Here is a 104,252-nt window from a genome sequence, read left to right as displayed (position 1 = left end):
AAGAAGATATACAGATTACCAACCATCACATGAAATGATGCTCAACATCACTAATCATTAGAGAAATGCAAATCAAAACTACAATGAGGTATCACCTCACACCAGTCAGAATGGCCATCATCAAAAATTCTACAAAGAATAAATGCTGGAGAGGGTGTGGAGAAAAGGGAACCCTCTTGCAGTATTGGTGAGAATGTAAATTGATACACCCACTATGGAGAACAGTATGGAGGTTCCTTAAAACACTAAAAATAGAACTGCCATATGACCCAGCAATCCCACTACTGGGCATATACCCTGAGAAAACCATAATTCAAAAATGGTCATCTACCATAATGTTCATTGAAGCTCTATTTACAATAGCCAGGACATGGAAGCAACCTAAGTGTCCATTGACAGATGAATGGATAAAGAAGATGTGGCACATATATACAATGAAATGTTACTCAGCCATAAAAAGAAATGAAATTGAGTCATTGGTACTGAGGTGGATGGACCTAGAGACTGTCATACAGAGTGAAGTAAGTCAGAAAGAGAAAAACAAATACCGTATGTTAACACATATATATGGAATCTAAAAAAAAAAAAAAAAGGATACGAAGAACCTAGAGGCAGGACAGGAATAAAGATGCAGGCGTAGAGAATGGACTTGAGGACATGGGGAGTGGGAAGGGTAAGCTGGGACGAAGTATAGAGTGGCGTGGACATACATACACTACCAAATGTAAAATAGATAGCTAGTGGGAAGCAGCCGCATAGCACAGGGAGATCAGCTCCGTGCTTTGTAACCACCTAGAGGGGTGGGATAGGGAGGATGGGAGGGAGATGCAAGAGGGAGGAGATATGGGGATATATGTATATGTATAGCTGATTCACTTTATTATAAAGCAGAAACTAACACACCACTGTAAAGCAATTATACTCCAATAAAGATATTTTTTAAAAAAAGAAAAAAGAAATAACTGGTTGTCCTACATTATTTAAGTGGAAAATGGGTCATCTTGACCACCCAAAGCAATGTTTAACTAAGAGAAGTATTTTTCTGAACTGCAAAAGTGTTCAAGTCTTTAACCTAAAGACCTTCACAGATGAAAGCTCAAGACTTGCAGCTGCTTCAACATTTTAAGTACATTTTCAATGCTAATGAATTCTTTTACAATTCGTATTTGCTAATTCTTCTGTGTGTTTTAGAGGTAGCTTCACTAATCATTACTTAGATGTAACCCAGAGCTTTCTTCAGGTGAAAAGAGGAGCTCAATCCAGATTTTGTAGTTAAAGAGCAGGAAACTGGGGAGGGGGTAAAGAGACAAAATAGCGGGAGGGTAAAATGAGGAAGGTCTTTAGCAGTCTATTTTTAAAATACCCTAAGGTATTGTGTGACCACCGCGCCATAACTTTCTAGTCCCCTTGTCAAATTTTCCAAAAAGTCTTACTCACTCTGAAACTTTGAAGTACAACCTACTAAATCACCTAGGGATTCTTGTTAAACGGCTCTGAGGTTGGGCCTGAGATTTTGCCTCTCTAGCAACGTCCCAGATGACGATGCTGTTGAGTAGCAAGGATGTAGAACCCAAGAAATTGGAATCAGACCTAGTCAGTTCGGAGACTTTGCTTCTGACAGGGAGCATAATTTACAGGAAGGCCCCTCGGGCAGCTCCTTAGGCCAGTGAGACAGCCAACTTTAGGGCGACGTTTGGAGAGTCGGGCGAACCTCAGCACAAGCAGCAGCCGTAACTTTTACTGCGGGTGTGTTACGTACGTACCGGACTCCTGCGCCTCATTCATTTTGTCTTCTTCAGCAAGCACAGGAAGTGGACACTATTATTATCGTCGTTTTATAGGTGAAGAAAGGCTCGGAGATTTAAGTAACTTGCCTAAGGTCACGAGCTTTTCAGGAGAGTTGAATCTAGGTCCACCTAACAATAAGAAACAGCGTTTTAAACACCTTGGGGCCTCAGTTCCCTGTGCTGTGAAATGGGACGGGTTGCATGGCAGAGTCCAGATCCCTGCCAGATACACCTAAGGGAGTCCTTGGATTCCTTTTCCAGAGCTTGCTCTTTGAGCCTGCAGGGGAAAGTTCTTTTTGAGAACACCCGGCCCCCTCTGCTTGCCTAGGGCGGGGGCACGCACTGCAGTTGCCGGGGAGGGTCGGGCCGTCCCAGAGCGAGCTGGCTCGGGTCACGGCGGGCTGATCCATTACATAACCGCGAGGCGGCCCTCCTCCCGCGCGCCCCTCACCCCTCACCAAGCCGCGGCACGTAGAGCGGATCTCAGGGATAAATCCCATTCACCCGCCGGCCAGGGAGTGCACGGCAGAGCTCGGGACGCTGAACTTGCTGGTGCATTTCGGAGGCCGAGCGCCGGGATTTTCCCCGCCACGCTCTCCGCCTCCCGCGCTGCCCGCGGGGCACCCGCCCCGGCACCGCCGGCGCCCCCGCCCAGTCAGCTCCCCGCGCCTCTGACGCGCGGACAGCGGCGGCTGGGGCCCCGGAAGGGGCCACCGCACGGGGACGCGGCACGGTGGGCGCGCCCCGGGGGTATGTCCGTGCACGCGGCCGTCCGGGCTGCAGAGGTCCACGCGAGGTGAGCACGCAGCGGGGCCCGGCGGGGGCAGGCGGAGAGGGGGGTCTGGGCGGGCTGCGGAGGGCTGGAGGCTGGCCCGCCGGGCTGCCGGGACGCAGTCTCCCGCCGGTCGCTCTGGCGCCGGGATCCCCCGCGCTCGGGCCCAGGAACCACCTGGCTCACCTTCTGTCCTATCTCCTGCTCGGCCGTGCTGAGGACGCGGTGGCTCAGGTGACCCGGGCATCCTTCGCGGCGCGGCGGCAGGATCTAGGTCTGGGCTGGGCAGAGGTGGCGGAGGGCTCTCCCTTGGCTCCCCGCCGCCCCAGCGCCTCGTGAGACGTGCGGGGAGCCCGCCACCGTAACCCGGTCCCTCGGAGCGCGCGTTGGTTTAGAGGAGAGACACGTGCCCACTTGCCCCGACGGTGCTGGGCCGGCGCTCGGGTAGTTTCTGGGCCGGGAGCGGCTTTGATCCCCATCTCCTGTGTTTTCCAAATACAGACTTCTCGTGCAAGAGAGACCGCCTTTCTTCTGTATTCTGTTTCCAGTGTATCTTATTTATTTCTTTATTTTGAATCTCCCCTCACCCTCAGGTAATAATACTCACAACCTTCAACTGACTTAAATTCTTAGTTGCTTCTTGTCCTCACAGAAAATCAGTGATACCTGTAGTGCAGATACAGCGGAAGGTGTTTGAAGCAAAATTTAAAAGCACGATTCCAGTAAGTCCTAGGGCTCTTTGGTTAGCCTTCGGCTTTCACAACTCAGCATTCTGAATCTCTTGTAACTTTTTTTTCTTTTTCTTTTTTTAGTGTTGAGTTGGATGGGACCTGCCAGGGCACTGGTTCGACCCTTACATTCTTTTTTTTTTTTTTTAATCATCTTTATTGGAGTATAATTGCTTTACAATGGTGTGTTAGTTTCTGCTGTATAACAAAGTGAATCACAACCAGGACCACTGCCCTGGGGTCAGGCTCACCACGGGTGTCCCTTGATCACTAGGCCACCTTCTCTGGCTCAAACCTCAGGTGCTAGGCTTGCCCACCTGATCTCACGGGTCTGGCTTGTCTCGTCACTTCCTACCTCACATATTTCCAGGCCTGACATCCATGACCCCCACTTCCAGAAAACACACACACACACACACACACACACGCACACACACACACAGTCTTCTATTTATGTCTTTTATGCTCTTGTACGAAATAAATCTTCTCTGCATTTTGGAAAAATAAAAAAGTGAATCAGCTATACATATACATACATCCCCATATCTCCTCCCTCTTGTCTCCCTACCCAACGCCTCTAGGTGGACACAAAGCACGGAGCTGATCTCCCTGTGCTATGCGGCTGCTTCCCACTAGCTATCTAGTTTACATTTGGTAGTGTATATATGTCCATGCCACTCTCTCATACTTCGTCCCAGCTTACCCTTCCCACTCCCCGTGTCCTCAAGTCCATTCTCTATGTCTTCATCTTTATTCCTGTCCTGCCCCTATGTTCTTCAGAACCTTTTTTTTTTTTTAGATTCCATATATATGTGTTAACATACGGTATTTGTTTTTCTCTTTATGACTTACTTCACTCTATATGACAGTCTCTAGGTCCATCCACCCCACTACAAATAACTCAATTTCGTTTCTTTTTATGGATGAGTAATATTCCATTGTATATATGTGCCACATCTTCTTTATCCATTCATCTGTCAATGGACACTTAGGTTGCTTCCATGTCCTGGCTATTGTAAATAGAGCTGCAATGAACATTGTGGTACATGACTCTTTTTGAATTATGCTTTTCTCAGGGTACATGCCCAGTAGTGCAACCCTTCCATTCTTGAAGGGACTCTAATTAGTTTATCTTACCTTTTCTTTGCTGAGAGCTGGGCATTCTGGTGCCCCAGTCAGCTTAACCCTGGAGGAAAGTCTTCAGATCCTCCAAATTTAGAAACACACTATGTCCAAGGGTATCGGAGATCACTAGCTTTTTTTTTGGACGTGTTGGGTCTTCGCTGCTGGCTGGCGTGAGCGGGGGCTACTCTTTGCAGTGCGTGGGCTTCTTGCAGTGGCTTCTCTTGTTGCGGAGCACGGGCTATAGGCATGCTTGGTCTTCAGTAATTGTGGCACACGGGCTCAGTAGTTGTGGCGCATGGGCTTTGTTGCTTCGCAGCATGTGGGATCTTACTGGACCAGGGCTTGAACCCATGTCCCCTGCATTGGCAGGTGGATTCTTAACCACTGTGCCACCAGGGAAATCCCCCGAGATCACTAGCTTTTCAAATCAACTGCCCCTGCATAGTTTGCTCCCCTCTCCCCCTATAAATGTCATGTCAAACTAAGCCAATGGTGTCTGACCCTCCCAGGGAGTAGTAATTAAGTGACTGGATTTGGTCACTTATAATCACAGGATCTTGGAAATTGTACAGGTTTTTAGAGGTCATCTTGTCAAACTCTTCACCTTACAGCCTGGGAAGCTCAGTTTCCTGTTAGCAAGGATTGGTTAAGCTCTTTGGTGATGGAGCCAACACCAGAATCCAGGCCCTCTCCTTCCAACTCCGTTCAATTTTCAAAGCATATTGCTTCCAGGGTTTTTGAGCAAAAATGATGACTAGAATCACCTAATCATGTCATTTTCCTGTTCTTATTTTTTATTTATTTATTTTTAAGCTGGTGGGATTCTGAAATAAATGAGAGGTTGATTTAGTCAAACCACCTTTGTAGTATAATTTAAAAAAATACAAACCTTAATTTTAAATAACACATTCTTTTTTTTTTTTTTTGCGGTACGTGGGCCTCTCACTGTTGTGGCCTCTCCCTCTGTGGCTCTGGGCGCGCAGGCTCAGCAGCCACGGCTCACGGGCCCAGCCGTTCCACGGCATGTGGGATCTTCCCGGACCAAGGCACGAACCCGTGTCCCCTGCATCAGCAGGCGGACTCTCAACCACTGCACCACCAGGGAAGCCCAACACATTCTTAAATACATGTCTTTAAATAATAATACAAAGATGAATATGCGGATACATCCCAGATGAACTTCCAGGAGAAGAAAAGTAATCAAAATCAAAACATATGGATGAAATTTACCCTCATCTCTCTTTGGAGTCTTTTCCGATTCTTACCTCCCTGTGGTGGTGATTGGTTAGAGTTAAAAGTGTGATTTGTGACTTTGGAGCCAGCTTGAGAAAAGTGGATTATATGAAGACAATTTGTGTGTTATGATTAACACCATAACCTATAACAGAGCTGAGAAAGGAATTTTAAACAGACTTATTTAGCATTTAGCATTACATTGCACATTTTTTATGTCTTTCAATTTACTTTCATTTAATAGGTATTTATTGAGTGCCTACTATGTGCCCAGTGCTGTTCTGGGCACTTGAGGTATGTCAGTGAACAGAACAGAGAACTTTGATCCTGTGGTCCTCAAGTTACAATTAATTCATTAGAATTTTTCCAGGATTTTGTTTGGCAGATAGAAGAGAATTTCAGTTTTGCTTTAAGTAGGGAAATGAATGTAAATATTCGAAATTATCTTCCTTCCAATACTGTGATTCTGCTGATTTTATAATCAGTGAAAAACAAACACAGAAATAAATTCAGTTAAAGTTACTTTAACTTTTATGAACTGACATACGTGAACTCTATGTGAATAGAAATTCCCACACTTGGTTATTTTTATGTATATTCATTCGGATTCCCTGAAATTACACTTCCTTTAATGCAAGGACATCATTGTGGTGACATTGAACTTAATGAAGCATGGGAGGATTCGTTTTCTCAATTGTGTTGGTGCCCCTGTGTCAGTGTTGCGGACTGTAATTGTATTAGTTTTAAGATGTAGCTTCTTATTTATTTATGAAGATGGTGTTCTGCTTTTATTTTGTCTCACTTTACATTTTGTCCCCTGCTCCATATTAATAGGAGACACAGTGTTGTGACTTACTGGTAAATCCGTTACCACAGAGGTTTTTCCTTTTAATCAGACATCGCAGTTTTAAGCATTTTCTACTTTTCTCAATAGCTTTTTCTTCAGAACGGCATGGTTTGCAAGCTCAGGCATGTTTATTGTTTTTAACGAAGGATTATCAAAATGAACTCGGCAGTTTTTCATTCGTATACGGCCAAAAAAAAGTATTCAGCGCCGCTTTGGGGGTTGTTTATGCATTCCTTACCTAACCCATGGCTTTGCTTTTAAAAATCGCCAATTTGGAAGCTATGTTCTTATGAGTAGTTTCTAGGATATCTAAAAACCCATTCAAGTGGTATAATAATTTAATTGAGAAAAACCAAATCCACACTTGAAGACAATGGGATGTTTTGAGTGCAAAGATTTTTCTCTCTGTTTTTAATTTGTTCTACGTCAGAGGACATCAGGAAGTGCCATTATCTAACAATGTCCTATTTGAAAGTGATTTCTGTTGAACACGTGGAGGAGAGTCATGATTTCTGATAGCAGCTAGGCACCCAGAGGAGTTGATTTTCTTCCTTTGCCTACTGCTCAGCCCCATCAGATTCTCATCTTCCTTCCTTACTGCACATTGAAGAAAGAGGTGCATTGCTCTATAGCCAGGTAGGAAGTTACACACCTTTACTTAATCATTTAATCAATGTGCTCATTCATTATTTACTTAATAAATATTTCTTGAACTTCTTATTACAGATTTGCGCAAAGATCGTGTCCCGAGCCCCTCTTTTCCTGTGCTGGTGGCTGTAGGAGATATAAAAACACAAGCAGCCTACAGCCTCATACGGAAGAAACTACATTGTTTAACTAGCTATGTAATACCAGTTATAAGCACTGTAAGAGATAGATAAGTATGTTGGAAATTGAAGGAGAGAGAGCATGTACACACTCTGGGGAGTCAAGGCTTAGGGAAGAATTTATAGAGCAGGACACGTTTGAGCTGATTCTCGAAAGATAAATAGGATGGTAAAGCTTTTATAAAGGCAGGAGGGTATACCTATCTTTATGGGAACACATCCTTGCCTCTTTTGAAGAAGGAGATGTATAGAAGACTTTCTTTTGGGGACAGTTGAGGTTGTGTTGGGTTGTCTAATAGACACTTATCACCTCTACACCCTCTGCATGCATACCGCTCCGTCCTAGGTAACGGAGTATCCACCAACACTAAAACGGCTCATGGGCTTAACTGGTGCTTAACCGTGTTTCCCTCTGAAACACGAACCCGTTGTTGCTCAGAGCTCAGAGACCACTGTGGCAAATAACTGTCATCATAATAAATGGGTGTACTTTGCTTTTATCAGCTCAGGTGCACGCTTACCGTGGTGTTTGGTCACAGTCTTGTTTATTTTATTAATACTTGCTCTTGTAATTTCGTGATTTAATTAAATATTACATAAACTGATATAATGGGAGTGCCAAAAAGGAATGCTATTTCTATGAAAACAAAGTTGATGGCCATATAGACTCATAAAAATAAGCCATATTAAAAAACAATATCAGCAGCTACAACCTGGATGAACCATGAGCACATGTTACGTGAAAGAAACCAGACACAAAAGACCACACCTTGTGATTCCATTTATATGAAATATCCACAATAGGCAAACACATAGAGACAAAATGTAGATTTGTGGTTGCCAGGGTATGGGGTAGGGGGAATTGAGAATGAAGGCAGTAGGTACAGGGTTTCTTTTTGAGGTGATGGCTGGGTTCTGGAATTAGACAGTAGTCTTGGTTTTACAACATTGTGACGGTACTAAAAACCACTGAATTATATACTTTAAAAGGCTAAATTTAAAAAAAATCAACAAACTACTGCTCCCCAGGTATGGAATACAGAGCTATAAAAGATTGGAAACTATAGTAAAAAAAAAACTAGGGAGATTTTGCCCTCAGGTTTTTTCACAAGTGCCTTTAAGAAATGGAAGGAGGAAATCTGGGTGAGGTTTAACCAACAAAGGCAACACAGAACTGCAGTCATGACCTGGCACCCAAAGATTAGTGAATGATTTTACTTTTATTTATGTGACTAAAATTGAAATAAAATGTTTGAAACATGATGTATCATCTTTTTGACTCTCTGCTTTTACTGACTTCGATTGCTTCAGTTAAGAGAGCTTTTAATGTTTCAACTTCTTAGGGTACCCTAGCATATCTTGAAAATGGCTCATTTCTCTGGCTCTGGAGAGAAATTCCATGTTTATGAGCCTGTCTTATGGATGTAATATTAGTCCCTTATGATTGTAGAGGAGGCCGGAACCTAGTTTTCAGTCTTCTAAATCACCATAAAAAATCACAACCCATTTTTCCCCAAGCTGTCTTATAGCTCCCTGGTTCATATATGTAAACAAAGTAGCAACATAAAATCTTAACTCTACCAATACGTCATCACTTGTAGACTTTATAAATTTCAAAATATTTCTGAGCACAATTCACCATTTTCTGGTTTACTTAACATATTACAGGTTAAGGCCACAATTACTTATTTTGTAATTCTACTTTTTTTTGATGAAATACTTTCCATGGAAGTAAGCTCATATTTATCTACCAAAACCAGTTGTATTTCTTGAAATAGCAATTTCAGTTCTCTAAACCTATATCAAAACAATGACATTCACAGCCCATGAAGGAACGACCAAAAAAAGAAAAAACCCCAAACCCACACTCACAACAAAGTTAGATCTGCTTTAAAGGAGAAGGGAATGCAACCTCTTCGGTCAGATATGGGTCAACAAGACAGCTAGCAGAAAGCAGCCTTACCCATCATTATTAACTAGTCATGAGCCAGGGGAGCCCAACTCACAGGCATCACTGCTATCAAAAAGGAATGGTTTGTTCATGTTGGTGTTTGACAACTGAGTTGATCAGTTGATGCAAGACTATATCAATGGCTCTCAAGCCTGGTGATACATTAGAATAACCTGGGGAAGGAAGGGAAACTACTGGTGCCAAAAGCCACCCTCAGAAATTCTGATTCAGTAGCTCTGGGACAGATCCAGGGCATCAGGAATTTTTAAAGCTCCCCTGGTGAATCTCATGTGCAGCCAGGGTTGAGAGCCACCAATCTATATAACACTTAATCATTTTATGCTTTTTCAGAATAAATGTTATTGAAACAAATCACTGTTATAGTGTCTTTTTTACGATGAAAAAATTAAACACGATATTGGATTTTTGTAATTTCTCTATACAGTGTCCACTAAGTAAATGGGAAGCTTTTCTAAGGGTTAAGTGAATTTCCACTCATTTTTCCCCCCTGTGAGATTCACTGAGCTTATGTGTGTACAGTATCAAAGTAACCAAAGCAACCAAATCTGGTATCATGACCGTCAACCAACCAATCAGTTGCCCACCTTGTTTCATGTTTTTGATGATTGTGGTGTCATATAGGTCTGTTTCTTGAGGACAGTAAGTTGGGGTTTTCCTGTACAACAATGTGTTTCCTCTATAATAACTTACAGATATGTCCTTATTTATTATGTGTTTTCTTAAGTTGACTGAGTTGTTAATCCTAATGCTCAAATTTGCCTCTTAAATAAAATAAATCTTTAAATAAAAGGATACTTTTCCTTTTATTTAATTGTACCAAATTGATTTCAAAAATATAGGACTTTATATAAGAAAGATATTATAATAAAGATAGCAGTTTAAACTTGGCCTTATGTGACTTAAACAAAATATGACTAATTTTAGGTTTTTCCTTGTCATTGGGATTTACTGTCTTTGAGAAAATGTGGTGAAGTGGTTGACATAGGACCTGAAAAAGACCAACCTAGCTCTTGCTACTCAGAACCAACTTTATTTTTAGTGACATTTGTTCTTTTATTTATTTATTTATTCATTTATTTATTATTGAAGTATAGTTAATTTACAATGTTGTATTGTTGAATCAGCAAAGTGATTCAGTTATACACACACACACACACACACACACGCATTCTTTTTCAGATTCTTTTCCGTTATAGGTTATTACAAAATAGTGAGTATAGTTCGTTCCCTGTGTTGTACTGTAGGTCCTTGTTGGTTACCTATTTTATATATAGTGTGCATCTGTTAATATGCATGGAAATTCTCATGCATGGTTACCAGTTAGCTTTCCCAAACTGTGCTTAAGCTGTTAATTTTTGTTTTGAAAATAGCACCTTCATGGATCTTGACCAGTAGTTTTTGAACTATGTTTTGCAGATTTCTGAGAGTTTCAAGGAGCCTCAGGGGCTGTTCCGGGGCATGGGGACAATGTGGGCAGGAAGAGTCCAGCGTCCAGCTTAGGGTTCCTTTCGGTGGTTTTTTCTGCAACCTGAGCAGGTGGGCTATTCTTGATTTCACATTTTGGGTTTCCAAGTAAGATTTTATTTGAACAAAGGATTTCTTGACAAAAACAAGTTTGTAAATGCCTAGGCCACATGTTTCTAAGTTTCTGCTTTTCCTTCCCTGCCAAATTTGGTTTATATGGTTCTGGTAGCTCCTAATTATTTCTAGCTGCTACTGTGCATCTGTGTTGAAAAAAGCATGGGAAGACTTGGGGTCTTATTAACTTTATATCCTTCATGCTTGTGGGGAGAGAGAGCCAAATGAGCAGTTACATATTCTGGGCAAGAAATATAGATTGGTAGTCATCAGCATAGAGACTCAGTTTAAGTTGTGTGTGTGTGTGTGTGTGTGTGTGTGTGTAAGTGTAATTACCCATGGGGAGTGTTTATAGAGAGTGTAACGGGTCAAAGATAAAATGCCGAGGAGTAGCTGTGCTAGGTCAGGTACCCTCTTCTGTACTCACGTTAACCCAGTACACATTGGTCAGTGATGTTTCCTTTTTATATTTTAATTTGCTGTTTCCCCACATATGCTCGTGCATAACTGTTGGAAGAGTTGGAACACGAGTGTATATGTGGGTGGGTGAGGTAGCCTGGTAGGGTCAGAGCACAGGGTGTGGGAACCAGCCAAGGAAGTTCTCCCACTCTTCAAAAATCCTATATCCTGAACAAAACTATAGGGCTTCTTCCATACGCATATTGAGGTGCAGAATGAGAAGATAAACTTGAGTGGTTAGCTAGTGGATTTGGCAGTGTAGACAGCCATTGTGGTATTTTTGGCATAAAATGATTTAAGAAGTATTGTGGTTTCTTGACTTTTAAAAGCCAGATATCTCCCCCATGTCTTTGTTCTCTCTTTTGTAATCAGAGCAGTGACTGTCAGGTTCTGGTTGTAATCCCAGTGAACCCAGGGGTAAGGTCCATTCCACCAGGGTCCAAGCTTCATTTCGTTTCACTGACACAGACCCTGCCCTCCATGCTGGCTAGCTATTTGGCAACTTTAGTTACAAGGCTTACCAGGCAACAGTGAGAACTTAATTAAAAAACTCATAAACATCTTAGAAAAAGTCAAAGTATGTGGGTAAAGAATAAATAAATGGATATAAATAAGATACTGTCAAAAATATTTTACATACTAGTAAGGGTGTTCCAATGATAAAGGGACTGGTCATTGTATCAAAAATTAAGCCCCACATATTTTCCTCTTCTTTTTACTTCTTTTTAAAATTTTTTTCTTGAAATATAGTTGATTTACAATGTTGTATTAGTTTCAGATGTACAGCAAAGTGATTCAGTTATACATATTCATATAAATGTATATATCCTTTTTACCTTATCTTCTACTATGGGTTATTCCTTTTTACTTCTTTAGGTTGACTTCTTTGATTATCTTCCACATTCAAATAAAATAAAATATAGCCAACCATATATTCTAATTTAAAAAAAATATTTATTTGGCTGCACCAGGTCTTAGTTGTGGCACATGGGATCTTCGTTGCAGCATGCGAGATCTTTAGTTGTGGCATGAGGGATCTTTAGTTGCGGCATGTGGGATCTAGTTCTCTGACCAGGGATCGAACCCAGGCCCCTTGCCTTGGGAGCACAGAGTCTTAACCACTAGACCACCAGGGAAGTCCCATATATTCTAATTTTATTAGAAATGAAGGTCTAACTAAAATTTCAAATGACATTGAGTCATTTGATCCCCCAAATTGGCATCTCAGAAGTGTCCTGGCACATTCTGCTTTCTTTATAAATTCTTGCATAATAGTATACCTAATTGGTTCCAAAGACAGGTTACTGTATATTAAGGTAAAATTTCAGTTTAGCCTGTTATAGTTTTAGTAATCTTAAATAGTCTTTTCTGGGGAAGAGACATTTGATGAAAGACAATTAATTACCTTTAAAGTCCCTAATTAAAAAATACTGTGGGGGCTTCCCTGGTGGCGCAGTGGTTGAGAGTCCACCTGCCAATGCATGGGACACGGGTTCATGCCCCGGTCCGGGAAGATCCCACATGCCGTGGAGTGGCTAGGTCCATGAGCCATGGCCGCTGAGCCTGCGCATCCGGAGCCTGTGCTCCACAACGGGAGAGGCCACAACAGTGAGAGGCCCGTGTATCGCAATAAATAAGTAAATAAATAAATAAAATAATCATGTGATTAAACAATGTTAAAATAACTCAGTGAGTTTACCTCTTCACCAGGCTGACTACCCAGCACGTGCTAGATGCTGCCCGCGATGCTGAAGGCCCACAGAGAATAGGCAGGGTCCTTACTCAAAGGCTTACGCTATCCTAGGGGAGACAGGTGTATCAATAAAGAATCACTGCACTGTGATAAGTCCCAGTAGTGACTGCTTTCTATGGGAGTTTAGAGCCAGAAGAACTTAACTCTGCCTAGATTGGTCAAACAATTAAATGTAGAAATTCATGAGGTGAACAACCAGAGGAAGGGCGTTCTAGGCAGCAGGAACAATAGGTACAAAGGCAATGAGGTGGGAAAGGACACTGTGGATTGAAGGAACCACATGGTTTTTCAGGGTGGTTTGGGGTGGCTGACGTGCAGGGTACGTATGTGGCTACGTAGATGCCAGAAGAGCAGGCAGGAGCTAGATCATTTAGGGTCTTGTGTATTACACTAAGGTAGAAGGAGTTTCAATTTTGCTTTGGCCACTAAGAGTAATCCTTGAAAGCTTTTACACAGGGGATTTAGGTAGGACTGGGGGTTTGGTGATAAAATTAACTTGTGTTTCAAACAAGTAACTCTTAATGGTGCTTGAAGAAAAGTCCAAGAGGGTGATAAACCAGGGGGTCTGCTGAAGTGGTACAGATGGGAAATGATTAATGCCTCATGGTAAGACTTTTGCTTTATTTATATTTTTGGTGCTTGATGCCCTCTAGGGCATGTGGTAGAGATGTTTGGTAGGCAATATGATATTCTGTGCAAATAATACAAAATTGGGGCATCATCGGCTACTAGGTTCAGTTAAAATCACATGATGGGATGTAATTACCTGGGGAGTGTGTGAGGAGTGAAGTGTGAAATGGATCAAAAAATTGTGGAGAGTAACTAGGGTGTGTTCACATTCTACCGTGGTCACTGTACCTTTCTTTTTGTCCTCTGATTGTCTAGTTACATGTTCTTTTTCACTATACCAAGTGTGAGGGCAGGGCCCGAGTCGTGTCACTGCCACACACGACTTCAGAAAGGACCACTCAGATGTCTGAGTCGTTGTGTCTCACCATGAGTAGTGCCCTCTGGAGTTGTGTTTCAGCTGCCCCTGCTTAGCTGGTTCCAGCAGCTGTCATGGTACCCGCCCTTCGGTAAGTGTTCAGTACATGTGTTGAATGAATGAATACATGGCACAATGGCTAATGAGTGGTCCGAGGAAGAAGGATCTAGCCAAAGAAGTAAGAAGCACAGGTCTCAGGGGAGGAAGGCTCAACAGGAGAGACTCCAGTCATGGAAATTCAGGGGAGAAATAGTTCAGTAATGAGAGAGAAGTCAGCAGTGCCAGATGCTACAGAGAGGTCAGTTAATGAAGGATGACCGAGCTACCCCTGGCAATTAGGAGCCATTGGTGATAATGTCAAAAATAGCTTGCATGGTGTGTATGGAGGGCAGGTGGCAAATTCCATTCCATGGTGGTGGGAATGAGGACAGGGGTGAGGAGACAGGCTCTTAAGAGGCTGGGAGTGTGAAGGGAAGAAAGCAATTGTTGGTCGTTGGAAAGAGTGGCAAGGCTGGAGGGTAGTTTTTGCCCCTTCTCTCTCCTTATGTCCCCTTCTTTCCTTTCTCCCATTCTTCCTTTCTGCTTTCAAGATGAGAGACACTTGAGTAAATTTATAGGCTAAAGAAGACCCAGTGTAAAGGTCTAGGTTCAAAATATAGAAAAGAGGAGGGGGATATTAACTAGAAAAATTAAATATAAGTGGACACATCTTTCTTTGAGAAAGGCAGAAAAGAAATAAGGATGCACATGGATGTGAATAAACTGGAAGAATAACTGAAGGAAAGGAAATAGAGGGAAATCCTATCCAGAGGCCCCAAATCTCTCTAAAATAGTAACTGGCACCAATAGTTTTGGACACTTTTTATGTTCTAAGCATTGTTAAAATTGCATATATTAACTCACTAATTTCTTGCAACAACTCTGTAAAGATGGAATTATTATCCTAATTTTACAAATGAGACAACTAAAACACAGGGTTAGCAATAGATGTTGAGGAGCTGGAGACTTGGGGAGGTTGGAAAGTTGGGCTTAGAGAGGGATGCTTAATTCTCACAACAACCCTGCATTTCAGAAGTGAGGGTAGGCACAGGTGATGATAGGTTGATGGTGTGGCTTTGGGAGGACATGACTCAAGTGGATTGGAGGTACATCTCACGAGGTCAAGGTCAAGGTTGACATCCGCAGAGATGTTGGGTAGATGTTGACTAGACCCTGCTTCTCCTGGGAGGATGGTTCCGAGAAGCCCCAAGGACTGGTCTAGACTTTAGAAAGCTACAACTCAAGTGTGTTATGGTTTTAGGGAAAGATACAGAAGGTTAGCTGACACCTGGCATGCAATAAAAATCACTCAGTGATCTCAGTAGAACATTGTCAAAGAACAGTTGAATAGCTTCTATTTTGCACTGTAATTTTTGAAAAAAGAATTTGAAGTGTTAATTGACAAGACAGTACATTTCACAAGCAATTTTGGGTGTTTTAGCCAAATTGCCATTATCACCCTGGAAAGAAAAGACTACGTGCTCTGATGAAATCTCCTCTTCCCCTTCCTTCTCCCTCCTCTTTTTTTCTCCTGGTCGTGTGCAGTACAATACTCTCTGGGCAGAGAGAGGCAGCTGAAGATCATTGGGCTTCCAGATGTCGAGCTTTGTTGTGATATATGGGGGTGGGGGTCATGGGAGAGGGGCCAGAAGCTTCAGTGAGACTCACTGTGGTGTCCTCTGCTTCTATAGTTAGCCGTGTGATGGGAACCAGCCGAATGTGTTCCCTTTGTACAGCTGTGCATACCTCTGTCTCCCTTTTTCTTCTGCCCAGTTAGGATTTCAGGAAATCAAAATTACATCTGATGGAAGCTTAGAAATCCCCACATGTGAAATTATGGAGCTACCACATAGGGAAAAAAAAATATGTGAGCTGGGTCTGATATATAAGTGGCACATGTAGATAATGTATCAGGTAGGATGTTTTGGGGTGTAAGGAACAGAAACTCTAACCTGGGATGACTTTACTAGTAAGGAAAAGAATTCCTTTGTGTAGTAGAAAGTCCAGGAGCAGAATGTCTGGCTCTGAGTTTGTTTCTTTGTGATTCTTTTGGTTTTGTTCCTGCCCTGTGTTGGTTTCGTTCTCAGCTAGACTCCCCTCATTGTCCTGAGATGGGTAATAGTATGAAGGGTCATATCAAGATAGGAGACATACAGTGGAAGGGGAGAAGCTGTGTTTTCGTGTCTCCTCGGTAATGAGGAAAACTTTCCCAGGATCTCCCTAAAGACTTTTCCTCAAGTCATTGGCAAGGGTTGGGTCACTGCCCTTTCCTTGGGCTTTGTGACTGAATAGTGGCAGCTGGCGGTGAGGCCCCTGACAATTTCTCTGTTATCTGCCACTGATTGTCTTTTGCTCACTAGTTCAGGGCTCACAGCTCTGGAGATTTGCAAAACACTTGTGTGTATGTGTACTTTTAGAACACGTGATGCTTTTCTTTTCACCGTTCCTTTCTTTCCCCAGGTATAAGCTTTGTGCATATTTATGCTTTTGAAATAGTAAAGGGATTTACAAATGTTTCTCAGGTTCTTGTATATTTTGTGTCATCTGAGCCTCATGAAGAGGTCAAGACTGAATTTGTATTGTATTGAGGCTTTGCGGTCCAGAGACCTATCAGGTAATGAAGTCAATAAGTGTGGGGCATCATTTTTTTGATGTCGCACGTTGCCCTGCTTTGAACATCATTGTGGAGTGAACTTTTTCTGTATTTTGGTTTATATCCTTATGGTAGTTTCTTTGAAGGAGAATAGCTGGGTGAGAGTTTGAAATTTTTATATGAGTTGCCTGATCAGTTCATGGAAGGCTTTTGTGTGGTGGAAATGTCACACTTGTAATGTTTTGGGGGATTATGTGTTTTTCCATTCTGCTGTTTTTTATGCCTGGGATCATAAAATATTTCCAGAAAATCTGAACTGTTCTGTCTGATACCACATAACTTACTTTTCCCCAGGCCCCCTTTGCAATTATAATAAAAATAGTGTTTGAATTGCTTAACCTATACTGGATTTTGAGGAAATCCAGCCTATGTCAATTCTTCCCCATTAGTTGTCAAGTGCAGGGGAGAAACTCAACTTGTGCATCTTGCTTCATCCTCCCCTTAGTGTGAGTTACTGCTCATGAGGCCTCTTGATCTGCTTGCAGATCGACTCCCCGAAGGCCTGTTTTTCAGACACATCTGCTTTTTATTCATGGTTCTGGCCCTCATGCTAGGACCTCTGCTATACTCTTAGACATTCTGTGAGTAAACTGATGGGAAAGATGAAGTGAGAGATACTGTTTTTTTGTTGATGCAGTATGAACATGGAGTATTTGTTATCGGTTTTGAGGAGGAAGTAGAGAGACTCCTTCGTATGACCCAGTGTAATTCTTTCAACAATTCCTAAAATACTTCTCCCCAGGTCTTGCCACCGCCCACAAGATACATTGATGAATGAAGCTATGTAGCAACAGAAAGTCAGAGGAAGGAACTGCCGCTATTCTTAAGCAGATTTTTAAAAGTCATAGTTGCTGGTGGCGCAGTGGTTGAGGGTCCGCCTGCCGATGCAGGGGACATGGGTTCGTGCCTCAGTCCAGGAAGATCCCACATGCCGGGGAGCGGCTGGGCCCATGAGCCATGGCCGCTGAGCCTGCGCGTCTGGAGCCTGTGCTCCGCAACGGGAGAGGCCGCAGCAGTGAGAGGCCCGCGTACCGCAAAAAAAAAAAAGATAATGCCCCTCCTGCAAAAGTCATAGTTGCGAGTAGACCGTATATGATATAAATAGTGTTCTCTGCCTATGTGTTTCCCCAAGTAATTTGAAAGACTAATGTGTCATGTATGATATTAGGAAAAAGCAAAGAGTGGGACCACCCCTGCCCTGGAAGAACCCATTAACAGACTGACCACATAGTGTGACCAGGACTGTGGAGGCGGGGACGGGGATAGGGTCCAGCGGCAGCAACTAAATCGTTTAGAACAACGCTGTGAAGTGGGTAGACAGTGGAGACATGGTTACACAGCAAGTCAATGGGAGAGCCTGGATTTCAACCCAAATCTTTCTATGTCCAAATTGCATATTTTAGATTTGCTTTTCTTGTTTTTTTTTTTTTTTTTTTTTCCAGATTTGCATTCTCAAAATCACCTCTGGAATAATTTAGACTTTACAGAAGGGAATAAAGGGCATGCTGCTTCCCCACGCACCCCCTCTTCTCCCATGCTCCAGGTTTACACTGCTAACAGTTTGGTGGGTGTGCCCCCTGGCCACCTTCTCTTCAGGTACAAATCACCTAAAGGAGCCAGGCGTGCCTGTCTCCAGCCAGACAGAACTGCTGAGAGGGCAGAGGTGGGGCTCAGGAACGCATTGTCCTCTCCGGGATGTACCTGGGTGAGGCTGCTGGAGGGCTGGGCTCTGGGAACCAAGGTACTCCCAGGTTTAGCAGCAACGGAGTGTCCTGGCAGCCAACTCTTCTGAGAAAGGAGAGCTATCTGTGCTGCTCTGGCTTTCTGCCTTGCTCTGTCCTGCCTTGCCCAAGCAGAGAGCAGAGCCCCTGACAGTAAGAGGTGGGGAGGACGGCCCGGGCTGCCTCTGCTCATCTCTGTTTTTCCAGCGCCTGCATGTATTGGTGCTCAGCTACTGTTGCATGAAAGAATGAAGATGCCCTAGCCCTGGCCCTGTAGGCAAATCATCGAGCAACTTTGGGCAAGTCACTTGAACATCAGAAGATTCTAGTCTCAGTTTCCCCGAGTCTAAGGTACACTATTTTTCCTTCTCATTTTAATGTTTCTGAAATAAGATGTGATCAGCAGTAGATGCATATATTTAATATCCTGGAGTTTCTTAATTTTTCCTTTTTCCTGAAAAGTAGTTGGTTGTTTTTTATTTTTATTTTTTTTGCGGTACGCGGGCCTCTCCCATTGCGGAGCACAGGCTCCAGGCACGCAGGCCCAGCGGCCATGGCTCACGGGCCCAGCCGCTCCGCGGCATGTGGGATCCTCCCAGACTGGGGCACGAACCCGTGTCCCCTGCATCGGCAGGTGGACTCTCAACCACTGCGCCACCAGGGAAGCCCGAAAAGTTGTTTTTAAGTCCATGAGGTAACTTACAATTTCTGTTATTTTAGGGTTGTGGGAATGTGGTAATCAATCCCTTGAGGAGTGATTTGGAGAATGGGTAATGCCTAATAACTCACTTTGTGAATGGTAGAGTTCTGTATAAATATGAAAGATCAGAAAACTGCCCAACTACCTCTGCAGGGTTATTTCTTAGAGACGCTTAGACAGGGACGTGAGAGTCTTCTGTTCAATAAAGCTGGTGTTCTAGGTTATGAGAATGTACATTTCTAATCTCCCCATTCTCCCAATAGAACTCAATAAGCTATTTTCATTTTGAATTAAAAAAAAAAAGAACATGGCTCTTAAACATTTGAATTTTTCTTGAATTAGGCCTCAGCAAGAACTGTTGGCCTGTCATGGATTTAGTGGATTCCTGGCCATTATTGGAAGTATCACATTGGCCACAGAACTGTTGTAACTTGAACAGAATGTTAATCCAAAAAAGTGCTGTGTTTCAAATGGGAAATTACAGTGCCACTTTGTTCCTATGATATGCCAGGTAATGAGGGGATTAAAAACAATTACTCACACTGTTGACCTAAAACAAATAGACTGCCAGATGTTTCTCTAGCAAAGATGGGTTTAATTCAGGATCAGCAGAGAATTGCAGTTTGGGGTCTGCAACCATGGTGAGCCACGTGCAAGTCCCTTCACAACCAGGGAAGGAGAACTCTTCTTTAGAGGGGAAAAGGAAGTTGGCAGGGTTCTAGTAAACAGAGTCCATGGCCTTTCACTGGCTGAGCTGTTGCCAGGAAAGGAGTCTTCCTTCTTGCTGTTGAGCTCTGTTACCATCACAGGGCATAAGTGCTCCCCTTTCTGGTCTCCTGACTCTTTAATTGAGGTTTCCGTTTATCAGTTTTTTACAAGACTCTATTCCTCTCCAGGTGGAGTTCAGTTTGGAGAGCCTTCAAATGGTGAAGGTTAGGCACTGAGCTAAAATTTCCCTTTCCAGCTCAGTTCAACCAATTTGCCTCAATAACTAGTGTGAAGGAGTTTACGATCTGGTAGGAAACAAGGTGGACATTTGTTTTGGTAAAAACAAGGTGCTAAGCAAATAACCAGTGGAAACAAGATCACAGAGGGAATATTTTTATTCATACAAGAAATTGTATTAGTTGCTTAGAATGTCCATTTACAAGCCAATGGTCTGTCATAGCACTTAAACCAGGGGTTGCAAAATCAGAGGTCTTTGGGGCTCAAGTGTGAAGTAGCTGAGTTGTGACATAGTAGGGTGGGTCTGGGCTATACAACTGAGGAGAACATGTAAAGGTTCATTCTCTCACAATCCATCAGATACTTGAGTTCTGTTCTTGGTGTCAGGGATGTATCAGTGAACAAAAGAGACAAAAGTCCCTGCCCTGAAGTTTACATTCTAATTTGTTGCTGCCTTGAAAAACAAATAATTAGGCCAGTTAGAATTATCTCTAGAGTATAAATAAATGAATAAGATGCATTGATGTGTTCCTGTGAATAAATTGCACAGATTTCAGTTTTGTTAGCTTTTAGCCCTTTGTCACATAGCTAGCTAATATTCTGGATAAGCAAGATTGTTGTAATTATAATATATAAGTCAAGGTAGCTTCTTCTTGGCATTCTGCTTGGTCTTTTGCCTTAATTTGCCAAATAACTGCAATTATAAAATATCATTGGCTCTACAAGGCAGCACCTAGTTTATTTAATTTTAATTTTAATTGAAAGTAAAGCATTGTGGAAAATCCCATCTCTCATTGTATTGATTGTGATGACTTTCTGAGGTTAACTCATGATGGCTGAGTGCAGTTTATGACCGCCCTAGTCAGTGGATCCCATGGCCGGGGCCAGAGAGCTGTGAGCTGAGCTGGGAACTCCCCCAGGAAGCCATTCTATGGGGAGCAGGGCTCTTGCAGGCCTGGTTTTCTGCAGGGCTTTCTGCAGAGTGACTGATGAGGTCACTAGAATAACAAGCCTGGGAGCTTGGACCTGGGAAACCATGTGCCTTTTCTTTGAGCTTCTTGTGGGAATATGGGGATAAGAAGCATTTGTGACTGCACTTATTTTCAGTTTCCACAAATAGAACTTCTGCTGGGCCTGTAAAGTGAAGCAAAATTGGTAATTTCAGAGAGAGAAAATGCAGGCTGCCGGCAGGGATTCGAGCCCTCTGACTCTGACTGTTCTGTTAAGTCTGTAGTGCCCAGGGGGACTGTTTTTAGCAAATTAATAGGCATTAGAGATGTGAATGTTTGTGGCCTAGACTCCTGTTTCAGGAGCTTCCTGGCATGTGCACCCAGGAGCTCCTGCCTTCTCCTCTATGTCGAGGGTGCTGCATTGAGCCGGGACACAGCAATTCTGCCAAGCCAGGGGCTCAGCATTCTCAACCTGGGGGAGCCTGAGAGTGCTGACAGGTCATGAGTATTACAGCAGTGGTCTTGGGTTGTCATAATGAATCTGTGTACCCTCAAGTAATCACATCATCCAATGAAGTTGCTGCCAGACACCTACGGGGTATCTTTACATTTACACAAAGTCCAGTGGGCACTTTTAGGGATGCAATGTTTGTGTGCCCCCCCAATTCATATGTTGAAGCCCTAACCCCCAATGTGATAGTCTTAGAAGGTAGGGCCGGGACTTCTCTGGTGGCACAGTGGTTAAGAATCCGCCTGCCAATGCAGGGGACACGGGTTCGAGCCCTGGTCTGGGAAGATCCCACACGCCGTGGAGCAACTAAGCCCGCACTCCGTAGCTGCTGAGCCTGCGCTCTAGAGCCCGCGAGCCACAACTACTGAGCCCACATGCCACAACTACTGAAGCCCACACGCCTAGAGCTCATGCTCTGCAACAAGAGAAACCACAACAATGAGAAACCCACGCACCAACGAAGAGTTGCCCCTGCTCGCCGCAACTAGAGAAAGCCCACGCGCAGCAACGAAGACCCAACGCAGCCAAAAATAAATAAATAAATTAATTAATTAAAAAAAAAAAGAAGGTAGGGCCTTTGGGAGGTATTAGGCTTAGATGAGGTCATGAGGGTGGAACCCCGTGACAGGATTAGTTTCCTTATAAGAAGAAGAAGAGGGCTTCCCTGGTGGCGCAGTGGTTGGGAGTCTGCCTGCCGATGCAGGGGACACGGGTTCGTGCCCCGGTCCGGGAAGATCCCACATGCCGTGGAGCGGCTGGTCCCGTGAGCCATGGCCGCTGAGCCTGCGCATCCGGAGCCTGTGCTCTACAACGGGAGAGGCCACAACAGTGAGAGGCCCGCGTACCGCAAAAAAAGAAAAAAGAAGAAGAGAGAGAAATACCTCTCTCTCCATATACACACCAAGGAGAGGCCACGTGAGCACATAGCAAGAAGGCAGCTCTCTGCAAGCCAGGCAGAGGGCTCTCACCAGAAACCAACCAGGCTGGCACTCTGATCTTGGACTTCCAGACTCCAGAACTCTGGGAGAATAACTGTTTGCTGTTTCAGCCACCCAGTTTGGGGTATTTTGTTGTGACAACCCGCGTGGACTAAGACAGGCTCAGTACCTCTTCAGCAGGGTTGCAGTATGGTTCCTTTCTTCTTTGACTTCAGTGACCCCAGGCTCTCTTGGACTTCTTCTTACCTTTCTCAATTTCGTTGCAGCCTCCTCTTCTTATCCTCTCCTGAAGTTCAGGGTTCTTCGAAGTCCCCCTCTCTCTCCTTTTCTACCCACCCTCAGGCCACCTGGTTTCTCATTTCGTAGTCTGGGGACCAGCATAGGCCTCACTCACCAGCTTATCAGACATGCAAATCTCAGTCTCCCTCCAGACGTGCTGAATTGACTCTGCCATTAACAGGGGACACCCACAGAGTCTGAAAGTCCTGCTTTTAAAGGTCTTTGTGATCAACTGTGTGCTCTGACCTCCAAGTGTATATTTGATCTGCACACCAGATCTCTCTCCTAGGCTCTAGACCAGTTTATCCAACAGAACCTCTGGACTGTCCACTTCCGGGTCCCATAGGGGTATTGAACTTTACCAGTCCAGAGCCTGGCTCCTCTTTTCCCAATTATGCTCTCTCTCCTTTGGGCAACCAACAAAAGATAGGGTCTGTTCAGAAACTTTTGCTTTAGAACTCCCGTATTACTCCATACTCCTGGTTACATGGTTTCTTTGGGGTTAGTCAGGGCTAACTGGTCTGGCTGACCCATTGTTCAGCTGGCCTCTCCTCTGAGTAATTGGTGCCTTTATCCACCTCTTGTTAAGTATTTTGAATCTTGCCCATGGTGTCATGTTCAGTTAGTAACATTTCTAACTTTTTTCCTCAGTAGTAAGTTTGAAAGTGTACAAGTACTGGGACTTCCCTGGCGGTCCAGTGGTTAGGACTCCACACTTCCACTGCAGGGGCCATGGGTTCAATCCCTGGTCGGGGAACTAAGATCCCGCGTGCCGTGTGATGCGGCCAAAAAAAAAAAAAGTGTACAAGTACTGAATAAATATTTAAAATTAAGTATTAATCATTATCTTTGCTATTAATTATTAATATATTACAGGGAAAGTAGTTAATAAATATTTTTTAATGGTGTGGAAATTTTGCTGACTGAAGTGCAAGATTTTCAGAATATTTGTGAATGACCTTAATGAGTCCAAAAGAAAGATCATCAGGAATGTAGTGTGACCTGATATGTCACATGATTGAATAATACAGTGTCTTTTGGGGAGAGAAAAATCAGAGGCAGCCTAATTGTCCACCAGTAGAGGATTGGTGAACTCAATTATGGTGCATTCATACAGTAAAATACTTTGCAATCATGTCTAAATGATCAGACAGAGTACCTTTATTAACAGCCATGGTATCAAATGAAGCAAAAACAGCAAATTACAGATAGGATCATCATGGTGTTTTTTTTTTAATTTTGGTAAAAAATACAAAATGTAAAATTTACCATTTTAGCCATTTTTAAGAGTATAGTTCTAAAGACTCTGCAAAAGAATATATATATGTGTATATATATATATATATGTGTATGTGTGTGTGTGTGTGTATAACTGAATCACTTTGCTGTACACCCAAAACTAGCACAACTTTGTAAATCAACTATACTTCAATAAACAAAGAAGAGTATAGTTCTGTGACATTAAAGTACATTCACACTGTTGTGCAACTATCATCACCATCTATCTCCAGGACATTTTTAAAAATTAATTAATTTATTTATTTTTGGCTGCATTGGGTCTTTGTTGCAGTGCATGGGCTTCTCACTGCCGTGACTTCTCTTATTGCAGAGCACGGGCTCTAGGCATATGGGCTTCAGTAGTTGTGGCATGCGGGCTCAGTAGTTGTGGCACATGGGCTTAGTTGCTCCGTGGCATGTGGGATCTTCCGGGACCAGGGCTCGAACCTGTGTGCCCTGCATTGACAGGTGGACTCTTAACCACTGCGCCACCAGGGCAGTCCCTCCAGAACACTTTTTATCATCTCAAACTGAAACTCCATACCCATTAAACAATAACTCCCCATTCTCCCTCCCCCAGCCCTTGGCAACCACTATTCTCATTTTGTCTATGAATTTGACCACTCTAGGTACCTCACATAAGTGGAATCACACAGTATTTCTACCTCTGTGACAGGCTTATTTCACTTAATATAATGTCTTCAAGGTTCATCTGAGATGTACCATGGGTCAGAATTTCCTCTTTAAGGCTTAATAGTATTTCACTGTGTACATATGCCACATTTTGTTTATCCATTCATCTGGACACTTGGGTTGCTTCTATCTTTTGGCTATTGTGAATAATACTGCTATGAACGTGGATGTACGAATATCTGTTCAAGTCCCTGTTTTCATTTATTTTGGGTATATACCCAGAAGTGGAATTGCTGGATCATACGGTAATTCTATATATTTTTAATTTTTTGAGGAACCATCATCCTGTTTTCCATAGTTGCTGTGCTCTTGTACATTCCCACCAGCAATACACAAGGATCCAATTTCTCCACATCCTTACTAACACTTGCTAACTTTTTTGGTTTTGTTTTCAATAATAGACATGGTAATGGGTGTGAATTCTCAGTCTTGTTTTTTTTAAATGTATTTACATACATATATAATATAAAAAAAACTCAAAGGATTTATTCCAAATAAAAACAGTGCCTATTAGTTGGCAGGATGTAGCTGATTTTTATTATTGTCTTCTTGCTCTATTCTCTCCTTTTTCCACATTAAGCATGTATAATATGTGTAATTAAAAATGCTTGAGGGCTTCCCTGGTGGCGCAGTGGTTGAGAGTCTGCCTGCCGATGCAGGGGACATGGGTTCGTGCCCCGGTCCAGGAAGATCCCACATGCCGCAGAGCGGCTGGGCCCGTGAGCCATGGCCGCTGGGCCTGTGCGTCCGGAGCCTGTGCTCTGCAACGGGAGAGGCCACAACAGTGAGAGGCCCGCGTACCACAAAAAAAAAATGCTTGAAACTCAGAATCAAGCTGTATGAATTCAGAGGTTGACAGTACCTCCCGTTTGCCCTTGACTGTGAAGCCTTCACGTGAGTCCTCCTACTTGCTGACTTTGGACCTGATGCTGCCCCTGTTGCATTGCCACTGTCCATAGGTGGAGGCCGTCCACAGATGCTCCAGTGCTGGAGGCCCGGCTGCCACACATTCCTCTGCCTGGTGAAGCAGAAACAGGGCTTCTTGGCAGTGGATTAGACTACAGACATTGTTATAACCAGGCCTCAGCATGTGGCTTTCTGCTGCCCAAGTGCATCTTCCTCCCTCATTTTGATTTTTAGCACAAAGAAATCTCCTTTTTAGGTATGTTTACTCAGAAAGGTTTTGACTGGTCATCTTGGTTGATTACAAATGAAAGGGAAGGCTGCTTTCTTCCTATTCTGTGAAATTATATATTTTCTAATTTTCCAAAGAGCTTTATGGCTCATAGCAAGTGCCTATGTCAGCTTAAAAAGCAGTAAAGCTTGCACATGTACCAATTCAGAAAGAGTTGAAAGGAATCCTTTCATGGAGCAAATTACTACTACCTATATGAAAATCAGGCTTGTCCAGTTTACAACAATATAATTTATTTCTTTTTTTTTTCCAGTTACTATATTTGATGACCTACAGGGTAAAAGGGTGGGTTACAAAGTATGTTTTTGGTTTTTTTTTTTTCTTCTGTGGTACACAGGCCTCTCACTGTTGTGGCACAGGCTCCGGACGCACAGGCTCAGTGGCCATGGCTCACGGGCCCAGCTGCTCTGCGGCATGTGGGATGTTCCCGGACTGGGGCACGAACCCGTGTCCCCTGCATCGGCAGGGGACTCTCAACCACTGTGCCACCAGGGAAGCCCTGGGGTTTTTTTTTTAGGGATAGAGAGAGTGATGAACCAGGGGACAGGTGATAAGGAAAGGCACTAGTTAAGGGCCTCTTTACAAGTGATTGACTGTTTTAATCAATTATCAGTGACCTCTTATGGGAGATTTTTTAATGTTTGGTTTGTTTTCTCTTGACAGGATGATTCTGGCTGCCTAGTCTGAGGGCCAAGAATTTGCAGGAAAGTCAGAGAGACTGTTGGAATGGTCCCAACTTGAGCTGTTAGGACTTGTGCTGGTTTTGTGTGGATATAAGAAAGAGAGGCATGGACATATATACACTACCAAACATAGGGTAGGTAGCTAGTGGGAAGCAGCTGCATAGCACAGGGAGATCAGCTCGGTGCTTTGTGACCGCCTGGAGGGGTGAGATTGGGAGGGTGGGAGGGAGGGAGATTCAAGAGGGAAGAGATATGGGAACATATGTATAACTGATTCACTTTGTTATAAAGCAGAAACTAATACACCATGTGAAGCAATTATACTCCAATAAAGTTGTAAAAAAAAAAAAAACAAAGAAACAGTGGTAAGATGTGATGACTAAATTTGGGGCCTCATAGAGCTGGAAGCATGTGACGCTGAGGACAGATTGTGTATCTGGGAGGCACAAGAGTGATTCCACTTCTTAATCACACTACATCTGGATAAGACATCCTTGTTCATTTCATCTCAACATTTCTTGTGTTCGTTTTTCTCCCAAACTTCTCAAAAGAGAAGCAGTCAATGACTTTGGGGTTTGGCTTTCTGTCGCCTTCCTCCCTCCTTTCCACCCTTTGGGCACGTGGCCTCATTTTCCTCCAAAGCCTCTTCCGAGGGCTGCCGTTTGCTTCCATCACCGAAGCCCCGTCCCAGCACAGGCCTTAGTGGTCCAAATCATATGAGGACAATTGCAAACTCCCCTGCAAGCCTCTTTCCATCTGACCCGGGGCTTGTCTTCTCCAGTGACTTTGCAGTGACGCCTCCTCCAGCCCACATGGCCCCGTGGCCTTTACGGGTCACTGCCCGTGACTCACCTGTTCGTGTCTCTACTTTCTTTACACACGTTTAGAAATCCACATGCTCCAAGCACCTCCCTTCTCTGTCTACCCTCTGGGTGTGAAATCACTTCATGTTTCATCTACTTAATCCCTCTGTGCTTCCACTTGGAGAAGGCACAGAGCCGTGAAGAGAGGTTCTTCTCAGGTTAATGGGATTTTCCAGGGACCTTTTATAATTCTAAGTAGGGATGAGATAACAACCATGGATTAGAAGGCACTACATTAATTGTTTGTGAGTTCTCTTTTTGCTGAAGCACATTTTGGCCACCTTATTTTAAAATCTTTCTCAAATAAAACAAGGTTATGTTTATGTAATGAGGCTAGTCAAGGACTTACCGCTTTAGTAAGGTATATTTAATGTCAAGGGAAAATAATGTAAAAAAAAAGGTATAAGTCAGTTATGTGAGAAACAAACCATTTGATAGGTTATCATGTTTTAAGATTTGTTCTAGAAAAAGAGTGTTGCTTCATCCTCCTTCGTGCCTGCTGTTTTGAATGACATGGGGCTGCTTTTGAGAACGTTCATCAGAGAGAAATGAACTAAGCACGTGTCTTTTTTGACAAGGTCCTTATTACCAGATAGGAACCCCCTGACCTGACCTCCACTTGTGGTTTTGATCTTGGGTAGAGCACATGTTTCCTACAAGCTTTACCCATCACTGTTGCTCCTTATCTTTTCAATCATTGATGAAGGGATAAGAGAAAGCTGACTGCCAGCTTCTTTGGACAGATGGAGGCCTAGTTGATATGAAGTCACGGACTTCTTTGTCCTCTGCCAAATTAACACTTATAAGTGTTGTGCTAGTCTCAGTCTGTGGCAGCCAGTGTGATTGGGCAGCTGGAAACTTAAATGCATACTCCTTATGGAAGTGGTATCAACTGTATCGATGCCCGGCGGATGTATGGCCAAGATGACTGATGTTTATTTGCTTCTCTAATCCCAAGGGCTCCAGGCACTTGGCACATTTTGGATAGCTGTCCAGTGTGAGGCTCTGAAATGCTGCAAACTCCTGGGCAAGCGGCTTAATTCTGCTCAGGAGTGTTGCCCACCAGCTGGTGAATGCAAGTGGCCTCTAGTTTGCAGCTGGACCAGGAATATTTCTGGGGGTGCAGGCTGTGTACTCCCTACACCGCCCTAACTGAAACAGGGCTTTCAAGCAGTTGAAGATCTGGGCCGTGTGAGTAGCCAGCCTAAATAACTGAAATGAAAAGCAACACGATAAGGATCACGTTGTCTTCAATTAATTTTTCAATTTCAATAAATGTTTGTTTACTCAAGACCTGTTATATGTTAGGTATGTTCTAGGTGCTGGGAATCCAGCAGTAAATAAGATAGGCAAGATTCCCTCCCTCCGGTGCTTTGTGACCACCTAGAGGGGTGGGATAGGGAGGGTGGGAAGGAGGGAGACGCAAGAGGGAAGAAATATGGGGACATGTGTATATGCATAGCTGAATCACTTTGTTATACAGCAGAAACTAACACACCATTGTAAAGCAATTATACTCCAATAGAGATGTTAAAATAAAGAAGATTCCCTCCCTCATAGAGCTTATGGTTTTGTAGTGAAGACAAAGAGTAAACAAATTAATGAATGAGACAGCTTCAAATAGTGATAACTGTGCTACAAGAAAATGAAACAGTCTAATTTAGAGGTCGTGGAGACAGGGGGTATCATGCATTGTTATGGTGGGGAAGGGCTCTCTTAGAAAGAGACATTTGACCTGAGGTCTGAATGACAAGAAAGAGCCATTTTTGTAAAGACCATGGGGGGTGGAGGGGTATTCCAGGGAAGCAAGAGCAAGTGCAGAGGCCCTGAGGCAGAAATGAGTTTAGCATGTTCAGAGATCAGACAGAAGACGTGGGAAGCTGCTTCAACATGACTGAGGGGAAGAGTGGTAAGAGGTGACATTTGAAGGTACGAAGATGGCCCTTCAAGGCCTTGCATGTTATAAGGAGGATAGGTGGTATTCTCAGGGCAATGGAGAAACCATTGGAGTGTTTTAAGGAGGAGAATGAGGTGGTCTGATAAATAGTGCCGCCTTCCATCCAACTGTACATTTATGGTCCAATCTAAAAAGCCCTCCAAACTGTGGTACTGTGCCTGCTGTAAGAATGCTCTTGAGGGTGTTAGTCTTACATCACACGGTTTTCCCTATGAGGGATTGGGGAGAGATACTGTAGCAGCTAAAAGTCGCTTGGTCTGAATTCCAGCCTCAAACGGAATTTGTGGGGACTCTGGAGCCAGCACTCCAGGCAGGGTTTAAACACCTGTGTGACCTTTGGTGAGTCATTCATTAATTTCTGTGTGCCTCCATTTCCCCATCTGTACAATGGCACTAGCAGTTTTAGCACTCACTTGGGTCATCGTAGAAAAGATTAAATGATTGGTGCCCAGGCATATGGTAGGCATTATGTAAGCACACTATTATTACTGTTAGGAAAAACTGTCTGGCTTTAGTCCAGCTGGTTTGTCATTACCTTAAGGACATTACAAATCATGTATCTGCCTGGGTTTTCCTTTACTGGCTATGTCTAGAAATTTTAAGGCCAACTTTTGTGGCCTCCCCATAGGAAGTGGATTGATTTTACCTGAATTAACATTCTCCTTTGTTCCATTTTATACAATGTTCCAGATGTTTTGTAGATATTTTACATATTATGTGTATTTGATAAAAATGTGATAGATCATCCATAGTTTTATAAATTATTTTGTTCACATAACTGTAACTATATATCTGGAACAACTCCCCTTGTCAGGAATTATACTTCAGCCAGTCATATGTAAATGAGAGCTCATAGCTAATGTAATTAATCTCAGTCAATTGAACTAGAAATATCACTATATTTTTACTGGGTGTAACAGTACTACTTGTTTCTTATTAAATTTTCAAATAGTACAGAAGTAGATAAAATAAAAATTGTACTTACTTTTAATTTTATCTTATGTAGTCTGTGTGCCCTTATAATTTACAATTTGAGGGGAATAAATATGTAGGTCACATGCATACATAAAATATAATTCTGACCTCAATAGGAAAATGTTAGTTTATATCTTACTAGAAAGGGTCTTCTTTTTTTTTAAAATAAATTTAATTAATTAATTAATTAATTTACTTTGGCTGCATTGGGTCTTCATTGCTGTGTGCAGGCTTTCTCTAGTTGCAGCAAGCAGGGGCTACTCCTTGTTGCAGTGTGCAGGCTTCTTATTGTGGTGGCTCCTCTTTGTTGCAAAGCATGGGGTCTAGGCACACAGGCTTCAGTAGCTGTGGCACGTGGGCTCATTAGTTGTGGCTCATGGTTTCTAGAGCGCAGGCTCAGTAGTTGTGGCACACAGGCTTCGTTGCTCCGCAGCATGTGGGATCTTCCCGGACCAGGGCTCGTACCCGTGTCCCCTGCATTGGCAGACGGATTCTTAACCACTGTGACACCAGGGAAGTCCTGAAAAGATCTTCTTTAATTAAGAGAAACATGCTCTTAATGAAATCATTTTGGGTTTTCTTTCTCTTTCTCTCTCTGTTCTTTTTTTTTTTTTTTTAATCGGGGTACAGTTGTTTTACAATGTTGTGTTAGTTTCTACTGTGCAGTGAAGTGGAGTTCCCTGTGCTATACAGCAGGTTCTCATTAGTTATCTATTTTATACATATTAGTTAGTGTATATACGTCAACCCCAATCTCCCAATTCATCCCACCCCCCTTCCCCCCTTGGTTTCCATACATTTGTTCTCTACGTCTGTGTCTCTATTTCTGCCTTGCAAACGGGTTCATCTGTACCATTTTTCTAGATTCCACATATATGCATTAATATACAATATTGGTTTTTCTCTTTCTGACTTACTTCACTCTGTTTGACAGTCTCTAGGTCCATCCACGTCTCTATAAATGACCCAGTTTCATTCTGTTTTATGGCTGAGTAATATTCCATTGTATATATGTACCACATCTTCTTTATCCATGCGTCTGTCGATGGGTCTTTCTCTTTCTGATGTCTACACACTTCTAATCCTTCAATCAGTAGCTGTACACAGGGTAGCAATAGCATGTAATAGGATGTGTGCTAGATTAGGAGTCAGGAGATCCAAATTTAACTCCATTCTGCCTCTAACCAGCTGTGTGCATGTAGGGAAACTTTGGTTCCTGAGACCCTAATTCAGTGCTCTTTTCCCTGCACCATGTGGAGTTTTCCCCCTGTGCTTTCCAGTTACCCCTATTCACCATTATACTTTTCTACCTCCACTGAAAAGACCTGGTCTTTGAGTTTTCAGAAAATTTTTTAAAAATATTTATTTATTTTCCTTATTTTTTTTGGCTGTGTTGGGTCTTAGTTGTGGCACACGGGATCTTTGTTGAGGCATGCAGGATCTTTTCGTTACAGCACGTGGTCTGCTCAGGTTTCTCACTAGTAGCAGCACGTGGGCTTCTCTCTAGTTGAGGCTTGTGGGTTTTCTTTCTCTAGTCGTGGCACATGGGCTCCAGAGCGTGTGAGTTCTGTAGTTTGTGGCACGCGGGCCCTCTCGTCGAGGCGCGCAAGCTCAGTAGCTGTGGCGCATGGGCTTAGTTGCCCTGTGGCGTGTGGGATCTTAGTTCCCCGACCAGGGATCCAACCTATGTCCCCTGCATTGGAAGGCGGATTCTTTACCACTGGACCACCAAGGAAGTCCCAGAGTTTTCAGAAATTTGATACAAAAAAATGCAATATATTGTAGTTCGATTTAAGAGTAATACACATTTCTTATTTCTATGAATACTATATGTTAACTTCTGAATTTCTTGTTTCTACCTGTATTCTTTAAGAATAAATAAATAAAACCAAAGAAGCTTGATATTTTCCTTGACCCATGGGGAAAGTGCTTATCAACAGGGCACATGACCAAACACATTAATTCTGAGCAGACACAGAGCGTGGATATTCTTTAACTAAAGTGCAGATGGGAGGTAGAGGCACGCAAGCCTCCTCTCCCTTAGTTTCACTCCCTCCCCAGCTCACAAAGTGTCAGAACTTCCTGAGGATTCAGTGCTCAACCTCCCTGGCATGCAGCTGCAACCATAAAAGGAGTTTACTTCCTGTCCAGCAGGTAGAGGGGAGTTGTAAGCTTAGGACCATGCTTTTCTCAGCTCTTTCTGAATCCCTGGGCTCCATGAAGGTGGGTCAGGCTGTAATTTATACTTTTTTTGTTTGTTTGTTTCAGAACACTTTTTTCATTGTAATGGATTGATCATATCCCCTAGTTTCCAGTACAGTATCAAAGTGGACATATGCACAGTCCCTGTTCTCTTGTATTTTATGCTATTTACTTATTTATATTATTTATTTATAATATTTTATTCCTTTTGCCCATTTATCCATGCTCAATCCCACTCTTTTTTTCTATATATACATTTTTTTCTTTCAAATATCTTAATGCCACCAATCAGGTTAAAGACAGTTCCTAAATTTCTTGCCACTTGCATAATAAATCCTGAAATCACTAAGAAAACTTTTGCTTAGAGTTGATCATATCCCTTTGCTTTTAACTGTCAGAGTCTTGTTGGTGTCATAGTCTTGTTGGTGCCCTCATCATTGCCAACTACCCTCACTTTACAAAGTTGGTTCAACCAGAGAGCTCTCTGAAGGACCCTTTATGAAGGCGGAGGGAGAATAGAACAGTTCAGAGTTCTATGAAAGTATTTGAAGGAGCTAGTCCCTTCTTGCCCTAGAACTTTGCTTACTGATGTTCTGACTTGGCTGCTGTGAGAATGACTGATCTGGAGACCAAAAGTTAAAAAACCAGAGGGGCTAGTTACATTTTCAAAGTGTTTTGCTCCTTTTTTCTTTATTTTTTCTTTTTTTTTTTTCTTCTATGTAACTCCACCTAGATTAAGAAATAGAACATGGCCAATATCTTAGAAGACACTCCGCCTCCAGCCCAACTTCCTGTGCGATGGATCTCTTTGATTACGTTTCCTTCCCCCAACCTGATAACCACTGTCCTATGTTTTGTGGACTTCGCTTTTGTATGTCTCTAAATAATACAATTTAGTTTTATAAAATTTTATAAAATTTTTGAGGATGGAATACCACTGTTCATATTACTTTGGGACTTGTTCCTTTCACTTATTATTAGGTTTCTGAGATTCATCTGTGTAGGTGCATGTAGCTGTGGTTCTTTCGTTTTAATTTCATTTAATTGTTCGAATTACTAATATTGATAGACATTTGGGCTTTTCCAGTTTGGGGGTTTTACCCGAGATGCCTGCATAAACACTCTCATACATGTGCTCTCATATATTTGTATATGCATTTCTGTTGGTATACACTTAGGAGAGGTCATGTGGAAATCCTGTCTTGAACTTTATTAGATAATGCCAAGTGGTGTTCCACAATATTTGTACCAATTTACACTTCCACCAATAGTGTACGAGAGTTCTCATTGCTCTGCATCCTTGCCAACACTTGGTATCGCCAAACTTTTAATACTTTTTGTTAATGTGATGCATGTATGGTGGTATCTCATCATGTGTGTGTGTGTGTGTGTGTGTGTTTAATTAATAGACTTTATTTCTTAGAGCAGTTTTAGGTTTACAAAAAAACTGAAGAGAAAGTATAGAGTTTCCATATACTTTCTCTGCCCCTCCATGATTTCCCCTATTATTAACATCTTGCATTGGTGTGGAATATTTGATACAATTGATGAACCAGTATTGACACATTATGATTATGATTAACTAAAGTTCATAGCTTACGTTAGGGCTCACATCTATCTTGTGTTTTTGTTTTTGTTTTTGCGGTACGCGGGCCTCTCGCTGTTGTGGCCTCTCCCGTTGCAGAGCACAGGCTCCGGACGCGCAGGCTCAACGGCCCTGGCTCACGGGCCCAGCCGCTCCGCGGCATGTGGGATCCTCCCGGACCGGGGCACAAACCCGTGTCTCCTACATTGGCAGGCGTACTCTCAGCCACTGCGCCACCAGGGAAGCCCCTATCTTGTGTTTTTAATTTGTATATCTGATTGCAAATAAAGTTGAGCATCTTTTCACGTACTCACTGGCCATTGGATTTCCATTTGTGTGGATTGCCTGTCCAGATCCTTTTTCTATTGGATTGTCCTATTAATCATATTGATTAATAGGGGTGTCTTTTATATTCTTGATAGGAACCCTTTGTAGGTTATATATATTGTAGATATATTCTTCCACTTTCTGTCTTGTCTTTTTACTCTTTTAATCATATCTTTTGATGAACACAAGTTATTAATTTTAATGCAATCAAATGTATCAGGGTTCTTCCCATCATGATTAAGGGCTTTTTGAGCTCTGTTTTAGAATTCTTTCCCTACCTCCAGCTCATGAAGGTATTATATTCTTAAAGCTTAATCATTTTGTTTTTCATATTTTGTTATATAATACACCTGAAATTGAGTTTTGTAAATCATGTGAGATTGGGAGCTGTGGGGTTTTTCATTAATTTTGTTGGACACTCAAATGTGGAACGTGTTTCTGTAGTGTTTCTTTCATCATGTATTTCTTCCTGTTTCCTCTGTTTTGGGGATACCTATTATTTGAATGTTTGATCTTCTGAACCAATGCAGTAACTTTCTTATTCTTTCACTCTAATATTCTATATTTTTGTGTTTTTGTCTACTTTCTGGGGTATTTCTTAAATATTGTCTTCCAATCCTTCCATTAAATTTTAAATTTCCACTATCATATTTTTAATTCCAAGAGTTATTTTTTGGTTCCTGAATGTTTCTTTTTTATAGCCTCCATTTCTTGTTTCATTTGTGCACTATCTTTTCTCTATATTTTTGAAGATATCAACTAAAGTTTAAAAAAAAAATTGTTCTTTCCTGACCTTGTCCTTCTCTTTCATGCCCTGAATTGTCATGGTCCTTGCTTCCTCTGAGTTCATTTCCCCTGCCGTTCCCCTCCTGATTCCCTCTATCCGAGCTTTTATATTAGAGGCTTTTAATTATCTGGTGATCTGTGGTTGTCTATTCATTTAAGAGCGAGATGCTAAAAAGCTGATTGGATGGAAGAATTGATGAATTGGCAAGCTGCATGATGAATGAGGAGCTCTGGATCCAGCGGTTTTGTTAGATGTAGTTCCTGCATCTCCCAAGGGTTAGCACCTTTGCTCTCAGTTTGGTCGGTTTCTCCAAAGATACATCTCAGTCGTTTGCCCTGAGGTCAGAAGCTTGGCTGCTAGTGTTCTGGGAGTCCAGTGAGACCTGGGTTTGGGGACAGGGTATGTCACCTTTCAGTATGGTTTTCATTTAATCCCCTGTTTCATATGGCGCCTCACCTTCCCCCTGCACCCCAACTGTATCTGCTGTTCCCAATAACATAGTGTGTAGCATTTCCACAGAGTAAACACCATTCTCCCCCCAGTGGAGATGGGGAGGCTAATTGTCTCAGGGTGTGGGGGGCGAATTTTTAAAAAAAATTTATTGAAGTATGGTTGATCTACAATGTCGTGTTAATTTCTGCTGTACTGCAAAGTGATTCAGTTACATATATGTGTGTGTATACATATATATTCTTTTTCATATTCTTTTCCATTATGGTTTATCACAGGATAGTGAACATAGTTCCCTGTGCTATACAATAGGACCTTGTTGGTTATCCATCCTATATATAAAATACTTGGCATCTGCTCATCCCAAAGTCCCAATCCACCCCCCACCTCCCCCTTGGCAACCACCAGTCTGTCCTCTATGTCTGTGAGTCTGTTTCTGTTTCGTAGATAAGTTCATTTGTGTCATATTTTAGATTCCACATGTAAGTGATATCATATGGTGTTTGTCTTTCTCCTTCTGACCTACTTCACTTAGTATGATCATCTCTAGGTCCACCCATATTGCTGCAAATGGCATTATTTGATTCTGGGGCAGGTGCCGGGGAGGAGAACTTTTAAAGACTTTCCATCAATACTATTTTTAACCACATGCGCTGCCTCTAGAAGTCCTCTGTTCCTCCATCCCTGAGTCTTTCTGTGATTCTACAGTCAGCTTACTCCTTATTGTATTCCTTCCCTGTCGGCTTAGGTTTCAGCGTTCTCTGTTTGGCTAAGTCCTATACCATCTGTTCGTTTACTTCCCAGCTTCCAATATTTGGTTCACATTTCTTATCTGCTGTCATCATCTTTCCTGCTCTCTTTATCTTTGTGGCTTATTTCTTTTTTATTCCTTTACCATCAGTGGCATTTTAGGAGACAGCAGAGATAAACGTGTGTGTTCAATCTATAATAAATCGGAGTCTGTACCACAATTTATCCAGCTGATTCCCTGCAAATAGAAACTTATTTCAATGTGTTTGCAGTTATAAATAATGCTAATGCACCCTTATCCAAACATATCTGAGCATATATGACAGATTCCTAAATAAATGTAGAAGTATTGGGTCAGAAGTTAAGTTCATTTAAACTTTTGATAGATGTTGCAAAATATCACTCCAGAAAATTGAACCAATTAAGACTCCTATCAACAGTGTGAGCTAGAACATATGTCTTTGTTAATGAAGTAGCTATATATCCTCTTTGATCCTTGGCTGATTGATTTCTTTGTTGGATTTAAAACATTTGCTTTATTTAATAATTCTGGCAGACTTTCATATTAGATAACTGAAAAACTTGATCCTAAATATCGCTGTATCACAGTTCTTCAAGAAAAGAAAAAATAGTGTGTGGGTGATTGAATTAGTCTACCAACAGGAATGGAGCCAGTACGGTTACTTGGATTTTTCTTTATTTCTACTGTGTTCCTGTGGCTCACAATACTTCAATTTCCTAGGCTTCCAGCACTTTTAGCATTAGAGGAACTGGAGATTGATTTGGTACTAGTCTGCTTTGACAAAATTACTTTAGTGAGAACCCTTCATTTATCTGCTACATGTTACACACTCACTGTCCCGGTCCTCCTGCTCCTGATTACTGCTGGCTCATCTGATTATTTGAGTGTCTGTGCAAAAAGGGATAAAAATGTGTTTGTTTAGGCCTATAAAACACTGGTAGGGGGGCTTCCCTGGTGGCGCAGTGGTTGAGAGTCCGCCTGCTGTTGTGGGGGACATGGGTTCGTGCCTGGGTCCGGGAGGATCCCACATGCCGCGGAGCGGCTGGGCCCCTGAGCCATGGCCGCTGAGCCTGCGCATCCAGAGCCTGTGCTCTGCAACGGGAGAGGCCACAGCAGTGAGAGGCCCGCGTACCACACACACACACACACACACACACACACACACACACACACAAAGAAAAAACTATAAACACTGGTAGGATAACTTTGAGGGATGGGGAGCCAAGCTGAGGAACTGAAAAGAGCTACGGATGGAGGATTTGACAGCTTTGAGTTTGCATCCTGGTTTAGACACATATTACTGCATGATCTTGGACAATTACATAAGCTCTGAGCCATATGTATAAGACCAGAATAACAATGCTTCAAAAAATTAGTCAGGAGCTTGGGTGCAAGTGACAGAAATCAAATTCAACTTGACTAAAAGCAAAAAGCTAATTCATTTATTCACTGAACAGAGAGTTCCAAGGGTAGGATTTAGTTATAGCTGATACAGATGTTGATACAATTTCAGAACTATGTATTTCTCTCGCTCCTTCTCTTTCCTGGGTTGACTTCATTTTAGGTGGGGTCTCTCCCAGTGGAGACAAAAATGGCCACCAGCAGCTCTATGTATCAATTCTATGACTTGGAATCCCATGCAAAGAACGCACTTCTTCCCAGTTGTTCCAGCAAATGCTGCAAGGCTGACTCTTACTGGTCTAGTTTGGTTCATAAGTCTCTGAATGAATCACTGTGCCTCTAACTGGCCAGGCCTTTCCAGGAGCATGTAGGTTTCCAAAGCACATGAGCTGAGAATGGGTAAGATGCCCAATGGAAAACTGAGATGCTGCTGCCTAAATGATATGGCCTGGATGCTGGGCAGAAAAAAAAAAAAAGAAAAAAAAAGCAAGAGATTACCATTACTTTCTCTGTTTTGCTCACTAGATCATCTGTGGCTTAAATACAGTAATATTTGTGGATAGAAAGTCCATTGCACTATACAACAAATGTAAGTTATTCTTTTTCTTTTATTTTATGGATGCTCAACCATTACTAAGTAGTGCAGACTTACTAAAATAAATTATTTATAGATAATTTTTGCAAATTCTTTTAGGCATGGCTGGGTTGTTCCCATTCTTGTGCCTAAACTGCTCTTGTCTCAGGCCACGGAAGATAAAGGATAACTTCAAGGGAAGATCAATAATAACCTTTAGTGGATAATCTATATACATTTATCATCATCTTTATAGAGTCTTATTTAAAGTGCCTTGGTCAATGAAGTAATAATCATGATGGATTATTCTATCTTAGTATATGATGGTTACGGTCAGTTAAGATATGTGCAGCTTTAAAACATTAAAATTGACCTTTTGTTTGTTTGTAAGTGTGACACCATGAACAGATGAAGCCAATAGGAGGACATGGATATCATGTTAGCCCCAAAGTGTGATGGCATCTTCCAAATATTCCCTCTTTCTCTGGGTAACCTATTTTGATATTATCCATGAATTGGTCTAAACTTTTCTTGACTCCACTCATACTTCAATTGGTATTGCCTCTGGAGATGACTTCCATAAAATTTTTATAGGTCACAGTGATATACTTCCTCTTGTGTGTATGATGTTGAACAGGCATCCCTTGCGGGATGTAATAAAACTGCAACTTTTTTTTTTCCATCTCTCATTTCCTCTTTAAAACTTGTTCAGTGGAGAATAGCCCACCGCTATCTCTGGGTGAAAACGTGTTCAGGTCCTATGGCTTTCTATTCATTCTTGGTCACTTCAAGTCACACAGTCTCAATTCAGAAATTAGAATATCTAACCCATGCACATAATAAAAATGTAGAATTTAATCTAATGTCAAGTCTTACCTTTTCCCCAGGTAGCACCATTATTAAGTTGGCTGTTTGTAGAGGGAGAGGCAGGCATCATCCTTCCTTCTTTTCCAGCCTAAAGTTTCCTTTCTCCCAACTTGTTGTAAAAACATTTTTTAACTCCTCTAGGGCTTGGCTCAGTAGGAGAGGAGATTAGGAAACTAGGGTACAATCTTACTTGGTATGTACACTCTTTATCTAGGGGATGATTTCATCTTTATTCTATTCTATTCTATTCTATTCTATCCCTTTATTTTTTCATTCATACTTTCTAGGTCCAACCCCTGTGAGGCATGTAGTACTTCTCCTCTGGCTGGTTCCAACCCCCTCAGCTCTTGGTCCTCTGGTGGCTATGGACCCTTGCCGTTCCTTAGAGAACAATTTCCCGTGCCCGGAGGCCCTCTTGGGTGGGACTATAATGGCTCCAGGCAGCTCTTTCCATGGCAAAGTCTGCAACTGGCCTGTGGGAAACTTTCCTGCATCCCTGGAGTCTCCATGGGGGAGGGGGCATGCAGTTACTATTCCCAGGAGGGTGCAATTCTCCTTTGTGCTGGGGTCAATGCCATTTGCCAGCCTTTCTTCTGATCCCCTGGGCCTGGAGTCCCCTCCACTGAGTTTTCGAACAGAGTCCCAACTAGACCCTGATTTCCTCCTTCTTCTAAGCTTGAGGTGGGGTGGGGGCATCCCCCATCTCTAAAGAAATGGTCTTAAAATAATCCTCTTTTTAACTCCATTCTCCCAGCCCTTTTCTATTTTCAAAGCTAGGCGAGGAGCCTGAGAGCTGTGAAATGAGACTTTTTGGTGTAAATTCTGAAGATGGTCATCTGGCCCATCACAATAGAATTTCATATTCATTTTATCTCATTATTTCAGTTGAAAGTTGAACTGAACATTCTTGAGTTATAGTAAAAATATATATATATTTGATCTTTGTCTATGGCTACTGGCAAGGCACCCTGAAAACCCTTGGGATTTCCTCAGTGACTGGAGTGTCTTTTGTTATTCATAAGCAGCACCTTTGGAGCACACCTGAGTTTATGCTAATGAAGTAATGGGGGCGGGGCTTGATAGCCTCAGGGCGGGGCTGGTCTCCAGAAGGACTAAGTGATTAGAGGGGTGGAGCTTTCAGCCCTACTCCCTGATCTCCTGGGAGAGGAAAGAAGTGGGGCTGGAGATTTAGCTCTATAAAGGGGCTGCCACAACTAAGACCCAGTGCAACCAGATAAATAAATATTAATAAAAATAAAAGACAAACATTAAAAAAAAAACGGTCTTGAACAAGAGCTTCAGAAATCTTCTAGGTTGGTAAACTTGACATCCACTTGCTGGGAGGGTGGCACACACTGACTCCACCAGCAGAAGCTCCCAACTCAGGACCCTTTTGGACCTTGCCCCATGTACCTTTCTATCTGGCTGTTCCTTTGTATCTTTTATAATAAACCAGTAAATGTAACTAGAGTGTTTTTGTTTTCTGGAGTTCTGTGAGCCATTCTAGCAAATTTTGTAACCTGAGGAGTGGCTGGTGGAAACCCCAGTTTCTAGTTGGTCAGCCAGAGGTACAGGTGCCCTAGGACCTGAGACTGGCGGGGGCAGTCTTGTGGGCTGAGCCCTGTAAGTTGTGGGATTTGATGCCAACTCCAGGATGATAGTCAGAAATGAACTGAATTGTTGGACATGCAGGTGGTAGAGGATTGTTGGAATATTTGAGAATCAGAGAATACTGTTTTACATATAAGTCAACCTGGTCTCTTCCAGGCTTCGGGTGTTGCCAGCAAGGTCTGAGATTTGTTGCTAGTCTAGGTTCACCAGATTTACTCATCAGGATTTCATAATCTTCAAGCCCATCACCCTTTGATCTACTTCTCTGCTTATTGAAGAAGCACCCTACTTTTTAATTCCTTTTCATATGAAGATACTTCATATCTTGAGACACGTTAGTCATCTATCTCTGACTCTTCTGAGATTGTTATATATGTATTTTTTATTTGCAAGTGAACAGAATTATATGTAGCATTATGGATACTGATGTTTGGTACAAGGGGAATTACCTTTTTCAGTTAATTCTACTTTCTCTTTGATGATGACCAGCAATTATATTGACTTTTATGATCATAGAAGGACATTGGACTGATATCTTTAGGGATGAGTCAACAATAACTTTTACACCTTTTTTTCATCATATCTGAAATAACAGACCTTATTGTATATTCACAGGTATAAATACATGTAGTAGAATATTGTTTCAAAAGTATAGTGTGAAATATATATCCAATGATATTACCCTTTTAAAAGTATCCTTAGGAATATTTAAGGTCAAGCTATCATTGTTCATGATATTTTAGAGCCTCATTTTTCGAAACTACTTTAAACTTTTAGCTTATTCTTTTGAATATCCTCAATAATGGCTGATCTCCAGGAAGGTGAATATAATTTTTGGAAACATCAAAGGTCATTGGGCACCAAGTCTGGTGTGCATTACTGATTATCAATTTAAGCAGTACTGTTGGGGTCAAAATACTACGTCTACAAAATGTTGAGCATGGATTCCTTATTTAAATAACCTGGCTTTGAAAACAATACCAGGAGTAATTTCAAAGGCTTTTTCGCTATATAATGCCATTATAATATGCCCACATTTTCTAGAGATTATTATTTAAAAGTAAAATGTTCAATCACCCTTTCTTTCTTCTCAAAAGACACCTTTCAAGAGGCCATACAATAGCTTGTGCTAACAGGGATGTAAGCCACTCCCTAGTCACTTTCCTGACATGTCAGTTCCCATTTTGACTCTTGTCGCATCAAAACTTCTACTTATCCTAACATTGTGCAGAATAAGCTCAACCAGCTCTTGATATCTCTGGGTATACTTTGTATCTTAGTTCACCATGAGTTTTCTGCATCCTGGTCATCATTCCTCCCAACTTCTTTTACAGAAGGAGGTGGTCCTTTGAAAATCCCCCAAACTGCTGAGGGGAAAAGCATCTTTAGATGTCTAAAGCATCCTTTGGTGGGGAACTGTCCCTGTTGTTGGTTTGTTGCTACTGCTGCTATCCCAGGCATAGGCATTGCAATGACCCAACTAATGAAAGCCAGCTTATTTTCAAAGCCCTACTGAGCCCATCCCATAGCCTGCCAATTTGGGGGTGAAGGTTTGGTTCCCAAGCCCTTATAAGCACTTTTATAGACATAGCATTAACTCAGAAAGGAAAGTGAAATTCTGCTGTGCAAAATTGTGGTACCATGATGCCAAGCTGCACCGATGCTGAAGGGCAGGTACCCAGATCCCTTTCTTTTTTTTTTTTTTTGCGGTACGTGGGCCTCTCACTGTTGTAGCCTATCCTGTTGCGGAGCACAGGCTCCGGACGCGCAGGCTCAGCGGCCATGGCTCATGGGCCCAGCTGCTCCACGGCATGTGGGATCTTCCGGGACCGGGCCATGTCCCCTGCATCGGCAGGCAGACTCTCAACCACTGCGCCACCAGGGAAGCCCCCCAGATCCCTTTCTGAATGACTATAATTCATGTATGTAACTCCCTGAACACAAGGGCTGGCCCACAGGTAAATGCTGAGAAAGTGGCTGCTGTTGTGATGATGATATTCATCTATGGAATTAAAATGTTGAGAGTCTTTTTGCCACACCATCCTGGGCATTTCCTTTAAACACCCAATTGGTCAGTCAGATGTTATTTCCCGTTAGAGAAGCCTTGTTGCCTTTCCCCAGGATGGCTGTGCTCACTCAGAGGAATCTGACCCTTTGTACAGATCCCACAGCGCCCAGGCCTCCTTCCCAGCCAGCTGTGAAAAGGTTCCTGGTGGCCATCCACCAGTGTCTGAAGCACTTCCCGTTGGCAGTGAAAGGGTATGCATTTCATCCCATAGATCCAAATTTCATCTTTGAGTGTCTTTTGACCTGCAGGGGTCGATTCAGTACCAGGAAGCCACACACACCTCTTCTGGAACATTGGGTATGCACTGTTTTCGGATCTAAGACCTTTGACCTGCTGACTACAAAAGCAGCTTTTCCTCAGGGAATCACATTATCCATGTTAGAAAGCAAGGGAGAAAAAAGAGAAACAAGGCATTGAGGAGGCCTCAGTTTTAATAACATTCATTCCTTTTCTCTTTTTGTTGCTAGACTTATGTCTATTACATGTCACCGTTGCATAATCGACATGTGTGTTTGACTCTCTTGTTTGTTTTTTCTTCCCCAGAAAGATTTAGTGATGCTTTTATGAATCTTAAATCTCCTTCCTTGACTGAGGTGAAGGGGAAGGCCATTTCTCAGTCTTTGTGGACTTAAAAAAAAATTTATTTTTTAAATAAGTAAGCCATATGGGGCTTTTACATACAACCTCAGACCCTTCTCAGTGCCAGGCAGTGAGGTCGCTGCCCACTCACCCTGCATCTTCCCTGGAGTACAGAATGGGGAACCAAGGAGCTTATTGATTAAAAACTCTTTTGGCTGATTGCCATGAATGCTAGAGATTACTGTGTCTGCTTTAGTTTATTTCACATATTGGGAAAATGCTGTTTGTTGCTTTTTTTTTTTTTCTTTTTCTTTACTGAGAGGGCAATGTTTTTACCAAGTAGAGATGGCTTGCTAAGGGAGTATACATTCCCAAACGTGCTTTTCTTCTTTTATCCATTCAAAGGATGAATTAGGCCTAGAACAGTCACTGATATACAGGCCTGCATTACAGTTGTATAGTCTGAGGCCTCTTTCAAAGCTGTTTCCACTGAGATTAATTTCTTTCATTTCCCCAGCACACACCTGCTGATCTAGTCAGACCACTCTCCTTTCTGCATGGAAACACACCATGCTTGTGGCTGCTTCTGTGCCCTGACTCATGTTTTTCCTGTCACCTGCATTGTTCATTTTTCCCTCTGTGTTTCTCCACCTGCCTTCTCAATCTCTGTGCCTTTACATATACTGTTCCTTCTGCCTGAAACACTGTTCCCACCATCCTGAGTTGCTCTCCCCTAAACCTGTTTCTGGTATCTTTGGTTGCAGGTAACATCAACTCATTAAACTGTTGCAAGGTAGAGGGGAACTTTTATGGAATGTTACATGGACAGGAAGAACACGGTCCATAAGGTAGTTCAGGGGAACTTGGGGCAGGCAGAGCCGTTAGGTTTTCTGAGCAGCTGCAATCAGGGCCTGGGGAGCCACTGGAGCTAAAGCAATTAACTCCTCTATCTCACCCTCTGTGTGCCACATGGTTGCTTGCTCTGAGTCTATACCAGGGTTTTTCAGCCTTGTCATGATTGACTCTTTGGGCCAGATAATACTCTTTTTTTGTTTGTTTGCAGAGCTGTCCTGTGCACTGTAGGGTGAAGCAGCATCCTTGACCTTTGTCCACCAGATGCTTAAAAAAGCACTCTGGCTGTGACAGCAAAATATGTGTCTAGACATTGCCGAATGTCCCCTGGGGGACCAAATTGTCCCTGGTTGAGAACCACTGGTCTGCACAGAACTGCTACCTTCCTCAGCTGGTCCTCAGATCCTGTGGGTATGTACGTGGCAGAGAATGGCTCCCCAGCTTGCCTCCTAGCACCTCCCAGCTCCAGTCTGACTCAGTCACTTCATTTTCCCATTCCCAGTTCTGAAGACGTAAAATCTCAGAGTTTGGTTCAGCCTGTGGTTGGCTCCTTGGGATCAGGTGTGGACTCCTGTTTGGTGAGCTGGGCCAGGGAGGTGCAGATCTTACAGAACTGACATGGCTGCAGGCCCCCTCCCCCAGGGTCTGCTCTTGGATCATTCTGAATGATGGAGCTGAATTCCCTTGAAGCTGAGCTGGACAAAATTTCTAAAAATATTTTATTAAAACATTGCCTTTTAAAAAATTTTATTTCATATTGGAGTATAGTTGATTTACAATGTCCTGTTAGTTTCAGGCGTACAGCACAGTGATTCAGTTATACATATACATATATCTGTTTTCAGATTCTTTTCCCATTTAATATTGGGTATACTTCCCTGTGCTATAAAGTAGGTCCTTGCTGATTATCTATTTTATATATAGTAGTGTGTATCTGTTAATCCCAAACTCCTAATTTATCCCTCCCTCCCACCTTCCCCCTTTGGTAACCCTAAGTTTGTTTTCTAAGTCTGTGGGTCTGTTTCTGTTTTATAAATAAGTTTATTTATATCACTTTTTTAGATTCCACATATGTGATATCATATGATATTTGTCTTTTTCTGTCTGACTTACTTCACTTAGTATGATAATCTCTAGGTCCATCCATGTTGCTGCAAATGGCATTATTTCATTCTTTTTTATGGCTGAGTGATATTTCTTAAACATGGAACATTGAACATGACTGAACAGAAATGAAACGTACGTAATTTGTAGAGAGGGTATAGTGCAGTGGTTAAGACCACAGTCTTTGGAGCCAGATGGTCTGGGTTCACTTTCAGCTGTGCCACATGCTGGCTGCGGCTTGGACAGACTGCTTGATCTCTCTCTGCCCCAGTTTCTTCATCTAGACAATGGCAGTAATAATAACAACAGCAATAATAATTAATACTAGTGTATCACTTACCACATGTGCCAGGCACTGTTCTAAGTATGTTAGTTAACTAAATTCTCACAGCTGTGAGTTGAAACCTTTTCAGAAATCCTTAGGACCAAGTGTTTTGTTATGGTATGTAGAATATATATATGTAACCCCCCAGTAGGGCTGGGAAGAGCACCCTGTGATCAACCACCCACAAATGATTCTGCACTAAAACATAAGAATATCCCACTCAGAAAGATATATAAAAACTATGAGTGTTTGGGTCTAGCCACAAAATGAGTATGTTGCCAACCTATGGAAAAATTTTGGAAAAAATGTTCAGAACTTTTTGGAATTGTACACTTGTATATTCATCCCCATTTTATAGACGAGGAAACAGGTTCAGAGAGAGTTAGTAACCTGACCAAGGTTACAGAGCTAAAAGTGCAGAAGCTGAGATGTGGACTCAGGCAGTCTAATGACAAAGGACTATCTCTCGAGCCTGGTGTTATAATACTTCATATATCAGAGGGTTGTTGTGTTAAATGAGTTAATATGTGTAAAGAAACACTGAGAGCAGGTGTGGCACATAGTGAATGTTATTTAAGCATTAATTATTATCGTAATTTTTCTTCATTCTAAGGGGTCACTGAGATTTATTATCATAGTGGTCGACAGTGCAGCGATGCATTCAGGGTCCATTAAAAGCAGTGCTTCCCAACCTCTCTCATGGAATCAGACCTCAAAAATCATGATCTTTCTCAGCCAAATTGGGGTAAACCACGAGACTGTTCCTGGCCTGGGCTCTGGCCAACTCAAGGTTCTGCCCAGCTGAGGGATCCTGTTATGGGCTGAATGCTTGTGTCCCCCCTCAAATTCATATATGGAAGCCCTGACCACCAGTGTGGCTGTTACCCATTTGAAGATGGGGCTTCTAAGGAAGTGATTAAGCTTAAATGAAGTCATAAAGGTGGGGCCCTTTCTGATAGGATTAGTGTCCTTATGAGAAGAGATACCAGAGAGCTCCCCCCACCTCTCTCTATTTCTGGCCAAACACCCCCCCCCCCGCAATATACACACATGGCAAGGAAAGGCCGTGTGAGGACACAGCAAGAAGGTAGCCATTTACAAGCCAGGAAGAAAGCTCTCACCAGAAACCAAATTTGTCAGAACCTGGATCATGGGCTTCTAGCCACCAGAACTATGAGAAATAAATGTCTGTTGTTTAAGCCACCCAGTCAGTGGTACTTTATTATGCAGCCCGAGCTGACTAATACAGACCCATATCACACCGGTAGCACTGTTCAGCAGTTGGGAAGCTCTGGATTAAGACATGTTGATGTATTTCCTTGTATACAAAATGACTCCAAGCCATTGAATTTTCTGGGTCTTTTCTTTTTCTCTTTTCTTTTTTTTCTTGGTCGATTCTGTTGCCATTAGACTCTTAACAATGATCCCCTCACACTTGGTTACAGATTTGTCTGTGATACCTTTTTGCACTACACTGTGATTATAGCTTATCATTGGCGGACTTGAAACCCATAAAAACAACCTTGTTAGCATAGAATACACAGTAAAAATACACTGGCCTTTGGAATGTAGACTTCAGCCATTCATAAGCCTTTTTTGCTGTGCTCTTAATTGATTGCATTCTTGAGAAACAAGAAATCAAATAAATTAAATTCGTATTATTTGACATTCTCTTTTAAGTGAGGAGTATGGATTTAAGACTTGAACGGTTAATTACAGATGAAACTGTACTTTTCAATCTTATAGGCAATTAATTATTTTGTAGAAATCAAAATGTTTATTTTCTAATCTCACTCTAAGATCCTAAAATTATTTCAATATAAATCAAGCATTTATGTATTTTTACCTTGAAAATATTAAGGAACTCATTCTTCTACTAGCCCCCAGCAAAGACAGTTTTGTCATTGTCAGCATTCTCTCAAGAAGTTTATTAAAGAAAAGGGAATGATATCCTTGCGTGAGCCTAAAATGCCACGAGAAAGAACATCACATTCTCATTCTGTCTAGTACCATTGCCCTAAAGTGGACTTTTTCATTCCCTATTAGTTACTCATCAAATATTTCATCACTTTTTAAGAGAAAAGCAATTTTGAAAATTATAGTGAAAGAGCATGCTGGAATAAATTTCTTTATTTTACACACACACAACACACACATTCCCTTTTTTGGGAAAAAAAAACAGAACTAAACTCTGCTAATTGGATTGTTTCCTTAGACAGCCTTAAAAAATTATTGTAGGGCTTCCCTGGTGGCGCAGTGGTTGAGACTCCGCCTGCCGATGCAGGGGACATGGGTTCGTGCCCCGGTCTGGGAAGATCCCACGTGCCGTGGAGCGGCTGGGCCCGTGAGCCATGGCCGCTGAGCCTGCGCGTCCGGAGCCTGTGCTCTGCAACGGGAGAGGCCACAACAGTGAGAGGCCCGCATAACGCAAAAAAAAAAAAAAAAAAAAAAGATTGTACATTTTCTCTTTCCACAGATAGATTCTTGTTTTCAGCCTGTTAGGAAGAAAAGAAGTGAGGGGTGACCTTTGATCCAAGTATAAGAGAGTGGTCCCAAAGTAAAGCCCTCCCCCTAAGTATTCCAAGAGGATAAAATCTTGACAAGTTTACAAGAAGAGGGCAAACCCAACCATGGTAAAGATACAAAATGTCAAGTGTCAGCTCTGTCAAATATGCAAAAAAGCATATATGAATCGATGTGGAATGGGAAAGAAAGCAGTAAGAATACACTTAGATACAACTATGTAAAAGTAGTTTTATTACTTTTTATAAGAAGGGTATAAGATTATTCCAAGAAGTTCAGAAAATACAGGAAGAGACCATTCATAATCTTACTTTCCTCACACAACTATTTTCTTTCTCTCTGCATTCCCTTCTCATTTTGTCCTTGTGCACATGTATTTTCTGTAGTTGTATTCATAGCTCATACATTTTGTGTTCTGACTGTGAGTTAGCCCAACACAGGCATTTTTTGGGTGCTGCTACAGTCCTCATAACCATCATTCGTAAAGGCTTTATAATGATCCATGGTTGGGACATGTACTACTTAGGAAAAGTCACTAAAAAGGGAAGAGAACATGGACACAGATATTCGATATACAGATAGTTGCCTGCAAAGAATTTCAGTGTGCAATTCAAAAGAAAGAACCAACTAAATACTGCAAAGAAGTAAAAATTAGTTTAAATGTTCAAAGAGCATAGTATTTCTTGGATTTATTGTTTTCCCCATCATTTTCGCTTTGCCACTCTCCCTCATTCAATTATTTAGTTCTTTTGTCCTGTCCCAATATCATAAGGGAAAATTGACATAGAAGGATAAAGTCTCTGGGTCTCTCCCTTTTTTCCTTTGGATACTCTAAGACAAGAAATATGGGTGCTTTCAGGTATGATAAAGACACTTATTTACTAATAATTTGCTAACCATGTCACTGTTTGAACTAGTAACTGGTATATGTTTAACTTAGATAAGTATTTTTTGAGTGCCTACTGTATGCTACTATATAGCTTGTATAATTGCTTTGCTTTTTTTTTCACTTCACTTTTTAATTTGGAAAATTATTGAAAGATACAAAAGAAGATGAAAAATGTATCAGCTGGTATAATAGGGAAGGGAATTAATGTATTTATTATGTGAATATTTTAATAGGTGTCAGGAGCTTTTACACATATTTGCCCTTTAATCCTCATTAAAGCCCTAATAAAGAGGAACTATTAACTTCAATATACAGAGCAGGAGACAGACTCAGGAAGCTAAGTCGCAAGTCAGGTTCATACAGCTATTAGTTGTCAGCACTGGGTTTCAAAGCCAGGCATGTCTGACCCCAGGCCAAGTGCACTGGTTTATGTGCTTCAAAATGTAATGCAGCATTCATATTGCATTATTGCATGAGCACTACATACTCAAAGAGCAGTAGTATAACTGAGGGCAGGGGAAACCTCTGGAACTCTTTTAGAGAGGAGTAGCCTGTCAGAGGAATGTGGATTTCTTTTTTCTTCTTAAAACTTTTTTTTTTTCTGAGCCATGTTATGTTACTATTTACAGCTGCATCGTGGCCTAAGGGCCTCTTGTAAGCCTCCTCAGAGAAATGTGCTTTCGGAACAGCTTTCACACCCAGCCTCAGAACACATGTGAGTGCCTCCATGTGAAGTCTTTGGAGAGGAAATGGTGATAGATTTTCTTCTGCTGTTTAGAAGGTTCTACTTTATAACTTTTATTTTACAAATTAAAGTTATATAGTAGCTTTATAGCTGTTATTCTCCACACTATCTTGATATGAAGTATTATAATAATCATAGGATATTGAAATTTTAAATTCCTATCCCTTTCCTAAGGCTCACGGAGGCGGTCTATAACAACAATAGCCACGACAGTAAGAAGAGCTAACATTTATTTGAATGCGTACTATGGGCAGATCCTATGCTTTGTGATATAACATGGATTACCTCATTTCATTTTCTTAACAACTCCATGAGGTAGGAATTGGGATCAAAAGGATCAATAAAGGGCTTCCCTGGTGGCGCAGTGATTGAGAGTCTGCCTGCCAATGCAGGGGACATGGGTTCGTGCCCCGGTCCGGGAAGATCCCACATGCCACGGAGCGGCTGGGCCCGTGAGCCATGGCTGCTGAGCCTGCGCGTCTGGAGCCTGTGCTCCGCAACGGGAGAGGCCACAGCAGTGAGAGGCCCGCGTGCTGCAAAAAAAAAAAAAAAAAAAAAAAGGATCAATAAAAACCACCTGTCTTCTCACAAGTTCAAAACCAATTTAGAGGTAGAAACAAGAATCAAAGACTAAAATGCTGCCTTAGGTGCTAATAATGCTAATAAGAGTGGGATGAGGCTTAGGACTACCAGCCAGGAAGGACAGCAGTACTCTGGGTACATAAAAGATGGACTTACCCAGTCACCATCCTTGGAAGCCCTCAAACAACCACAGGCCTCCTTTGAAGGGCGCATACCCGTTTCATGTACAGGATGGAAGAGCTAAGAAGGATGAGCGCTCTCTACTCACAGGCAGATCCCAAGTGGAAAAACAAAAAAGAAAAACAAAAAGCTGAGCATGTGCATCTGTTTCTCCCAAACCTATGAATCAGGTAACCAACTTCTCCTGCAGAGAAAAGTAGGTGAGTAAGTAAACACCAGGGGTGCTAGCTCCACTGGAGTTTCTGCCCCGTGGAATCAATGGAAAGGAGGTCTTTGTCCCTAGTTGTAGGTACTGAGCATGGCTCTACCCTACAGATGAGGAAACTGAGTCCCTGAGACACTATATAAGAGTCATAATTAGTAAGCACAGGAAAGTCTAAACAGAGTCACTCTCTAAGTGGTGGAGTCAGGATTAGCGAGGCCAGCTGGGACAGGCTCTGACTTCGTTCAGGTACAAGGTCATGGGAAACTAAAAAGGGAGGGCAGGTATGAGAGGGATACCATAGGAAGTGGTACGAGTTGGACTCACTTATTCTGAGGGTTAGGGAGGAGAGTCAAAAGACTCAGAGTATACTAGCTTACCTAGCTGGAAAATGGTGAAAGCATGAAAATAAAATGTGTTTCCAGGAGAGACCAGCCAGTGCTTTGTAGGCATGTGACTTTGAGGTAACTTATAGGCTGTTGGAAATCGGAGTTTTCAACTCGGGAGGAAGATCTGCAGCAAAGATGCAGATTTTGGAGTTGTCCTTTTTTTTTTTTGCAGTACGCGGGCCTCTCACTGCTGTGGCCTCTCCCGTTGCGGAGCACAGGCTCCGGACGCGCAGGCTCAGCGGCCATGGCTCACGGGCCCAGCCGCTCCACGGCATGCGGGATCTTCCCGGACCGGGACACGAACCCGTGTCCCCTGCATCGGCAGGCGGACTCTCAACCACTGCGCCACCAGGGAAGCCCCTTGATCTCATTTTTAACCATAGCCCTAGTGCACTACAGGGCAAACTTACAGGTTACCCTGGTGTGCAGGACAGTTTCCATTTGCACCTCCAAGTTCACTGTTCATTCCATTTCCACCCACTTCTCTGCCCTGGAAGGCTGACACTTATAGGCTACATCAACTGGGTTCCTGTTCGGTTCAGCCACTGATGGGACTTGGAAGGCAGGAAGAGTGTGAAGGTGGTGTATTTTTTTTCCTTGGTTCTTTTACTCTCAGATCCTTATGGACAGGCTGCTTTCCTTTACCCAGTGACTCTGCAGAAGGTTCCAGCAACTGCTCTCTCCCTTTGCCTCTCAGGCCTAGAAGTGCTAGTGTTACTGGCCCCAGAGGACTCTACTGACCTTTGTTAGATTTTAGGAACACTTGTTCACACCTTTATGAATAATATCTTTGTTGAAGTCTCCCCAGTTTCCCAGTTCCTACTGGGACCTTGAACAAATAATATGCCTCGTAAACCAGAAGGAATTGATGTTCTTCAAGGCACTAGGCTTACCCTTAGTAAACAGAGAGGGGCTTCTAATCTGGGGGTCTCAGACCTGGGAGGAGACGACAGAATTAGTACAAGGTGTGCAAATCCACTCGTACATGATGGCATCCTGTCAGTGGACAGAAAAATATCTTACACAGTTACCACAATTTTTCAAATGTTTGTAAATTTCTGAGTGATTCATCAAATAAAACAAAATGTATTTGAAAATGCCATGAAATTCATTTTAACTGTTGCCTTTACATATTTTATTGATCAACCGATAACTTATTCTAAAAACATAACTATTGCCTTGCTTGGCTAAGGAAATACTTTACGATGTATAGAGGGACCTCACATGCAAAAGGGTTGGAAACTACTTCCAAGGCCTTTGTTCATCAGACTTTTCTGTGGGTTCAAATCTAGAAGGAAGTGGGATGAACTCGTTCATTCCTAACTATTTCAATAAAGACAGAGACAAAGACAACCACCTACCTGTTGAGGAACTTTTGTAAAAAGCGCTCCTAACTCTTTCATTTCCGGGAAGAAATTCAGGTCCTGGGTCTTGCACTGAGGAGCACCCCACATTCTCAGCTTGGCAACACCTTGTCCTTTGTGTGACCTGCTGTGGCTCCAGCAGCGAGCAGAGTCTACAGAGTGCAAAAATAAACATCTCTAAGGGCCTGTGGAATTTGATGGCCTCTGCAGTATGGGGAAGACATGGGCCGAGGGCCAGGCCCTGTAGGTGAGCCTCTCAGCAGCCCACGTTCGTTTTTAGCCACTCGGCCAAAGCAAGAAGAGACAGCCAGCCTGGCAGTGAAGTCCTGTTTCCAGGTTTGGCCCTGTCTGGTGTCAGGACCTGGCCCTGCCCCCGTGTTCTCAGTATATCTCATTGAGATATATTCACTTAGGCCTCTGTTACCCAGGTAATGGGAAGGCTAGTTAATCTCTTTTGACAGTGGCTAAAAAAAACAAAGAAAGAATGGGTAATTTCTTGCCCCCATTCCTCAAGCTCCCTGGGCCCCCTCCCCATGTGACTTGAGAAAACATCCAGAACTCAAGAATTGGGGGTGTTCGTTTACTAAATATTTACTGAGTTCCATTTTCTTCCAGGAACCATCCTAGGCACTGAAGCATTAAGGGTCCCTGCTCACAGGGAGCTCACACTCTGAGTGCAGACCTAAGTTCTTCTGCTTACACTCTCTTTTTTATATCTTTATTTATTTATTTATTTATTTATTTATTTATTATCTTTCACCGCCCCACGTGGCTTGTGGGATCTTAGTTCCTGGAGCAGGGGTTGAGCCCAGGCCCCCAGCAGTGGAAGCACAGAGTCCTAACCACTGGACTGCCAGGGAATTCCCTGCCTGTAATCTCTATGAAACACAAGTTCTCCACAACACTCCGTGACTTGAGGGGTTAACTTCCAGCCAACTGAAATATTTCACTCGGCTCCCCTTCCATGTCAACAACATGGCAGGAGCAGTGATTACAGTGTAAGGAAAATGTTGTAGAGACAGGCAGCACTGTTCTTCCATAAAAGGTTCTCTGTCAACTAACAAAACGACTCTGTGAAATGCATCTCAAGCTCCAAGTTTCTCCTCTGTAGCCAAGAAGCCTCTGATATAACGTAATCTGATTTAATGATTCCATATGCTGTTGAGTGTAAAATTAGAATTAAAGAGTTCTGCAAGGTCACTGAGTTAGACACAAAAATTTCTTCCTTGAACCCCACAAATATTGAGCACCAGTTTTATACCAGACATTGTGCCAAGTGCTGGAATATTCAACTACATGTTGTATTTTTTATCAAAGAGGGCTAGCTACAGCTCAGGCCTATCACTGCTTTTACTTGTATTTCCAGATAGGAGAGAAAAGAGCTGTATTTTTGCAGAAAAAGGTTACTGGGGGCAAGCTCCTTGTTTTGAATTGCACTGTCAACAAACTACTGGACTCAGGAGTAAGCATTTTTCTGATGTTGCCTAGAATCAGCGACTCTGGATTAGGAACTGACAGGGTGAGAAAGAAGCTTGCTTTCTACTCTCTGCCTCTTGTGAATCACAAACTGTACCTTTTTCTCCTTTTCTGTAGACCAAATGCCATATAAATCACACTGATGCTTATTCTACGTCTTATGTAAAGTATTCCTATCCTCAAAGTCTCGTAGACAATGTAGAAACGTCGGCAGCTTTATTAGCAAAGGTTAGCGTTTCAGTTTAGTGCCAAAAGGTCCTGTCAGACATCCAAAAATTTCTGGTTGAAGTCAGTAATTATTTACTCCCCTGTTACCAGAATCTGTCTGAGGACTAAGCAGAGAGAAGCAGAAAGGAAAAGAAAACCAAAAAAAAAAAAAAAAGCAAAGTATTTCTGCGCTTAAGAACAATATATTTTTAATTTTTTTTTTTTAATTTTGGCTGCATTGGGTCTTCATTGCTGCACATGGGCTTTCTCTAGTTGCAGAGAGCGGGAGCTACTCTTCATTGCGGTGCGCAGGCTTCTCATTGCGGTGGCTTCTCTTGTGGAGCACCGACTTTAGGCGTGCAGGCTCAGTAGTTGTGGTGCACAGGCTTAGTTGCTCCACAGCATGTGGGATCTTCCTGGACCAGGGATCGAACCCGTGCCTCTGCACTGGCAGGCAGATTCTTAACCACTGTGGCACCAGGGAAGTCCCAAGACCAATTTATTTTTTTCACAACATATGTGTAATATCATTGGACAACAAAAATAAATAAGTCCATATGCATTAGAGGGCATCCCTAAGACCCAGAGACTTCAAGTGGAAAAAAAAGTTGGGTCCCTGAGCCAGAGACTATCTAAGCCCAAGCAGAGAGAGAAGGGGTTTCTTTAACTTCTCCCCGACTTTCAGTTGTTTTGGGGGCTTGAGTTTGCCCCTGGATAGAAGTCTGTAAGGCTCAGCTGGAATACTTTTCTCCACTGTTATAAAGGCTGTGCAGAAAAGTGTTGGAATTCCCTCACGGCAGACCTGGAAGATGGCCCTTCAATGCACATCCCCTAGGCCAGGGTGTTCAGTGGGCCCTTGAGTCCCGGGTGGGTAGAAGCAGACATTTAATCATTGGTAAGAGGGTGTAATAAAATATCCAGGGGCTGGGAGGCAAGGTATCTTTCTCTTTCCCAAGAGGTTTGTATTTCACCGTAGCATTTAGCAAATATATGCCAGGCACTGTTCTCGGTGCTGGAGACACAAGATCGAACATAATAGTGCTGGCTTCCACCAGGAGGGAGCTTGGAGGCCAGTGGAGAGCAACAGGATGCAGAGGTTAAGACCACAAGCTTTGAACTCAGGCCGAGACTAAATCTTGGATAGTTAGAGCATTCTTTTTTTTTTTTTTGCGGTATGCGGGCCTCTCACTGTTGTGGCCTCCCCCGTTGCGGAGCACAGGCTCCGGATGCGCAGGCCCAGCGGCCATGGCTCACGGGCCCAGCCGCTCCGCGGCATATGGGATCCTCCCAGACCGGGGCACGAACCCGTATCCCCTGCATCGGCAGGCGGACTCTCAACCACTGCGCCACCAGGGAGGCCCAGTTAGAGCATTCTTTATCTGTAAAACGGAAATTATAATACCTCCTTCACAGGGCTGGGATAAAGATAAAACGAGAAGAGGAAGCAGCAGTAGATGGTGCACACCAGCTTTTTACCTGCACCTACTCAGCTATCCCAGGACTAGCTTGAGGCTGAAGAAAAGGCAAGATCCCAGAGATCACGACAGACCTCACTGGTCTCCTCCCAAAGAGAACCTCCCCCATGCGGGTACTGGAAAGGCTGGATACCTCAGTTATTAGAGGATTTTGGAGATGGAGGTGCTTTTCCAGCGATCCATGTGGCCCAGTATCCCCTGAATATGGGACAAGAGAAAAAAATGTCAAATGCACTGGTCATTCAGGTGGATGCTGAAGGAAAAATTAAGTATGATGCAACTGTTCGACAGGGACAGTCAAAAGACAAGGTCATTTATAGCAAGTACACTGACATGGTTCCCAAAGAAATCATGAATGCAGATGACCCAGACCTGCAAAGACCTGATGAAGAAGCCATTAAAGAGAAAACAGAAAAGACAAAGGTAACCTTAGAAAAATCCTTTATCACAGAAGGTTGCTGCAGCCATGCCAGTCCGAGCAGCAGCTGATAAACTGGCTCCTCCTCTGTATATCCAATACACACCATCTCAACAAGGAGTGGCTTTCAACTCTGGAGCTAAACAGAGAGTTATTCGAATGGTGGAAATGCAGAAAGATCCAGTGGAGCCTCCAAGGTTCAAGATGAATAAGAAAATTCCCCAGGGACCACCTTCTCCTCCTGCACCTGTCATGCATTCTCCTAGCCGAAAGATGACCATGAAGGAACAACAAGAGTGGAAGATTCCTCCCTGTATTTCAAACTGGAAAAATGCAAAGGGTTATACAGTTCCATTAGCTAAACATCTGGCGGCTGATGGAAGAGGACTGCAGACAGTTCACATCAATGAAAATTTTGCAAAACTGGCCGAAGCCCTCTATATTGCTGATTGGAAGGCTTGTGAAGCTGTGGAAATGCGAGCTCAAGTAGAGAGAAAGATGACTCAAAAAGAAAAGGAGAAACATGAAGAGAAACTTAGAGAAGTGGCCCAGAAAGCCAGGGGGAGAGAAGAGCTGGGATCAAAACCCATGTGGAAAAAGAGGATGGGGAGGCACGTGAGAGGGATGAAATCCGGCATGACAGGCGAAAAGAGAGACAGCATGACTGGAATCTTTCCAGGGCAGCTCCAGATAAGAGGTTGAAACTGCAGAGAAATGAAAATCGAGATATCAGTGAAGTCATTGTTTTTGGTGTGCCCAACCCTCAGACTTCCAATGAAGTTCAGTATGACCAAAAGCTCTTCAACCAATCCAAGGGTATGGACAGTGGTTTTGCAGGTGGAGAAGATGAAATTTACAATGTTTATGATCAAGCCTGGAGAGGTGGTAAAGATATGGCCCAGAATATTTACAGGCCCAGTAAAAATCTGGACAAGGACATGTATAGTGATGACCTAGAAGCCAGAATAAAGACTAACAGATTTGTCCCCACTAAGGAGTTTTCTGGTTCAGACCGTAGACAGAGGCCGAGAAGGACCAGTTCAGTTTGAGGAGGATCCTTTTGGTTTGGACAAATTTTTGGAAGAAGCCAAACAGCACAGTGGCTCTAAAAGGCCCTCAGATAGCAGCTGCCCCAAGGAACATGAGCATGAAGGCAAGAAGAGGAGAAAGGAGTAGATACTTTCTTCAGAGTGAATGAACTATTATTCCTAACCCTAATGATGCAAGTCATATGGGGGAACACTTTGTAAATGGCCAGGATAAAAACCAAATCTGGGTGTCAGAGCCCAGCACTACTTTTTATTACAGGAGAAAGGGGGGAATGGAAAAATTCTACTTTGAATTATTTAGTTTTTTTAAAGAGTGGGTTGTGTTTGTGCTTCTCCCACCTTTTGGCATTTATAGAACATACTGCCCCACACATGAAATTAAGGCCACTTCCTTTCGAGTGACGTTAGCACTGTGGGGTTAATATTTTGTCTAAGAGTGACTGTTTACGAATAAAGTTACCCCAACCACAGTGAGTAGAAAGAAGGATGTCCACATATTGGAATTGTCCGGCCAACTGATCTTTGCCCCATTGTGCTCTGTTTTAATTTGGAGTGGGGAAAGCAAGCTCTTGCTTGGTGCAACTATTTGTTTCCAATAAAAACATTGAGACAAAAAAAAACAGATAAAATGAGATAACATATGTATAATAGTGAATTCAGAGCCTGGTGGATTAAGCCTGTGTGCTACAACTACTGAGCCTGCGTGCCACAACTACTGAGCCTGCGCATCTAGAGCCCGTGCCACAACTACTGAGCCCGTGTGCCACAACTACTGAAGCCACCGCAGTGAGAAGCCTGAGCACCGTAAGGAAGAGTAGCCCCCGCTCGCTGCAACTAGAGAAAGCCCGCGCGCAGCAGCCAAAAATAAATAAATAAATTTATTTTAAAAAATTATCATAAGTGAAAGAAGCCAGAAGCAAAATAGTCCATATTGTGTGATTCTATATTTATGACATTCTTGGCTGGCAAAACTCATCTACATCAACAGAAAGCAAACCAGTGGTAATGCAATGCTGAGGTTGGTGGAGATTGACTGCAAAGGAGCGTGAGGGAATGTTTGGGGTGATGAAAATGTTCTATATCTTGATTGTGGTGGTTTTACATGAGTGTGTACATTTGTCAAAAGTCATCAAAATGTAGACTTAAAATGGGTGTGTTTTACTGTATGTAAATTATACCTCAATGTAAAAAAGTTTCTAGCAGGTTTTGCAAGTTTAAAGTAATGTCTTTCATTTAGTGCAGTCTTTTTTGAATCAATAAGCAGCCAAATTGAAGGTTGATTTCTGTATAAAGGTCATTTCTCCCCTGTATTGTGTTCATCCCTCCCTCTCCTGTATGAGTGGTTGGTTTAGGGGAGAATTCATGTGACCTCATGGTAACAGTGGTGGAGATGGTTGGCATGCAGATCCGTGAATTCTCATTGGCCTAAGCAGAACTGCCGCTAGTATTGATCATTGGGCATCCTGCTGATGAAACTCATCTTGGTGGTCTCTAGGTAGTGGCTTCTCTCCTCACTGTGTACTGTGATGACATATCTGCTGCTGGTGGAACTTGTAGTTTGTACTCTCTGACTGTCCAGCACATGGGGAAATTCCTCACCTTTTTTGTAGTTCTTGAGGATCAGCCGCGATTTCCATTTGGCTCAGGTTATTGGCCACGGAGTCACTTTCCCCTTGGCCCCAGCCCTGCCTCTCATCTCTTAGCTGTCTTCTACTGAGAACACGAGAGAGCCTCAGATCACTCCTGCGCCAGATTGGCGGTGAGGGACAGTCGGTGGACACTGTCTTGGCTTTCTCTCTGCCCAGACACATCACAGGCCAAAGGCACCCAGTGAAGCAGTGTCTTCTCATTGTTACCCATGGGACACACAGCACAGGCCTTCTTACTGCAGCTTCCCCCTCAACTTCTCAGGTTCCTATGTCTTCTCTCTGTCACATACCTACCCCTAGTCAAGGCTCTAGGGAGTGGGAGACATGATCCCTGAGATATCTGGGCAGCTCATCACCCTTACTTTAAAAAAAATTTCCCCTTCCTCTCTTGGTGTAGGCTTCTGCTCTCCCTTTCTGTGTGGTGAGAACTTCCTCTACAACACAATACTGTGACTTCTTACTTATATATGGATTTATTCTGGATGGGACCCATTTCCTTGTTCCACAGAGCAATAAACAATAAGCATAGTCTACCAGGTATCTTAGATATTGGGGAAGAGATACTTAGCAATCAGCCAACTGGTTTAAAGTTTAGACATCAGTAATTTGACGCCCTGTTTTTACAGATTAGGAAATAGTGGCAGAGAGGAAGTGATTCATGCAGGATCATACGACTAAGTAGTGTCACTTGGACCCAGTAGTCTTGAATCTCACTCTTGGTATCTTTCTGCCACACACCTCCACTTCTCTTATGTCTGCAAACCAATTTAAAAAGTAAGGATACTGCTAAAGGTTAAGGCAATGGAAATAAGCAGAAAGGATCGAGGAAGGAAAGAACAATGGAAAGACAGTGTTGGGAGCCCACCCAAATAAGTGCCTTTTCTCCAACTGCAACTGTAAGAAATGTGTAGATTTTCTACTGATAGAAGGGATCACCTCAGAAAACTATACTGAGGGCAATGTGAAAGATTTGCCCTACAAATGGAGTGCCTTACTGGACGGGGATCGACCGTTAGCAAGAATTCTTTGCACATGATTAGATTTTTGAAAGCAAAGAGGACAAAGTGAAATTGAAAATATATCCCAACCTGTACTGTTTAAGGAGTAACCTTAGAGGAACATCATAATATAGAGCCTCTTTTGTTTCAATTTTTTTTTTCTGAAGCCAAAATGAGATGCAGAATGCAATTATATTTTAGTGGTTGGATGTCAAAATAAAATAAATGGAAGGCTGCTTAGTAAAATGAAGCATTGCACGATGGAAATGTACTTTCTTTGCTTATAGTTGTAGGTATTCTCTTAATTCAGTGAAGACTTTTCCATTATATTTGTGTCGTATCAGGTGGGTTAATTATTTACAAGAGGCTCAGGCTGATATTCTAAGGGAACCACAGGCTGCTCCAAAGTCTCCAGAAAACTAGGTTAGCCTTGTTTAACCTGTGCATCTCTTCTGAATACATATAAATCTATTACATGACCTGTTTTGAAAGAAACTCACATGTTGTTTTGTAAGCAGCGGTACAACCCTGAGTTAACCTGGTGGTTAACCTCCCCTGCCACCACCCCACCCCCTGCTTCCTTTGGTCATGGTCACTCACATGAATGAGTGCTTAAGCTTTACCATGGCTTGTTGACAGAAATGCCCAGTAACAATTTTGAAATCTGGAGGGCAGATGGGCAAGTGCACTGTCCAAAATCCACCAGAGCTACTCATCCCTATTTTGACTCAGATACAGTGTTGTCAGGTGAGTCCCTTTACTTCTGAGAGCTTCAGCTTCATCATCGTGGAAGGGGGGAAATCATGCCCATCTCTGAGGCTTGTGAGGCTCAAGAGCGACTATTCATGAGGAATTATTAGTAACAGTCTCGCATACGGATGCTTTCAGAGAAGTCCTTTCTCCCCACCCTGGAACGGTGTGAGGATGTTCCTTGTTCTGTGGTTTACCCAGCTTGACTCTAACTTACAACATACCTTTGCTCACTATGCTGTTACTTACATTTTTTATTTGGATTTATGCAATTATCTTTTTTTGAGAGACCCTCACCAATAAGTTCTGAACTTATAAGTTGTGGGAATGCCAAAGGAGGTTGTCTAACTGAAACAAATAAAAATGGAATCATCTGGGGATAGCGGAGGCAAGGTAAAATTTAATGATGTTAAATATCTTTTAAAGAAACAGAACATTTTATTTTGCCAAGGGCTTGTTACCCTGTGTCTTCTATGGGATAACCACCTAATTTTCAATGTGCAGCGTCAATAAATAATATGGTTATTTTTGGTCCTGGAGAAACCATACAAAAGAGATTTTTGTGCTCATATTTATACTACAGGAGTAACCTGAAATATTTATTTCAGAAAATTATATATAAAATGGTATTGAATGCAATTTTATTTTATTTTATTTTAATTAATGGACTTTATTTTTTAAAGAAATTTTAGGTTTACAGAAAAATTGAGCAGAAAGTACAAAGAGTTCCTGTGTACCCTTTCTCCTTCCCCCACCAATTTCCTCTGTCGTTAACATCTTAGCTTAGTGTGGTACATTTGTTACAACTGATGAACAAATATTGATACATTATTATTAACTAAAGTCCATAGTTTGCATTTGGGTTCACTCTTTGTGTTCTACAGTTCTGAGCTTTGACAAATGTATAATGTCATGTATCCACCATTATAGTATTCTGCAGAATAGAATGCAATTTTGAAAAGGAATCTTAATTATACCATCCCACCTAAATTTCTTTTTGCATATTCTTCCCATACTTTGTGAGTTACAAGTATACAACTTCTACAGAAGTTTTACATAGCTTCCCTCACATTGTACACACAATTTTAGAGTCCTCTTTTTGCTGTAGCATTGCATCATAAACGTTTTCCCATATTACAGTATTTTCTTCTTCTTTATAATTTTAAAGGATTGTCTATTATCCCATTTGTTTGACGTATCATAATTCTCTAGACATTTCCCAGTTGTTGAGCATTTAGGTTGTTTCGGTTTTACGTTATTCATAGCACAGCTATTATTTTTTTCCGGTAGTATTCAGCTTCTCTTAAGTTGTTTTCGTGGGATAACTTCCCAGAACTGAGATTACTCTTCAAAGAATATGAATAACTTTCTAATCCTTGATCCGTTGCCCTATGTTGCTTTCCAAAGGGCTGTTGCATAGCACTGCCTGTCTCAGAATTTTTCAACAGCACTGGGCAGCACAGACCGAGGATGGTCTCACACTGTCCATTTATGAGTAGATGGCTTTATAATCTTACATTGAAGACAGTTTAACCTTGGGGACTATTTTAACAGAAAAACCTCTGAAGAGGCTAGGACTATAGCCAGCTTTCTAAGCTTTGGCTTCTTCACTTGTATAATCGATCCTATCATTTCGTGACACATATTTGTGTCCAATTGGTGAGTTATTACATTGTGTGTGTTTGTCCGCAGGTGCTGGTAGAATCGCCAGTGCTAGTCCTATTGAAATTGCCAGAGTGCTAGATGTCAAGCATGCCATAAACATGACTCACATATGGCTGTTCAAGAAACTTTGATTTATGGCAACACAGTATAGGCGGAAGTGGAAGATCTTATTGCCTAAAGGAGTCAGGCAGGTGTTGTACATGAGTGAAACAGCACAGGGATTGGACAATACAGGAGGTCAGAGGCAGGCTGAAGGGGCTGTACAGGCGCTATCCAAAGGAAGAGTGCCATACTTGACTCCAGCTAATGGCTGCCAAGAAGGAATGCCAGACCAGTATCTTTAGCGCTCTCAGTTTTTCAAGAAGACTTGGAAATCTGGATTTTTAGATATCTTAGCTGGTACAGGCTGCTATAACAAAAATCTCACAGCCTGGGTGGCTTAAACAACAGACCTTTAGTTCTCATAGTTCTAGAGGCTGGGAAGTCCAAGATCAAGGAGCTGGCACATTCAGTGTCTGGTGAGAACCCACTGCCTGGTTCATAGATGCCATGTTTTACTGTGACATCATACGGCAGAAGGGGTAAAGTAGCTCTCTGGGGTCTCTTTTATTTTTTTAAACTTTGCATCCCTTGTTGGATTTCTAATATTTATCTATTTATCTATTCATTCATTCATGCTGTGCCGGGTCTTAGTTGCGGCACACGGGATCTTAGTTGCGGCACGCGGACTTCTTATTTGCGGCATGCATGCAGGACCTAGGTCTCCCACCAGGGATCGAACCCGGGCCCCCTGCATTGGGAGCACAGAGCCTTACCCACTGGACCACCAGGGAAGTCCCCTGAGGTCTCTTTTAAGCGGGCATTAATCCCATTCTGTATACGCAGGGCCCTCATGACCTAATCACTTTCCAAAGGCCCCTACCTCCAAATACCATCACATTGGAGAGTAGGTTTCAACATATGAATTTTAGGGGAACAAATTCAGTCTATAGCATTAGGAAAATCTCATATTTACATGTGGCAACCAAAGTAAACATTTTAAAAACACTATAGGCCTAACAAAAATGTCCTGAAGTTTGATTTGCTCATTGCTGACAGTTTGTGACTGTTCTCATCTGAATCTAACTACAGTCCCACAAAGTAGGTAGAGGGGATTTTTTTTTTTTTTGTACAGAGAAGCTAAGGCTCAGAAATTATTGTTCAACAGATTATTGACTGCCTGTCCCACTAGGATGTAAGCTCCCTGAAGGCAGGGCCATTGTCTATTTTCTTCACTGCTCTAAGCCCTGTTCCTAGAATAGTACATGCATACTAGACACACAATAAATATTTACTGAATTAATGAGTGATGAATAAATGAAAACAGGTTAAGTCACATGGCAAATAATATCTATGTTTATGTACCAGATACTCCTCATGATTGATTGATTGATTTATACTGAAGTATAGCTGATTTACAATATTATATTAGTTTTAGGTGTACAACGTAGCAATTCGATATTTTTTATAGACTATGCTCCATTTAAAGTTATCATAAAATATTTGCTATATTCCCTGTGCTGTACGTTACATACTTGTATCTTATTTATTTTACTCCTGGTACTTTGTACCTCTTAATCCCCTTCCCCTAACTACAACTCCCCCCATCCCTCTCCCTGCTGGTAACCATTAGTTTATTCTCTGTGAGTCTGTTTCTGTTTTTTTATATTCATTCCTCTGTTTTATTTTTTAGAGTCCACATATAAGTGAAAACATACAGTATTTGTCTTTGTCTGTCTGACTTGCTTACTACGCATAATACCCTCCAGGGCTATCCTTGTTGTTGCAAATGGCAAAATTTCATTCTTTTTTATGGCTCAGTGTATTCCAGTGTATATATATTATATACCACATCTTCTTTATCCATTCATCAGGGTTTTTTTCAATTACTATTTTTTTATTGAGGTATACTTGATTTACAATGTTGTGTTCATTTCAGGTGTACAGCAAAGTGATTCAGTTATACATACGTACATACATATATATATATTCTTTTTCAGATTCTTTTCCGTTATAGGTTATTACAAGGTATTGAATATAGTCTCCTGTGCTATACAGTAGGTCCTTATTGTCTATCTATTTTATATATAGTAGTGTGCAGGTACTCCTCATATTTTATCTCATTTTAATCCATACAACATTCTGTAAGGCTAACATTAGCCCCATTTTATGAATGAGAAAACTGAGGCTCAGAGAGTTAAAGTAGGTTGCCTGAGTTCATATAACTCATAAGATAGAGAATCAGGACCAGGAAGGACCCGGATCTTCCTCTGACTACTAGTTCTTTTTGTTCTTCTACCCTGCACTCTGCCACCATAGCCATAAATATCGATTCTCTCCCACCTCATCCTCCCAGATATTGGCATTTTATTCTGCAGATCAATGCATCACATCTCCCTAGAACAGGGGTCTGCACACTTTCTCTGTAAAAGGCCAGATAGTAATTATTTTAAGTTTTGCTAGACTAAATACTTTTACTTCGTCGCAACTACTCCATTGCCGTTGTAGCATGAAAGCAAAGACAAAATGCAACTAAATGGGTATGGTTGTGTTCCGGTAAACTTTTATTTACTGAAAGAGGCTGCAGGCCAAAGTTTGCTTGAGGGCTGTAGTTAGCTGATTCCTGCCCAATGAGACAGAAAAATTATCTTATTTAAAAGGTGACACGCTAGCTGAGTGGCTAGCTCACTGTATAGATATTTAAATTCTTTTCTAGTTCTTTGGCTTGACTTCATAGTTCATAGAAAATATTTACCGTATACACCTTAAATTACCCCAACATTGCAGTGGTGTGCTAGTAAATGTTTAACAACTGGTTGTCTCAGCGGATACAAAAAGTTTGGATGTGTAGTTTACCAATGTATGGCTTCTGTGGTAGAGGCACTCCTCACGTGGCCAGTTTCAAGCCACCAATATGACATCACTGAACGTGGCATGGGGATGAGAGGCAGCAGATGCTGACTTCAACATACCACTGTCTGCAGGCATGTATCCATTTGTATCCTCTTGGCCGAAGTAACAGAAACCTCAACTAGTTCCCACAATAAGTCAAATGTGTTATGTTACCTAACAAGCTAGATAGGGTGGCTCCAGAATTGGTTAGTTTAGTGGCTCAGTGACATCATTAAGGTTCCAGCTTCTTTTCGTCTTTCTGCTGTGCCTGCAAGACGACTTATTGACTTTGTCTTCAGGCTAGCTTCCTTCATGGTGAAGAAGTGACGGCTGTAGTTCCAGGTGTCATATCCAGATTCAAAATGTCTATAGGAAGAAGCAGGGCTTGTTTCTTTCCTGCGTCTTTTCTTAAGAGCAAGGAAATCTTTTCCAAAGGACTTTCCCTCATAGTTCATTGGCTGGAATTGCTTCACCTCCTAGCCCCTAAGCACTTACTGACAAGGGAAAGGGAAACCAATCAAAAGCCATTCCCTGAAACAATGGATTGGGCCACCCTTCCCTGAAGCAAATGGCTGCTGGAGAGAGCAGATAGAGTAGATCCCTGAACCAAGCCAGGGCTATGACAGAATGGAGGAGAGGTGGACTATGGATTGGGGATAGGCAACCAGCTCTGTCTGCTGCAGTAGGCTGTGTATATTAAAGTGAAAATACAAGTATGATAAATCTTTTAAATGAGTTTTTCTTTGAGTGTTTAATATTGGGGAGGAAAGTAGTTGACTATTAAAAATAACCTACCCATGACTTCCCTGGCGGTCCAGTGGCTAAGACTCCACGCTTCCACTGCAGGGGGCGCAGGTTGGATCCCTGGTCAAGGAACAAAGATCCCTCATGCTGCGTGGTGTGGCCAAAAAAAAAAAAAAAAAAAAAAAAGTAACTTACCCATGACACAAAGTTATGTTTTGGAGGCACTGACCCTTAAGCTCCAGAGTGTCAGAGACTCCTCTGGTTGTTTTGAAATCAGGGAGAGTTCCTTAGCTGATCAAGTCAGTGACCTTAGGCATGTTTCAGGGAAATGCCAATGGTACCATTTAAAGAACTGTATTTCTAGCTGCATCAGGCTGCAATTAACGTCCTACTGGTGTGCCTTCAGCAAGAATTATATGCGTATGATTAGGTTAAAATGTATATGAATTTACATCAAGGAATAAGGAAAAGTAGTACAAGTAGTATAGGGTATTGGTTAGGAAAAGTAAGACTAGGGTTCATATCCCATTTCTGCTCCTTGGTAGTGATAATAATAATTAGGAAAATTACTGCATCTCTCTAGTCTGAGTTACGGTATCTGTAAAATAGGGATAATAATACCTACCATCTATGGTTGTTGTAAGAATTAAATGAGATACTGTCTATAACGCTGCTTCATAGCAATGTGGCCTATGGATGGTCTGAAAAGCTACCTCCATATTGTCGTTTTCACTTAGCCCAGTGCTTTGGCTATGACTCTGTCCCTAGGCCAGTGATTAACAATATTACCATTTCAAATAATAATTTTGACTTTCTGTCAATTGGTAGGCTTAATATTTGTAACAATACTGCTCTTCTAATACTTCTGATGGATTTATACTCTCCAGCCATTCAGTCCATCTCCTTTGTCAGTCTCCCCACATTCACAGGATGGCCAATTAAGATGAAAAGGGAGGCACTTCCAGGTCTTGAAAGTGAACAAACCTAAGTGGTCTACGTGGAATCACTCTTGTTGCTTTCGGCTGACTATCTTTGCTCTGCATTTGTTCTCTGAACTCACAGGCTGCCAATTTGTTCCCGTGGCTTCAAAGATGAACGCTTGCGAGGTTTTACTATGAGCCATTTTCTTGAGAAAGTCGTGGCTTTAAAGTAAAGTTTTCTTTATTAGACCGTTTGGTTTGTCCATAATTTACCAGGTGGTGCATGGTCTATGGTCACCAAACAATGTATGCTTAGTCATATTTGAAATGATGTTTTATTTATTTATTTATAAAGGGCAGATCTTTTTTTTTTAATATTCATTTTATTTATTTATTTATTTGGCTGCGCTGGGTCTTAGTTGCAGCATGCAAACTCTTAGTTGCAGCATGCGGGATCTAGTTCCCTGACCAGGGATCAAACCTGGGCCTCCTGCATTGAGAGCGCAGAGTCTTAGCCACTGGACCACCAGGGAAGTCCCTGGTGTTTCATTTAATTAATATTATTTAAAATTTCTTCTGGTGATCATTATAAAATTGTACCCCAAATTGGGTGATTGGCTCAATCCAGTGGAAAAATCACCTGTTAAAACTCTGATTCAGTCTCTTAAAAAATTCATCCCTAACTGTAATTAAGAAGCTTGATTGACATGCCAAAGTATACCATACGAAACACTTGATCTCACAGTTCTTATGGGACCACATTCAGGCCTCGTTTAGTTGGGCCTGGCTGGCTTGGCGCAGGGTCTCACAAAGCTGCCATCAAAGTATCAGCCAGAGTGTGTTCTCAACTGGAGGCTCAACTAGGGAAAAAAATCTGCTTCCTAGCTCACTTGGTTGGCAGAATTCATTTCCTTCTGTTGTAGGACTGAGAGCTTTAGCTTTTTGCTGTCACTTTAGCTTTTTGAGGCTGTCCTCAGCTCCTACTGGCTACCCATAGTTCCCTGCCACATGGCCTTCTCCATGGCAGTGTGCAACACGGCGGCCTGCTTCTTCAAGGCCAGCAGGAGAGTGAGAGTCGGCTAGCAGGGCTGAGTCGTATTCAGCATGACCTAATCATGGGAGTCATGTGCCATCACCTGTGCTGTATTCTGGTTAGAAGCAAGTCACAGGTCCCACCCACACTCAGTGGAAGGGATTACACAACGACAAGAACAGCAGGATGTGAGACCATAGGGGTAGCTGAGACTCTGTCTACCACAAGGAGCTGTGTGTGTCTTGCTTATCACTGAATCCTTGGTGTCCGGAATAATGCCTAACACACATTAGATGCTCCATAAGTGTTGGTAGTTGAATGAATTAATGTTGCAGATATTACTTCTTTGAATCATGTGTTGCTTATTTTTTTTCCCCAAGTCTATGGTTTACCTTTTCGTCTTATTTATTACATGTTTTGGTGTATAGACATGTTAAATTTTAATTTAGACAAATCAACAAAATTTTCCCTTGGTTTGTTAACATCACTTTACATCTCAGGGAGTCCTTTTCCCATCCAGAGGTTAGATAATTATTTGCATATGTTTTCTCCTAGATTTTAAATGACTTCTTTTTTACATTTAACTCTGATCTATCTAGAAGGTTAAGAACTAAATGGAGGGACTTCTCTGGTGGCACAGTGGTTGAGAGTCCACCTGCCAATGCAGGGGACACAGGTTCGAGCCCCGGTCCGGGAAGATCCCACATGCTGTGGAGCAACTAAGCCCATGCACCACAACTACTGAGCCTGCGCTCTAGAGCCCGCGAGCCACAACTACTGAGCCCGTGCACCACAACTACTGAAGCCCACGTGCCCTGGAGCCTGTGCACCACAACTACTGAAGCCACTGCAATGAGAAGCACACGCACCGCAATGAAGAGTAGCCCCTGCTTGCCGCAACTAGAGAAAGCCCACACACAGCAACGAAGACCCAGTGCAGCCAAAAATAAATAAAATAAATAAGTTTATTTTTTAAAAAAAGGAATTAAATGGAGAGTTGTAACGGGAGGTAGCAAATAATCCTTTTTTTCCCCATCCCTCTTTGCTACCTTATTTAGTTGTATTGAATTATTATGTGCTAGCTTCTGGGCTTTCTATTCTGTTTCACTTATTTTTCATTCTCTTCTTGCTTCAATTTTTTCCATCTAAGAATTATAGCATTCTTGGTCAGAAAGGCCAATGCAGTTACCATCAGAATCATTCAGTATAATAATTAAGACATAGCCTAAGCTGTTGTAACAGAAAGACTCCAGAATGGAGAGCCTCAAATAAAGCTGAGGCTTATTTACCTTTGGTGTAACAGTGAGGGGTGTGTGAAGTCAGGAGCTGGAGAGGCACCTCTTCCCCACAGAGTCGTTTGAGGACCCAGGCTCCTTCTGTTCTGTAGCTCTGCCAGCCCCTAGGGCGATGTCTGGGCCTGTGTGGTAGGAACTGTCTCATCCCCACATCCACATTCCAGTCTATGGGAAAGGAGGTGGTGGAAGTCTTAAGAAAGTGCCTTTGCCTTTGAGCTGAGGAACCCGAAGTGGCATGTATTATTTTGCTCATATCCCTTTAGTCTAGACTAAACCACGTTGCCACATCTACCTTCAAGGTATGGTATCCAAACTGTCGTCATGGATTTGGCTAAAAGTCGAGAAGATCTGTTATTAAAAAAAGAAGGGGGGAGAGGTTCCAAGGACAACTAATGGTCTTTGCACCAGGCCAGTATTCATAGTTAACGAATAATCATATTTAACAGGAAAGTAATAATCATTTTCTCCAAGTGAAAAACTATCTTTGGATATGGGAATAAAATACAACTATGTCCTGATTTTTGGTTTTAGATGGCCAGTAACCCATGTTCCAGGTAGCACTCTATGCCAGTCTTGAATGCCAACAGGAAATCACTGGACAGCAGACCCTTCCAAGATCATAACTGGGCTGTTGGAATAACTTGGAAAAGAAGAAAAAAGAACTGAAACCATGGCAAAAGTAAATAGAGCTCGGTCTACGTCCCCACCGGATGGAGGGTGGGGCTGGATGATTGTGGCTGGCTGTTTTCTTGTTACCATCTGCACCCGGGCAGTAACCAGGTAGGTGGGACTTTCTTCTCGATTTATTATCAGATGACCTGGCTTGTCTTTTTTTCTAAGTCGGCTTCATTCTAGTTCTGAACCTGTCATTGTGAAAATATATGTGTAAATATATGCTTTGTTCGTGTGTGTGCATTTCCTTTGACTGCTCGGATATCTTTTTCTTCGCAAGGAATGTGATTTTCTGACACTTAAAAGTCATGGATAGTGGTCTCTTATAATCTCTGACACATAAACCTGGAGTGTTAGGACATTTTTCAGCTAAATTTTATGGCTCTGCCAGACATTTCTTTTCACAAGCAGCTCATCCCACAAAGGACAAATATATAAGCTCAAAATAGTCCTTGAAAACCTCTCAGCTCACCAGAATACTGAGCCGTTGGAAGCTTAAAGCCTAGAGTTTAAATTCTTTTGCTTCATTTTGCACTTGGCTGTGGTAGTGGAGGCTGATTTCTAGGTTGAAGGAGAGAAAGAGCATAAATACAGGGATTCTCTCATCTCATTTGGTCATGTTTCCTCTTTTCCTTTTACCCAAGGGCATAGCCTTGACTATACTTAAGTTAAACGTGCGTACACTGAGATGCATTCATCTCATTTACATTTGGAATAAAGCCACACTTGAAATCTGCATGTGCTAGCTCTCTCCTTTAGAGGTGCCTTCATTCAAATTGAACTCTGTTGCTCTTCTCTGGCAACACTCCCTTGACAGCCGAAGAAACTGATTTGCACTACATAACTTCACTTGATGGCATCATCAATAAAAGCATCGATGTTCCCCCCATAGCAAATAGATAATGCAGGAAAGAAGCAGGATGTTTGTTTTTGCTACAATAAGGATTCGTTGATCATGTGTCAAAATAAACTGTAGATTTGTTTAAAATAATATGATGGTTGAGTCTGATTTTTCTCCCGTCTAGATTATGGATCTTGTGTTCTGGGAGTGAGGAGGTCATAGAGTTAAAAGGCATCTCTTTCATCTTGGTTCTTACATGTGGAAGCTTTCATCATTCCCATGAGAGGAAAGTTCTGGAAGTGAGTTTAGTGCTTTTATAAGAAGGGCAGCTGGGAACCAGAAAAGAGGATGGTGGCTGGCAGCAAAGGCCTGTTTTCAGAGGTTCCTGGGAGAGGCTGAGAGGAGGATACCTGAGCACAATAGGCTCAGAGGAGAAAAGGGTGACATACCAGGAAGCAGCCAAGAGAACTGGAGACAGAGACAAGGAAAGCAGCCTGCACGGTGATTTGTCAATTGAGAGGATCAGTGCCTACTGGGCAGTTAATTCTTTTTCCAGTTTTATTGAGAACTAATTGACATTCATCGCTATATAATTTTAAGGCACACAGCATGATTTTTTTTATTGAAGTATAGTTGATTTACAGTGTTGTGTTAGTTTCTGGTGTACAGCAAAGAGGTTCATTTTTTTTTATGTGTGTGTGTGTATATATATATATATATAACTGAATATATATATTCTTTTCCATTTTGGTTTATTACAGAATATTGAATTTAGTTCCATGTGCTATACATTAGGACCTTGTTATCTATCTATTTTATGTATAATAGTTTGTAAGCATGATGATTTGATTTACATATACTATAGGTTCAGCTAACATCCGTCTTCTCATATAACTACAATAAAAAGGAAAGAAAAGAAAAAAGAAAAAACTTTTCTCTTCATGACGAGAACTCCTAGGATTTATTCTCTTAACAACTTTCCTATATATCATACAACAGTGTTAGCTGTAGTCATCATATTGTTCATGACATCCCTAGTACTTATTTATCTTATAACTGGAAGTTTGTATTTTTTGACCACCTTCCTCCAATTCCCTTCCCCTCCCCACCCCCTGCCTTGGTAACCATAAGTCTGATCTCTTTTTATAAGTGCTTGGTTGTTGTTTTAAATTCCACATATATTTAAGATTATACAGTATTTGTCTTTCTCTCTCTAACTTATTTCACTTAGCAGAATGCCTTCAAAGTCTGTTCATATTATTGCAAATGGTAGGATTTCCTCGTTTTTTCTGGCTGAATAATATTCCATTGTATATACATACCACACCTTCTTTATCCATTCATCCATCCATGTCTTGGCTATTAAAAATCATGCTGCTATGAGCATGGGGGTGCAGATATCTTTTCTAGTTAGTGCTTTCATTTTCTTTGGATCTATTCCCAACAGTGGAATATCTGGATCACATGGTAGTTCTATTTTTATCCCTACTCTTTTCTATGGTGGCTGTACCAATTTACAATCCCATCAACAGTGCATAAGGGTTCCCTTTTCTCTGCATCCATACCAGCATTTGTTATCTCTTATCTTTTTAATGATGACTATTTTAACAGGTGTGAGGTAATAGCTCATTGTGGTTTTAACTTGCATTTCCCTAACAACTAGTGACGTTGAGCATCTTTTCATGTACCTGTTGGTCTTTAGTATATCTTCTTTGAAGAAATGTCTATTTAGGTCCTTTGCTCATTTTTTAAATTGGGTTATTTGTTTTTTTACTATTGAGTTGTGTGCATTCTTTGTGTGTTTTGGATATTAACCCTTTATCAGATATGTGGTTTGCAAATATTTTTTCCCATTCTTTTCACTTTGTTGATGGTTTCTTTTGCTGTGCAGAAGCTCTTTAGTTTGATGTAGTCCTGCTTGTTTATTTTTTTTATTTTGTTACTTGTGTTTTAGGTGACATATCCAAAAAATCATTACCAAGATCCATGTTGAGGAACTTTATTCCTATGTTTTCTTCTAGTAGTTTCATAGTTTTGGGTCTTACATTTAATCCTTAAATCCATTTCAAGGTAATTTTTGTGAGTGGTCTAAAATATGGGTCTAGTTTTATTCTTTTACATGTAAATATCCAATTATCTCAGCACTATTTACTGAAGAGACTGTCTTTTCTCCATTGAATAGTCTTGGCTCCCTTTTCAAACATTAGTTGATGCTTAGGTTTATTTCTGGGTTCTCAGTTCTGTTCCACTGATTTATTTGTCTGTTTTTATGCCAGTACCAAACTGTTTTGATGACTACAGCTTTATGTTATAGTTAGAAATCAGGAAGTGTGATACCTCTTTCTTAGGATTTCTTTGGCTATTTAGGGTCATTTGTGGTTCCACATACATTTTAAGAGTGTTTTATCCACGTCTGTAAAAAATGCCATTGGATTCTTGATAGGAATTGCATTGAATATATAGATGGCTTTTGATAGTGTTGACATTTTAATAATGTTAATTCTTCCAGTCCACAAACATGGGATATCTTTCCATTTATTTGTGTCTTCTTCAGTTTCTTTCACTGATGTCTTGTAGTTTTCAGCATAGAGATCTTTCATGCCCTTAGTTAAATTTACTGTATTTGATGCTATTGTAAATGGGATCAATTTCTTTATTTCTTTTTCAGAAATTTTATTGTTAGTGTATACAAACACTACTGATTTTTGTATGTTAATTTTATATCTGGCAACTTACTGAGTTCATTGATTAGACCTAAGAGCCTTTTGGTTGTGTCTTTAGGATTTTCTATATATAAAATCATATCATCTGCAAATAGAGACAATTTTACTTCTTCCTTTACAATTCTAATACCTTTTATTAATTTTTCTTGCCTGATTGCCAAGGCTAGGACTTCTAGGACTATGTTGAATAGGAGTGATGAGAGTGGCCATCCTTGTCTTGTTCCTCATTTTAGAAGAAAATCTTTCAGCCTTTTACCATTGAGCATGATATTAGCTGTGGGCTTGTGACTTATGGCTTTATTATGCTGAGATATGTTCCTTCCATGCCTAATTTGTTAAGAGTTTTTATCATAAATGGATGTTGAATTTTGTCAAATGCTTTTTCTGTGTCTATTGAGATGATCATACAATTCATTTCTTTCATTCTATTAATATGATGTGTCACACTGATTGATTTGTGTATGTTGAACCATCCTTGCATCCCAGGAATAAATTCCACTTGAACCTGGTGAATGATCCTCTTAATATGCTGCCAATTCAGTTTGCTAGTATTTTATTGAGAATTTTTACATCTGTACTCATCAGGAATATTGGCCTGTAGTTTTCTTTTCTAGTAGTGTCCTTTTCTGGTTTTGGTATTAGGATAATGCTGGTCTCATAAAATGAGTTTGGGAGTGCTCCCTTCTCTTTGATTTAAATAATATGCTTAAAAGTTAAACCATACATCTGGAAGGTAAAAATTCAAACAATATAGAAACATATAAGATAAAGCCTTTTTCTCCTCACTTCCTGAATCCCTGTTTCACTGCCTAAAGTTAATCTCATAAATAGTTTCTTGAGATCTGTCCAGAAATTTTTTTAAAAACCTTATGTCCATATATAGAGCATGTTCTTTTCATTTACACCAATGGGATCATATTATACACACTGTTTTGAACTTCTTTTTTTTTGCTTAATAATATCTTTTGGAAATATTTCCATATCAGCACATATGGCTTTACCTCACTGAAAGGTAGGTGCTTAAAATTTCACCATATGGATGTTTCCATAATTTATTTAAAACATTTTTTTTGATGGACATTTATATTGCTTGCTGGGTTTTGCTTTACAGACAATGCTACCATTTATAATCCAGGGCATTTAAAAATCATATTTCACTCTTACCTTGTAACTGATGATGCTTCCTTACATATAAAATTTATATAAGCTTAAAGTTGTGCAGGCTATTAAAGTAGTCATTCTTATTTATTTACTCCCTCTGTTTGTTAATGTGCATTGCTTGCATATTTTTTCTTCAAGACATCTTGTTACCAAACACACTATCTATGTTAAGAATCATATTTCAGGACTTCCCTCGTGGCACAGTGGTTAAGAATCCGCCTGCCAATGCAGGGGACATAGGTTTGAGCCCTGGTCTGGGACGATCCGACATGCCGCAGAGCAACTAAGCCCATGTGCCACAACTAGTGAGCCTTCGCTCTAGAGCCCATGAGCCACAACTACTGAGCCCATGTGCCACAACTACTGAAGCCCATGTGCCTAGAGCCTGTACTCCACAATAAGAGAAGCCACCGCAATGAGAAGCCCTCATACCACAATGAAGAGTAGCCCCTGCTCGCTGCAGCTAGAGAAAACCCGCACACAGCAGCGAAGACCGAATGCAGCCAAAAATAAATAAATAAATAAATTTATATAAAAGAAAGAATCATATTTCCTAGTGTAATTACATGACATTCTATTAGTAAATTGATGAATTGAAGTTGATACTTGCAAAACAACACTTATTTTAAATGTTTAAAGAAAACACCCAGCTCTGAGACCTATTTTTCTCTAAGTCTTCTGGGTCTAAATTAACTTAATTGCAATAGATGTCTAGAATCCTGTGGAACTGTGGAGCTCTTTTAACAGCAGCTGAATTCCTGTAAATAATTGCTAATGTTAGCTGAGCACTTACTCTGTGCTTGTTGGCATTATTCCAAGCACTCTTCATTGATTAAGTCATTTAATCCTTATAATAACACACAGATGTTGAATAATGTATCCAAAGTCACACGGTGAGTAAGTGGCAGTGCTTTTACCCACTGGGCTACACTGCCCAGTGGATTACTTACTGCATTGACTTAGTGGATAACTTCATCAACCAGAAAAAGTCTTTACCAAATATCAGATGTTGTCAGCCTCCAACTCTACCAGAGAAGAATTTTATAGCAGAGTGACAAGATAGAGACAGCAAGTATGTTGACCTCTTGAGAGAAAGCATCTTTGAGAACATTGTAACAAACAACACTTGGGTGATATTATGAACAAAACCTGTCAACCCCTGAAGGATGTTCAGAGTTGTTCGCTATTGCAGCATGATCTAATCCACTCTGATTGATACAGTCATGCTTCCCCAAATGCTTAATTTATAGATGAGGAAACCAAGACCCTGAGGGATTAAGAAGCTTCATCAAAACTCTCAGTTATTCAGCACAGGAATCAGAGATCAGAACCGAGTTCTCCTGACATCTGTCAGATGCACAAATATTCCAAGGGACAACAAAAATAATTTCTAAAGTGAGAAGCTCATGTGCTCCCAATAAAATTTGTTTGCTTTAAGGTCATGCCTGTGTTTAGAAGGCATAAATCATGAAACTTTACCATTTGAAAACTTCCACAGTCCTTTCCTTTTGGAGAACAAATTAAAATACAATAATTCTTCCCATATTTCATAAAAGTCACAGTCATTCAGAAGCATGTGGGACTTCCCTGGTGGCACAGTGGTTAAGAATCCACCTGCCAGTGCAAGGGATACGGGTTTGAGCCCTGGTCCGGGATGATCCCACATGCCGCGGAGCAACTAAGCCCATGTGCCACAACTAGTGAGCCTTCGCTCTAGAGCCCATGAGCCACAACTACTGAGCCCACATGCCACAACTACTGAAGCCCACACGCCTAGAGCCTGTGCTCCACAACAAGAGAAGCCACTGCAATGAGAAGGCCGCGCACCGCAACGAAGAGTAGCCCCTGCTCACCGCAACTAGAGAAAGTATACACGCGGCAACAAAGACCCAACACAGCCAAAAATAAATAAATAAATAAATTTATATATTAAAAAAAGAAGCATATGTATGTGGTTATTAAATTTTACCTCTGACAAGCCTACTCACATGTTTGGGCAAGAATCTCAGGTGTTACTTCTGAATCTTACATACCTACAGTTTGATATGACTAGTCAAATCAGTTGGAAAAAACCCATCAAACAGAAAACAAAACAACAGAACAAGGTAAAAAAACTCACAAGAAATAAACATAGTCCCACAAGTATTAAACCCCCCAAAACAATTTAGTGGAGAGAAGAGATTATGATTTACAACACCAAAATATCTTATTATCATTTGGGGTGCTTTCCTCTTAGTTGTCCTATGTTCTTCCACATTTCCAACTTCTGCATCTCTCTTTTACTAATTCTTTCTCTTAGCTTATAAACTCAGATTCTTCACACCTCTACTGTACCGTATCTAGCCACGTGCTCCTACATAGCTTCCATCCGTTCTTCCTCTTCCTTTCTCATTCACGTTCTTGAAGTTGCTACTCAACCATTTCACTTCTTTATCTTCCAGTCACTTCTCTAGCAACTCTCAGCCTGCCTTCCCTCCTAGTTTCCTTCCTTTCATACCTTGAACCTTGAACAATGTTTAAGGAGCACCCCATACATGGAAGCTATGGTACTAGATATTTGGGATTCAATGCAAGATAAGACAGACATGGTCTTTGCTGTCACAGAGCAAGAGTCTAGTGGAGAATTTGATAAACAAATGCAAAGAACATCGCCACACAGTGTGGTAAGGGTCCAGCATGTAGTGGAAATACTTAAGAAAGGTATCAAGCCCAGACTCAGGTAGTCAAGGAGGCCTTCCTGGAGGAGTTGACTATTATCTTGAGATTAAAAGAATGAGGGAGGCTGGGAGATCATCCTAGAAAAAAAAAATGCTCAGAGGTGTGAAAAAGCATGTGTGGTATGTCAAAAGTTGTAGAAAGAAGTTCAGTCTCTCTGAAGTGAGGAATGCACCAGATGGGAAGAAAGGAGAGATGCTAAGAAGGACCAACTTATGCAGGGTCTCATAAGTCATGTTAAAAAGTTTGAAGCGGGCTTCCCTGGTAGCGCAGTGGTTGAGAGTCCGCCTGCCAATGCAGGGGACACGGGTTCGTGCCCCAGTCCGGGAAGATCCCACATGCTGCGGAGCGGCTGGGCCCCATGGCCGCTGAGCCTGCACGTCCGGAGCTTGTGCTCCACAACGGGAGAGGCCACAACAGTGAGAGGCCTGCGTATCGCAAAAAAAAAAAAAAAAAAAGTGTGAAGCATCAGGATCTGATTTGTGTTCTAGTGACGAGGACACTTGGACCATGGAGTGTAGAATATACTGAAGGTAGCCAAGTGTGAATTCAGGAAAATCAGTTAGGAGGGTTTTGGCTGTAGTCCAGGAGAGAAGTGTTGTCATGAATGATAAATGATAAAGGCAATGGAGCTCCTTGGCATCATTTGAAAGATATGTATAAGGTAGAATAAGCAGAATTTGATAGTTGATTAGATCAGTGGTCCTAAACAGGCTGACTTTGCTCTCCGGGGGGACCTTTGGCAGTGTCTGGAAACATTCTGAGCAGAGGCCAGTGACGCTGCTAAACATCCTGCAACGCACAGGACAGCCCCCAGGACAAAGAATTATCAGGTCTGAAATGTCAGTAGTGCTTCGATTGAGAAACCCTGGGCTAAGGAAAACTTAACTATTTTGATACTGAGGCTATATCCAAGAAATCATTATTCACTTAAATCGAAGGCCTAGTGGTTAGGAGAAAATAATAGACTTTTTGTACTAGTCTAGCAATCTTTAGGATGTTAAGAAACATCGTAGAGTTTCCTGTTATTATTGTACCAAATTAAAACTAGTATAAGGCTGTTGCAGTTAGCTCATGCTTTAGAAAAAGTTCTGCAATATTTTAATTAAATTTAAATTTATATACTCAGCCGGGTAGTTTATGTTATCATTCTCTGCATTTTCGTTGTGACTATGTTTCAGTACTCCAAACTCTGATATAATTATTAACCTAGCATCGGATCTACTATAGCACGTTGTCTGGTTTCTTAAATCAGTGGAAGGGGAAGGACAACTTTTTTTTTTTTTTTTTCCATACGCGGGCCTCTCACTGTTGTGGCCTCTTCCATTACGGAGCACAGGCTCCGGATGCGCAGGCTCAGCGGCCATGGCTCACGGGCCCAGCCGCTCCGCGGCATGTGGGATCTTCCCGGACCGGGCCCGAACCCGTGTCCCTTGCATCGGCAGGTGGACTCTCAACCACTGCGCCACCAGGGAAGCCCGGAAGGACAACTTTTGATGTCCCTTTGATAGATATCATCCCATACAGTGCTCAGCGTGGAGGACAAGAACGGGACTCTGGTGAATACGGAGGTGTGCCATCCGGAGGGCCTCAGCTACAGGGTGAACATCAGCAGGCAGCTTGCAGCTGTCAGTGTCCGCAGGGTCCCCCTCACCTGCGCAGAGCTGCCTCTCCCGAGAGCTCGCCCCTCCAGCGGGGCCCATATCCAATGATTGACGGAGGGAGGTGTGTAAAGCCCCTCCCATTTCCCTGGGGATTGGCTGAGGCCTGTCAGGCCTACATCTGTTTGCCCAGCTCTCTCTGCCTAATCCTGCTCCCGTCCTCTTCCTTCCACAAGTGTTGATCCCTCTCCGTACTCTGTACATCAAACTCCATCCCAATACCTTCTGGGACTTAGAATTTAGCACCCTATACCAGGGGTCTCCAACCCCCGGGCTGCGGACAAATACCAGCCCGCGGCCTGTTAGGAACAGGGCTGCGCAGCACGAGGTGAGCAGGGTGACAGTGAGCGAAGCTTCATCTGCCGCTCCCCATCGCCCGCATTGCCTCCTGAGCTATTCCCCACCTCACCCCACCCCGCCCCGCTTCGTGGAAAATTTGTCTTCACGAAACCGGTCCCTGGTCCCTGGTGCCGAGAAGGTTGGGGATCGCTGCCCTATACCGTCCCTTTTCTCTTTCTTATCACCAGGACTGGCAACATAATTACAGGGCCTGGTGCGAGATGAAAATGAAGGACCCCTTGATCAAAAGGCAGGAAAAAAAGGGCTGGTAAACGTACTAAAATGGGAAGCTTTTCCTTTTTTCAGTGGTCTCAGTTTTTCACAGTGTTTAAAATTTACTATTTAGTGTTGTTCTGAGTAAAGAAAATGGAAATGTTAAATTAGTAGCACAAATCTGCCGTTCATCTTTATATTACCGGTAGCCCTACCTTTTACATTCCTTCTGTGTCATCATTTTCAGCATAAGCGATCAGCTAATCCAGAGAAGCAACATGAGTAAGAAAGGATCTGATAGGAATCCTTGGCCCTTTGTCTTTCTTAAAACACCATTGCCTTCTTCTGCATTTGAAGCAAGTTTTGGTTTGAAAGGAAAGCATGGTCTCTCTCACTCCCCTGTGCACATGCTCACTCAGTTGTAGGTGTAACACACTTACCTGGTATTCAGTCTGAGTCTTACTGGACTCCCACACAAGAGTCTACTGGAATTCTGTGCCCTGGGGCATCTCTAAGACTATGTGCAAATGGAAAAGCACAGAATTGCAGACTGAAGAATCCGGAGCTCTCTGCTCACATACATGCTTCGTTGTCCCATTGGACTTCACTTACAGAATGCAAATTCAAAGATAAAATTATTAGGAATTTTAAGACAGTGACAGCTGAGTTAAACCAAGTTTAATGCTTCTGAGTGCCAGATTCTGTGCGACTGTGTAGGTTGTATGCCCATGAAGCTGGACCTTCATAACACAGCAGTCCTGATTCACCCTGATCCTCTTCCCCCTTCTTTAACTTTTCCATCACTCACTTTTACATCCAGCAGCAACTGGAGAGGAAAGAGAGAGTAAAAGAACAGGTTATTAGGGGCTGCTGAAGCATAATGAGTTGGAATGTGGTCCTATCCAAGGAGACAGATATCCTCCTATCTCATCTCCAAGCTGCAAGGCCTGAACTCTTTCCCTGCTATCACGGAGCTCTAAAAGCTTCCTGTCCTGAATTATCTGTGTGTGGTTCATTCCAAACTATTGCTTCTGGATCACTTATGTCTTGTTTTCCCTAAGTAATTAGCTATTTTTCAGCATAAAAATTTCTCTGTCTCTGTTTCTGTCTCTGTCTCTATATATACACCCCCATACATATGTATATACACACACACAGATAAATTTCTGATTGTATAAGAAATCAGGTTCACTGTAAAATAATTCAAAATGCAGAATAAAGACAAAAAAATCATTTATAACCTCACCATGCACATATAATGACTGGATATATTTTGGTTTATATGCTTTCAGGCTTTTTCTAGTTACATGAAGTACATTTTTATAAAAATAAGCCCTTACTATATGAGCTATTTTGTAACTTACTTTTTTATTTAACTTTATATTGTGAATTTATTTCCAAATCAATAAATACAAAGCAAATCATTTTTAATACCTAATAATATTTCATTTTATTGATGTGCTATAAGTTACTTAACCAGTCCCTTACTGACGGACATATATGCTGTTTACAATATTTGGCTATTATAAATAGTTCTCCAGAGTATATCCTTTTATGTGTATCTATTATTATTATCATCACCATCTGTTTATTAACTTTGCTTAAAACCTAGAAGTGAAATTGCTGGGTGATGTATAATACTTTATTGTCAAGTCTTAACTTGTATAACAACCTCTTAGAAGTTTCAGATGTTAGTGAAACAGTACGATGAGTAACAGTCCATGTGTCTGACCTGTCATCTTTTCCATAAGACCTTCCCTACAGCAGTGATCTTCACATCCACTTGGTTTCAGCAGCCGCTCTAGTGGGTGAACACTTGTTTCTTTTTTTCTTTTATTTATTTATTTATTTATTTATTTATTTATTTATTTATGGCTGCTCTGGGTCTTCGTTGCTGTGCACGCGCTTTCTCTAGTTGCAGCGAGCAGGGGCTACTCTTGGTTGCAGTGCATGGGCTTCTCACTACGGTGGCTTCTCTTGTTGCAGAGCATGGGCTCTAGGCACGTGGGATTCAGTAGTTGTGGCACACGGGCTCAGTAGTTGTGGCTCAAGGGCTCTAGAGCACAGGCTCAGTAGCTGTGGCTCACGCACTTAGTTGCTCCTCTGCGTGTGGGATCTTCCTGGACCAGGGATCGAACCCGTGTCCCGTGCATTGGCAGGTGGATTCTTAACCACTGTGCCACCAGGGAAGTCCTAAACACTTGTTCTTATCCCTTAGAACATCTTAATGGTTAGCTTCTGATTTCCCACTTATTACAGGCCAGCAACGAACCATTGAAAAATCAATTAAAACCCCTGGAGACTGGAACAGACAATTGAACCAAAACTTGAAACTCTCAAGCAAATACATGTTCATTCTTTTTGTTGTTGTTGTTGTTGGTATAAAATCCTTGCACTTTTTTTTTTCAGATGTATTTCAATTTTTTTTGTGGACTTCCAGACATACTTCTCTCAGGATTATGCACAGACAGCCTGGATCCATTCCATTGTAGACTGTGTGACCATGCTCTGTGGTGAGTATCTCCAGGGATAGATAATTACTGGCTAACCTTGATCTATACATGACAGTGACCTTCCACTGCCTTTGATGACCAGTTTTTCTGAGTAGAAGGGCTATGATTAAAAATTGGCTAAAACCATATAAAAAGAAAAGTATGATCCTGCCTTTAGCCAAACCCACCCAGACATGCTTTTGCAGTTAGTATTCTTGTCTGATGTCAGATGGACCAGGTAGTGAATACAGTCAATTGGACACATACCTATAGAGATAGGGAACTGGGCAATCACAGTACTTGTCCTGATTTTGGACGCAGTTAACCGTACAGTATATGCTTGCTTTCTTCTGAATGCTGTGGTCCCCTCATTCTCCAGTCACATAAACAGCCAATGGAAAGCACCATGAGCCATTTCAATGTGATCTCCTTAAATGAGTGCCAACAATATGTGCATCACATCTCAAGTCTTGTTTTCATTCTCGTCCCTTCCCAGAAGGTTCAAAATTTGGCTCGTTTTTCATGCATCAATCTTCATTCTTAGAGAAGTATTGTAGAAAGATAGAATGGTGCAATCATGAGATAAGCACATTCACTACGGTTGTAGTTTTCATCAAGAGCCACACAGGTGCTACGTACGGTGTACAGAGTGTTCTCAAGATTCATGGAATCTCTCACTGATCTAAGGAAAAACTAACCTTGAGATTTTTCTTTTTAAAAATTTCCAACCAAAGTTATTAAATGAGTGCCATAGAAATGTTCTGCAATTGGGTCAAATCAAAATGATCTATTTGCAGACTAGACCTATTTCATCCTTTCATTTAGATGACTCCTGAGTATTTTAGAAAACTGTTATCTCTTCAGGCCATGTCTTAATGGCAAAAGAGAAATACTATATTATTTGGTATCATAAATAATGTCATCTATTCCATTCTAGGTACTGATTCATATTTATTTTTAGAAAAATGTACATAATCAGGAATTGGTTGATTTGTGCTGAAATGTATTTCCTTGGTTGGGAGGAATTTGAGTGCAATTCTAGGTTTCATGAGATGGCTAAGTTGATGCTACTGATAACCCTGGAAGGTCATAAGGGATCAAAAAATCATATTTTCAGGTTTTCTTTCTAGCCTGTCTTTTTTATTTTAACCAGTAAGATGATCACTTGGTTTTCAGGGTCAGATGATTAGGCACAGCCTTTGTGTGAGCATGCCAAGACAGCCATGTTTATCTTTCATGGAGGATACAGGTGACTCATTTCTCTCACTGTTATCTTTTGGAGAATATTTATAATCCCTCAAAGAGGAAGAAATGACCTTCAGTGACCACAGTGGTCACAATGACCATGTGAGACATTGAGCTAAAAGCAGGGTCATGTTAGATGCAGAATATTTAAATTCTGCAGAATCACATCTGGGACACCCATTGGGGTCATATCTGCTCTATGATGAACAGAGAAGTGAACATTTTTCATTGAGTTTAGTATACATTTTGTCACTTTCCAATAGCCATAGCAGCATCAGTCTGAAGAATTAGATATATTTTCAAGAGATTTTCTCATTCCTATTCTCCAGAGGTTATATATGCAGCCAGCCACTATTCTAACTAGATGGGATATTAAGCTGATGACTGATTCTATCATGTACATTTGTGTCACACCCAATTTTAATCTGATCGATATAAAAATTATACTCCACAGATACCTAGAGAATTGGCTCTTCTGATCTTGTTACTAGGAGTTCTGGTGTCAGCGTGAATTATTCTTCAGAAAGAAATTCACATACATTCCTCACCCATCATCTCTGCCATCAGTCTGAGAGACCCAAGGAGCCAGAATAACAGGGTGAAATAACCCTGCACTCACTGTCAGGTTCCCTGAACTGTATAGTTCTTGGTGATCTTGAATATGTCATATTCCCCTGAGCTTCAATTTCTTTTTGGCCTCTTCCAGCTTTAATTATTAGTCTATAAGCCTGGAAGTTGGCACAATTCTGACACATTGTTAAGCCACAAATAGAGTGAGGCCAACCAAAATATCATCATCTCATTTCCTAGATTTTCTGGGCTTTGATTCTCATCCACAGGGTTTCCAGAAGCCCGGAAACAGTGCCAGATTGTGACATTTGTCTATGGTCTCTCTCCCTGGCCTTTTCCTGCATAACACTGCTGGCCATGCCATGTTGCCCACTTTCCTTCTCTACCATTTACCTGTCATAATTATTGTTAATTGTGTATGATCAATTCTATATGAAACATACAAGGCACATCGCTATGCAAGTGACATGTAGTTTAAAGGAGCTGATTCACTGTTTAAAAAACACCACATAATCCTGGGATTATGGCTGTCATAGAATGGAGATGTGGAATGAGCCGTCCAGTGCCAGTCAGGAGCTGTGATCCTAATTCCGGCTTTGCTACTTATTCTCTGTGGGACCATGGACAAGTCACTTCCTCTCTCCTTGGTTTCCAAATCTGTAGAATGAGTGGGGTGGGCTCGAGGCTTTGAAGATGGATCATTCTCTGCTCTGCCAATGCAGCACCCACAGCCTTTCTGCAGTGCCCTCAAGGCCTTTGTGTTTGAACCTATTTATTATTGTTTTTGAAGCTCCACTTGGGAGTGTTGTCAGTAACCATTTTTCCTGTCAAGTGGGAATCATGCTGGGTGGCTTGCTTGCATCTACTGGTCTCATCCTGGGCTCATTTGCCACCAGTCTGAAGCATCTCTACCTCACTCTGGGAGTTCTTACAGGTAAGGGCACTTTGTACCACCCTTCTCACCCCACCCTATCCAGGGGTTGTCAAGCCCACCAACAGAGCAGTAATTCATAAAATATTCATTTTGTAAGATGCATAATTTATCTTAATGTCTGCCTACCTAGCAGTTAAACCAAAGGGCTAGAAATGCAATGGACTGTCATACTGTAGTGAAAATGTATCACCACTTTAATTCAGCCACTTGACAACAGTGACTGCTGGCTTTCCCTTGGGCAGCCGTGTATGGCTGAGATTCTCCACTCAGAAGAAATGTGACATTAGCCAGAGCAACATAAATTTTCGGCAATGATCATTCTCCCAACATCTTTGCCAAGACATTGCAATACTGTCTGTGGTTGACCTGAGTTGCCCCTACTTTATAGTGAGTACCATTGTCCAATAAATGGGGTTTTACCATTTAAAAAGAAAGCCCCTTGTGAATATTCTTACATTGCACATTTTCTTTTGATGTTATGTAAGTATCTTTAGAGAATGAAGCCCATAGAAAGAGAAGCAACTGATGTGCATTCCATAAATCACACTTACAGGGACTGCATAGGATCAAGGTGGGCTTGGCTGGTGGGACTAGAGTAGCGGTTTTCTGCCCCATCACTCAGAGGGGAGGGTAACACTAACTCTTGTCTGGGCCACAGGGTTAGCATGATCAGGCCAATAAAGGATATAATCTCATAGTAAGGTTATAAATCTAGCTCTGTCAGCTAAAAACGGCATCTGTCCCCTGTCATCCAAAGGGTCTGACTGCTAGGGTCCCCGTCATCCCAGTTTACCAGGAACTATCCTGGTCTTGGTGCTGAAAGCCTCACATCTGGGAAACCCCTCAGTCCAGGCAAATTGGGATCATTGCTCACTCTGCTCTGCAGATGGGAACAGGAGCTGAAGGTAGTTCTCCTTTTCCTTCCTTGACATTTAAATTCCAGGTTTAAAGCCCTTCAAATTTTCTTGACTTAAAAGGAATAGAAGTGGAAAATCTTGAAGAGGCTTTCTGCTGACTTTAAGGGATATTTTCAGGTGGCTATGTGTACATGCTATGTTCATGTATCAAATTGGCACAATGTTTCCTAATATGTGAGATTACTCTGGAGCTTTCACGGGGTCACAAATGTTATTTAAACCCAAAGTCCAGTGTGGTCCAGATTATCAGAGTTGTGTCTTCAGGGGCAGTGAAGAGTTGAAGTAAATCTCTGGATAATTTAAAAATACTTAAATTATCCAGAGATAATTTAATTTATTAAAATTAATTTTAATTTATTAAAAAAGAAGTGGTGGGGAGAATAAATTTCTTAGGTCAGTGTTATCCTGATTTTCTAGTTAATTCAACTTGAGCTTGTATAATCGTTTTTAAGTTCTTCATTTTATTTTGCGTAAGTCATATTCCCTTAAGGCTTTTCTTCCTAAGAAGAAAGTCATATATATGCTATACTTTGCAAATTGTGGATGACTGGTGAGGGGAGACTCATTTTCAGCTTGGTGTAGAAAGCAGTTTTAAAAGGGTTTATTTGAAGGTCAGATTCTCTTTATTCCAAACAGTATGATTCTGAGAAATGTTCTTTCAGTGGCTGTTCATGCCGTGCCACCAGCACTCATAGAGTTCTCTCTATCCGCAGGTCTTGGATTTGCACTTTGTTACTCTCCAGCTATTGCCATGGTTGGAAAGTATTTCAGCAGACGGAAAGCCCTTGCTTATGGGATCTCCATGTCGGGAAGTGGCATTGGCATTTTCATCCTGGCTCCTGTGGTTCAGCTCCTTATTGAACAATTTTCCTGGAGGGGAGCATTACTCATCCTTGGGGGTTTTGTTTTGAATCTCTGTGTTTGCGGCGCCTTGATGCGGCCAATTACTCTTAAAGATGACCAGACAACTTCAGAGCAGAACCATGTCTGTAGAACTGAGACACAAGGCTTTCAGCGGGTGTCTCCCTCTTCGACTTGGACTAAAGAATGGGTGCAGACCTGCCTCTGTGGCTCTTTGCAGCAGGAATACAATTTTTTACTGATGTCAGACTTTGTTGTATTGGCCATCTCTGTTCTATTTATGGCTTATGGCTGCAGCCCTCTCTTTGTGTACTTGGTGCCTTATGCTTTGAGTACTGGAGTGAGTCACCAGCAAGCTGCTTTTCTTATGTCCGTACTTGGGGTGATTGACATTATTGGCAATATCACGTTCGGATGGCTAACCGACAGAAGGTAAAATCCATGAAACCGCCATTGATTCCCCACTAGGGACTTTAAACTTTGAGTTTCCCCTCATCACCTTACCCTCTAGAATACCTAGGTCTGAATAATGTTAACAGGTTTTTGATATCTGAAGGCAACTCCCTTGTTGGTTCTTCTAGTCAGAGGTCAGCAAACTTTTCTGTAAAGGGACAGACATTAAACAGACAAAGTCACATTGGCTTTGTGGGTCATATGATTCCAACTATCCAACTCTGCTGTTGTAACACAAAAGCAGCCATAGACAATATGTGATCAAGAGAGTGGCCATGTTCCAATAAGATTTATTTAATTTTAAATTAAAATTTTAATTTCTCATACAATTTTTCTCTCACAAACTTTTATTGTTCTTTTGATTTTTTCCAATCATTCAAAATTGGAAAAACCATTCTTAGTTCACAGTCCAAAAAATAAGTAGTGGGCTGAATTTGGCCATAGTTTGCTGACACCTGTTCTAGATTGTTTAGGATGTTGGGTACGTATAAATGGCAGAAGCGAAGTTCTGGTGACAGATTTAATTCCATTCTAATTCAAGTCAGTCCTCCGGTGAGACAACTTCTGTCTGGGCATTGTGGTTTTAGTTTCTTTTGAACCACCCCAGAGAGTGGCTGGCAATAGAGAGAGGAACAGACTCCAGTCCAGGCAGGAGGATCAGGTCAATAATAACACACTCTCTGTAGCCACATATTTACTTATTGATTGATTGATTGATTTTTTTTTTTCTATTTTTCTCTGGAACGCGGGCCTCTCACTGTTGTGGCCTCTCCCGTTGCGGAGCACAAGCTCCGGACGCGCAGGCTCAGCGGCCATGGCTCACGGGCCCAGCCACTCCGCGGCATGTGGGATCTTCCCGGACCGGGGCACGAACCCGTGTCCCCTGCATCAGCAGGAGGACTCTCAACCACTGCACCACCAGGGAAGCCCTGTAGCCACGTATTTATATTTGACAGTGCAAATAGCAAATAGTTTCATTATGATTTTAGGCTTAAACCAAAGTTATAAGAAATCTACTGAGTAGTTTCTTCAGCTAATGCTAATCTGTTTGGATTGAAGAGAGCAAACTACTCATATTCTCCTAAATGATGGACTCTTCACACTTGAGCTATGACCTGGAAGAGCTATCATCCTATGGCTTCTCACACGTTATGTCTTTGGGAACTAATCAGGATCCAACTGCCATTATCCAGTATTGTGAATATAATATTTAGGATTAAATCCACATATTTAATGGTTAAGGAGTTGGTGGGAGAGCAAAGGGTAACCATCTTTACAATCAAATAACTCAACAAGAAGTAGCCTGGTATAAGTCTGAGAGAGGGATCTCTAGTCTGAGATATACAAGACCTAAGTTCTTGTGCTGGCTCTGCCCCCTATTATCCCTGTGACCTAAAATCACCTAACCCTCAGATCCTCAAGGGTCTTCATCTGTAAAATGGGCCAGTTCAATATTTGCCTATGGACATTATAGCATTTTGTGAGGCTTAAATGAGATTGTGGGCAGAAAAACATTTGTAAAGCATAAATTGCTGGTGCTGATATTATACAGAGTCTTTAAAATAATTGGTCTCATAGATGGGTTTGGATCTACAAAGGGAAGTGTTCATGGAAGTACCACTGGGGAGGTCTTGAAATAAGACTTAGTCCTAATACAACACCTTCATAATCTCTGGCAAATCACCTTCATTTCTTCATATTATGGCTTCCTCTTTGTATAACCACTTGGGTTATTGAGCATATATGATGTGCTGGAGACTAACAGATGACACATCTGAAAGCATCTAATATGGTAGACTTCTAGAAATTATTAGTCTCCTGACACTCTATGTGTTATTTCACAACTATCCTTGAATAACACTATGAGATAGACAGCCCCCCCGTTTTATAGCTAAAGGAATTGAGGTTAGAGTTAGGCAGTTAGTAGGTGGTAGAATTGGATTCAAACTTCTATCTTTCTAATTTTAGAGCACAGGTTATTTTCTACCATACCATGCTTCCTGGGAAGATACATTCTTGCATTTGCATATACCAAAAGAAAGACAGGAAGACAACATAGAAAACACACAATGCGGAGGCCATCTCTATAAATAATTGCAGTGCTTACTGCTACCTGGGCATGGTTCTAGAGCTCTCTGATAGAACCTGTGCATACTGCACTCATTCTTGGTCTTCACATCCACAGGTGTCTGAAGAATTACCAGTATATTTGCTACCTCTTTGCCATCGGAATGGATGGGCTCTGCTACCTCTGCCTCCCAATGCTTCAAAGTCTCCCCCTGCTCGTGCCTTTCGCTTGTACTTTTGGCTACTTTGATGGTGCCTATGTGACTCTGATCCCAGTAGTGACTGCAGAAATCGTGGGGACCACTTCTTTGTCATCAGCGCTTGGCGTGGTGTACTTCCTCCATGCAGTGCCGTATTTGGTGAGCCCACCCATTGCAGGTAAGTTTGCAGAGAGAACCCCCAATCACCTCTTCTCTGTCATATTGATGTAAAAACAGTGAACTCACACACACCCATGAAGATTGGAAGTAAGTTGGGAAGAGTGAAAGAGAAAGGGATGCCAGAGCCACCAAAACATCATGGTCTCACCTGCATCCTTGTTTTATAATCTTCTTCCAACTAACTGGGGGACCTTAGCATACTTGGAAAGAAAAAGTCCCAAATTAGGATCTTGATTCCATTCCACACTAATGATAGAAGCAATGGAATGAAGCAGCTGTTCAGACTTATAAATAAGTTGGGCACATTCAGAGGGAAGGCTGGCAGGAGAACAGAATTTCAGTAGGGAGGGCGGTAGGCGGTGAGGCTGAAATGATAAAGTGCGGGTGTCATAGTGGAATGTCTTGAGTGCCAGCCGAAGGAGTGGGGCCCTATATGCTTCAGAGAATATGGCTAGGCTAGTATTACAGCTTTTGTGCAAAGGGGTAGTATAGTAAAGAGTATATTTTAGAAAACGTGATCTAGCAATTGATCTGGTAACTTAAAGGAGAAACAGGATTTCATCCTAATAGTTCAAGAGCCATCTGATAAAGGTCTGAACTAGGGCTGCTGCGGCAGAAATGAGAATGAGCTCTGGGGCAAGGGGGAAATTTTGGGAAAAAAAATAAACTGAATTTAGCATGTGGGCATGAAGGAGGGAAAGAAGTCCAAGATAACTTAGGAGATAATGGCATGTTTAAAAGAAATAAGGAAGCTGGAGAGAGTAGCTTTGCCAGAAAAATACTAAAAATTTAATGTTTAGACATATTCAGGTATCTGAAATACCCAATAAAATGCTCAATAGCGCTGTTTAAGGATGAAATCTGAGCATTTGAGGGAGGCCAGATTTGGATATACAGATGTGGGATTCAAGATAAAGCATCTAGAATGTTTTGTAAACTGTAAAATGATATAAAAATTAAAAACATAATTAAATAAGTAATTCAACAAATATGCATTGCATGCATTAAATAATTCAACAAGTACTTATTGCATGCATTAAACAAGTAATTCAACAAATCTTTATTGCCTGTGTACACCAGGACTGTGTTTGGCGCTGTCGGTATAGCAGCAAACAGGTCAGAACCCATGCCTTCTTGCTGGGGTGTGTGGTCTAGACCAGTGTCTCTCAGAATGAGGTCTTGGGACCACCTGCATCAGAATCCCCTGGGACCCTTGTTAGAATGCAGACTCCTTGACCCTCCCTCTGTGATCTGGACCTTTGGGGGTGAGTTCCAGGAATCTACACTCTCAGCCAGTTTTCTTGTAATGCTTCTGTACACTAAGGATTGAGAATAATTGGTCCAGATTATTACCTGCCTAAATTAAAAACAAGAGTGAAGAAGTTCTCTGAAGATAGGCAGAAGAGAAATGAGCCAAACATTTGCTTAGAAGGAAGGGAGGGAATTTTTTGAAGAAGGCAGGATTTCTGCTTTAGCTGCTGTTATGAATACACCGTTTGGGTTATTTCTAAACTCCAGCAATTGCTAAAGCATCAAACCAAGGGAAACTGACTGCTTGATAGCTGCTGATGAAAATTCCTCATCAGTTTAAACTTCATGATAAAGGACTACATGTTTAGTGCTTCATTTTTGGAAAATGCCCCCAAAATGTTCCCACATCCTCCCTCCATAGCCACTTTTTTGTATTTACCAACCTTTAGGGACAGTGTAACTCTGTTAAAAAGTCATAGGACATAAATTGGGATTCCTGGATCCTTTTTTCAAACCATGGCCTTCATTTGGCAAATCAGACATTATACTCATTGCCAGGTACTAGAGGATTAGCGTGTGAGTTCCTATTTAATACTTCTCTTATTTAATTACTTTTAAGATAACTCTCTACTCAATCTCTTCCATTTTCTGCTACAAAAATGTACAAGCAAATCACATGATAACTAAAATATTTGAGAGTAGTTTGGATTGCAGGAAACTTTGGGCTTCTAACAATTTTTGCATGCCATTTTTGACTAATGGTTTTGAAGTAGGTAAGAGGAGAAATCATACACTTCTCTGGTGGATTTTCTTGGCCTATAAGTAAAGTTTGGAGGAATTTTTAAAAACCTTTTTAGAATTTGAAAAAGAATAGATACATGTATATGTATAACTGAATCACTTTGCTGTACACCTGAAATTAACACAACATTGTTAATCAACCATACTCCAATATAAAATAAAAACTTAAAAAACCTTTTTAATCACAAAATAATTTCCTGCCAAGGTCTAATTTTACCCCACTGAGTTTCTGATTATTGTGACCTATATTTTGCATATCATATACTCTGGTTCTCCTCAAAATTTAGAGCCGGAACAGATATTGTGGTTAATTTGTTGCAATAAGAGATAAAGAAAAAAAGCTGTGATTACAGAATTCTGCTTTCTGAAGTTTGCATTTTAAACTGTAAGATGGTCCAACGTTCTGATTTTCAAACTGGATGGGGTACGATGACTGGATCCAACAGAAAATTTGGATTCTGCTTTATCTAGAAGCGTGTTCTATTACTCAGGATAGTCAGTATATGGCTGCTGGGAATACTACTACTAGCATTCTGTACAATAACATTCTCTTAACACCCTAGATAAAGAAAGAATCCCATCATCAGTAATTTGAATGATGCTATTTTTATCTTTTCTACCGTATTTCATGGGATTAATAATAATAACTAATATTTATTGTGTGAATACTAAAAGTGTGACACTTCCAAGCACTTTACATAATAACAACAATCCATTTTAGAAGTTTCCCTACAAAATAGAATGCATTTTTCGGTTGCTGCACAATACTTTTAGGACATCTGCTTTTTGTGTCAAAACTATAGCAGCAGTGCTAGCAATCTATTGTTATTATCTTCACAAATTATTAGGTTTGAGAATGGGTAAATAATTGAATTTTCAACTCAATATCATTTTGCTGTTGCTTGTTACAGGATGGCTTGTAGACACGACTGGCAGCTACACTGCAGCGTTTCTTCTCTGTGGATTTTCAATGATATTTAGTTCTGTGTTACTTGGCTTTGCTAGACTTGTAAAGAAGACGAGAAAAACCCAGCTGCAGTTCCTTGCCAAAGAATCAGATCCCAAGCTGCAGCTATGGACCAATGGATCGGTGGCTTATTCTGTAGCAAGAGAATTAGATCAGAAAGATGGGGAGTCTGTGGCTATAGCAATGCTTGGTTCCAGCCCCGCATGATCAATGGCCTTGAGCCTGAATCTTCAGGGCTGAAAGAGGTGGGACCACTGTACTGTACATGTTTCTGAAGGATTTTATTTTGGCAGAAGTATTGCCTTCCAAGGAAATTTATCGTTTTATTAATATGTTTGTAATGGAAAAATAGCAAATAACAAAGCAAGCTGGACTGGCTCAGAGTTTCCCCATTTGGGATTTGTACTCACAATTGAACTTGCATCTTTTGGGCAATGAGCATCACACTATGGAGAATGTTAGGACATAGCTGATATAATTTGCTGTAAATAGAGGTAATTTCAAGGCACGACCAAAGCAGATGACACTGGGCGCAGCTTTGTTTCAAATTCTCTGCCCCTCCATCTTCCCTCCTCAGTTAGAAGGTAAAAACAGAAACATTAACATGTAGGTTTCTTTATGCTGTTCAGAGAAGGGGGTCCTGTATTAATCATTGCCTTTTGAAGAATCTAAAGTACTCTTCAACAACCTGTTTCCAATGCTAATGAGAAACTCCACTAGGAAGAAGGTTTGGCATCCTCACCTTCTACCACCACTGAAAGCTCTTTTCCTAAGACGAGGCACTTAACCTCCAACCAGACACTCACCTCTGTTGCTATCACATATAATACTTACTCTAAATTGAGTAGAACACACCAAGACCCATGGGCGATTTCTAAATCTTACCAGAAATTTTAACACTAATGCTTCCCTTTTTCTTTCCTTTAGAAATAAAGCATTTATTTAAACTGTAGTCAATTCCTGTTAGGAAAGGAAAAATGTTGGCAGCATTCCAACTGGGCAGGAATTGAATTCTTGAATCAGCAGGTCTCTGGTGAAAGTTTTCTTTTCAGATCAGATATTTAGGTTCATTACCCAAAACAGGACTTGGGAGTTTTGCCTGAAAAATATTATTCTAGAGATACTCTGAAGCTGAGATTCCTTTCTCCCTGAGTTAATTTTTGTTCCAATGTCCACTGCTCTTCATCTCTTTATAGATAATCATTAGTGGACCTTTTCAGCGGAATGAGAAGACTTCAAGGGTTAACCTCAGCATCATAGCCCTCCCACACATTGTAGCTTTGGTCAGGGGAGAGGGAGGACAAGGTTAAGAAGGCTAGTGGTGTGTTGTTTTACAGTTTATAATCACATACCTTAACACATTCGATTATAGTTTGCTCACTCCCAAGTACCCTACTTTCCTGTGGTGTGGGATAAAGTCTTCAGATTGAAGAGGGAGGGCATGGGGAGAGAAGAGAAAGGCCAGATCCCCCAGCCTGTCTCCGACCATTTTAAGTCCTCTGAATTATAATCCTGAATCCCAAATCATGTTGCACCTGTAACACAGGGGCAAGTTATACAATTGAAAGGGGATTTTAATTATTCAAAAATTTAAAATCTGAACCTCAGGGAACTATTTTGACCCTGAAGGCCATTCAATCCACTGTCCCCCAAGAGATCTCACAAATGCCTTGCCAGGGGTGCTGAGAGAAAAAACACAGCCATGAGGAAGATCCAGGGTTGACTAAGCACATTCAGCAAGAGTCTTTGCCTATAACTGGATTATAAATATATATATAAAATTATATATTAATACATTGCTTTCCGAATGAAATGCTGACTTGATTTGACGGCAGAAAACTAATATCTCATAGGTGTTTTCCAAAGAGAAAACAGGAATGTTTCCTGTTATCTTTATACTTAGTTTGAGAATTTAGTTGTGAAACCACTTCCTTTGTCATTTGCAATTTTAAAACAATATTTGGAAAATATCTGTAAACAGTCAAAGTTAAAATGAAGTTTTATGTGTTTGGAATAGCACTTTACACTAAATGTCATTTCTTGAATCTTCAAGCCTAAAGATTTTTTGAAATATAAAGAGTTATAAATATTCTTATACATATTTTTTCCTAGTGATGATCACAGTAAAATTTTGTTTATCTGGTTCTGTGATGTAATTTCTCTAAAGTATTATAAGTACTCATGAAAAATGAGCATAGAGATCAGAGCTTTTAAAAATTTGTATAAAATATTTGTGATATTCTGCCTTTATACATGCATACATTTGTATTTTACTTTTCTTTTTGGAGTGGCATTTTTAGGAAACCAGTAAGGAAAATGTAGATCTTAGAGGTTACCATTGTCATCGACACAAAATTTTACTGTTATGTTCCATTTGTCTATACTGTTTATTTCAAAATGGAGCAATTCATGGGAATGATGTGTTTGTTTTGTTGAATCAAGAACAAAATTGTGGTGGGATGATTTTATATCTTAAATATTTCTTTATATCACTGCAAGTTCTACTTTGAAATTGACTGAGTAGAGAAGCAAACAAAATGTCTAACTTCTGTAGATACACTGTACCATTTGGCCTTTTGTTCAGATTGTGATTTCACTAATAGATTGGATATTTATAATAATATTTTATTTCAAAAGCATAATAAAATGAGTTTATAGTCATGTTTGGAAAAACATTTTTCCCCTGCACAAAGGGTTTGGATTGTATTGTGAGTGGCTCTGTCTGGATTATGCCAAGATGTAACTGGCACATAAAGATGTGGTAAGCAATCAAATAATTTACAAAAAGCATAACTATTTATTGAGAACTTCCAATGTGTAAGCTACCGTGTTAAGCACTTCCTATGCATTGTCTTATTTAATCCCCATAATAGTCTATATTATCACCGTTTAATAGACATGGAAACTGAGGCATTAGGTCCCACGTCTTCTGACTCTGTAGTCACTGCACTCTAGTGCCTGTAGTGAATTCCTGTAAAACTAGGAAGCCATCTGATGCTGGAGTCTGCCTCCCTCCCTTTGCACCTGCTCAGATCTTCTCATGTGGGTTCAAGAAACCATTTGGAAATAAGCCCTTCCTTGGGCAGATGAAATCCTTTGGGTTATGCTGCAGTCTTCCAATCAGGATAGATGGGAGGATCCTGGATTGGAAATTTCCAAGAATCTTTCCAAGAGTCTGGTTCTATCAAGACCACTACTTCCAGGCTAAGTGGCTTAATTTGCTGTCTGTTGATCCAGGCTCCTCTTTGGGAGTATTTGTTGGGGCAGGGGGGCGGAATGTGGAGAAGGTTGGGCAGCACGCTTTGTCCCACCTTCCGCATTACCAAAGTCACGCTTTCTCAGTCAAGAGGTGAGTTCTTTCTGAAGTGCCTATACCATTGCCCAGTGATGATGAAGATGGTAATATCTATTTGGCACTCACCTTCCTGGTCCCAATAGGTCTAATTTGGAAATTGTTTATTGAAATGAAATAGTGTGAATTCAAGGTAGATATCTGAGTTTTTCTTCTCATACTTCAAAGTTTGTCTTTTTTTTTTAAACTCCACTGAACAATACATTTTTATACATGTTGCCAGAGAAGCTACCAGTAAGAGATGACTGGGATTTTGTCCCATTAGCACAGAGAAATATTTGGTGGGAGGAGTGGGAAAAATATTAAATAATGATAAAAAGATTGATGTTTAAAACATTTTATTATGAAACTTTCCAAACATATACAAAACCAGAAAGAAAAGTACAATGAACTTGATGTACCCTTCCCCCAGCATTTATCTACCCCTTTCCCTACACCCCTGATGAAGTCATTTGAAATATGTTGACAGAACATGTCTTCCATCAGTTGTCAAGGAATAACTAAACTTGGCAAGAACATGCTAGTGGAGGGTATGGGTGGTCAGTATCACCTATTAAAGAGCCACATCATTACCTACAAAGCTGATGGGGACCCCTTGCTTGCCGCAGTCTTCCTTTGGGTGTCTGAACTGCAGGCTAAAACTCTTCCTCCTTCTTTCCCAGCCCCGATGTGGTCTATCTACCTGAAGCTTAAGGAGGTGTCAAATAAGTGAAAAGTGCTTCTGAATTCTGGGAGAGAGTGATCACTATTACTTTTATTATTACTCGTAATTACTTAAGTGTCAGAGCCCTCTTTGAGGAGTGCAGGACCTAGGATTGGTCTAAAATCAAATACAAAGCACTTTTTTTTTTTTTTTTTTTTTTTTTTTTCGGTAAGCGGGCCTCTCACTGTTGTGGCCTCTCCCGTTGTGGAGCACAGGCTCCGGACGCGCCGGCTCAGCGGCCATGGCTCACGGGCCCAGCTGCTCCGCGGCACGTGGGATCTTCCCAGACCGGGGCACTTAACACTGAGTCCAGTGCCTAATCCATAGTCACTCAATAAACACTTGGTGAATGAATGAGTGAAAACAAGTGAGCAAATGAAAAAAAGAACGAAGCAAGAAACTGCTAAAGAGCATTATAATGCAGCAAGGGTAGGGCTGACTGAAGGTCAGGTTTGCTTGAAGTCGCTCTTGCACCTAGAATGCATAGGAAATGTTAGATGTTCCCAATTCAGTGGGCTTAAATAGGACACCTGGTAAGAAGTGTCACGTAAATAGCAGGAGCTCCAGAGCACTGAGTATCATGGGGTAGGTTTGGGAAAGGGAATAAAGGTGGCAGAGAGAAGAGTTGGTAGAAATATATTAATTAAAATTTTAGGGCTTTCCCTGGTGGCGCAGTGGTTGAGAGTCCTCCTGCCGATGCGGTGGACGCGTGTTCATGCCCCGGTCCGGGAGTATCCCGCATGCCGTGGAGCGGCTGGGCCCGTGAGCCATGGCCGCTGAGCCTGCGTGTCCGGAGCCTGTGCTCCGCAGCGGGAGAGGCCACAACAGTGAGAGGCCCGCTTACCGCAAAAACAAACAAACAAACAAACAAAAACTTTAGATTGAGGCCGGAATGTAAAAATGATACAACTGTGTTGAACCCAGACAGACGTAATTAAATAGCTCTGTTGTGCTCAAATTGAGTGGGAGGCCTGGGCAAGAGGCACCGCCCATGCAAGGGAGCCCTGGAATATTGGGAAGAGGTGGAGCACAGGAGCCTCATCGTGAAAAGATGGGGTTTCAGTTACAGGGACCACACAAGCTGCTTTTACTTTACATGAAAACCCTGCTCCAGGGTTTGGCCAGGAGCAGAAGCCCCTGACTGGAGTCTTGCCCGGTCCTATGGCTGGCCTCTAACTCACAGGGCATGACTGAAAATCAGACGGCATACTGGCAAACTTTTTTAAGAGTTGATGAGAGGAGTTAATCAACCACAATTATTTATTAAGCACCTCCTTGGAATCTGGCACCGTGTTATATATGGTGGGGAATTCAAAATACACGTACCACCCCTTCCATGATCTCAGGTGTACTTCCTAATTGGTAAATTAAAACTAACTCAGGTGAGAATAATCCCAAGAGGTTTTTAAACGCTGACTGAGGCTAAGGGCATTGCGTGCTCTGGGCGTTAGGAGAGGAAGAGTTCATGATGGGCCAGAGAAATTTGAGATGATTCCGAGGAACTCAGGTATGGAATTGAGTGGGTTGGAAACAGCCTCTACTCTTTTCAGGGGAAGAAGCTGGGGAATAAGGGAAAGGATGTGGGGAAGCCGCTTTATGTGGCTACCTGAAGTTCTAGTCGATTCCTAAGGCCAGTGCAAAATCAAACACAAGCTGACACTAGTAAATGTTCTGGTGAGGGGATCCACAAAGGTGTCTGGGACTTTTGGGACTGCTGGGATTTGGGGCTGCATTTGGCTTCTCTAAATTAAAAACGGATTTTTCAGGGCCTGGGGTTATACTTTAACAATTACCTCTCAACTCTAAAAAGGAATCATTTGTAAGTTTTTTCTTCTTAAATAGTCCAGAGATTCAAGAAAGTTTTTTGTTTTGGTTTGTTTGGTTTCGTTTTTCAAATAACTACATGTTATGCAGCACTGCCATCTGCTGGAATTAGTGAGACCACTTCCCAAAAGTTGGTGATGGGGCTTCCCTGGTGGCGCAGTGGTTGGGATTCCGCCTGCTGATGCGGGGGACGCGGGTTCGTGCCCCGGTCCGGGAGGATCCCGCATGCCGCGGAGCGGCTGGGCCCGTGAGCCATGGCCGCTGGGCCTGCGCGTCCGGAGCCTGTGCTCCGCAGCGGGAGAGGCCACGGCAGTGAGAGGCCCGCATACCACAAAAAAAAAAAAAAAAAAAAGAAGTTGGTGATGCCTCCAATTACAGTTAATTGGACAAGGCCAGCCTTAGAACAAAGTTTGTTGTTTCCTTCTCTTCCCTCCCCTAGTCCCTACTCACTACACATCCCACATTTATCCTCTTCCTCTTGCAAGTACAAATATAGGGATAAAGATGCTGTGTTGTATTTTTCAGGATATATTTTGATTGCCTAGGTCACTTCTCTATGTAGAATATCAAAGTTAATATGAGTGATAATTTTAATTGACTTAACTAGGGCTTAATTGACTTAACTAGGGCTTAACTGACTTAACTAGGGCTTTAATTGACTTAACTAGGGCTAACCATAGGTAAAATTTAACGTGAAAAGAAAATATTTTGAGCCCTCTGTGGTCTTCTTTGGGAATTCAGATTGCCATCCTGGGTCCCAGGATCCTTGGTCCCCTACTATTGTGTTAATTGATTTGATATGAGTTGATAAAGGATTAAGTTAAAGTGTAAGATGAAATCTCAAACACATACCAGAAGTCAAATTTTGAGAAATGTTGAAACCAGATGATATAGAGGAGTGTATTCTGTATAATTTGGAAACAAAGTGTCATGCTTGTTATACTGTATACCAATTATGACAGATTTAGTGATTGAATTTACTTTTAAATGTGTAGTTCCCATGAAATTGTGAAGGGATGCTATTTATTTATAGCAACAATTGCCTTCAAAGAGAGTGTATCATGTTAAAATGAAAGACTTGTTGAACTAAGCAACTTAATGAATTTGGTTATGCATAAGTGGGTCTGTGGCTGTATATGAGGATAAGAGAAAACTGAATTACTCTGTTTCAGGAAAACAGTGGAATTGGTTTTTTTTCAGGAGAAGAGTAGAGATAGGGAAGGAGATAAGGCCCAGAATCATGGCAAGAGGCAGGAATATCAAGAAATGGTTGAGAGTGTTTCCTTCTTTCTTTCTCTTTTCCCCTCAATCCGTCTCTCTCTTTTCTTTCTTTCTCCCCATCTTCTCACCCTCCTTCCTTCTATACTTTCTCCTGCTCCCTTCCTTAAAAAAGTGATTATATAATATTAAATTATTAAGTGTGGATTCTCTTCTCCTAAACTTTATCAATAAAGGGTTTTTATATACAGATGCTGTAAATGGCTTTCATTTTTGGTGTTTGTTTGGTTTTTATGTTTGTTGTTTGTTTTGGTGAGATTGAGGCGTAAGGTTACTGGAGTTAAGGTGGTATGGAAAAGGGAAAGCATGTGAAGAGGTGAAGTGCCTCTTAAACTAAATTAGTATTCAGTGGAATTAGGGGCTCAGAGCTACTTTCCAAAGTCCATGGCTTGGAGGCTCAAGGCAAACTCAGGGGATATTAAGGGGCAGGTGATCCCAGCCTACTTCTTGTCATTTCATGAATTACAGCACCCTCCTTCCTTGCCTTCTTGTGTTGTTCTCCACACTGGGTAAAGTTCTGATTCTGGTTGGTATGTGCATGGGAGATGTATCCTTCTTCCCAAGAGCAAAGGACACGGGATATTCTGGCTTCTAATTGTTTACTGGTTTTTCAACCTTCCAAAGTAAGTTTGCTTCCTTTTTCGAGGAATTTATTCCAAATCTCTGATTTCTAACATCCAACTCTTAAGCCCCTCCCTTAGACTGAGTCCCTGATTTCTCAGGCCATTCTCTCCCGGGGTTTCAGAGCAGCTTTTAATCCCTTTCACAATTCCTTCCAGGGAGATCTGGGACTCTATGTGAAAGTGTTGGGTGACCTATGATTGTAGAATGTCTGTGCTTTGTGTGATTCTCTGTAGCATTCTCCTACAGTTCCTGTAAAGATTGGTCCTATCTTCCCATATCCTTCATTCCAAATTTTAAAACTATTTAGAAAATATTGATTAGTGGTTAAATGCTAGATTCTAGAACCAGATACCCAGGGTTTGAATCTTTTTCTACCTCTTATTAGCTATGTGACCTTGGGCTTACTTAATCTCTCTCCATTTCAGTGTACTCATATGCAAAAGGAAATAACAAAAATGCTTATCTATAGAGATTTTGTGAGGATTTTATAAGTTTAATGCATGTAATGCACTTAAAACAGCACCTAGTACATATTATATTCTATGTAGCTATGAGTTAGCTATGGCTATTCACGTGACACTATAGTCTATATATGTGGCTGAACTAGCATTCCCTCCTTCCTAGGGCTTTGCTCCAATCTGGTGGTGAGTTAGGGACATGTTTAGAGGAAGTTGACCTATAGGCTCACTTTTGAACTCTTGGGTATTCATCTCTTTCTTTCTTCCTCACCCCATTTTACCCTTTGATATTGGAATGGAAGAAGTTTCAACAGGAATGGCTTTTCATGAAGGATAGGAAAGGCCAGTGTGTTCAGTGTCTTTGCTGTTCAATCCAAGCGACATCAATCCATGCTTGTCCTTCAGAGTTTATCCACGAGGCATCTGTGTGCTCCCATGAGATTTCGCTTTCCCAAAGCTTACACATCTCACCTTCATTATTTTGTCGTTTTCTCTTCCTAGAGCCCATCATGAAAAGAGATATTGAGAATTCTAGTTCATCACTTATAGAGGACCCCTAGGTTCTGAGCAGATAGGAGAATATATACATGGCATTTCTGTGCATGTTTCTAGTAATTATATGTTTTTTAATTCACTTAAAGTGAAGTACAACAAAACGCTTAATGAACAAATTTATCTTAGTAAATAAGACACTGCCAGAGAAGGTGGGAGTTTTGTTTGGGGTGGGATAGGTACGTGTGGCTTGATACAGGAAAAGAGGAAGCTAAGGCAAAAAAGAAACCACATCTCAGTGATCCAGAGAACTTTGGCTAAGAAAAGAATTGCAGAGGAATGGGAGGCTGTGGTCCTGGGAGAGAAGTGGGAGACAGGAGTGGAGAGGTAAGATCCTCCCCAAACCTCTGATTCTACATTATTCTTGCTTATTCCTTGTTATTTCCCCTAACCTTTTTATTCGGAGAGCTTCCACGTAACAGGGTAAAAGTTGTATCTAAACTTGGGCTGTTGTTAACTTTAACCTAACATATATAGTTTCCCTTAGGATTTCTACTTACAGATGGAATGCATAGGATGTAGAGCAGACAAGGCCACCGCCCCAAAGTTATTACAGTTGTTTCCTTACCTAGATGATCCTCAGAATCCCTTTGGGTGCTTTACAAATATATAGGCCCCACCCCTGGAGGTTCTAGTTTAGTAGGTCTTTCATGGGACCTGGAAATTTGATATTTTAAACACTTCAGTGGTTCTGATTTAGGGTTAGGTTTATGAACCGATACAATGGAGAGAGTGGACTGTAAATGAGGTCGGATCTGGTTTTAAATCCTAGTGCTACCACTTAGTAACTAAGTAGCTTGTGTGATTCTGATAATGTTACTTAACTAACTTCTGAGCGTTGCTCTATTTATTTGCAGTGTTGAAATAGTTAAATAAGGTATAATATTAAAGTACCTTATAATTAATACAAAGCAGTTATTTTTATATGGGCCTTTACCATTACAGATATATATACACACACACACACACACACACGGATATAGCTGTACATATATATGTACAAGCTGACCACATGGGTAATCTGGCTGTCCTTTGATGTCTAGGTCATCCCATACTCACTTTGTGTGTGTGTGTGTGTGTGGTAGGCGGGCCTTTCGCCGCTGTGGCCTCTCCCGTTGCGGAGCACAGGCTCTGGACACGCAGGCTCAGTGGCCATGGCCCATGGGCCCAGCCGCTCCGCAGCACGTGGGATCCTCCCGGACCGGGGCACAAACCCGTGTCCCCTGCATCAGCAGGCGGACTCTCAACCACTGCGCCACCAGGGAAGCCCTCATACTCACTTTTATCATCTACCTTTGTCACTTTGAATTTGGACAAGTCCAGTTCAAGGCCTGTATACCTCACAGCAGCTGTGAATCAGCTGGTGATGGCTTCTTCAGTGTCTGCTCAGCTTTATTGGATATAAGTCATTATTTCAGTCAACACAGCCATCTTTGGTACTTCAGATACATTCACAGCCGTAATTCTACCAATTTTTTAAATTTTATTTATTTGTTTGTTTGTTTATAGCTGTGTTGGGTCTTCGTTGCTGCGCACGGGCTTTCTCTAGTTGCAGTGAGCAGGGGCTACTCTTCGTTGCAGTGTGCGGGCTTCTCATTGCGGTGGCTTCTCTTGTTGCAGAGCACGGGCTCTAGGCGCGCAGGCTTCAGTAGTTGTGGCACACAGGCTTCAGTAGTTTTGGCTTGTGGGCTCTAGAGTGCAGGCTCAGTAGTTGTGGTGCACGGGCTTAGTTGCTCTGCAACATGTGGGATCTTCCTGGACCAGGGCTTAAACCTGTGTCCCCTGCATTGGCAGGCGGGTTCTTAACCACTGCGCCACCAGGGAAGCCCATAATTCTACCTATTTTTTGAAGTTGTCTGAATTACAGTTGGTAGCAGTTGCTACAATGTGAGTATAACTTCTTCCCTTGCTCCACCTACCCATGATGCTGAGAACAGATCTGTAGGAATAAAGAGGAATAAGAGAACCAGACTGAAATCTCAACAGAAAAAGTTTACTGGGGTCTTCAGTAATGACTAGAGCTAGAATGACTACCTCCTTTTTGAAATACTTCACTTGCTATAGAAACGTGTATGGAATGGGGAAGAAGACACAATTTGAATCTACATGACTTTGGTATTTTTGGCTGCCAGTATCCAATCCCGATTTTCTCGATAATTCCATCCCTGCACCTTGCAGTCCATGCTTCTAAGGAAGTTAACTTTCTCCTCATTCCTGTCTTTCTGTGCCAGCTGTCTCAGGCCTAACTAATGAACATGGTCTCTTCCTCTCTGGCCATGATGACTTATTTGAAAATGGTTCCATAACCTACGACGGTCCTATCACACTGCAAACCTGGACTTAGATGGTTCAGGGAAGAGATGTGCTCTTTTCCACTGCATAGAGACAAGAGTGCATGTGGCAGCCATCTTAGGATCACAAAGGTAGTTTTCTCAGAATGGAGCAGAATTTGATAAATCAGTGCTGAGAAGTAGAGACAGTGATTGTGTCTTGGTCACAGTGCTTTGAAAAGATTAAGCCTTGTTTGATAACACGATTTACTTTTGTTTCTTACTGGTTTAAAGATAGATTATGCCAGGTTTTCTATTTTCTGTCATTTACAATGGATAGCACCTTATATACAAATATTTATAAAGTTTCTTTAAGAGATATGAGTCATCTGAAGTGCTGAATGCTACCAAGTAACATAAAACACTTTCAAAAGCTAAATGGTCAGGTATAGGATATGAAAGACATGCCTTAAAACAGCATGTGTGGAAAAACC

The 104,252-nt window shown here is 41.6% G+C and overlaps 1 protein-coding gene and 1 pseudogene across 3 annotated transcripts; both read left to right on the top strand.

Moving 5' to 3' along the window:
* The first annotated feature begins 2,345 nt into the window (after nt 1–2,345).
* On the top strand, nt 2,346–95,329 carry SLC16A12 (solute carrier family 16 member 12). 2 transcript variants are annotated; one of them, XM_082611560.1, is made up of 7 exons: nt 2,346–2,583; nt 69,966–70,214; nt 82,169–82,272; nt 84,857–85,000; nt 86,631–87,210; nt 89,417–89,676; nt 92,642–95,329. In XM_082611560.1, exons 2-7 carry the CDS (start codon nt 70,105–70,107, stop codon nt 92,902–92,904), a joined length of 1,461 nt encoding a protein of 486 aa, XP_082467686.1. In that variant the 5' UTR covers nt 2,346–2,583; nt 69,966–70,104; the 3' UTR covers nt 92,905–95,329. The 2 variants fall into 2 exon arrangements, with proteins under 2 accessions (XP_082467686.1, XP_082467687.1); XM_082611561.1 differs by lacking the exons at nt 2,346–2,583; nt 69,966–70,214 and adding an exon at nt 78,752–79,271.
* Nucleotides 55,962–57,876, top strand: LOC309795795 (SNW domain-containing protein 1-like; annotated as a pseudogene). Its single transcript has one exon. The product of its transcript is annotated as an SNW domain-containing protein 1-like (transcript).
* Nucleotides 95,330–104,252: the final 8,923 nt, after the last annotated feature.

The sequence above is a fragment of the Mesoplodon mirus genome (assembly GCF_964341445.2).
Source record: "Mesoplodon mirus genome assembly, chromosome: 2".
Lineage (NCBI taxonomy): Eukaryota > Metazoa > Chordata > Mammalia > Artiodactyla > Ziphiidae > Mesoplodon > Mesoplodon mirus.
This window is presented reverse-complemented; position numbering and strand designations above follow the sequence as displayed.

What these genes read in the sequence shown, in the direction of transcription:
- SLC16A12 (XM_082611560.1), top strand. Translation starts at nt 70,105, where the DNA reads ATGGCAAAAGTAAATAGAGCTCGGTCTACGTCCCCACCGGATGGAGGG. An exon ending in CTGTGTGACCATGCTCTGTG is followed by an intron (nt 82,273 to 84,856) that starts GTGAGTATCTCC and finishes TTGTTTTTGAAG; the next exon opens with CTCCACTTGGGAGTGTTGTC. An exon ending in CACTCTGGGAGTTCTTACAG is followed by an intron (nt 85,001 to 86,630) that starts GTAAGGGCACTT and finishes CTCTATCCGCAG; the next exon opens with GTCTTGGATTTGCACTTTGT.